A 132,323-nucleotide genomic window follows, 5' to 3' on the forward strand; every position below is an offset into this window, starting at 1 on the left:
CCGTAAACCCTAAACCCTAAACCCTAAACCCTACACCCTAAACCCTACACCCTAAACCCTACACCTTAAACCCTACACCCTACACCCTACACCCTAAACCCTACACCCTAAACCCTACACCCTACACCCTAAACCCTACACCCTACACCCTAAACCCTAAACCCTACACCCTACACCCTACACCCTAAACCCTACACCCTAAACCCTAAACCCTAAACCCTAAACCCTACACCCTACACCCTAAACCCTACACCCTACACCCTACATCCTAAACCCTAAACCCTACACCCTAAACCCTAAACCCTACACCCTAAACCCTACACCCTACACCCTACACCCTACACCCTACACCCTAAACCCTACACCCTAAACCCTACACCCTACACCCTACACCCTACACCCTAAACCCTACACCCTAAACCCTACACCCTAAACCCTAAACCCTAAACCCTACACCCTAAACCCTACACCCTAAACCCTACACCCTACACCCTACACCCTACACCCTACACCCTACACCCTACACCCTACACCCTACACCCTAAACCCTACACCCTAAACCCTACACCCTAAACCCTACACCCTAAACTCTACACCCTAAACCCTACACCCTAAACCCTACACCCTAAACCCTAAACCCTAAACCCCTAACCCTAACCCTAACCCTAAGCCCCAAGCCCCAAGCCCCAAACCCTAAACCCTAAACCCTAGTTGCTACTTAAAACTACATTATTAGTATATTATAGTTAAGTTCTATAAAAATGATCGGGTATTTGCTACTTAATAATAAAGATTCCCGACAAAATTGAAAATGATCCCATCCATTGGCTGCCCCACTCAATAAGATACCCAGGTAACCCAACAACACTGTCTCTGTGTGTATATGTATATATGTACCCAAACCAGTATATACCTTGGGACCTGTGACCAGTCTAGAGCTACCGCTAATGGATGATTGCTGCTGTGAATTATCCTGGCGTGGTGGCTGTTGCTCAAACTCTTGTTGTTGCAAGGCTATTGCTAATTGTAGATCAGAACTGTCACAGTTACAGATATGATGAATTTTTACCAAACAATCTTGAATAGTTAAAACTATAATTTTGAAATAGGAATAGTTAACAAGTTTACATGGAAACTTACTTGATATCTAAGCTTGCATGTGTTGCACTATCTATGCTGGCAAGATAGTCCTGAAACGTGAAGTTGTCTAAATATTAACGAGAAATTGATAAGCAAGATCAACATATTTCCCCTTTAAAATTTAAAGAAGATAACATACAACAGTGCTGGTCAGAGCATTGTTCTCATCCCAAGTGCTACTTTCATGGTTTTCTACCTTGAATTCCTTGAAATTACTGGTCAAAAACAATGTATCACCATTGACCTGAAAGATAAGTACATAGCACAATTAATTTCTGCAATTTAATATTAAATAATTTTAACAAGCTTTTACTTATTCACTTGGATAAGATGGTCGGCCATTAGTACAATAAAAAATGAAACTACACAAGATACTATATAAAGATTCATCCACATATAATTTACTATAAGTCCAAGAAAACTGCCTGCATGACTTGTACCTAAGTATCCAAGAAGCTCAAATCAAGCATATAACCTTTAAGTTTTCAAGAGGTTTAATTGAGGACATCTATCAGCGGCAACATACAAAGATTAAAAAAAAATTATCTCAATAAAAAGATCATAAAGCAATACTGTTTTACCTCATTCAGTTTTTCCCAGACCAGATCAGGTTGATTTATGTAACCTTGTTCCGTGGCTAGAAGATAGAGCTCACCCTCAAACTATGAATAAGAGAAAATAACTTTAGTATGAAGACTTTGCAAGACAAACAACATTTTTTCTTGATGACAAAAATGTGTTACTGGCTGCACTTGATATCAGTAATCTAAATGGCAAAAGAATAAAAAATTGAGACTTTTACTGACCTTGAACATGGTGCTGAAATGATTGTTACGGAAAAAACACACTATTCACGCTCTTTAAGCCCATATTGTAAACAGAAAAGACTGCAAAAGCATTTATAATATACAAAATGTGAAAGGAAAATTCTTCATAGCCAATAAAGAGAAACATATTGGAACACAGAACTAGATCAATTTATCTAGACCAACAAGACAAGAGGTCAACATACCCATAAAATGTCAACTGGCTGGCGTTATTCCTCAAGAAACTCTTGATCAATTCACCTAAGACCATAAAAAATGGACATAAGTCTCCCATAAGATAATATATAGTTATCTTAGAAAATAATACTTTAATGAGAATCAATCCACTTCTTCAATATATGGCACCACTTTACCTTGTTCTGGAGTAAGTTCATCCTTAGCTCTTAGATCAGGAGCAGCTAAGGTGTTTTTGTCAGACTGTTCTGCAAGTACCACCTCACCTTCATAAACAAGTTCACGATCCTCAAAATTTCCAGTTCTTGTATCCAACACACATTCCTCTCCTTCATATATGGGCTCACTCCCTTGAACACATGAAGTCAATGCTCCAGAAACATCAGTTTGATGATATCTGACACTAGATGAATCTGAATTTGTATGGCCAGGGGATGAGAATGATAATACTGTGGCATCAGGTCCATGAGATTCATCTACAACTTCATGATCTATAGTTGTAGGAGTGGATTGATCATGGACTTTTCCATCTCCTCCAGAAACATCTGCACGGCACTCAAACAAAGAGACAGAGTGTTTTTCAGGATATGGGATATCTTCACTCTCATTCTGAACCAATGCATCAAGGTTGTTCTCAATCACATTATTCAGGTCAAGAGATTCTTCAGGTCCCATATAAGTTGATTAATGAAGGTCATTTATGGCATCAGTCTTTAAGGATGAATTAGTTGCCTCTCCCAGTGTAGAAGTAGAAGATATCTGTTCGTTGTGGTCTTTGCCAGAAGTAGCACAATCATCAGATAAGGAAGGCTCGGGGCCATCTTCATGAAAGTTACTGTTACCAGCACCAGTGCTATTTCCTAATTTATCTCCAGAATCCGTATTTATAACCTCCTCATCACACATATTTCTATCCATACTGACAGAAATTTCTCCTCCATTTATGTGACCTACAACAGGATCATTTTCAGCCTCGGACATTTTCAAGACTCTCAACAACTCTGCCTCTTCTTCTAGATCACCTTTTCTTTGTATATGATCAGAAATAGAATGAGAAGAATAATCAAACGACCTGGCTTTTGAAAGACTGGGAGAAGGAACTCCAAGAGTAGCAGTTGTTGCAGCCACAAAATCAACACAATCTTCTGGATTATTTTCATGATGGACATTCATGTTTAGTGTTTCAAGAGAGACAAGCTCTCCCATAAGGGCATTATAGGACTTTGATCCAATTGCATTCGCAGTGTCATAATCCTGGCTCAAAAGAACATGAAAATTTGAATATCAAATAAACACATCATAAAATAAGAAATAAAGCCCACATTGTTTAAGAAAAACATAAAGATAACATTTTGATAAGTATTTTGATATTTATTTAAGAAAGATCACTTGACCATTTAAAATTTACAGTAAGCAATGAAACACACAATTTTCATCATAATCCAAGGCAGGATCAATTTTAAGATGTGGCACAAGGAGGCAACTGACACAGTAGATTGAGGTCGAATGACAAGATAGAACTAATTAATTTGGAATGAGGGTGAAAAAATACCTGAGGATCAACCATCCAGCCATGATACAAAGGAATGTCCAGCAGATCAAATATGGCACACTCTCGAGTGAATTCAAAATCAGCTATTCTGTAATTCAAGAAATTTTTATCAGAAGTTCAAAATTGTTGATGGATGATGCACATGACTGCCAAAGAAATGAGAAGAACTGTATAACTGACCTCCTAAATTTTATATTTACATCAATTCCAGTAGCAAGCCTAGGGAGTAAGTCAATTGCATCAGCAATGTTCTGTTGTTGATTTTCAACATAGCCTGCATCTTTGCCCTAGAAGACAATAAGAAAAATTGCCAAATCAACTTGTATCATAAAAGATTTAATGTCACCAGTGATAACAAATGCAACTCTTACATTCACACTACTATTTGAATCAATTAATCTTTCAGCAACCAATGAAAGCAATTTCTCTTGTGAGACTTCAGCAATATCTGGACTCAAATTTAAGTTGTTTCTCAACAGCAGAACGTTACCTGCAATAATGCCATATATAAACAATAAACCATTAGTAAACAAATGTTGCAAGTAACCCTTCTAGAGTGCAAAAATTAAGCATGACATACAAGGAAACAAATGGTTAAATTAAAGGTAGTTAGTCTAAGAATTATGTAAGAAATTATAATACTTGTCCCGTCCAAATGACATGTGCGACATGCTCTGCAAATGAAGTTAGAACTGATGGGTCACGGGGTTCACTCATATGAGCATCTTCACTCATTTGAGTTTTTTCAATTTCAATACATGTAAGTGAGAACTTATAGGAATTATAAAAAAAATTAAAATCTTAAAAGAAATAAAATTAAAAAATATAAACTTCCAAAGACTAAAAAAAAACTTATAAAATCCAAAATTAAAAAACATTATCTTACAAGAGACCAAAATTAGAAAAATAAATTTACAAGCACCAAAAATGGAAAAACAAAAACTTACAAAGACTAAAAATATATTTAAATTTTTTATAACTGAGCTAAATGTTACTTTTCGTCTATTAAATTTTATTATTTTTTCATTTTGATATTTAAATTTTAAAATAATAACAACTAAAAGTTATGATTATCTTTATTTTATTTTAAAAATTATATAAACCACTAAAACATGCCTTCACCATTCCTTATGAATCCAATCAGCAGAGGAATTTGAAACCCTTCATTATTCCATAATCTGGTAGCTTTTGGTCATAGGAAAGATAAATAAAAACATAATAACATTAAACTTCAACCTCGCTCCAAGGCTCCTTTAGAACCCGGCTACACTACGCAAGAATCAACAACATAGATAAAGAAATAATACGCAAGAATCAACAACATAGATAAAGAAATAACAAGATAGAAGAACCACGGAAAGAACCCGACCCCACCAAAAAGAAACCTCGATCAGACATCACATATTTTACTTTTTAATGTTTCCTTCTTTTTTTTCATCACCTCCGATTTGTGGCCGTGGTCGCCACACCCAACAGATATGCGTCCAAGCCCACCAACACATTGCAACCACATCACCATCGCCTCCAAAATACCGTCTTGCAGTGGCGCGTCGGAGAAATGCCTCAAATCTGGAATATGGCAGACAACGGTGGTCAAAGAGGGTTGGATCTAGAAAGAGTTTGAGAGATTTTAGATATTAGGTCTCATTATTCACTTCTTTGATTTGGAAACGGATTCAAAATCCTTAAATCCCATTTCGCACTTCTTAGAGATCAGAGCGGTGCGAGATATTGGGCTAGAGCAAAAGGTTGAGGGGGAACAATGGTGGTGTTGGTTGTAGGAAAGGCTTTGAGGTGGGGTGGGAGTTTTCATGCTATTTGGGGGAGTTTTCACGCTAATACGCCAAAGTGTTTTTGTTTACGGTAGTTTATAATTTTTGAAATAAAATTTAGTTATTACTGTTTTAAATTATTTATTTTAAAATTATTATGAATAATTTAATTATGATGTCAATATCCTTTATCATATATGTAATTATCATTTATGATATTTTTTATTTGTTTTTTTTTTAAATTCCAATTACTTGTTTGTATATATAAACAATTTGCTCCTCCAAGAAATAATACACACCATTATCATTTTCTTTAACTTTTTTCCTTCTCTTCATTATTCTTCTTTGAGTTATATTATATGTAATACATTATCATTATCAGTATGATTATTTTTCTATCAAAAGTCATGCAGAAAGTTGTTTTATTATATTTATATTTTAAGGTTAGATTTTTCATTTCTCTAATATCATTATCCATATTATATGTTTGATAGAATATAAGTGTTCTATTTACATAATTCTGAAATGATTCATTTGAGTCTTAAATAATCTATCATGGAAGAAAATTTTTAGAATATTTTCCTCTCACTAAAAGTGGAAAAATAATGCAAAAGTATAAACAAAAGAATATTTTTTCTCACCAAATGTGAGAAAATAATGTTGTAATAGTCCAAACCGGTGAATTTTATTATAATTCGATTATACCAAGATAAATTCATATTCTTTTGAGTTCATATTTCAAGCTAAAGATTCTTTCTACCTAATTATATTATTCATAACTATGATGTTTATAGTTATATTATTAACGTAAATATGATATTCATTTGGATATGTTGTGTCCTGAAGATACTATCAAATAAAGAAATTAAAAAAAAAACTTTTGTGAAAGGTCATGAAGACCCTGTTAAATAAAGAAATTTTAAGAATAAATTTAAAGAAAGACAATACGAAGAATAAAGAAAAAATTTCTTGTTGAATTTTCTAATTATTTGTTTTTCAACATTATATCTATTGAAGTTTAAGTGTATTGTTTAACATTTGGTAAGATACTTTGACAGATAATTATCTATTATTATTGATGTAGTATCTCATTGAGATTTCATAAACATATATACAATGTGTTTTTTAGTACACAATGGATTTAAAAAGTGACTTATTCTCACATCCAAAAGGTGAAAAAAATGTAGTACAAAAATGAAAAATAAAGGAATTTTCATTCTTGAAGAGTGGGGATAGAAAAAGATTGATTATTTCTTATTCGTTGTCTTAAAGATCATTGTATACATGGACGAAAGAAATAAATCTGTTTTACATTCTTTTTTCATTTCTCATTATTTTGTTCCATTGGATTTTTTTGACAAGATTTTTAATGATACAAGTGATAACATAATAAAAGATGAGATGATCCACTTTTTTTTTCTTCATCAGGTTTTTATCCCACATAATTTTTCCTATTAATGTTTTAATGAAATAAATTCTTAAATAATGGATATAATGCGTGTTATGAATAATCTAATTGTGATTATCCATATCATTTATTATATATGTTATTATCATTTATAATCTTTCCTTATTTATGTTTATCCTTTGTAATTTTCCTATTATTTTTTATATATGTAAATAGTCTATTCCTATTTGAAATAATACACATAACTATTATTCTTTTTAAACTTTCTTTCTCTCTATTGTTCTCTTTCAAATTATAATATATTTTAAAAAATTAAACATTGATAAAGGACTAATGTTTTTATTAAAAAAATTAAAGAAAAACTAAATAAAACTTTTTAAAATATAAAATATCAAAATAATTTTTTAAAACATAATATATCAAAATAAAAATTTCAAAATATAGTAGACTAAACATCACATTTAACCTTATAACCAACTTTGCCATCTTTATTTTCTTTCGATCAAAGTTATAGTTACCACCAAACAATTCATTCAAGAAAGTAATTAATGTTTTTCTGTAGTTTGGACTTTAAAGTTGAAAATTAAAAGATCACCAAAAATTAAAACTAGAACCAGGTATTAATTTTAAAATTTTAAATTGATACCTTTGACATAAAATAATTATTTAAATATTGAAAAAAATGAAAATAACTTTTCTGAGAGTGATTCCCTTGCATGTGCTTACATGTTAGTACATGTTTAAAAAAAATGAAAATTGGAGTTTAAAAAGGAAAATATTTACTTAATTTTCAAATTTAGTTAGGACGTATTAGGAGACAATCATGTGAAGGACGAGGCAAGAAGGAAGTGTTGTGGGAGGAAAGAGGCAGAGCTGCAATCACCAGAGTGGAAGCGCGAAACGGTCCTCCCCGGCTTTCCATTTTTTCTCTTCTGATGAAATTTTAGTTCATCCCAGTTGCTGATTGAGATTGAATTTAAATTCGAAAAAGCGTACTTGTGCCACTGTACTTTTACAGATCTGCGGCTACGGGCTAGCCTATCGTATTTTTGCGTAGATCTAGTGTCCGTGAAGCGGTTACCATTTCACCACTCACCACTATTCATCTCTTTCTTCTATATTGATCTGAAATTGAAGATGGAAAGCGAAAAGAAATCGTCAGCAATATCTGATGTGGGAGCATGGGCCATGAACGTTGTCAGCTCCGTCGGAATTATTATGGCCAACAAACAGCTTATGTCCAACAATGGCTATGCTTTCAGCTTTGGTCAGTCTCTCTCTTCTCAACTATTATTTCTCTATGTTATGTTTGGATCTGAGACTGGGAGTAATAGATCTCTAATTTCTTCGACATTCTCTTGCATACTTTACTAAGATGCGGCCATTTTTATGTTTCTGTATTGTATGTCGGTCACGATCCAACTATCCATAATATTGATACTGACCGTTGTTTATTTATTAATAAGGAGAAAGATTTGTGTCTCTGACATGACAATTTATGTGCAAACTTTTAATATTATCCTGCCCTCTCTCATCTTTTCTTTTCTTTTCTTAATTTTTTCCAGCCAGTTCGTTAACTGGGTTCCACTTTGCCGTAACTGCTCTCGTTGGTCTGGTGTCAAATGCTACCGGTTACTCAGCGTCAAAGCATGTTCCTATGTGGGAGCTTATTTGGTTCTCACTGGTTGCCAATATGTCTATCACGGGGATGAACTTTAGCCTCATGCTCAACTCCGTTGGATTCTACCAAGTATGGTTTTATATCATGTTCATCGCTTGGACGGTTAAACTTTAATTTTCTTTCTTATTAAGAATTTCATCCAATAATCTTTTTAAAATCCCCTTGCTTCCTTGTTAAATATAACTCATACCACCATCCATCATAGTCATACCTTTTAGCCATGCACGCACCAGGGCAATTATTTGGACCATTTCACTCTACAAGTTGTACTAATCTACGGTTCGTTCAGATGCCCATAATGCTGAATTAGTATATGTATAATTTATAAGTTATTGTATTGTGAAATTAAGGAGCTTTAGATAAGAACAATGGAACACTAAATACAACTAGAAACTTTGGATTAATTGAAAAGGTATAATGAGGAATTTCACCTTTAGTTTACCTGATGCTCGTTGGTTTTCCATTTAACTAACTGCAGCTGTGAGTGGTAATGTCAACCCTAGAGATACTAGAACTTTTTGTTATGTGTCAGGAACAATAATGCAAGTTCTGTAAGACAAAAATTATGGTAGATTAAAAATAAAATCCAAGTCTTCAAGTGCTCGTTTAGATGTTGACCTGTGTGTTTAGGTATTCTTGGCATCTGCTAGGAAGAGATGGACAATTAACTCTCAGGTCCCACTCAAATGCCTAAGTTAACATCAAGAATAAAGATAACGCTCAAAACGAGGCTTTCTCCCTAAGGACCTTCATAGGCATGTAATACACAACCTATGATATAAAGCTGATGTCTACGGCATCTGATACGTATGGTGTCAGGTTGCTTAATTAGATGGGTTTTTGGAAGGATTACAATCCTTGTGATTGGTTTCTTTGACCCGCATCCATTAGGTTAGGATGAGAGGGAAAGGGAGGCTAAGGTGTGCAACTCATTTTTGTAAACTATTTCAGTTAGCTTTTTTTGAAAATCTACTTCCCCCCTGTTCTTTTATAAAAATAAAAATAAAAAAGCTCCTCAATTTTTTAAGAGCTTTTCTCTAAATGTCCAACTTCTCTTTTTAAGAAGAAAAACTAGAATATAAGTTGGGCCAAAAATTACCTTAGATTGTGCTCAACTTTCCATTTTAGAGAAGCTAGCGGGAGTTACTATAATTATATCTCAATTCTTGTATATTAGGAGGTGCTGCCTGTGTCACATTATTGTCAGACTCGTCTGTCCATATTCCCATGACTTGCTTTTAATGTATCATAAATGATAGCCACGTTCTCATTCTCATATCTTCACTTTGAATTTTCACTGCTTCTGCTTTTTAGTTGTTAATTTTCTCGTTATTTATGGTCCCAGATATCAAAACTGAGCATGATTCCTGTGGTTTGTGTGATGGAATGGATACTTCACAACAAACACTACTCAAGGGAAGTGAAAATGTCAGTGGTGGTTGTGGTTATTGGTGTCGGTGTTTGCACTGTAACTGATGTAAAAGTTAACCTCAAAGGTTTCATGTGTGCCTGTATAGCAGTTTTGTCAACATCTTTACAGCAAATTGTAAGTATTATTTAATGTTTCTTCTCCAATATGCTGGTGATATAAAATTGATTGCTATTTCTGTTGTGGTTTCCTTTACACCTGTCATTTTATAGATATTATGAATTGGTGTAATTTTAGGTGAGTTCTAGACAGAACTTCATTAGATTTGACTAAGCATCATTTTTCCCTTCTAAGGTCAAGTATTATACCAGATTGGTTTTATAGTTAAATGATGAGTAGGAGATGACGTACTTACTACTACTAAAGTCAATTGTGGTATATGCTATTATTTTGTGATGTTTGGGGGATTTCTTCTTTTTTATAACTGTTTTTTTTTCAACTTGTAACAGTCAATAGGTTCTCTTCAAAAGAAATATTCAATTGGATCTTTTGAATTGCTGAGTAAAACTGCTCCCATCCAAGCGCTTTTTCTTCTTATTCTTGGTCCATTTGTTGATTACTACCTCAGTGGCAAATTGATAACCAACTATAAGATGTCTTCTGGTGCCATTGTAAGTTCCTTTTCCCCCTATTGACAGTAGTCTTTTATATCCTGTGTGTATTTATCTTTAATTATACAAATACTGTTGGATTAATTCTTTTAAATTTTTTCTTTAATATCTGCAGTTATTCATTCTTCTTTCATGCTCGCTAGCTGTATTTTGCAATGTGAGCCAATACCTTTGCATTGGGCGCTTTTCAGCTGTTTCCTTCCAGGTTTTAGGCCACATGAAAACAGTATGTGTTCTGACTCTGGGATGGCTGCTATTTGATTCGGAGCTAACTTTCAAAAATATCATGGGAATGGTCATCGCAGTTGTTGGCATGGTAATTTACAGTTGGGCTGTAGAGCTTGAAAAGCAGTCAAATGCAAAGACCTTACCTCACGCGAAAAACAGCATGACGGAAGAAGAAATTAGATTATTGAGGGATGGAGTAGAAAAGAGTCCCCTGAAGGATGTTGAACTTGGTGAGGCCCAAGGATAGATTGACTCAGATTTGGTGGTGAAATTGATGAGAAATGATGCAGGCAATTATATTGTGTATTGCTTTATAATTTGGTTTGTTCTTTTGTCTAGTTTACCTAGTAGTAAAACTTGGTTTCTATTTGCTCACACTGGCACGGATCCAGTTTTAGAAATTGTGTTCCCGTTCATCAGCAATGTTTCTTTGTTAGTTTTATTTCATTTGTTGTTATGTTGAGGTTATTTATTTGGCCTGCCAGGAAATTGCTAGATGAACAATATGATGGCGCCATTAAGATGTATAATGTGCACGCTAATGATACGCGATATCAATTCCCTCTTCAAACTTCTTTTCGTGTCTTCTTCTTTTAATGTGAAAAAATATTTTATTGTGCTCTTCTTATGATATACATTTATCATTATTTAACACTTGTTTTATGTCTTTTTCCCCCTTCAAATTATCACTTTATTATTTATAAAATTTAAGAAAAGTTATTGATTTTGAGAAAATATTTTTATTTTCATTTATTTTACTTTTAATTACAAAATTACTACTTTATTTTTAATTTATTTCTTGCTTTCAAAGATTTATACAAGAAACAATGAAAATAGCTATTTTATTTTCTTTATTTTTTGTACAAATATTTGAATTCCTAAGTATTTATACTCTCAATTTTAAATTTTTAATTTAAAATATTTATATTACTTGTTTAAATTAATTAATTATTTTTTCTTATATTTTAAAATAGTTTTCTTTTAATCTATAAATTTGTAGGTTTAACTATTCATTTCATTTCTATGTTGACACAATTTAAAATTTTAGTTTAGGGGATGTTATTGGTTTGACAACTCTTTATCCTGATACAGTCAAAAATTTGAGGACCAAGCTACATAGGATCGTGTCTTCTGGAAGATGCTCAGTAGTGGAGAATAAAAGAATATCTTGGTGTTATGATATTCCTTAATTTTGTTCATATTTCAGTTAGTGTTTGTTGGGCCCTTGTTTCCTTCGTAGCTAATATATATATCTGTTGTAATGGCGCTTCCAGAGAATATGAGAAATTGCAGAATTCTCTTTCCTTTTTCTCTTAGTTCTTGGAGGCAACTTGGTCCTCAAATTCCAAGTGTTCTTTTCTTCCTCTTTGTTTTGGAGGCATTGGTAACCTCGAAACCAGCTCTTTAATTTCCTGCACGTAACAATTTGGTGCTTTCATTGAGATTCATGGCAGTCTTTCATGACTGCCATACCAACCTCCACTACCACAACCCACACCACTCGTCATACGGAGCCTCCCCGATTGTCTTCCATGGCTGCCAGACCACCTCCCACTACCACCACCCACACTACTCGCCAAACGAAGCTTCCATGGCTGCCAGACCACCTCCCACTACCACCACCCACAACACCCGCCAAACCACCTTGAATTTTCTCCCGCTATCGATACTTTTTACTCATCACGCATCTCTACATTTTAACGATTAGTGAGTATGTGATTTGTTCAATTTTCCTTCTCTTTTTTTCACTTTTCCAATTTTTTAGGGGGTTGGATCGATATTGAGTATGAGATTTGTTTATTTTTTTCCTTCTTTTTTTCAATTCTTAGAGATTCCACCAGAACCCCACCAAAAATATAATGGAAAACAAAAAGTGTTATAAACAACTAATCAACTATCCTTAAGAGGATATTGATTTACTGTGAGGATTGTATTTTTTTCAACCATAAACCTATTCTACAATAGTTATTCTCGAATACGAAAAAGAATAACTAGGGGGTGCTTGGTTCAACATCTTCAAACCTCAATATTAGATATTGTGTGAGATTTCAAATGTGGCTTGATCATGAGCGCTCTTGAAGGGGTATTTGTTCCCATCCTTGTTGGCCCACAGTCATTGCGAGTTGTCTAGCAATGATGATGACTTTTCTCCATGTGTAACCACTTTGGATTTGAGGAGTGTGGTAAAATGCACAGTGAGGTAATGACGATGGAGGGGGAGTGACGAGTGTGTGCAATGAAGTCGTAGGTGGGTCGTGCCGCATGAGATATTGGTGGCATTTGTGGTGTCGGTGGCGACCCAGAGGGTGGATCAGAGTAGTTACACCTTGATCTATTGGGGGTTGTGGTGAGAATAGAGGGAGGGAGTTACGAGTGAATGACAAAAGCAAGGAGGGTATTTTGATCTATTTGAGTTTTTATGAGGTGCATGAAGCAAAAAGGGTGCAAGAAGTAAAAGCCATGTATGGTATCAAGTCCTGCTAAATCATCTAAATGAATTACTTTTTGTACCGCCATTTTCTAGTCACACCCCTTCTAATTTTTGTCAAATTTTATTCCAACAATATTCTTGTACAAGTGGTCGATTTCATTATTATAGAAATTAGATTATGTAAGTTTGCAAGAGTTTCATACTTCTAAAATCTAAAAAAATTATAATTCTAAAATGAATGTTTTTGGTCTTTGAAAATTTTCAAAATTTGTTTTTAGTTCCTAATTTTTTTTTTTCAACTTTTGGTCCTTGAAAAATAAAAATATTTCATCTTTGCCATTATGTTGACTCTGTTAAGCGATCCTTAAAATATGTTTGAATTTTTCTTTTAGTCCCTAAATATAATAGCATGGATATTTCAAGTTAATAGGGTCAATATAATAGCATGGACAAAATGCCAAAAATATCAAGAACCAAAAGTAAAAAAAAAAATTGTATTACAAACCATATGCAAAATTAAAAAAAAATCAAAAATAAAAAAATACATTTAAGCCTTCTAAAATCTAACATTTGGGAGTTGTTTTCCCAAACATCAAAAGGCATTCCTCGAAAGACTCACCTCTTTCATGTATCCAAAAATTGCATTTTTCATGGTCTTTGTACACGTGCCCTTATTTTTTTGGGTTAACTATGTTTTTAATTCTTAAACTTTTTTGGATTTTCACTTTTAGTTCAACAATTTTTTTTATTAGTTCTAGTCCTTAAACTTTTACTCCATTAATACTTTTAATCCTTGCCATCAAAAGACTCGATTAAATGATGAAGTGATATTATGTTTAGTGGCGGTTAATTTTTGGGTGGACTAAAACCGCCATAAATTGCTTAGCTAGAATGAACTAAACAATTTCTTGTGCTAAAAATCCTCAAAAATTACTTTTGCCATGTATGATTTTTCTCCCTTTTCCTCCCTTACTCAATGCAAAGTCAGTTCAAAATCAAATCCAACGCAGATCCAAAATCAAAATCAGAATAAGCACATACACAAATTCATGTCAAAACCAAACACACCCAACAAGATGATAAAAAATCTAAAAAAATCCTTTCTTTTGCATGCTACAACGTGCTTGAGAAACCTTAAAACATTCAAAGTTTCAAACTATCTTAGATAACCTAGCAGTAGCACAATAAAACAACGTCACACAAACGAAACTTTTAGAGATAGAGAAAAGAGGTAAAGGGGTATTAGACCCCTCAACCAAATTTGGGGTTGTTTTTTGTGAACGAAAATAACAACCCATTATAGTAAAAGAGGATTTCTTGGTCTAGATTTGTTTGAGTATTCTCAAAATTACATAATCAATCTTGAGCGAGGACGAGTAGTTCACGAAGCAAGATCTCAACAATGATGGTGTGTTGTCGAGGTTGGAGCTCCAAACGACGTTCGAGTCAATGCAGATCATCAAGATGCACTTCTGATCGACATGGCGATCAATAGTCTGAACTTCAAAGATGGAATTGTAGAGCTTGGCAAGGTGCTATGATGGTGTGGCTACATTGTTGGCTTCTGCAACCCAAAATACCAAGTCTTCTTCAAAAAGCTGCAGATCTTGAACCTTCCAAGAACTCAGAGCTTTCATGCGTTTGTGTTCACTTTGTTTTGTTTTTCTTGATAATGAATTTGTGTAGAAAGCGTTAGTGAATCAATGTTTCGAAACTTACATTGTGTTAACATTGTAAGTGATAGACACTCTTGATGATAGGCTATGTAATTTTGAGAATGAAGAATCAAACCGATTGCTGGAAAAGAAAGTTTTTTACATTTTTTAAATTGTTTTGTTGGTTGTGTATTTGATCTTGGTATGAATTTGTACTCGTTCTTATTCTGGTTTTGATTTTGAATCTAGGTTAGATTTAAACTTGGGCTTCCCCTGATTAAACTAGAAAAGACAAAAATAATTTATTTGAAAGTTTTTAGCCGCTGTTTTTTTTTTTAAATCATTTTAACAAAATAATTCATGACAATTTTAAACTGTCAGAAAATTAACTGTCACTAAACATAATAAAATTAAAGTCATCATTTAACGGTGTTTTTTTTTACAATAGGGACAAAAAGTATTAACAAAATAAAAGTTCAAGGACCAAAATTAGTAAAAAAATTATTGAAGACTAAAAGTGAAAATTCCAAAAAATTAAGGGACTGTACCTCAGTGAAAGCAAGAGGCTGTCATGCACAAGTGAGGAGAATGAAGGGTCGAGGGGTTTTTTGTTCTTTGATGTTGATACTTGATACAATATTAAAATTCCCAAAATGGCCCCACTACCACCACTCAGTAAGGTTATTTTTGGGATTTTGAAACAACTTCAGACAGATCTTCTAGAAGATTTTGAAACAATCTGACGTTCCACCACTCTGGGATACAGCCGCAATGGCCGCACGCACCACTGAACTGAGATGCAACGGTCTCCTTGTAGTGGCCCAATGCCACTAAGCACCGCTATCGATAAATGACAAACTAGATTTATGGTGAAAGCATGTGTTTGTTTAATCATTTTTCCAAGAAACACAAGATGAATGTTATTACTTCATCTCAACGGATCCAACAATGAGCTGCTCCCTTGACAAAGGCTCCTACCATAGTGTAACATACAGAAAAAATAACTACTACATTCATCTTGCAGTAATATTAAACATCAAAAGCCAAGGCAAGCTTGCACCATATATGTCTTCAGTTTCTAGATCAAGCAAAAAATTTGAAACACAACAGATGTCAGATGAATGAATGCCAGACAGCTTTAGGAGGAAACTATAATTTACAGGTCGACATACACTAGTCAAGGAGAAGGTTGATCAATAATGCTTATTATTGCTTCATCGTGACCTGTGATCAGAAAGCTCTTTTAAATTATCCTGCTCCTCTTTGATGCATGGTTCATCCACTGCCATTGAGTCCACCCCCAACACCTGAAAACATGCAATTATAACACCACCAGAGTGATCTTATAAACGAGAAATTTAAGTTTATGCAGCCCAAAACATTCAACCTTGGAGCATGAAATCTCCTTGAAAGGCATGAGAAAATCTCTTCCACAATCTAGAGGTTTATCATAACTTTCCTGAAATTTAAAATATTTTCTTAATTTGTCAACCTAAAAGGAATTAGTTCATCTTAAAATTGTGAAACTAGACAAAAAAATCACTGTACAAACACATCATTTAGCAATTCAAAGAAGACAAGACAAGTAACATAACCTGAGCCCAATCACTAGGAAAATAAATAAATAAACAAACAAAAGGATACACCTCATTTTGAAAACATCGAGGATTTTGTTTTATAAAATATATCTTTTGATTTGTTAGAAATGACATGTGTCACAAAAATAATAAAGCTATACTTATAGAAACTTGCATCTTTATTAAGAATCCAAGATGTTGGACAAATCCTTTTCGTGGCTGTAAATTCTAAACTTCAGTGACAAATCATCCAGCAAAAAATAGAAATGAAATATAATTCTAATTAAATTCACTATATTTTACTCATTACTTGTACTGATGCTTTAGTCCATTTCATTTTAGATTATTATTGGAAACATTTTCTACTGTTACAAGGGCAAAGAAAACAGGTCGGACATACTGCATCTTTATCCTCAGCTTCAACACATTCACTTTTCACCCTTCTGCGAACAGGATTGCTGTAAAAACAGATCTGTTAAGAGCCTCAAAAGACAATGTCATGATGCACTGTAAAATCACAAAAACATACCTGTCATTGTCAGCCTCCCTGTCAGAATCAGGATCCCATCTTTCATCTCTATCATCTTGATCTTCATCTCTCTAATGAAAAGTGGCAAGTAATTCTTAGTTTCACTCAAAAACAATTCATTCAATGATGGTAAATGAGAAAATCAAATCTAACTATGAAAGTAAAAGTATAACGGATCATTTGAGAATGCTCTCGCATGTTAATGAACACAGGGATTTTTTTTAACTTCAGTTATATAATATAGAATGCTCTAGAAAGATTTCAATGTGAGTGGTGATAATTGAATTTCTAAAACATGTTTATAGGGTGGCCAAGTTTCTAACTGCAGTTTGCCAAGATGGATTTTTGCTGATAAGCTGCCTAACAAAAAAATCAGCAGATTTTTCCATTTCAAATGCAACCTTGAAAGTTTGGATATATTAGACAAAGTTAAATCTAGTAACTCTACTAGGAAGAAATAAATCTAAACAATGGAATGATTTTAAATTTTTCTCCTTCAAGAGCATCACTGAGAGAAATACATCTATTTCCTGAACATGGTAGCAGAGTTACCAAGATATGCTACTCAATCATAGTTTCATGCCATAGGATATTGAAATACTTCTCAACACATCTATGAGGGAAGTTGGCAACTACTTGAATAAATGATTTAGAGACGATATAACAAGAAGAGTTGAAAAAAAAAGTGTATTGTATTGGTCAGCAGATGCAAAACCAACCTCTAGAAGCTCTGCATCAGGTGGCCGTTCCTGGAATGGGACACTTGGTGCATGTTGAAGCCTAGATAAATTATCAAGAAGTTTTGCTCTTATTTCATCCAATAAATGTCGGGAGTTCTTGTTTTCCATGTTACTTGGAGCAACATGAAGAGTATAGTCAGGACCAAAATATTCGTAATACTCATGTTGAGGCATCTTATCATCTAGTTCAATCCCAAGAGCAACGCTAGTCTGATCAACAATCAATAGAAATTTGATAATCAGAGAACACTTTCTGCTTAAAAAATAGAGTATTTTCACTTGGCACAAATATCAGGTATACAGATTAAATCAACACTCACCAGTGAAGATACTGATTCCATATATACATTTTAATAGGACTGCTGAAAGCCAAAAGAAATAGGAAGGCAAGCCTCCATTTTTAATTATTTGCTATGTTAGATGTTTTCAGTAGCTTTTTTTTAATATTGCTATACAACTTCATGTTTGCTTTGAGTTTGCACACCGTAGGGCATTTTTCACACTATTGAAAAAGTGTAAGCGTTGAATTATTGTTATATCTTCATTGATATTTTAGTGGCTTAGTGCCTGTATTTATGTCCATTGCAGAGGAGATCACTCAAATTATTACTGAGCACTTAATTATCAGGCATCAATATTCACCCTTTGAAGGGAGACAAAGACAATAAATGATAAGATAGTCCAACTAGGAAAAGTACATGAGTGATCACACCGCACATTACCTCGTAACACCAACAACGTGCCACATTTCTTATTGTATAGCCACCTCCCCCGAGCAATAGAAGGGGAACATTAAAAGATCTCATATGTCTGACACACTCTGCATGACCTTTTATGGAAAGATTGAAACAACCTAATCTGTCCCCAGATAAAGAGTCGGCACCACATTGTAATACAACAGCACCAGGCCTAAAAATCTCCATAACCTTTCCCATTATTGGCTTAAACAAGGACTGATAGCTCTCATCATCAATTCCATCATCCAAGGGAACATTTAGTGAATAATATTTCCCTTTACCATATCCAATATCGCGAATATCACCTGTTCCAGGAAAGTAATCCCCAAACTTATGAAACGAAACAGTCATGACCCTGTCAGTGGTGTAAAAGGCCTCCTCTACACCATCACCATGGTGGATATCAATGTCCACATACAGAACACGCTGCACAATGATAAAGGGAAAGCAGATTACAATGACAGAGCACTTAAGACAAAATATTTAATATAAAACATTTAACGCTAATAGAATTGTAGAAGGCAATGTCTCTCAAAACCCGCATCTTAAAACAAGCTATAATGTGACCAGCCATATTAAGGAAATAATCAATGTCTGCCTCATTAAAGTAAAAGAAATATGCACATTAAATCCCCTTCAAAAATAGAAGGGAAGCTCGGTCAAGCATCACCCTCAAAGACAGGAAAAAAAAAAGATTCACATCAAATGTGGACAAAGAAGTAGGATAAGTTCTCTGAACTCAGATCTTGTTAAAAAAAAATAGTAAAATACTAACCAGATTGTTGAAATAAGCAATATGGAAAGAAAACATCCTAAACAATTGCCTAGTTAGTTTGAAATCATCTCTAGTTTCTGAGAACACCACAGCACAAGCCTGCAACACACTCTACTTTAAGAGTTGAAAATAGCTAGCAATTACAATTCATGAAAAGAAAAGGAGCTACTAGTTTATACATCAATTTCAACAACATTAGTTTTTTGGTCCATCTCTCTCCATCATTATTACATGTAATAAATGTTGTTGAGGAGAGAAATAGACACAAAAAATGTTGTACCAATAACATTTCTAAAAAATGAATTATTAATTAACGATAACCAAAAAGCATACTACATGGAACAAGTATTAATTACATGAATGCTGATAGGTCCCCAAAGATTTAAAGTAAAATATTAAGAGATAAAGGATAAAGAAAGAGAAAGAAATCAAAGAAATAACCAATGGTATTTCTCTGCCAAGGGAAGAGTTTATTACAGTTTATTACAAAATATCTATTTATGAGAGTAACATTATTTATATGTTTCCCTTGCTAACTACCACTATCTACTAGCTATTATAATCCATCTCGCATAACCATTGTTTTTCTAGCAAGCACTCACTTATTCAGTTATTCCTCTTTCTAATAAAATACAGTTTCAATTCAGGATCGTCCTCAAGGTTGAAGTGAGGAAACTGCTCATGGATCACCTGAACATCTTCCCATGTAGCTTCCTCTGAAGGACGGTGCAAGGAATCAGTAAAGAATAATAAAAGGACTACAGAATTTCAGGAAGAAAACTGTTTAAACTTACAGAATTTTGAGGGTCTGCACCTCCCCAATGCCCAAAGGCCCCAATCCTCCTGCAAAATGACAAGATATCCCTCCCTCTCAACACCTATTCTTACTTATAGGCAACATGCCTTAACTAAACCATCTCACATAACTAACTAACTCACTAATATAACTAACAGATAGGTAACTGACAAGCTATTGTAACTACTACTAACGGGGCTACCCAACAATACTCCCCCCTAAACTTTCACCTTGTCTCAAGGTGAACCATTTGTAGTTGCTGAAAAGAAGAGTTCTTGGCACTATCTGCTGCCTTTTTGAACACTGCACTGCTGCCGTGCCAATAGGTTTCCCCACTAATGTAGTGAAGTCATAAAACTCCTACCAGGGTCCCATTGGTTTAAGTATGATGATCAAGCCAAACCAATATGTGTAGTCTCAAAATAGCTTCAATTTCTCATGGGTCAAACACAAATGGACCCATTGCAAGTTGTAGCCATTTATAATTAGCATCATCCTCCACTACCTACAATTGGGTCAAAACCATTCAGAGTTGCAGATCTTGACCTCCCCTTACTTCCGTAGCTAGTCTGATCTTCCTTTGGGCTTGATAGAATCTCGAGAGAGAAAGGAAACTGTATTTCTCATTAATCAGAAAATGAATTTTTCACAAGTATTACAAGAATAGAGCACTCTACATATAGGGAGTCTATAATACACTAACTACAGTGGTTACTAACTAACTAGAGTTAGACAAAGACTAAACATAAAGAAAAGAGCTACAGTCACTTAAGGAGTAACACTACTCTAATAGGGCTATGCCCAATAGTTCTACCTCCTGCCCTGTCCCGATGCTTGTTGTGGTTCTGGAATTCATCCCCATTTCTAATTCCAGCCTAACATCAGCCATTGTCTGAGCACCCAGGTCTGGCAGTTCTGACATAGGAAGCTTAGCCAAGATGTTAATCCAGCCCTTGGTAATAACCCATCTGTCTCCATGGCAAAGCCCAAATGCAGTGGCCCTATTAGTGATCATAGTTGTTGTCAATACCAGTGTAGCGGAGCGGCCGACCCCAAAAATGGGATAGCGGGACGACCGCTATTCTAATATTTTTTTATATATGTTAAATAATTAATATATATATATATATATATATATATATATATATAAAAGTTCAAAAACAGATAAATAACTCAAAACATAGTTATTTAAACAAAAGTTACAAGACATAAAATAGAAAAATTTATTGAAAATGATAAAATACCCTCCAAAACAAATTAAATAATTATGCTTAGAGGAACCGAGTTTGTAGCACTTGCACCAACGGTTACATATAAGTTTTTTCCTGCTAAATAATATATAAGAGAAAATAACGTACTTAAATATAAATTATTTTATTTTATTTTATGTTATTTAAAATATTTTTTATTTATTTTCATTTTTATTTTTAATGATTTTTTATTTATGATATCAAATTTTAATAATTTTTAAAAAAAAATAATTATATTTTTTATTTGAGATTAATAAAATTAAATAACATTAATTAATTTTCTTAATCAATATAAAATTAATTATTTGTAGGAGTAAAGAGAAATTACTAGTATTGCTACTAAAATAGATTAAATGAGAACAAAAAGAGGAGATAAAGGAAAAAGATCAAAAGGAGAAGAGGAGGCGGTGTTTGGAGACAGTGAGGATGACAGCGAAGTGGTCGGAGGGGAGCAATCCGAGCATGGTGGAAATGGTCTGCTTCATGGATTCTCTGGCGGCGGGGGACACACCTTTCGAGATGGCAGAGTTGTCAAGGGGCTAGATGCGGCGGAGGATGGCGGTGATCACGGTGAAGCCGCGGTCGAAGTTGCGCGTGGAGACAATGTAATCGGAGAGGCAGGAGGGGATGAAGCCGCCGCGGCAGCGCATGAAGGGGAGGAGGACGGAGGGTGGCGAAGGAGGAGGGAAAGGGGGAGGCTTCGAAGTAGCGGTGCGAAAAACAGCTCCAAAACCTGCGCCGCTCCAGCCGCGACATGAAACCGCTCCGCTACAGAGGTGCCCGTCGCGGATAGGGGCCACTCCACTCCGCCGCTATTGACTACATAGTTAGTGATGATGTGTTGTCAAACTCAAGAGTCTACATAGGACTTGTGGAAGCTCCGTAAACTTGACTCATAAACTCGTAAGAGTCTATTTCATATAAATAATAATAAAAAACCTAATAAATAATATAATAATTCAACATTTCAACACCATAATAAAGCAAAATAGTAAACCACAATGCAGTACATCAATCAGTCACAACAAAAACAGCCAAGTGAAGCCAAGAAGCCAAAAACAATCCCTACTCAAGATTGTAACAGTATTTATATTTATATACTTCCCTTACTAATTACCACTAACCACTAGCTATTATAACCCGTCCACATTACCACTGTTCTCTAGCACATACTCACTTATCCCTCTTTCTTCTAAAATACACTTTCAATTTTGGAACCTCACAGTTCCAAACGGATGTTATGGAATTTTGCAGATGTTGGTCATGTAAAGAGTAAATTCAATCTAAATTAAAATGAGAACAGCCATGCATCAATAAGATAGTGTGGGGAATTAATTAGGGAAACCTCATGTATTTTGAGAAGTTCCAAAATAGCCAGCACAATGTCATTAACATAGCAAAACCCAGAAGCCTCACACTTCTTTGCATGATGTAGACCACCAGCCCAATTTATTGCGACATCGCATGCTCCGTGGTTCAATTTTAGAGCACCACCAACAGAACCTCCTGCATATGTCTGGCAGAAGGAGTAAAGACCATCAAATACAGGGCAGTCTTCGCCAACATTAAACCTCTTCAGCTGTCTCAATTGATCTTGCTGCGTTTCAGGGGTGATGCCTCTCAAAAAGGCCACATAATCATCAGCATGGAACTTGCAAAGGTCCCTATCTTTAGCAGCCGTAGGCTTCAGGACCTGCATGTGTTGAAGCAATCCATAGTGGGCTAAAAGAGCATGTGTCATTCGAATCCTATGAGGTTTCATTGGGTGTCCCTGCCCATAATAATAGTTTCCAACCTCTGGATCATAGAAATATGAAACCTTTCTCTTCACACCATCTGACCCTGATGGAAGGGAGTTCCCTCCACTTTCCATTACTCAGTCTATAAATTACCACAAATAATGTTAATCAAGAATAATAATAATAATAACAATAATAATAGTGCAGACAAGCAAAAATTCAGTAATTATCAAGCACAATCATTGAGTATTTAACAATCTAAGATCATAAGGAAATGCAGAGATCATGCACTGATCCATAATAACCAAAGTGGCCAAGAAATTGTTCTCTTGATTGCCGAACACCAGAAGGAATAAATAAAAATTAACTAGCCTTTATAATTACAAATTGAGGCTTCTTCTAGAACCCTCAAACCTAAGTTCAAAACTGGGCAGACATAAAAAAAGCATGTCAGGTTGCCAAGGTTAAATGATAATTAAAATTGGAGCAATTCCCAAGTATGTACATCATCGTTGTATCTTACAACAAATTGAACTACCACAATATATACTCAACTACAAAATTCCAAAAGGAAGCTTAAGAGATCAGACCCCTCCCTATTGTGAGCAAAACACGGAGAAAAGATTTTTTTCAAAAAAAGAGCAGAGAATGAAGTTTTCAGTTTTCAGCCTCCGGATATCTAGGAGGAAGAAAGGAAAGAAGATCTGAAAAGGGCTAAATGACATTCAACCCGAAACTAAACTACAAAATGAAAACAAAGACAGAAGAGAAAACACCGAACGTTTCAAATATAATGACTTGGTAACCAGAGAAAAAGTAATTACTGGTCTCCAAAGTCTCAGAAGAAGAAGAAAAACCAAGAGAAATGTAGATCGGAGAAAAAACCAAGGCGGGGAGTGAGTTGACAGAGAAATCTCACTTTCGTTCTAGCAGCGCTAACGAGTGAGTGGATGAGTTCAGATTCAGATAGTTGAAGACTTGAGTTGAGGCAGCTCCAGCCTCCGCCTCCGCCTCTGAAATCTGATAGTGTCTGTCAGAGTGCAATAGACTATAGACGAGAGGATTTGAAGCAGAGTAAATTTAGAGTCTCCTATATTTATTACAGTTTTTTATTTATTTTGTTTTTGGTTTTTAAAATAATAAAATTGTTACTGATAAATTCAAAATTTTGTTTTTATCTCTAAACTATAAAGCGTTATTATCTTTACAACGAAAAAAACTCACTTTATTTAAGGCGTATTTAATTTTATATTTTGTTTTTTATTTATTATTTATAAAAATTAAAGATTTTATCAAATTACAAATTTTTAAAAATTGAAAGACTAAATGAATTTATTTTAATGAGACCAAAATTAAGGTTTACACAAAATAGGAATATAAAAGTTATATTTTAACCTAAAATATGTTTATCAAGATATTTTAATTAATTTTTAATTTTTTTTATTAGTTAAAAAGTTTATTTGGTTGTATGATAAATAATTTTTTAAAATTTTTTTAATAACTTATAACATTTTTTTTGAAACATTACTTTGAAATAATATTTTTAAAATATTAATTTTTAATTTTTTATATTTTTTTTACTTTTATATTTGATATATTTTTTTATTTTTCTTATTATCTTTTTAAAATAAAACATAATTTTATTATTTTGTGTCATTTTACTCTTTTTAATTATTTCAACAGTTAATTTTATTAAATATTTTTAATTTAATAAACTAATTTTTCAAGTTTCAACTTTTTGTTTCCAGCTCACTTTTTCACTAATTTTATAATACATAACCTTAATTTTTTAAAAGTTTTTGATCAATTTTGGTCCATCTAATTTTAAAATATCCTTTTTGCTTAACTTTAAAATTGGAATACATCACTTTTATCACTTTTATTCTTTTACATACAAATCAAAAGTGGTTTAGATAGCCTTTGAGATTAAAAATGGACATTACAAAATTAAAAAAGTAAGAAAAGAAATGAAAAAAATAGGAGTTAAATTAAACATTGAAAATTGTAGAGTAATAAAAAATATTTTTTACTCTTTTATTATGTATCTATATTTACACTTATATACAAGCATGCTTTGCACAAGATCGGTGTTTAAAATTTAAGTGTTTGTAGAAAAAGTGTTTTCTTGCAAGTGACTATATTATTTAAAGAATATATTTTCTTATAAATATTGTTGCTACAAAGATTAGGAAGGTCAAAAACTCAAAATGGTCCCGACGATTAGCTTGACAAATGGGTTTAAACATAGATCTTAATAAAGTGGATTTGAATTTTTGTTGGCCCAAAAAAATTGGACTTACTCGTGAGTCATGTTATTATTTTTATGATAAAATATATGTTTGCTCATTCAAAATATTGCAAAATTTTATATTTAATTTCTATAAAAATTAATATATTTTTAGTTTCTTTGTTTTTTTTATAAACTTAAAATTATCACTTCAAAGAAAAAATTCCTAAGAATCAAACCTAGGTACTAGTGCTTTATTAATAACTAACGGAAAGAGACATTTTGTGCCTAGATATTTTTTCATGTTTTTTTAAATAATAATAATAATAATAAAAGTTAGTGGGTGATTTATGAAAGTAGTTGTAGAGTTAAAATAGTAACTTATGAATATAGATATGGGGATAAAATAAGTATAAAAATGTGTACAACAAAAAAACTCAACTTTCTTTAAATAAGTTATAGATAAATTACATAATTGAATTAGATTCTCTTGCTAACCTTTCAAATTATATTTTATCATTATTTTAATTATTTGTTTTTTGTGACCAGTAAAATAATAAATGATCATTTTTTGTTTGGTGAATCACTTACTATGGCACAACTCTTGAAATTTGTTAAATATAAATTTTTATTAAATATTCAAAATTTGTTGAATGATTATAATTATAGTTTATATTATACACAAGTTTAACTTGTATTTTATATGTTATCTTTATGATTAATCGTTCTAATTGATAGATAATAAAATCATCGATATTGAATTTTAAAAGAGTCTATAATGATTAATCCATATACCATTCTCTTGATAAAGAAGTAAATGAGTCTTTATCTAATAATGCATCTCATGTCTTAGAATTGACTAATATAGAATAACTTAATCATAACTTACAGGCACATTTATAGAATAATCTTTAATAAAAAAAAAATTATCATTGAAAATGTTATAACTTATCTTATTTATTTTAGGCAAGCATGTGACAAGAAAGGGACGTGGCCATATAATAAATGCAAAATTTTAATTTATTAATTATTTTATGACTTTATTTTATATAACTAATATTTAAAAATATACATAAAAAATAAAAAATTACACGAGTTTCATGCAAGTTTACCAAAACTCGATAACATTGAACGACCGTGTGAATGAGTTTTCTAAATTTATCATGTCTTTCAAATCAAATGGTTCCTATCTTTTGTAGTTGTCTTATTTATATGTAAATATTTACATGAATGTAAATTGATTTTAGAGATTTATATTCAATATCTAACTACAAAATGTGAGTAAAAAATACATACTCCAAATTTGAGAGACTATCATTTTTTTATCCTTTTTAATGTCTCTACTTATATTCTCTCTCAATATTTTAATCCATCCAAAGATATGATAACTTCGAAATATGTTTTGTAAGAATCTTGTTCTTTGGCCTAGATATCACTTGAGAAATATGGACGAAAAACTTCGAGTAAGAGAAAATCTTAAATCCTTTTGTGAAGGGATACTTTCTGATCGATAATTGTCGAGATCAATTATTATTACAATGCATCATAAATATATATATTTTAAATATTTAAATTATGTCATCATTAAAAGTAATAATAAGTATTTTTAATAGATCCATAACTAATAAATATTTACAATATATAATTTGTATTTTAATTAAAAAAAATGTCAACCAAACATTTGTTTACAATCTATTTTTAATTGCTTACCCTAAACTTCAATTCAAAAATAATTTTTCAGTGTATATTAATTTATTAGTTGAGATGCATTAAAATAAAATCATTTTAGCATTAATTTAACTAAAAAATTGAAATATAATTCAATTGAAATATGGTGAGAGTATAATTTTGGTGAATGGAAGAATTAAATTCAATATTTGGATTAATAATATTTAATATATAAAAATATTATTCAAAAAAAATTACTCTTCAATAACTTGATATTTTATAATTAAAAATAATTAACCGTGTACTTTAAAGACATTGTTTGTAATATATCTATAAATATATGATACAAAAGTGTCCAAGATGTCAAAATAAAAAAAATTATAACAATTCGATACAAATAATTTAAATTCAAAAATTAAAGTTATACATAAATTAAAATACGAAAATAAAATATTTAATTAAATTTAATATTTTATTTTTCTGATTTTATCATTTATTTGTATGTTAAAATGATTTTTAATTTAAAATATAAATTGAATTAACTTTATTTTCATCCAAAAAAATTTATAACATATAAAAAAAAACCAATCTCTTTAAATCATTTTAATTATTTAAACACCACAGGATCCTTCACGTATACATATTATATGTTTTTTTAGAAATATTATATTAAAAAAAATAAAAAAGAACGTGCGGGTAAGGGAGAGAATCTGACACGTCAAATTCAATTCAACGTATACAATATTAAAAGTTTGGCACGTTTCCCTATTAAGAACGATACAACCGGTTGCCTTTAAAAAATCTGAACCGTTTCATTTTTAAATTATTAAATCGAATGGATAGCATTCATTACTTGATTTTTTCAAAACTTTCGCACAACTTTGGCACCTAGACATCGTCAGTACCAAAGCATGAGGAGTTCACTTAACCAATCATAAACTTTTAAATATACATTGTATTTTTGTTTATTTTATAGTAGTATAATTTAAAAACCATTTGAAATTGTATTTTTTTATTTTTTATGTTATTTTCATTCATTTGAAATCAAAGAATAAGAAAATGTTTGATAAACACTCAATTTGGTAGGAGACGTTAAGGAAGAGAGAAGAAAAAGAAAAAAAATGTAATAAAAAGAAGAAAAAAATTGAGAGATATTAATGCTGATCTTTAAAATAAATGAGTTGGTTTGTATTAGCCTTGATTGCAAAGTTTAAAAGTTTGTTATCCAACCTTTTGGATCAATGTACAGGTGTAAAATTGAATTCAAAACCGCGTTTTAGAATAAAGGTATGGTATGACGCAAGGGATTACGAATTCTGCTAGCATCCTGACGCAAGGAAGTACGTATTAGAATTTAGAAGTGCCCTCCACCATACAAACAAAATATCGAAAGCAAATTGAATTGATTATTGTTAGTACTGTGGTTCATCCTTTATAGTGATAATAATAGGTTATTAGTGAGAATGTTGAAATATAAGTATTTGGTGAGGCCGGCAAATAGAACATATTGGTGGGAGTGGGTATATATAGAGTAGTAGTATTTGTGAAGCAAGAAGAATAAAAATTGTTAGTGGTAGTGGGCGGGGGAATATGGATGGGGAACTACACATAATGTTATTTCCGTTCCCAGGTCAGGGGCACTTGATACCAATGAGTGATATGGCGAGAGCATTTAATGGAAGAGGGGTGAGGACAACCATAGTGACCACTCCACTCAACGTAGCCACTATTCGTGGAACAATAGGAAAAGAGACAGAGACAGATATAGAAATCCTGACGGTGAAATTCCCTAGTGCAGAGGCTGGTTTACCTGAGGGATGCGAAAATACAGAGTCAATCCCCTCCCCTGACTTGGTACTGACTTTCTTAAAGGCAATCAGGATGTTGGAAGCCCCCTTGGAACACCTACTCCTTCAACACCGTCCTCATTGCCTTATAGCCAGTGCTTTCTTCCCTTGGGCATCTCATTCCGCCACTAAACTCAAAATCCCCAGGCTTGTCTTTCATGGCACCGGTGTCTTCGCCTTATGTGCCTCTGAATGCGTCCGACTCTACCAGCCTCACAAGAATGTTTCTTCTGACACCGACCCCTTTATCATTCCTCATCTTCCGGGAGACATCCAGATGACAAGGCTGTTGTTGCCCGATTACGCTAAAACCGATGGAGATGGAGAAACTGGCCTCACAAGAGTCTTGCAGGAAATAAAGGAATCAGAGCTCGCAAGCTACGGGATGATTGTTAATAGCTTTTACGAACTGGAGCAGGTGTACGCAGATTATTATGACAAGCAGCTGCTACAGGTACAGGGAAGGAGGGCGTGGTACATAGGTCCTCTTTCCCTGTGCAACCAAGACAAAGGCAAGCGAGGAAAGCAAGCTTCCGTTGACCAAGGAGACATTTTGAAGTGGCTGGACTCCAAGAAAGCAAATTCGGTGGTGTACGTTTGTTTTGGAAGCATAGCCAACTTCAGTGAAACTCAGCTGAGAGAAATAGCGAGGGGGCTTGAGGATTCGGGGCAACAATTCATATGGGTTGTGAGGAGAAGCGACAAAGACGACAAGGGGTGGCTTCCAGAGGGGTTTGAGACAAGAACGACAAGTGAAGGGAGAGGAGTGATTATATGGGGTTGGGCACCCCAAGTGCTAATTCTGGACCATCAAGCTGTGGGAGCCTTTGTCACACACTGTGGATGGAATTCCACGCTCGAAGCAGTGTCGGCGGGGGTCCCCATGCTCACCTGGCCCGTCTCTGCAGAGCAATTCTACAATGAAAAGTTTGTGACCGATATACTTCAAATCGGGGTCCCTGTTGGTGTTAAAAAATGGAATAGAATTGTGGGGGACAACATAACCAGTAACGCGCTTCAGAAGGCACTCCATCGTATAATGATAGGGGAAGAAGCAGAGCCTATGAGAAACAGAGCACACAAACTGGCGCAAATGGCAACAACGGCGCTCCAACACAATGGATCATCTTACTGCCACTTCACTCATTTGATACAACACCTTCGCTCCATTGCAAGCCTTCAAAATTAACTCCCCATCCCTTTACCCTCGCAATCAACTTTGCCTAATAACTACTTCACATCTCAATGCAAATAAATTGAATTGAATTCGTGATATTCTTCAAAGTTTATTTTAAAATTATTTGTCATTTTTTTTTATTATAAAACAATTATTTCATTTTATTATGAATAAAATATTTAACACAAGAAATTACATGATCAAAATATGAGAGACTAACATACCATGGAGTCTTTGTTAATTCATGAGCAACTCTATTTGCTTGTATTTATTGTCAATTTTTTTTATCAACTATAAAATTACTTATTGATATTTTATTATTAAGTATTTATTATATTTTAATATAAATATATGATAAGATAAATACATATATGCAAAAGAGTAAAATATTTTAAAACTTTTTAATTTTTTGTGAAGTAATATTTTTTTTGTTAGCACTTATTGAAGTATCTATTTTTAAGAGTAAATCAAGATTAATTGACCGTTTTGCTTATATCTTAGCCTAAATCAGCATTGCCCCATTAAGTTAAAATGAAAAGTCAATTCATTATGGCCTGTCATATTCATACGCCCGTATTTGATCTTCTCAACTACCCTTATCCTTGTTAAAAACTTATTTTCGATGGTATCAATGGCATCCTTGAGAGTTGACACTTAACTGAACGATACTTCAATCAACTAATTCCTTGTCAACAAAATCGTCCATAGGTAATCCTTCATTGGTGTGTAGAGAAATATATATTAGTTCTTCATTCCTCCATGCATGCGCTTGGTGTGTAGAGAAAGGATTAATTTTTTATTCGATTCGTCCAGAGTAAAATTAAAACTTTATCTTATCTATTTTTTATTTTAATTTTCAAATACGAGGTAATGGAATAAATGATAAAAAAGAATAATTTAAGTTGAGAAAAGAATTAAATCTACGCAAGTATTTTGAAAATTAATTACATCAGCACGACACCAAACTCCATCCAGTCCAAACAAACTGCTTATTCATTAATCAGCGTACAAATAATGACAAGATACATGACAAACACGTGTAGGTAAATGCAAGTACGTAGTAATAACATATAGTACAATTGATCTGATGCATATATAAATGAATCCACGTAATGCAGTTTAATAGTATAGTACGTACGTGGGATGACATGGATGGATCATATGGATGAGAAGCTAGCTAGCGATGAAGATGATGAGGGTTGAGAGAGTTGTAAGTTAGCGGAGGAGCGGCGGCGGCGGGGTGGGTGTGCGGGTAGTATCCCTTACAAGGGACGTAATGGAGATTCTTTGGATTTGGGCAGGGCTTGATCTTGGAGAAAAATTCTGTGCATTGTCCGTGAGGCCTTTGATTTGGAAGACCCAGGATGCAATTGTTGCTCACGTCCAGCACTTTGTTTTTTATGAGGTTCCTGCATGCAGGGCCAACCTGAGTGAAATAGTTGTCGGATAAAGACAGGCTCCCATTGTTGCGGAGTCCTGGGAGCTGACAAAGCATCTCCGGAACTTCTCCGTAAAACTGGTTGTGCTCCAAGTTGAGGAACTGGATGCTTGCCAAGCAGGCAAAGGAGTGTGGGATGGGACCCGTTAAGGAGTTTTTGCTGACATCAAAGACGGTGGCCTTAACGAGGTAGCCAATTTGGAAGGGCAAGCAGCCCTGGAAGTGGTTGCCCAAGAAGAGGACTTCGGTGAGGGTTTTGGAAGCTTTGCCGATGCTTGGGGGGATTGGACCAGTGAGCTGGTTGTTGGCAAAAGTGAGGTACCTGGCAGGAGTGGAGCCAAAGTTATCGGGGAGATTGCCAGTGAATTCATTGTTGTTGATGAAAATCACATCGAGATCCAAGTCAAAGAGTTGGGGTGGAATTGGGCCGGAGAGACGGTTGAACCTGAGGTCGAGGAACACCAGCTGCTGGTCCTTGGGCTTGGGCTGGAGCACTTCCTTTGGGAACTCGCCCTCCAATTTGTTGTTACTGAGGTCTAACTCGAAGAAAAATTTGTACTTGGTGATGTCGGTTGGGATGGCACCGCTGAAGTTGTTGGAGTTGACGTGGAAGAATGTGAGCTCTGGTATCCTGTCCAAGAGGCCGGAGAGCATGAGAGCTGTACATTTTTTTCCAGAGAGGCCAGCTCCATTCAGATCTAGTCCCGCAACTGCTTGCTGTCCGTCTGGATATTTCGCACATCTCACCCCCCTGAACTTACAAGCGTCGCTACCCTTCCAGTTACTCGTATACCCATTTGGGTCATCCACTAAACGAGTGAATTTTTCAAGCGCTCTGCGAGCTCTCTCCAACCTTACTGGTGGTGGAGGTGGAGGCGGTGGGTGACACTTCGGGGGAGGTGGAGGTGGAGAGCCGTAAAAATAACCGCCTTGCACGTGGCCACTTGCTCTTATAGTTTCCCTTCCGCCCACCCCTTCCTCTGCCCCAATAAACATAAATGAATGAAGCAATAAAGACAATATTAATAAAGCGCACATGTACCTGGTTCCCATCTTTAACTTCTCTCCTTCTCTGGCTACACGGTGTTGAATAATGAGAGCAAATGTTTTAGTCCGGTACGTGCTTTATATCATACGATCGAGGAGAAAAGTCAATTAAGTTTCAAAAGCTTCTCTCAACCTTTGTACTGAAAGGCTCCTGTACGTGCCTTCTTTTAATTCAATGGGGAGCATTTTCTTCTTCTCCACACTCCATTCCTTTACTTTCTGGTAGGTCCTCGACTATTACCTGCTCTCAACTCCCAAATACCGATGGAAAATTAATGACAACTATACACAAGTAGATTGATGTATAGATATTTGCCCCATCCCGTGAATTAAATTAGGGCTGTTCTAGGTTGATAAAAAGTTAAAGATTAATTTCTCAAAAGGACCTGCATTTATGAATAGTAGACAGTGTAATTTATTTAAATTCTGATGAGATGAAGATAAATGTTACAATAGCAAAACCACTTAGTTGAATTCCCTTAAGACATGACGAATAGCAAAAGCTTCAGGAAGCTGAGATAATCTTCGAATATCCTAAACCATACAGATCAACTGGTGAGATGCCTCACAAGAATTAGAAACCAGATTGAGAACCTCCAGAGAGTCATGAACTCATCCAACAAAACTTATCTTGGAATTATGAATTCCATTTTTATTTTGAGACAAAATATTTTATAGGTAATTATTGTTTTATGTTTTATTCATTTTTTTAAAGTTTGAATATTCATTCAAAATTAAAATAATAAAAAATGTAATAAAATAATTAAAGAGAGTAACATAAAAACAATTAAAAATAAGATAAAGAAGTATATTAAAATAATGAAGATAACAAATGGAGAAAAAAATACAAATCTATATGTTATTAAATAATAAATAAAGTTGATTGCCTAACTTCTTAATTTAGTTAAATAAGATTATAAATTAGTGCAATAAGTTAAAGGCTATTTATTTAACAATGATTTAAAATGAATTGTAAATAGTCCCGTTAGTGAGGGACGGATCTGATGGCCCTGATCTAAAAGACAGGAATCATGTGATACAGCTCTTGTTGTAGGGTATATAGAGATAAATATAATATGAAAAGGAAATGGAAGAATAGGGTTTTGGAGTTGGGTAGGGTGAATTGCAATTTCAATTAATTAGAATTCAACGTTTGCAAATTGCATATTGTTCTTCTCTTCCTCTCTTCCTCTGACTCCATGTCGTCGATAACGGGCATCCAGGGGCAACCTCTTGAGGTTACGGGTAAGCAAATGAAATTGAAATTGAAATTGAAATTGAAATGAAGGGATGTATGATTTTGAATTTATGGATGGCAGTGGTTTCGTGCTCCAAGTTGAAGGACACAGAATGGATTTCAAGACAAGATCCGTACGTTTGTGTTGAGTATGGCAGCACAAAGTTCCGAACCAGAACCTGCACAGGTCGGTCAGCCCTTAGTTTTTGATTTTGATTTTGATTTTGATTTTGATTTTGATTGAGTCGTTGACCCACGACGACCTTGACCTTCCAGACGGCGGAAAAAACCCGGTATTCCAAGAGAAGTTCATCTTTCCCCTCATTGAAGGCCTTCGGGAGCTCAATGTCCTTGTTTGGAACAGCAATACTCTCACCTTCGACGATTTTATAGGAAGCGGAAAGTATGATACTATAGCCCTATGCCTCTTTCTTCCATCTATTATCCTCTCATTTCTCCTCTTCTTCGATCTTCAGGATTCAATTGCACAAGGTTCTCTCTCAAGGCTTCGATGACTCTGCTTGGCCACTTCAGACCAAAACTGGCAGGTACGGTACCCTAATACTTCCTATCCCTTCCCATTCAATTAGGTTTTGATTTTACCAAGTTATTCATTCTAGTAATCTTGGCAGATACGCTGGTGAAGTAAAAGTCATATTGCATTACGCAATTGCAAATCAAAGGGTAAGTAAACCAGCTACCTACATTTTCATTGTTTATTTAGATCATATAATTAGTGTGTCATATATATAATATAATTGGAATTGATTGCAGCATAAATTAGTGTCAGGCCATGCTCCATCAGCACCTCCGTATGTGGCAACAGCAACTCCTCCCGTCCCTTCTTCATATTCTACTTCATACCCGCCACCTCCTTCTGCTACTTCCTACCCACCACCACCATCACCTCCCTCTGCAACTCCTTACCATACAACTGGATCTTATTCTTACCCACCGCCGCCGCCACCTCCTACAGCTTACCCTCCCTATTCCTCACATTCATCTCCCTATCCACCATCATCATACCCCCCACAGCCCTCCTCGTATCCTCCTCCTCCTCCCCCATCATCATATCCCCCTGCTTCAGCTTATCCATATCCACCACCTGCAGGCTATCCTTCTGGTAATTATTATTATTATTGTTTTCTAATTACTGCTGCTTGCCTTTCTCTGTCCTCCTAACTAGATCCTTAATTTATTCAGGAATATACCCTCCACCACCTTACTGACTGAGATCTTCTACCTTCTCAACCAAGGAACCAACATCAACATGCCTTGTATGCCAAAAGGGCCTTCAGACTCCCTTTCAATGCTTGTTCAAACGCCCCGTGCTTTGACCTTTTGAGGTGTCTTGCTTGTAAAGTGTTTATTTTATACACATTCAGATCCAATTAAAGGGCACCATTTTTTTTTTCGCAATTGGATGTTCACTGACCATTTTCCGGTTTTCTTTTGTCTCCGTAAGGATGAAATATCTATGAATCGTTTATCAGGTTGCTCAAAAAGTAGAGTTGATCAGCGTTAATCAGATTACTCTATGTTGAATTCAACACACAATGAGCTTCATGAGCAACTAAAATCAATGCGTCCATTATATTCTTTTTTCTTTAAAGAAATAAGAGGATTGTATTCCATTAGGATCTCAAATGATTTTAAAAGATTTTCTTGATCTTCAATTAAGTTTTTTAAATGATAAAAATAAGTCTTATGATTATCAATTTAGATTATCATGATGAGTTTAATAAAATTTATTGATATTAAATTAAGATTTTTTTATCACTTTAAAAAGTCTTTTGATATTAAAAAATAATGGATTCTTTAGAATAAAATTTGATGAATTTCATATAATTTTTTTTAGTAAAAAATAAAAATATTATATTCATTAAATAATTTTACTCAAATCCTTAAGATTTTCATAGACTCTTTTTTTGTTGTCACACTTTTTTCTTTAGCGCTAAGAAATTACGCATAACATTAGAATTGTTCTTACAATTAGTATCATAACAGGGTTAAGAATATATGTTTTTCTTTATTGTTTGCATTTGACTCTGTTTTTCTTTTTCACAATGCGCGCAAGTTAGGTATATATGAAAGAAAACTTTGCGATGCTTTCATATCCGATTATTATAAATGCAGCTTTTGGTTGAAAAAAATGTATTATGATGATAAAGAAAAGAGACATTTTGTTAATGATCCTGTACGCATTGTATAATCTTTTGTATTTGGTCGTGCCTTGCGGTAGCCTGCGCTTGTTTTTTCAAATGATAGAAGGCTATACGAGAATATTATTTTTTCTTTCAAATTGTGCCTGCGGTAATGGCCTGTGCTTGTTTCTCTTAATTATTTTATGATTGATTCTTGTAAGTTTGAAGGATTTCTAAAAATCTTTGAATTTATTTTAAATCTTATAAATTCATAAATTCATAAAATTATTTTAAATCTTTTAAAATTTTAGGATATAAATTTTGTAACATTCAAATGAATCATAAAAATCTTTTAAAAAATTTAATATATCATAATATTTCTATATGATCTTTTAAATCTCAATCCAATACATTCCTACATTTTGTTGGACAGTAAAAAAAAATTTAAATGACAATCATTTTTGTGTTTTACTATTCAGTATCTATTAGTCAATATTTATTTTTCTTATTTCCACGTAAAAAAACTCATTATATAAATCATAGATTTAGATCTTATCTCATGATGATGCATATAGTAGGAGGGTCTTTTTTTTATGTAAGTTAGAAGAATAAAAATTATTAGATTTTATAATAAACGGTCAAGTTTAAAATATGTAAATATGTTTTTGCTTAATTAATTTTTTCATATATGAAAAATAGGTCATTTTCATATTAATATCTAATATATTTTTTTCAACTACTCACTAGAAAAAAATTTATGTTTCAATTTATTAGTTGTCGTTAGTCCTCTTCCATTAAATGATGACGTGACACATAAAATCCGATCTTGACATTTAATTAGACTTGATAACATGATATGACACACACTATCGTTTAATGGAATGAAGGAAACTAATGGTAGGTAGTAAATTGAAACATGAAAATTTTTCAAGTAATTATTTGACAAAAAATAAATTTTTAGATAACAATTTGAAAACAGATTATTTTTTAGATATGAAAAATATATTTAAACCATATATAATTGGTGTTTTGCGAATCAATGTATGCATATAACAAGTTATGTCTTCCCTCACTCTTTTCTCTCTATTCTCTCAATCCAAACTATATATACCACCATTTGATCTTGTTAGATTTTCTTTTAGCTTTCTTCATATATTAAATATATGCATCTTAACTCTTTAATTTCACCTTTAATACTATCTTATTAATCTAGTTTAGTTGGTTAAACATGATAAATTGATATGAGTTATTGTAAATTTCAAATAGTATTTTTTTAATTCCTACCAATAAAAAATATCTTATTAATTTAATGTATTTCTTATTTTGAATGAGGAATTATCTTAAAAAAATAAATAAGATAAATTTTTTAAAGTCAATATAAAAGTAAATTATATATGTTCATCAAGTTATTTTAATTAATTTTTAATTTTTTTATAAGTTTATAAATTTATTCGATCAAATAAAAGTGTTTGAGAAATGATTTTTTCTTATTAACTTATAAGATTTGCTTTTAAACATAACTTAAATTTAAATTTATGTTTATCATTTTTATTTTTAATAAAATAATAAAATTTATCATTTATCTGAAATTAAATTATTTATTTTGATAAAACTCCTTTTTATCATTTGTTAACCAAAAAATTATTTTTCAGCTTAAATATGTTTTTCATATCTGAAAATAAATTATTTTTAGATTGGCTAATAATTTTATGTTTCAATTTATTGCTGTTAGTTTCCTTCGAGCAAGTGGTACCATGACTAACAGAATGTCATATCATGAATGACACATTATTGAAAGTAATGACATGATAATGATATGTTAATGATAAAGAGACTAACTATAGGTAATAAATTGAAATAATTTTTTTAGGTACTTATTTGAAAAAAAAAAGATAGAAATCTAAAAATGATCTATTTTTTAATTATAAAAAACTTAATTAAATTTCTTTTAAAAAAACCAAGCGTTATTAAATCTTATTGATTAGATGTTTTCTTGATCAACTTAAATTCATTTTATGTGTTATTTGAAATTCTTTTATTTTGCTCGAGAAAAATCCCCTATAAATTCCTATCAATTTTTTTTTAAAAAATATTTAATATTCAAATAATTCATTTTGATCTATGGTATTTTAAATTCACTCAAGAATTGAATTCCTCTCTCAAAGTTTACTTAAAAAATAAATTATTTTTCCTTCCTGTTTTGAACCAAAATATTACCTAGGGAAAGGACATTTTAATGATTGAGATCTACCAGCAATGAGAATCCCGGATAAGTGAGTGACTATTCTGGAGCGTTATTGTTATAGTTGCTCCTTTATGCTATAATATATAAAGACTCGTGCTCTAAGGTGAGGCTTGTTGATGATAGGTAATTAATACTTAATAGTAGTAATGCATTGACTTGTTGAAAATCCTCTGCAGCAGTACTATACTAGCTAGAACGTTACATTCATTCATCCTAAGATTAAGAATGAGCGTAAGAAGTTGCCAGCTGAAGATACAAGGAAGCTCAAACATACTCTATTTGGTCACATCCCTTTGACTGTCACCTCACACTCACTCCGATCAAAAGAATTTTATTAACAAAGGAATTATTACTATTAGAAACCACACACATTGTTATTATTTAAACAATTCCAAACATCCTTCTTAAAAAATAATAATTCCAAACATCCATCCATATAGTGTATTTAAAAGTACGCAAGAATAATTGCTATTTGACATTTGTTATACCTTCACTGCATATTACATAGTACTTTATATATCATCCAATATCCATACTGCTTTATTTCTGAAATGATTTGTAGGAGCGTTTATGCACTTTGCTAAGCATTTATGATACCTTGCTCCAAATGGACACGGGACACCACTTTATATTTATTTTTCCAACTTATTCGTATTTAAGAAAACTACATTGAAACTCAACCTTATGCTCGTAATTAAGACCCATTTCCAAGCATAAACCACTGCTGCATGTCGTGTCGGCATTTGGACTGCTAGCTGTTGACTGAAAGTGAAAGTGATAAGAAGAATGCTATTCGTTTGCATTCATAAACGAAACAATTAACGAGGAACAAGTGTCACAAGCCTGCATATTAAACAAAATGCAATTAGTTACCTTATTATTTGATGAGAATGCATCTTATGGGTGATCCCTCAGCACCAGCCAACCTAAGAGGTAAGCAATGGACCGTATATATTCCTGCTGCCACATCATCAAGCTTCAGGCCTTCCACGAGAATGATTTCCTAAAGCATTTTCACTTGTTAGTATATATATGCTAACAAACAGTGAAACATAACACGTATCATTTCTCAATCATAATAAAAAAGTTCCTTACCCTGCCTTTCAGAAAAACAAGGTGAGCTGGAATCAAGTGGTCGTAAGCAGCAACAGATAGATAATCTATTCCTACATTGCAACAAAGTTGGTAAAGAAAAAGAAAACAAATATTTGAACTTAAAGTGAGAGAGGTCAAGATTCACAGTACTCGATCATTTGCCATAAAATCAGTACCCACAACCACAAACAACAAATGAAATGGTAAACAAATTATCCACTAGGATTTGGGATGACTCTTTTATAGCTGCTCTGTCAGCAATCTAATGCCAATATCAAACTCCCATTTATTTATATTGAAACAATGTACCGGAGGCAGACAACATAAAGTCTATATTGCTAGTTGATCACATTGATTATAAACAATTATGCAGTGTTAGTAATTAGGAAAAGCAAAAATCATGGTAATTCAACTCCGTAACCTAAATTCTGTGATATTGGGACAAAGCAACCCAAATCCCGAAGTCTTACCCACAAGCTTAATGTCAGTGTTCTCCACTAGCCAATTTGCTCCATCTTCTGTGAATCCCACATAGCTTGTGTCAAATTCCTTCTGATACATAAGCCGCCTAATAATTTTTTAGTTAGTTCCAGTGTTCCACATTTCACTTCTATCAAACTATTGTATGTTAAATCAAAATAAGATTACATATGCCTTTGTCTTGCACATTAATAGATTAAAGTGATATCTTCGAGCCATGAATTAACTAGTTTTGAAAATGTTAAATTTGTAACCAGTCCATAATCAAAATTTAAACAGTATGATGTCAGGCTAGAAACATAGCTAATTCAATTCAGATCGGATTCAATAGGAGGTCGCATCTAATTTTTAGAATATTTGACAAAAATACTCCCTTAACAACACCAATAATAATGTAAGAAATAAAGACAGTTTTTAAAAAGAAAAAGGAAAAAAAATGAAGAATTAGAGAGAAAATCGAGTCTGTAACAGAAAATTGAACATTATTACCTGTAAGTATTTAATGTTCGGAAGAGCACACGACGTACGCCCCTCGGAATATTCAATGACTTCATAACACCAGCTGGAAAATAAAATAGCATTTTCATTAAGAAAAGTTGCCTTCCAATTTTGTATTAAGAAGCTATAATTGGTTTTATATGCAGAAAGTAATAGTTGAAGAACGTAGGCCAGAAAATTAGATTGCACTCCACTTCACGTTCACGGTGATAGAATGCAAAAACTTGAGTTAGTATAGTAACTAGAAAACTACACAATATTAATGTCATTCGACAAATTCCTGCAAAGTTGCTTATACTGATATAAAGTGGAAGAAATTCAAGTGTGTTACATACCACTGATGTTTGTATCTCTTGGAACATCAACTAATAGTGCAGGGCCTAAAACAGTAGCAGAAATGAATTAATTAAACATGCATGAGCAATGCATAGATCTGACATATTTAATTTAAATGATCGAAGGGGTGAGGTACCATTAAGGAGTAGTAAATCGAGAGAGTCGACATCAAAGCCAGAATGGAAATAGTGATCGAAAACATGTCCGGGAGCATCGACATGGGTGCCGCTGTGAGCGGGGAGCTTGAATTGGGAGAAGTTAGCCAGAGAACCATTGGCCATGCTTCTTGTAAGCCACAAAAACTGCCCAAGGCTATCCTTGGATTCCCAGGCAGGCATATCAGGATGGTACCTGTGACTAATATCAATGATGATTCTTCCATTCTCGTTCTCCACCACACATACACAACCTCCTATGCCCACGCACAAGCCCAACACACAACCACTCATTATCAGGGCATGCCACCAGTAGCAATTCATCTTCATGCTTTGGTTTCGTTAGTAAAGAGGCACGTTTTCACTTTCCACTTAGCTCATTCATACATATTACAAGACAAATTACTTATTTTCTTTTTATCTTAATCCTGCCATTCATTGGAGGAAAAGAATCCTCACTACTCCCAAATTCAACAATTGGATTAAAAATTATTTTCACAAAAAATTCAACCTTATCTTTAATATATTAATATTTGTCCTTTTGTTTCTTCATTAAATCACCTAGCTAGTCAACAAAGGAGGCCTCGTACGTCACAGTCTGCTACCTAAACCCATTTGTTTTATAATAATAATAATATATAAAAAGAAGGGATCAATTACATAAGTTACACTTGGATCGATTCAGAACTCTAATAACTAGTGAGAGCAATTTATTTAAAAATAATAATTCATTATACCTATGAAGATAAATATATAAATTTTAAGATTATAAAATAAACGAGAGAACTTTTTTAATAGTCAATGGTTTCAAATATTTGAAAATAGAGAAGTAAAATATAAAAATTTAACATATTTATGGAATGCATTTGTACATACTCACTTGAATATGAGTCCGGCCTGGTTGAACTAACTTATACTAATTAATCATATTTTGTAAAATGATTTTATCTCAAAATTTATAATTATAATTAGACTAAAAGTACATGCTGATCACATGTCTAGAAAAATTGATTTACAACTTATTTAGATATAACATACATATGTGTAAGTGTTTGGGAGAACTTATAAAAATAACATATGATAGTCAAACTATATTTTATAAGCTACTATAATAGCTTATCCAATACATTCAATATGTCTATAAACTATTTTTAGTTTATTCCAAAAAGTTGTTTAAAATAGCTTATGAAAACAACTTATAACTAATATTATAACAAACAGTTTAATCTCATGCTTCTTGTTTAATTATTAAAACAATTTATACAAAAGTATTTACATAATAATTACTTATTCAATAAAATCTTAATTAAATTATTTATCCAAATGAAACTTATATGTACACAATTTTATATTAATTCAAAATTATTGAGTATATCATTGGAATCTCTAAACTAACATAACATATATATTTTAAAATATGTCAAATATTTAGTATCCCATTTATCTCTTATAATAAAAATTCACCTAATTCATCCATTAACATATTTTATGATATCCAATTCGTCCATAAAATTATGTTTAAAAGTTAAATACTTTTTATCACTACTTCAAAAATTATTTCTCCCATTTATCCATAATTTATATTAAAAATTAATTTTATTTTGTTTAATTTAATTTAAAGAAATTGTACTTATTTATCAATATTTGAAGATAATATTTAAAAATAAATAATTATTTTTTAAATTTCAAACTATTTTGATTCATAAAGTATTAAATTGTTGGTTATTGACTTTCAAAACAAAATAGGATAGATTGTTATTCATCCACTTAATTATATCATCCATCAAATCCGATTTAAATGTTTATTTAAAAATAATTTGATTGTATCAAATTATTATGCTGGTTCTATAAGAATAATTTAGTAGCCCAAACCTTAAGATGGACTTTTGTTTCTTTTGCTAGTTTCCAGTCTTTTGATGATAGGATGCTTGGAATTGCTGATCAGATTGCTTAAAAAAAATAACTTTGATTATAGTATGCCTTGTTACGTTAAATACATGAGCATTCACAATTTCTGAAACAAAAAAGAGAGCTCCATATATTCAAAGCTTCCTATAAAAGCCTCGAGAGAATACGAGTAACACAAAACGAAGAGAAGAAAATGAATACTACAACGAGAACATATTCATATTATTTGCTAAAATTTATTGATGAGGGGATTACAGATGAAATCGAGGTTGCCAGTAATGCATCGATAATAATGGAATACAATAAATTTTTGACGGTGTTTTCCAAGTTCACTCATCTTTAGGAGCAGCTTTGCTTCCTCCTGCATGCTCTTCTTCATCACATTTAACTCTAACACTAGTCAGCTCTTCCATCATAATTGCATTAGCTAGTATTCTCAGGTATAGTATCATCAGATTCAGTACTGATTTGCCCGCTAAGTTCACTCATATCCCCAACTTTATTATTTTTGTGAGTGTGAGCGCATATCCTCTCAGTTTCAAATGATTTATATTGTGGACATCACAATATCAGTTGGCTTCAAGATTTGGGGAAGCCAGAGCCAGAGGAAATTGAAATGATCCTGTGCCAAGTCAAGGATCATTTCTGCGACCTAATGATGGAGCAGCATTGCAATTATTTAATTCTAAGCATTCTTGAAGCTCGCCGTCTGGACTCTGCTGGAGTATCTCTAGACCCCAGAGCAGAAATCTGCAGCTTTTTTCGCTGTGAAGCGGATCACCCTCAGATTGAGTAAAAAGCATTAATGGTGCTTATGTCATTCAGCACTGCTTCAAACTTTTCTCCCCTGCTCTCACAAGAGTGCTTCCCTATCTTAATTAATTATATGCATGTTACAAATGCTACCCAAATTTCATACTAACTTTACATGCAATCATTTTCCCTCTATTGTGTATCTACGTTTTAAGAAACTATGCCGTATATATGTTTCAGAATAACATCCACAGGAATACTCACTTTACTACTTAAAGGGACTTTGCTCTAACTTGTTTAATTTCCACACCCCGTAGAACTTCAATGAATCTTGTATTTTCCAGAAGCAAGATCTCACTTCCTTCCCTTGTCATTCTAATCACTCTTCATTTGTAATGGTAAGGGAAGAGAAACTAAAATATATTAATGTCAAAAAGGTCACCTTGTTTCACATAAATAATATAATATACTCGTGTCCCATATCATGAGTATGTATAAATTCTTACTTGAAAACCTTCCTTTCAGTTTATTATAGATGAAGTATCAAAGAACTGCGTTGAAATTGTATTAGACAGAAATGGATGTTCTGTTCTTCAAAAAGGTCTTGATCATGCAAAAGGAGATAATTTAAGGTGGTTGATTGAAGAGATAATCCCATATGCTTTAGTCCTCACAGAACATCGTTTTGGGTTTGCCTTCATTTCTTAAAATTCACTTTTTTCTTTTAAATTGAAATTCATATATAACATGCTACTTAACATCCTTTTTTCTAACACATTCTCCGCTATTGGTTAAAATTTATTAAAAACTACAAAATCAGAAAAAACATTTGTTAAAAAAGAAGAGATTCATTGTGATTCTCAATAAGTTTCAACCAGAGGATGTTTTCAAAAGATTACATTAAAGAGTATGTGGTAACATTTCTCATATTCCGTTCATTTTAAACTGAACTATTTGTTATTCTTTCTACAGAAATTATGTTGTGCAGCGTATTGTTAAAATGATACTTCATATAAATGCAGCGATAATATCACAACTTCTTGGTAGATATGCTCAACTATCCATGAACAAATATGCTAGCAATGTGGTGGAACACCTCTTAGAATTCTCGGAAGAGAAAGATGCTGCTATTATTATCCAAGAGATCATGTACAATCATAACTTTTTGGGGATTCTTTAAGATCCTTATGGGAATTATGTTGTTAAAAGAGCGCTGCAAAATTGCAAGATTACACACAAACTTAACTCCCCTTCCCAAACACATGACAATTGTCCTTCGTAATTGCAGTAACAAAGAAGGCATGTATGATTATTTGTAAGAATGCCTAAAGAATCAAAAAGAAGACATGTATGATTTCCATCAACATAGAGAACCAAATTTATCTACACAATTTTTTGCTAGGAAATCAGTGCAGTAATTTGCTTGCCTTAGGATATACTGTAGTATACTGTATGAATATTTTCCATTCTCGTCTCAGCAAAATTTTAAAAATGACTACAATAGTTTCTAAGATTAAAATTCCTTATATCATATGTTGCCAAGGCTAAAAAGTGTTTCACACCGTGATAATCCATTGTTTTGTTGCAAGAGAAACAAGGACGAAGAAAAAGGAAAAAATAGAAATTAAGACTTATACCTAGTTTTAACACTTTAGAACTAGATTATGCAGTTTTTGTCCCTCAAATTTTGATTGTGGAATTTTGATTTCTAATTTTTTTCAATAGCACAATTTTGCTCCCCTGTTAATTTATCATCAATTTTTTAATAGATGTTACTAAAATGATATGCTAGTAATGACATGATTCTAACAAGCTTACATGATAATAAGACATGTTGTAATATTCAAGACTAAAATTGCATAATCATAATACTTTAAAGATTAAAATTGAAAAAAAATTATACTGTTAATAAATTTATTGACTTTTATGATAATTATTTAAAAAACTATATTAATAATAAATTATAATTAGACCATAATATAAAAGTATTTTATAGTGCATGGTCATTAAACTCATTTATAACAACTACATTCATCATTTCTAATTTTACTTTGGACTGTTTGTTTAATTCTTTTTTACTTAATCTTTTAAACAATTACAAGTCTTACTTTGGTGCACATAGCACATTGATGCAGGTGCACATAGCACATTGATGCATGAAGTGTTTGGTTCAGTAGTTGGCGTGATACAAACTTCTTTGGTGCTAAAGGTTCAATGTGATGGTGGGTCTTCGTGGCTCATGATCATAGGCCTTTGTTGTGCTCATGGTATGGCACTGTGGTTTGCAACGAAACATAATAACCTTGGTGAGGCTTATTAGTGTTGTGGTTTTGGCCTTTTGCGTTTGTAGAGAAGATGGTGGAGGTTTTTGCGGTAAGAGTAAAGCGTAGTTGGAGTCTCACAATGGTGGCTACTTGCATGGTTGAGGACAAGGTTCTGTGATGTTAGCTTGATGATTCGGTGGTGTGAGATATTAATTAAAGGTGAAGTTGCAGAGGTTTACAGAGGATCAAAAACAAAGAATACCATTAATGGAGTTGGATCTAAAGGTAAAGTTGTAGAGGTTCATCAAGTATTATTATTTGTGTGTGTTTTTTTGTATTTACAAAATTGGTTTTAATACATTCATTTTAAAAAAAAAATTATTTATTTAATCGTGGATGGAAATATCAAATATGTCATCATGTTCCTAATATTTAACCGCGCATCTTACGAGTTTATAAGTAGTTATATATTTATATTAGATATTAGATGTCGATGAATTACCCGGGCAAAAGTAAACAGTATCCAACTCGATGAATGAAAAGAATGAGGCAATTTACATAACTATTGTATTTACATCTTTGAATGTAGAAGTGATTTCAGTTGAAGTTTAAGTGAGAGCACTGAAAATCAAATGAAACCGTATCTGCAGATTGAAATACAATATTATGTAAAATAGCAGTATTCTAATGAATAAAAAAATGAATTATGAATAGAAGAAATACTCGAATGCAACGATCGATAAACTAATAGTAATGTCATACAAAATAACTGCCCTCGAATACAAAACCTCCCCTCAAATCTCCCAAGAATGCAAGCAATTTATATAGTTCAAATACAGTAATAAACTCCCACGATCACATCCACAAAATAATATATAAAGGTAAGGTATAGGGTAAATAGCAAAATAACATGAATTGGCAGAAAAATCTGCGAGTCCGAAGACAGAGATCGATGTCTAGAACAACATGGACAGCAAAGCACATCCGAATACTAAGCTCCCAATCATCTTCTGAAAGGACCACAAGTTTTGAGCCCCACTCTGCAATGCCACAAATTAAGTTCGTTAATTTAGCAGCTTACTTTTAAAATATTAATTCATGAAATGACAATCTGGCAAAAGCTGTGCAAATAATGTTTAATTCCTTCTTGTACAAGTGAAAACGCACGTGGAAAAGAGTAAGCAACACATCCTACATTCAATTTGCATGCTCAAGCGACCTTTAATGACATTTAGGTATATATATTGCTTTTGCTTGAGGCATGCATCATCATATCGATCATATTTAGGTAATTTACCACTCAATCACAGACACGCTTAACATCAAACAACACAACACATTCAGATCCACATTTAACTATACCATATCATGACTAGGAATATAAGATTCGGTTTGAACATTTAATGGTCTTAAACTCTTAATTTTTATAGTTAAATTTAATACAAAAACGACAAAATGATGGTTGATATTACTCTGCATTATCTTAGCTACAATATCCTGTCATTTCATTTTTAAATAAAAACAAAAGTGATGTAAAATTCAAAATTGTGCCTCCTAGCTGTGAAGCTTTAAAAGTCGAAAGTGTTTTTGGTTTGAAGTTAATTAAGAAGATTATGGATGTTAAAAATTAAAGTCGATAGTATATACTAGAAATCTAAGATGAGGTCATAGTTAGAGTTGGTCTTAATTTTAAAATAGTAGATGATAAAGAAAGTAAGTATGCAGTAGCAGTGAGAGGAGAGAAGTTACGTCATCGCCGGAGGGAGAGATGGTGGAGAGGCTGGGACCGGGAGCAAGGGAAGGAGAGAGTGCAGGAGCAAACACCTTGGAAGGAGACGGAGCTGGAGAAGAGACAGGTGGAGAAGAAAGAGGTGTAACTGTTGGGGTCAATGAGGGTGGTGGAACTGCGGGGGGAGGAGTGGCGGGGGGAGGAGTGGCAGGAGGTGGTGAAAAAGGAGGGGGAGAGGAAGGGGGAGGGGAAGAAGGAGGAGGAGAGGCGGGGGGTGGAGAAGAAGGAGGAGGAGAGGCGGGGGGTGGAGAAGAAGGAGGAGGGGAGGAGGGTGGAGGAGAGGAAGGAGGAGGAGAGCTGAGTGGGGATGGAGGGGGAGTGGAAGCTGGTGGTGGAGACTGAGAGGGTGGAGGTGAAGAGGGAACAGGTGGCGGAGAAGACTGGACGGGAGGTGGAGATGCTTGGGGTGTGGGAGGCGCAGGAGAGGTGGATGGGCCTTGGGCTTGGGCTCCAACGCCGGCAACTAGAGTGAAGATCAAACCAAGCAAGAAAACCAAATGAGTCTCCATCTTATCTTTATTTATTATTATTCTATTCTGATCTGCAGCTTAACCAAGATGATCCAAGAAGAGAATATAGGATGATGAGTTGTTGTGTTTAAGAGCGAAGCATGCGACGACAGCTTATATAGCCACTCACACTCTCATAACATAACTTTGTGTCTCGCTACCAAACACATCTCAAGCTACCTGGCTTCGGACCCATCCATCATTTGTCTCTCAACACCTGTCCTAATGGAACTCACTCTTGTTGCCTTTTAACCTTCTTCTTTTTTTAATTATAATCTATAGTCCCTGTTCAATCTATGTATGCTATGTACTTTGCTTAGGGCAAGTTCAATAAACTATTATTGCATAAATTGTTAAACTACATTTATTTCAAACTGACCAAATTGCACGGTATTTTAGTATGAATTTCAAACCATTATATTGTCAAATGATCGAACTGATCCTTCTTCTAGGTTGCAATAATCATCTAATATTTCGCATTTAATTTCTCCACGGATAATAGCCGGCCAAAGTTATCCGCTAAAGACACAACAGCTAGCCAAGAAAAAGGTAATTTGTAATTTCAACTTCCTTTTTTCTTCTTCTGAAACGATGAGTACCCAGACCCACCACCAATTATGATGGCACGGCTCTAACCACCAAAATCATAGTGCCATCCTGCTAACTGTTTATTTAGCTAAGCATGCCAATATTAATTGACATGTTCAACAAACCAACCCATTCCACCTATTACTTGGTTGCGTTTTGTGGGTTAACTTGGATTTCAAATCAAACAATAACATTATTCACACATTTTTTTCGGTCAGCAACATTATTCACCCATATTTCTCTTAAACAAACTTTTTATCATTTTATTACATACAATTTTACATTCTTTTTACTTGTTATTTTATAACTTTACTGCCTGAAAGATACTAGGTAATGTGCTTGCAATGCATGGTGCTTACGTGCGCCAAAAATTCTTATTGTGGTTATTATTCAGTCAACTTATTTGAATGAATTCTTTCAAAACTTTTTGTCATTGATAAAATGACACATCATTTTCTGTTGTCTCTTTGAGTTTTGAAATAGTATTTCAAAAAGAGAAAGTCTCACGTTATCAGTAATAGTTTTGGGTCAAATGTTTATATATTAACGTGCAATATGAGTTTTTAAATTAGTAAAGGGTAAAAGTCTCGCACATGAGCTTGGGTCTCATGGAATTTTCAGCTATCAGTTTTTATTTAATTTTAAACAGACATAAGGTGTCCAGCGCTGGCAAGTGTTATATATACAACCCTTTTAGACCATATTTTACACACCAAGAATTATCTCACCTCTTTTCTTTCTTTTTCCTCTCCTTGATTTTTAGATTTGAATTTTCGTCCTTATTAGCTTTTGTAATCTGATCACAACTGAGTTGTTGAGAAACTTGTATGAAATATTGCAGATAAATCCTTTAGGGTAATACCTATACACGCCTTAAGAAGATACATGATGTTTAGCATTGTTTTCAACAATTTTTTTTTCAATTTAGGTGTATGCGTAAGAAAAATACATTTTCACATATAAAAATTTAATTTTGGACCGAAAACATAGGTCAAATTTTAAAAGCCTTCTTACACGCGCACAACTTGTATGCAGTCCACCAAAAATCTTGATAAATGATTAGTTGATCATGATTTATTAAATATGTTATAAATGTTGCCTTGTTAATTGTCTTATACTTATCCAATTAATTATCCATTGTAATTATATATTTATATGTTATAATAAACCAATGTAACATTGTTGCAATATATCTTAATCATTAAATTCATAATATTTATATCAATAGATTAAATTTTTATTAAACAAAAAATACACTAATGAATAAATTAAACGGTTAACTTTATTTTACTGTTAATATATGAAATTTGACAGCTATTTGTGGTAAATAGTAACTTAAAATAAAATAGAAATGCTAAAGAATACTAAAAAGAGTTAGTGTTAATAATTTACACAAGATTCGAGTTACTGTTATATTAACAAATTATTTGTCTAAAAAAATTACATATATTGAAAATATTCCTTCGTGTGTATCCGCCTGTGGGTTCCCAGGAAATAATTACTAATTGGTCTTTAGCAGTTTAGCTAGCTGATTCGTCCCAATTTCTTATGAATATATGGCGTCGTGACTGGTCAAATACTCAATTCCACGGAATCATTTTCCACAGAACCAAAAACGTAAAATGTATTGTCTGTTGTGTTTTAATGACAAGACCAGAATGAGTTATACAAAAGGATATTGAACACGTGTCTTTATTAAAATTGATAAGATCCTATTTAAAGTCTGTATTTGTATATTTTATGTTTATATCGCGCAAAGCTCACACGAGAAGATTAATTTGTTCTTATAAAATATATGTTTGGTTTTTAATTAAATTTGAATCTTATGTGTTGTTTTTTTAATTCAAAATTTAAAATTTTGTCTTCACCGCTCCAAACACGTACACTGGTAGTGTCTTTAACTTTTGACTAACCTATAAAAATGGATTTGTGCACAATTTGTATCGAGCTTCTATTCACTAAACACCATCACATTAATTGAGAAAAATAATTCTCCGTATTCAGTTTGAAATTGGTTAACATTTTGAGATTAAAATAATTCATTGCCATTGTAGAGCAAATTAAGGTAGCAATGACACTCGACCGAATCATCTTCCGCTGTATAAAAGAATACCATTATTAAGGAAACTTGATTATACGTACATAGAAGTATTTGGTTTTTCTTCGTTTGTGTTTGAAGAATTAATTATATATGCCCGATGGAAACTTGTAAAATTAATCTTGAAAACACATTTTTCGAGGTAGAAAATAATAGTAACGCATATATCACGTATGCATGTATATGTATGAGAATGTGTTTTTTTTCTTCTCGGAATCGAAGCTTGGAAATAAACTAAGAAGGTGATAATTAAGAGTGGGTCATACGCCTTGATTTTGTGCTGGACCTCTAGGCTAGGCATATGTAATTTGTACGCCACGTTGAAGGACTGGTTGGTGAGGTGGATCTGGACGACCTCACCACATAGTACATACTCATCTTGCCTTGGGTCCTACTGATCGAGCTTTTGAGTAATTGCCTATAATTAGTGATAGTATTAATTTGCTAAAATAAATCATATTTATAGAATCATCAGTTGTGTGAAAATATTGATAAACTGACAACCATAATCACAGTCCCATAGCCCCAAATAATGGTGGGGACCTGAGCCTCAGCTGGCAATAAACATGGTTATTTGGATTCACATGTCTTGTTTGCTTTTGATTGAATAGGAATAGAGTTAATTAACGAGGAAAAGTTATGGCCACGGGAGAAGACTTTGCTTAGAAAAGAATCCAATTTCATGTCATCTTTGGAAGAAAACATGCCTGATTAGCAGTAATTACGTAATTGGTCATGCATTAATTGCATGGATTGTCTTAATTAATATAGACGCACTAACGCACTTAGTTGTACTACATATAGTCGTATACACATCCAAAGGGCAGGGGCAACAAAAAAAATAAAATGTATAGAGAGAGCGGAGGTTAACCCATTATTTCAATAATTAGATATCTCACCCTATTAAGAACCGTCATATAAGCAGTTTGTTCGTACGTTAATTTCAGAAGGGTTTCTTGCACATTCAAGTATATAACCGAATAGCTAGCAGGGACTATCTACCTCAACAACCGACTGCTACACTTTCAAAGCCAACTCATAAACCTCACTAGTCACAACCACCATTTCATAACAAATTAATTTAAGATTCAATTATTTATTAAATACTTATAGCTTTCAAATTTGTCTTTTTTTAATCCTTATAGTTAATAAATAATTTTTTTTAATACCTATATTTTATATTTTAATTCTCAAATGATTTTTATTGTTAAAAACTTTTAACTAGTGAAATTAAAAAATTTAACCACAATGACTTCTTGAAAATTAAAATATAAATTTCATAAACTTAAAAATTCACTTATTAATTATAAAAACTAAAATAAATAAATTTAAAAAATATAAAAAATAAATAAGTAATTAAACCTTAATTTTATATCTCTTTTTACTCCCGTTATATATAAACAAGTTATACGTGGGGTCCGGTTGGCTAGATGTTATTATTGTTGTAAAATTTCGTATCTTCTGTCCTTTTTTTAGAATATATATCAAATAAATTCTCAGAAATAAAATTGAAACTGAGCTTGCAGTGTCCTTTTTCGCTAATAGTGTGTAAGAAAACTTAAACAAAAGTGGGTCAGAATCAAAGCAGAAAAGAGGCGTGTTTGGTTGGGTTAGTTAGTTTAAAGGTCGATGCTACTTTTCAACCTCCTTTTGTTAGCTCGTCGTATCTTTTCCTAGTTGTATTCAATCATCCTCGTCGTTAATCAACGAATTCTTAGTTGATGGATGGAAACTAAACAAATTAAAGGAACCTTCAGTCGCTGTTTATTTAGGAGCAATTTCCTATTCACGTTTTCATGTTTAAACGGTAATATGATAAGCTTATTTGTACTAATAACCCTCTCAAAAAATAACTTAGAATAGAAAGTGTTAATTACTTGAAGAAAATATTAATTGTATAAAGATCAAACTAGGTTAAAATTGATCATAGTTAAATATAAAATGGCAAAAGGCCGAAAGCCCAGAGAATACAATGAGCGGCCCAAAAGAAGTTGCCCAACGCAAGGCTAAAAGCCTAAAACTTGCTACACTTGCACTATTATTTCCTAAACTGACTACGTTTTCCAAAATACAAAAGACAACAGTGAGAATACCCGCGAAGCAGCTAACAATACACTGCACATAAACTCAAAGGTACGTGGAATCGAAATAGCTAGCTATGCGAGCCTGTGGACTCCATAACCACATGGCTTGGGGGCAAATGGGGATCATTAACACAGAAAAGTAAATTATAGCAAGTTTGTCTTATGACTTATGAGCATCCTTTAAAAGAAATACTATATTTGATCAATCTTTCTCAAATGAAGAGTAGCATTAACTCAATGGTGTAACAAATGTTTTATGTGGCCCTTGTTATCCTGGGTTGAAGAATGTAAATCTCCTTGAGTACTTGACACAAAATTTAGAAACTCTATAAGTAAGAATAATTCATGGAAAATGCATCTTATTCAGTTATTCATACTTTATGTATTTGAATGCTTTTTAATTGTCCATTTTTTTATTTTTAAATTGCAATTTTTTAGTTTAAAATTTAATAGAAAAAATAGTCAAGACACGATTATTCACAATTCAGGATGTTTTTGGCAAAAGTAAGAAATCTTTTACTCATAACTTTATTATTTTTTTCGAATTGACTTGAGTACATTGCATTCTTATACCAAAAGTAATTGAATTTAGTAAAAGAGTTAGTCTATTACAATGTGATGCATCTAAGTTTGAATTTTTATTGAGAAATGTGTCTGTACTTGGTGTTGAACATGCTTCAAACAAAACTATTATTTTCATAAAAGATGAAAATATTATTACGATGTTGTACATTTTGTTTAAGAGAAGAAACTTGTTTGAAAAGGGGAGAAATGTTTAATATGTCAAAAAGAAAACCAAGAAAATACACTCTTTCATTTTTCTCCACAAGTCTTTCTCTAATGAAAAGAAGATTTCTTCGTCACAGATGAAACTCACAGTAATGAAGGGAATGGTGAGGCTTTAATATATATATATATATATATATATATAACTTTAGGTTATGCATTCATATTGTCTCCATAAGTTTTGTGGTTTGGTTCAAAATTAATAGAGCCTTCTTCTCCATGTTCTCACGTTGGCTATGAAGGGGTAGAAAGGGGTACAAGATTTTCAATTGCTCTTATGCATTTCATCAAATTAAAATCACACCCCTCCTAAAATCATGTTTCCCTTCACATTTTACTTCCCTTTTCTCCTTTTGCCTCAACACTGTTTCATCGTGGCCATGGGAAGTAAAGTTGTTGCAGTTGTTTAAGCCTGAGCGCAAGAAACAAGATCAATTTTTACACCATTTTGGGATTTTTCCACATTCAAACTCGCATGGGTGTGTAGGATTTTATGTTTTTTCTTGATACGGGGCAAGCTCGGCAGGCTAGTTACTTGATTTCAGGAATATTTTTTTTCTAAAAGAACTTCTAGACTAATTTTTGGAATGTAGCTGATGACAATTTTGAAACGTAGACTCTGGGAGCAGTTTTTGAAATGCAGGACTACGGGTGAGTGCAAACGGGAATGTAATTTCTGGGGTATTTTTGGAAAAAATAATAAAAGAGGAGTGCAATAGTAACAAAAGACAGTGGAAATAGCATAAGCCTCTTTTACATTTTTTGGGTCTTGGCCTCAAGAGATGTTGGGTCTGAAGAAGGTTTTGGTTGTTTGAAGACTAATGTATATTTTTTTCTTGATTGATTTTATTTAAGAGTTAGTTTCAATTTCAAATGATGTTAAAAAGTGGTGGAAAAAAAATAGAGAGCCATTTTAGTCCCATAATTTGTGTGGTGATATCAAATTAGTCCTGAAATTAAAAAAACAAGTTAGTAGGTGTAAATATTTTATAAGCTTAAATAGGGGGTTTCGATCAAAAAAGGGTAATTCCATTTGAAAATTTATCAAATAAGGGTATTTTTCAATTAATCTCCAAATGTGTGTAAGTTGTAAATTTTTTTATAACTTCTGGGTATAATGAAGTCGTAAAATATCCAATAACTTTAGTTTTTTTTAATTATTTAGATAAAATCGTAAATTTTTTACGACTTTGAAGTCGTGATTATTTATTTTATTTTATTTTTAAATTAAATTTGAATGACTTTAAATTCATTTTAATTATAATTTTATATTTTATTTAATTTTTAAAAAATTAAAAATAATTATAATTAAATTTTTTGAATAACTTATAACTTTAAAGTTCGTTTGATAAATTTTTTTTATAATTAATATGGTTAATCCAATGAATTTTATTTTTTATTCTTAACCATTAATTATTATTTTTAATAATATTTTCTTAACCAATAATAATTAGATAAAATGAATAAGAAATTATTTTTAGATTATTAATTTATACTGTTTAGATTCCTTTTTTGTTTCTAAATTTAACAAATAATAATAATTTATAAAATAAAATATAGAAAATATTAAACAAAATAGAAGAAAAATAAACTTATACTAGACAATTATCGTACACGACGATATGACAAAAAAATAAAGTGGTCGAAACACAAAAACATGAAATATACAATTATAAAAGAAAGACAACAGCATTCATTGTTTGTGTAAATTCATTTTTTCATATTGATTGAAAATTATGTTAGAATAGGACAAAAATGAACTTATACCAAGAGAGTTTTCAGGCAGGATGACATAATAAATTTAAAGTCGCAAATTATAAACGACTTTAAAGTTGTAAATTATAAAAAAAAGATTAATTATAATTATTTTTTATTTTAAAAGAATTATAAAATGAAATATAAAATATATCAAAACAACTTTAATGTCGTAAATTATAAAAAAAAATTAATTACAATTATTATTTCACCTACTTTAAAGTCACAAGTTATAAAAAAATTAATTATAATTATTTTTAATTTTAAAATAATTAAACAATAAAATATAAAATTATAATTAAAATAACTTTAAATTCATTTGAAATTAATTTAAAAATAAAAAATCACGATTTTAAAGTCATGAAAAATTTATGTCTCCATATAAATAATTAAAAAAACTAAAGTCATTATTAATTTTTTTATGATATCACTAAAAAAAATAAAAGTCTGAATTTTCTTATAATTTCATAAAGTCATAAAAATATTTGTGACTTACCCCCTTGGGGATGAATTCAAAACATACTTTCACATTTGGTAAATTCCAAATGCAATTATTCCCTTTTGGTCAAAATCCCATTTGAATATATGATAGATGGGTCCCTATAATGTGGTATAAATTAATTTATTTTGATAAACTAATAATTTTTTGAAAGAAGTTGTTAAAATAAGAGTGATTAGGATTGAATTTAAGAAAAAAAAAAGAAGATAATATTGTATGGAAAAAAAAGAGATGAAAAAGGAGTGTAATGTTGGAAATTTGAATGAAAGGGTAATTTAGTAATTGGAGAGAGGTGTTGGCGCAGCAGAAAGCAGTAGAAAGAGAGGAGAGGAGAGGATAGGGGCTGGGTGAGTTGTTGTCTATCTCTTCTTCTCTTTGTGTTTTGGCTGTGGACGTAAAATAATGGCTCTGTCTTTTGGTTTTGGGCTCTTGTCTTCTTCTTCTTCTTCTTCTTCTTTATGTGTTCTCCCTCCATCAGAAACCCACACTTTCATGATGAGGCCTTCTGCTTCTTCTGGTTTGCGCATGATGCGTACCAGTCGCATTACCTGTTGCACCCTTTCTCAGTCTTCTAAGCCAGCCCGCAAAATCCGTGGTATCATGAAACCCCGCAAAGTCTCCCCCGAGATGGAAGACCTCGTCGGCGCTCCCGAGATGGCTCGAACCCAAGTCCTCAAACGGATTTGGGCTTACATTAAGGACAACAATCTTCAGGTTAACCCTAAAACCCTACCCTCTGTTCTGTTTTGTTGCATTCCTTTTCCTTTCTAACCAACATAGGGTTTGCTTTAACTTGTGAATAGGGCCAGTCCTCAACATTTCCTACTTGGTTACGACCCCATTGCGAATATTTTATTTGTTATACAGTACTAGTTCTTTTCTATCTTACCTTTCATAACCTTAACCTTAATTGTGTTTATTCCACAAATTAATTCATCTTCACACAAACTATTAGCCTATCTGCTATTCCATTTTTAATAGTTTGATGCAATTCTGTTAAGTTGATGTCGAGGAATTCTGTTGTCAATTTTGGAGCCATTTCAAGTTCCTGGGTTTGATAAACATTTGCTATTTTTTACTTGAAGGCTTATGTTAGTATGCTGCTTCACTGGCTTACTAATGAGACTCTATCCTTCTTGTACAAGTGCAGTGTGTGAATTACTTGCCATTCATGTATTTGGATGTTTTATCTGATATTTTCTAAATATTTGCTATCTTGCATTCAAAAAATAGATTCACCAAATTGGTTTGTACTGAATTTATTCTTTTACTTCTCATAGGACCCTACAGACAAGAGGACTATAAATTGTGATGAGAAGCTGAAGAAGGTGTTTGCAGGGAAAGATCAAGTTGAGATGCTAGAGATTGCTCGCTTGATTAGCCCTCACTTCCTTAAAAGTGAAAGTGAAAGTTAGGTTTTTGTATGAAGGTCATGCTTAGGTGTATTGGACAATTACATTTGGCCTGGGACATAGTGGCTTTTAGTTTTTGTGGTACTTTGAATACAGAACGAGCATTGTTGAAGTGTTCGTTTTGATTGATGTAGTCTTTTCAACAATTTAGTATTTCCCTGTTAGGTTTCCATTTGACATCTTAAATGTTATGGTTTTATTTGATCGTAATTATTCTGCTGTTTCTTTGTGAATGGACCCTTTTAGAACCGAGGAATGTAGTAACCAGCAGCCTCCATTGGAGATGATAATATAATTGTTGTTTGGTTTAAGGCAGGAATTACCGGTGGGGTCGAGAGTAGGGCTGAAAAGGGTGGCAGTGTGAATTGCAAGTTCTGAACTCGTGCTGCACCTTCATTGATCTACCATTCTGGTAGCTTATTTTATGATAACGCTGTTCTGTTCATGAGGCAACAAAGAAACGTAAGACAAGGCAAAATCATTTTGGATGCCACACCCCTCGTAAATTGCCGATAAAAAAATTTAAAATCTTATTTTTTTTTTCCTCCGATTCAAAACCCCTATTGCCTGTCATTTTTGTGCACCGCCTTCATCCTAGGCAGGCCCAAATTATCCATTCTTCGGATCTATTCTGAAGTTTGTATAAAAAAGGTCGAAAGACGTTGCTTAACTTGAATTATTTTCTTATTAATTTTGGTAAAAATCATTTTAATGAGTTAAGAATCAGCATTACAATATACAATAATTGGATGAGAGCGAAAAGGGTTACTATTACTAGGCTACGAGATATGAGTGAAGCTACGCGGGACACATGTACAGGACAAGTTCCGCATAAAATATCTCACCTCCCCATCCCCAGTTCCACACACCCCGTGACAAAATAAATAAATCATCCAATTACCCATAAGAAAAATTTACAGAACCTTTTTTTATAATAAAAAAAGAGAGCAATATTTTATGGACATAAAGAATTTGTTATTTGTGTGCATAAAAAGTATCAACAATTGGATTCTTTCATTAGTAGTTGAGATGTCTTGTTTATTTTCTATAAAGTGAATCATTCACTTGAAACAATCATTTTTATGTTGTTTTCTAAGGTGAGCATGACTTCCTTTAAAATAACTAATTTTAGAGAGAGAGAAATAATTTTTAATAAAAAAAAAGTAATTCATTTACTGAATGGGAGAATAGGTAACTAATTACTTACTACCGGTTATTACAGAGTAAGCGAATCTAATCTATTACATTTGATATCATTAAAATAAATGTGATTAAATTCAAATCAAAAATTAATCTCATTGATCCAAAAGATTAAAATTTTGTAGAAATACTTGAGTTTCACTTGGAAAATTAAGATTTTAATTATGATGGTTAAAAAAATTAAAGCCTTGAATTTGTCTAATCGTAAATGAGATATCGTATAGGTGTACTTTTTTTTAAGGAAAATTTATTTGAAAAAACAGGAGGGAGTAAAGAAAAAGTGTGGCGGTGCAAGGATAAATAAAATAATTAATTTGATAAAAAGAGTTTGAATGTGAAAATATGAAATATCTAGGACTCCATGGAGGGGGAGTGTTGTTAAGTTGGTGGCTGGCTCTCTCTCTGACACACACACACACACGCAGAAGATGGAGATGGTAGAAAAGGTGGCTCTTCCTCTGCTCCTCCCAAACCCACCCCCACCCTCACCCTCACCCTCTTCCTCTTCTAAACCCAATTCTGTGGGAATGACCAGTATTCCTCCAATCCCCCCAATAAACACTCTTATCCATGACCTGAATTCGAATTCCAGTTCCCGACACCGCATCAGTCTGGGCAAGTCCTTGGACCCCAACCGCGGCAAGCCCTGGTCTCCTCACCGCCTTTCTCCCACAGGTCAGCAAATTCTCCACACCTTATCTCATTCCAACTCTCTTCACTTAGACTTAGAGCTAGACCTAGACCATGTTCTTCGTCCCCTTTTGCTTTCGGACCATCCCCATCCTGCTTCCGATATTTTGGGCATAATCAAGGCCTTAGGCTTTAGCAACAAATGCGACCTTGCCTTGGCCGTCTTCCACTGGGTTCGAACCAACAACTCCAACACCAACCTTTTCAGCTCTTCTGCAATCCCCGTCATCATCAAAATTCTCGGCAAAGCTGGTCGGGTCTCATCCGCCGCCTCTTTGCTCCTCGCCCTCCAAAACGACGGCGTTCATATTGACGTCTATGCCTACACTTGTCTGATAAATGCCTATTCCAGTAGCGGTCGGTACAGGGACGCCGTCAACCTCTTCAACAAGATGCAGCAAGACGGCTGTAATCCCACCTTAATCACTTACAACGTCGTTTTGAATGTTTACGGCAAAATGGGCATGCCTTGGTCCAACGTTACGGCTCTCGTTGAAGCCATGAGGTCGCGTGGGGTCGCCCCCGATTTGTATACTTACAATACTCTCATAAGTTGCTGTCGCCGCGGTTCTCTCTATGAAGAAGCTGTTCACTTGTTTCAGCAGATGAAGCTGGAGGGATTCACACCTGACAAGGTTACCTATAATGCCTTGTTGGATGTTTTTGGTAAGTCCAGACGCCCCCAGGAGGCTATGAAGGTCCTCCAAGAGATGGAAGCCAATGGCTTCTCTCCCACCAGTGTTACTTATAATTCCCTGATATCTGCTTATGCTAAAGGTGGTTTGCTGGAGGAGGCTTTGGACCTTAAAACCCAAATGGTCCACAAAGGGATTAAGCCTGACGTCTTTACCTACACCACCCTTTTGTCCGGATTCGAGAAGGCCGGTAAAGATGACTTTGCCATCCAAGTTTTTCTGGAAATGAGAGCTGTGGGATGCAAGCCCAATATTTGCACCTTCAATGCCCTTATTAAGATGCATGGCAACCGAGGAAAGTTTGCCGAGATGATGAAAGTTTTTGATGATATCAAGCTCTGCAATTGCTCCCCTGATATTGTTACTTGGAATACCCTTTTGGCTGTCTTTGGACAGAATGGAATGGACTCTCAGGTCTCTGGAATATTTAAGGAAATGAAGAGAGCAGGCTTTGTGGCCGAGAGGGACACCTTCAACACTCTAATTAGTGCCTACAGCAGGTGTGGTTCCTTTGACCAGGCTATGGCTGTTTACAAGAGCATGCTTGAAGCCGGTGTCGTACCAGATCTTTCCACGTACAATGCTGTTTTAGCAGCTTTGGCTCGAGGAGGTCTTTGGGAACAATCTGAGAAAGTCCTTGCTGAAATGGAGGACGGTCGCTGTAAACCTAATGAGCTGTCATATTCCTCTTTGCTTCATGCTTATGCCAATGGTAAGGAGATTGAAAGGATGAATGCTTTTGCCGAGGAGATTTACTCTGGCTCCGTTGAAACTCATGCTGTTCTTTTGAAGACTCTTGTTCTAGTGAACAGCAAGAGTGATCTCCTAATAGAAACAGAACGTGCCTTTTTGGAGTTAAGGAGAAGAGGAATTTCGCCCGACATAACTACTCTGAATGCAATGCTTTCGATATATGGGAGGAAGCAGATGGTGGCCAAAGCCCACGAGATTTTGAACTTCATGCACGAGACGCGATTTACTCCGAGTTTGACTACATATAATAGCTTGATGTATATGTACAGCCGTTCTGAAAACTTCCAAAAATCAGAAGAAATCTTGAGGGAAGTTCTGGAGAAAGGTATGAAACCTGATAGAATTTCATACAATACTGTTATTTATGCATATTGCAGAAATGGTAGGATGAAGGAAGCTTCTCGGATATTTTCTGAAATGAAAGATTCTGCACTTGTTCCTGATGTTGTAACTTACAACACATTTATTGCAACTTATGCTGCTGACTCGATGTTTGCTGAGGCTATTGACGTAGTTCGATACATGATCAAGCAAGGATGTAAGCCAGACCAGAATACTTATAACTCCATTGTTGATTGGTATTGTAAGCTCGACCAGCGGCATGAGGCCAACAGTTTTGTTAAAAACCTTAGTAATCTTGACCCACATGTTTCTAAAGAGGAGGAAAGTAGGTTGCTAGAGAGAATAGCAAAAATGTGGTCATAAGTTGTTTCATGACACTCTTCTTCCTCCTTGGTTGCCCCGTTATATAATATTTTGGGTATGGAGATTGGCATTCACCGTATGTAGTTATAAATGGTGGTGTTCCTTTAATGGTGGTGTTCCTTTAATGGGGTTTATCTGCAGAAAAAGGCAGCAGTAAATGTCTCCGCATGGATGCTTGCAGGTGCGGCTGTACAGAGAGATGGGGAAAATGAAGAATAGTAACTAGTAAGAGGAGTGGGGTTGGTTTAGAATGTCGGTACCATGTAGAATAAACTATATAGCAGCGTCATCAAGAAAAAAAACATGTGTAGTGTAGGGAAGGTTTTTACTTTTAGTATAAATTCACTTTGTAACACTATTTCGTCTTTGATTTTTAATGTAGTGCGTCGTCGGTAGCAAAAAAATGACTTGAATGTTTTTGTTTTGAGAGCTCTATCTGAGTCGCGGATTATTCCTGCACGTAGAAGGTTTGTAGTACTAACTATCAAGCTCCGGGTTGCGGCCAGTTGTTATGTTTTTCTCCCTCGGAAGTTCTCTAACAAAAATGTTTTTTTGCACAACTCTTAAATTTGGAGAGTATTTTTCAGATACAATAGAAGTGAAAGATAATTAATGAAACCGATTCTCAATTAATGTGGAATTACATAAAAAAATCTCACTTAATTTACTATGCCAGTATTCCGCAACTGATGAATCATGAAACAGAAACATAGTGGTCGATCGTTGTCGTGTCGTGTTGAACTCGAATGCCATTAACTTGTAATGTTTGGCTATAAAAAATGTTGTAAATCTCTTGCTTTAACGATTTTTTTACTGGCTTTAATTAGTTTGTTAAATATCTAATTGGTGCTGGTAGCCGTTGAAATTCACTGGCTAGGAATATGATGATTATATTTGAAGAGTTCTCTTTCCCTAAACTTGTTTTTTGGGCTTAAATTATATGTAGTCTCACATTCTAATATAGTATTTCATATTGGCTAGGAATATGGTGATAATATTCCTTAAACTAGTTTTTGATCGACGTCAGAGTGAAAGTAGCTGCTCCATCACTCATGACATGACCTGCAGGGAATCCACCATGCGCTACACTTTTCACTTCCTTCGCTCTCCTGCATGCATTGCACCCATATTTCATTTCTTAATTTGTTATTATAAGGATGAAACTTACTTCAAAAGACAAAAAATGGAGGCCTGTGAATACATGGGAATTGAAGTTTCCCATCTAAAACTAATTAAAGAGTTGTGGCGTGCCGAAATTCGGCTTTCCGCCACCCGTTGGGTCTCTCATTTAAAGTTGCTTAATCATTTGATTGTACTATTCACTTCAATTGTAGTTATGGTTGCTTGAAATATTCCCGCGTAAGGAGATAAACTAGAAATGATTTGATGTGAATGATCGTTCGATCACTCCCTCAGAGACAGGTAAATGAAATTGTGATGCCAGGCCTTAAGTGAAGGAAGGATTAAGGAGTTGCGGAATTGTGGTCTCCCTTCACATGCTTTTGGGAAAAGAAAATTAGCAAAATCCAAATTATAGAATACAACTTACAGTACATAAGTATATGAGTTTCATCATTTTTTCAATTAGTTCATTATTTATATTCTTTCCGTTCTTTTTTTTAGTTTAATAACCCATTTAATCCTTATAATTTTTAAACTTATTTCTTTTAGTCTTAGTAAGTAATTTTTTTAGTAGTTAAAATTTACATTTTAATTCTTAAAAGTTTTATGTTGTTAGAAAAAATTAATTTTAAAAATTAAAAAATTCACTTATTAACCATAAGAACTAAAAGAAAAATTACAAAAATTAAATAAATAAATAATTTTTTTATGTAAATTCGACTCACAATAGCTTAGAATAAGAAAAAAATTCTTTTATTTTATGTCCGCACAACCTAATTTATAATTTAATAAAAAATGATAAAAACTATTAATAAATTGTTGTCAATACAAAAATTTAAAATTATTTAGATATAAAAAGAAAGAAATAATAGAGTGTTGTTGTTTGGATAAACATAAAGTTGTCCTTGGGCAGCACCGGCGGGTGCTGCACAACTACTTGACTAGGCTGGCTGATAAAGACCAGATGAAATTTGATTAACATAATATTACTTGAACAGTTTAACTTAATGGAAATGCCAAGGCAAGTCATTGATTCGTTGAGTATGAGTCCCAATCCCAGACCACACGATACAATAACCATGACTTGACTTTTGTATCTGAGTGCCAGCCCCTCTATATTGACTTTGACTTGGTCTCTCTCTCTCTCTCTCTCTTTCTTTCACCATTCCCTTGTTCTTAGTTTTTACTTCCATCCCTCTTCCAAGTCTCAGAAACGTATAGGAAGATGTCTAGTTTGGTTTTGTTGTCCGTGTTATTTCTCCTTCTCCAACGTCCTCTCTCATCCTTCTCAGCCAACTCCGAAGGTGTGTTTTTTAATGTTCCACTTATTGATTATTTTGCTTGTGGTCCTGTCCTAGCTAATTTCTTTCTTGTTTTGTAGGAAACGCTCTTCATGCTTTGAGAAGCAGGCTTTCTGACCCCAGCAACGTGCTTCAGAGCTGGGACCCAAATCTCGTTAATGCTTGTACTTGGTTTCATGTTACCTGCGACTCCAACAATCACGTCATTCGCTTGTATTATTCTTTCTAATATTCCCCTTCCCTTCTTTCTAACAATCTCATACTCCAACAATCTAATCCTTCTTTTTCAATTTCAGAGACTTGGGCAATTCTAAGCTCTCCGGAACTTTGGGACCAGAACTTGCCCAGCTACCCCACCTCCAATACCTGTTTGTATCTGTCTCTTTTGTTTCTCCCAACCCAACAATCCATCATGGTCTCACTTATTCTTTGTTGAGAGTGCAGGGAGCTCTACAGGAATAACATAAGTGGCAACATTCCTCGGGAACTTTCTAAATTGAAGAACCTTATTAGTATGGATTTGTATGACAACCAATTTCATGGCAAAATCCCCAAGTCTTTTGGCAACTTGAACTCACTTAAATTTCTGTAAGCATACTTCAACTAAACATCAAATTATTTCAATTGGTTTCTATTTCACTCACCCTTCTGCATTCATGTATCATGATATAGACGCCTAAACAACAACAAACTGACAGGAGCGATCCCAAGAGAGCTCACTCATCTTAAAAATCTCAAAATCCTGTTAGATTCTCTTTCCCTACTTTCTTTTACTTTTCATGTCGTCTGAGGAAAAGCCAAGTTCCATTTCATTCCTTTTTTTCTTTTTTTGTTGTTGTTGTTGATTTATCAGCTAATTTGAAACCTCCACTGTGCAGTGATGTTTCTAATAATGACCTCTGTGGAACAATACCAGTAGATGGCAACTTTGAATCCTTCCCGATGGAAAGGTATATATAGTAACTATTGCAATTCTTGCCTCATTAGTCTTGCTGATAATAACATACTCTTAATAAGTCCAATGACCTTTGGATCAAACACGTGCTGGTGAATATGCCAGTTTAACCATTTAGAACTTACAACAGTTCAAAGTCTAAATTTCAGATGGTAAGAGTCAAACCAAGATCCATTGCCACTATACATTAAACCCAACAAATTAATATCATGTGCCTTGCATCACTTTCAAGAAGTTTTTCCTTATTAAGCTTCTCAACAAGTGTCATTTGTCGTAGGAGACGAATTGTATAAAGTGTCTAGAAATCTTGTCCACCACTTCAGTGCCTGGATTATTTCTCGACAAAGATTAGATAACCATATTTGATATGCATGCTTAAGATAATAATTGATTCGAATATAAATCTTTTATATATTTGCAAGGAAAAGGCTGATTGGTACTAAATTAGTTTTGGTAAAAGATGCCAAACTAAAATTGCTCTCACTTAAAGTAGTTCTTTCATTTGCTCTACTCATGTATCCATTCATAACATTTTTCAGCCAGAGCTGACACAACTGATTGCAAAGTATCCGAATTCATAATTATGGCACAAAATCTTGACATTTTTAATTTGAAGCTGAAGTAATTCAGATTTCTTGCTATATGAATTCTTGTTTCAGTTTTGAGAATAACAAACTCAGCGGCCCAGAGCTGAAAGGATTGGTTCCTTATGATTTTGGATGCTGAAGAATGGTAGATTTCGTCACTACTCCTCAGACTGCAAAGAAGCCTTCTTTATTAGGGAAGAAAGCAGTATCAGAAATGTACGCTTGTCACAAATCTAAACGTGTGGCACCTATATGTGATGTCAATATATCTAATAAATAAATGAATTTATCGTCTGCCTCTGGTTGCAAGCAGCATAACCAAGCTTCTGACTGGGATGATGTCAAGTTGAAAAAATGCCTCAGTCTCAGTCTGAGTTGAAAAACATGCTAGTTATGCTTACATGAATTAAGTACAAGGCTCTAATAGTTTATTTCCAATCCCTCCATGTTAACTTGGAACAAGAGAAAACTCTTTTAAGATTGATTAGTTTGGCAAAAAGAAGAAACATTACTATATTATTATAAGAGCACTTTATTCATCATGTAAATTTTTTTTAAAGGTGACCAAAATTTCAAATACTTATGTAGCTTCAATAATATCTGAGATATATACATACTATTAGTTCGAAGAATATCATCCATCAATGAAACTGAACTGTTGCTGGTCATCTGTCTTAATGACTTGGGTTAAAAATAAAAAGAAAATAATATTGAGAATAAAAATAAATTATGTACGAACACATTAACATTAAAAATAAAAAAATATAGATTAATTTTCATTATTACATTATTAAGTACTATATAGAACATATGGAAAGATGTTATTAACGTTTTTCTAACATCAACATCTTCTAATTTTGAATTTAACAATAATTTGGTTTTCTTAAAAGCATTAGATATGCTATTTTTTCTTGCAACAAATAAATATTGAAAACAAGCATAATACTGAATATAATCCACAATATGAGATTTATGAATACTAACCCACAAATAAAAAACTATTGACGTATTTTTCTAAGAAAGAACTAAGCACAAGTGATTTATCTTTTTTAGACACACAGGTGATTTATTTAATCTATATATTTTAAAAAGAAAAAAATAAGATTATTTTAAATTAAGGTAGATACATTATTTTAAAATATATAACTAAATTAATTAATAAATTAAAAGACATCAGTTATGAATGTAATTAATAAATATTTAGAGAGAGGAGAGAAAATGAATGGAAAAGAGAAATAAATAAGTTTTAAAAATATAAACATTAAATTATCATATTATCTTAAAATATTTTTTTATCACAAAAAAGTAGTTATATATATATATATATATATATATATATATATATATATATAATTGTCTTTAGTTACAAATTATAGATTAGGTTATTTATAAATTATATTTAGTATCAATTCTGATTACCTACACATTTGAATACAAAGTACAACTAGATTTAAAATTTGTGTCATGCACGAATTCAATTAAATTATATAATTTTTATATTTATTATATATATATATATATATATATATATATATATATATATACATACATGTCAATAAAATGTATAGACTTACTATTTCTTAAAATAATATCTGCAAAATTAAAAGATGATTAATTATTTTCTTTAATTTTAACATAATTATATTTAATATGTCATAAATTTTTTAAAAAGTAAAAGAATTTTCATCAATAAAATGTATAGACTTATTACTTCTTAAGATAATATCTGCATCTATTAGAAAAAAAAGATCATATTTTGAAAATTAAAAGATAATTAATTATTTTATTTAATGATAACATAATTATATTTAATATATTACTAAATTTCAGGATTACAAATGGATCTTTAAGAATATTTTTTTATCTAGCACTTAATTCTATTACACAATTATTATTATAAAAGCGATTGGCATTTTGTAGCAGAGTGGCAGCCCCCTCTCTTCCATCATCCGTTAGAGGAAGAATGTCTAGTTTGGTTTTTGTATTTGCGTTATTTGTATTTCTCCAACGTCCTCTCTCGTGCTTGTCAAACTCCCAAGGTATGTATGTGAGTTGTTATTCTCTTCAAAACAATTGCTATAGTTTTGAGTTGAGTTTATGTCTCTCGCAGTTGACGCTCTGTCTGCTTTGAGAAGCCGTCTTTCTGACCCGAAGAACGTACTGGAGAGCTGGGACACTTCTCTCGTTGATCCTTGTACTTGGTTCCATGTTACCTGCGACTCCAACAACAACGTCATTCGCTTGTAAGTTGTAACATTCATTCCCCTTCTTCTTTCCAAACATTTACTAACAATTTGAATTTCAGAGATTTGGGCCACAATGATTTATCTGGAACTTTGGCCCCAGAACTTGCCCAGCTATCCTCCCTCCAGTACCTGTATGTATTCTCTTCCTCACTTATTGCGTTCTAATCAAAATGTAATCTTTAAGTCGTTTGTTCGGTGATTATAATTAAAATTCTTCATTGCAGTGAGCTCTATGGGAATCAAATAAGTGGGACCATTCCTGAGCAACTTGGTAACTTGAAGAGCCTTATTAGTATGGATTTGTATGATAACCTATTGGAAGGGAATATCCCAAACTCATTTGGCAACTTAAAGTCACTCAAATTCCTGTAAGCATTTTATTTATTTTATGAATCAAATGATGCGTGCTTTATTTTTATTTCGCTCATCCTTCTGCATTCATGATATAGACGCCTAAACAACAACAAGCTAACAGGATCTATCCCAAAAGAGGTCATTGATCTTAATCTCCAAGTCCTGTAAGATTCTCTTTCTATATCTTTCTTTTTGTGAAGATCAGTTTCATTTTATTTATCTCCTAATTTGAAACCTTGATTGTGCAGTGATGTTTCTAATAATAACATCTCAGAATCACCAGCAGATGGCAACTTAATTTGAATCATTCCCGAAGAAAAAATGTATAGCAACTGTGCAATTCTTGAATCATTCCCGAAGAAAAAATGTATAGCAACTTATGCTTGCTACAAATCTAGCATGTCATACTTGAATGTGGATGTATCTAATAAATAAAGAGTTGCGCTGTTCATACATACTTATTGCTCTTAAAGCACAAGGTCTCAAATAATTTATTTCCAACCCCTTCATGTTATCTAGGAACAATAGAAAAACACTTTTAATGATCTGTTTGGCAAAAGAGGAAACATTAGTCGAAGCAGGATTGCTATGCGAAACAAAATTCTACGAATTACGTGACAGTTCTAAACGTACACGGAAAAATCTTCTCGTTGTATTCACCTAATCATTCCTACATTATTTCGTAAAATTCTTTTCGTTGTTGAGATAATTAAAATACAAACTCAGAAAATTCTAAACGAGGTGGCAATGAATAATTGAGTAGTTCTACGGGTGAAAATATTTTCAACGGATGAAAATAACTCAATTCTTTGTATAATTGATGGTAATCGTATATAAGTTACAACACAGATTTGGTTATGCCATGTTCAGCCATCCCCGAGTTCAACCTCTGCGAATTGAAATTAATAAGCTCTAGTGATCAGCATTCAGCAATGTCCAAGACAGCCAAACACGTCGTATGCTTGTGCTGAATTGTCGTCAAAATTGATGTCCAAGAAAAGATCCCGCTAGCTTGGTTTAGAATCACTTTGCATTAAAGACAATTGTTCTTCCACACTAGCAAATGGTGAGCTCACAAGAAGCTCAACACCCTTATTCTCTGGGTCAGCTAGTGGAATGTAAGGAAGGTGGTTCTTCTTCAAACAGAATCCAATTCTTATTTTTGGCTTGAAGCAAGATAGGGCAGAGAATAAAGCACGCCAGAATTACTGCTCCACTCACAAAGAACGTTCGCAAAGAAGCCAAGCACATAACAAGAATAAGCAATAAGGCAGGAGGCGAACAAAAAATGTTGACAGTGGAACTCTGTAAGGTCTATAAAGCTGCAAACTCAAGAAGGCATTCCTACAGCATATAAGGAATTGAGGAACGACAAGAAGATAACTCCAGTGGCAGAGAACAAAATGCTCCATACTTAGACCTGGCAAGAAGACAGTAAGTGTTAGTAAATATCGAAAATTGTGATCTAGCTATGAATTAAGTTAAGTGCAATGTCTGGATGGGATGAAAAAAGATCAGACCTTGTAGCAAATAGATATGGAAGCATTCCCATCTTGCTCATTTCAGCTTCGAACAAACCCGCAAAGCACCTGTTACCGCCAGAAATGGAATCAAATAGGAGGAGACCACCAAAACTAGTCCTCCAACAAGTGCTTTGTGGAAGGTCTTACTTGGATCTTCAACCTCTCCCGCAAGGGTACTAACCTTATGAGGAACGGCAGAAAAGCCAACGATGTGAAGGACAGGGTAATTCAAATAAAGTGCAGCCAAACAATGAAAGACAGGGAAGGTGGTGGCAAACAGTGTTAGTTTCTATTATTTAATTTAACACCAAACCATTAATGTTCACCTGGTAATAGAGGTTTGATAACTCCTATCTATCCAACCTACCAAAATTCATAATTTGAAAAAAATCTTTAAAGGAGAGTGTTAAAAAAATATTACTAACATTTCTCTTGAAAAGTTTACATAGTTTTTTTTTTTTAAGCAAAGGGGGCCACTTTTTCTCTGTCTTCATCTCAAAATCAAACTATTAATTACTCGGGCCCCGTTTTTAGTTTTAAAATGTGATTTTTAAAACAAAATATATTGGACTGATTTTTTATCCACTTTGACAACAATTATAGATCAGTTTCTTTTTTTTTTTTTAAGTTGTACGCTTTAAATTTTTGGATCAATTAAAAAAAAGAGGCTGTACGCTCTTTATATTTTTGTTTCTGTGTCCTTTCTCACTGTACCTCCCTCATTTACGTTATTTCTTCTCATTCTTACTCTCTAAAGAAAGTTTCACTCCTGTGTGTCTTCTCCTCCATAGCTGTCTCTCTAGGTTTGTGACTCTTATTCCTTCTATTTTTATTCTTTGATTGATTTTGTGTTTTGTCTTCTCTCTTCAAGGTTTCCATTGTTGCTCCTTCACAAGTTCGTGATTTTTGTCTCCATTGCTGTTGTCTCTATCTCAAATTTCTTTTTTGGTGTCTGAGTTAGGGTTCTTAAAATTTTTATTTGCATTATATTTGCGTCTTATAATAATTGAATATAGGATGAATCTTTGTATAGCAAATTACTATAAGAAGCGGATTACTATCAGATGCAAATAAAAAGTTCAGGAACCTTATCTCAGACACCAAAAATCAAATCAAGATAGAGACGACAACAATGGAAACAAAAATCACAAACCTATGAAGGAGCAATAATGGAGATGAAGAGACAACAAAAATGGAAACCTTGAAGAGAGAAGAGAGAAGAGAGAAGACAGAATAAAAAAATCAATCAAAGAATAGAAAGAGATAAAGGAATAGAAGTCACAAACCTGGAGAAGGAAGCAATGGAGGAGAAGAGGCACAAGAGAATGAGAAGAAATTACATGAAAGAGGGAGACACTGAGATCATGTAAAAGGAAAGGAGAAAGGACAGCGTGAAACAAAAACATAAGACTTATTTCGTTTTAAAAATTGGGCCAAAATTGTTGTCAAAGTGGGTAAAAACCCATTTCAGCCCAATATTTGCCTGACAGGTTTTATTTTAAAACTCACTTTAAAACTAAAAACGAACAACTGGAAACCACCCAATGGACCCTAAATTTATTATATTTTACAGAAACTAAAAAAGTAAAGATCACGGGAGGTAAAAAAAATTATGCTTTTCTGACGGGGCAGGTCACAATAAGAAACAATAACATGGTAAAGAATAAAAAAAAAACTATAAAAATGAAGACATTAAAAATAGAAGGCATATTTTTTTAGGAGTTAAATAAAACCGACTATATTTATAAGACTTAAGCCTTGCTTATTAATAAATAATAATATTTTGCATGAACCAAATCTACTTGTTTAGCCATCATCCATCCAGGGAAGTCAGAGGACATTGGATTAAACCATGGATCAAATAAATCAAAACGGATCAGTAATTACCGGCCAAGAAGAACAAGAGGAAGCCATTCAATTAACCTCTCTTCGCTTACCCACTCTTCCCACATTCCAATACCCTCCCTCAATTACTTGCATCAATTTATTATATACTAATATCTTATTATTATATTTATTTTTAATTAGTTTTTTTTATATTTTATTTCTAAATATTCTTTAGGATTGATTTTGTCCTATAAGCATACAAGATGAATAAATAGTTAAATTGGGAAATTATTGATTCAAAATTCTCGATGAAGTCCGTATCAAGCATAAAAAAGGTAAATAAACATAATTTTAATAAATTACAAAAAATTAATATTATAATAATACTAACAATAAATATTAATTATATCCACTTTAAGGGGGTCTATTGGGTCTAAGAGATTGTTTAATTAATCTAATTTGGAATTAATTATGATATATTATTGAGTTAAATATGACTTCCAAATGTTGGCTTTGATTGATTTTAATCATTCAAGAATAATTTAATTGCATTTGTTGTTGGAAATTTTAAAATTTTTTAAGTGTTTTATTTAACTCTGGCAATATCCTTTTTTTAAAATAAAAAAACTAAGTTAATTACCTCCATCAAATATAGACAACGTGGCTGAGACTCAACTTGTTAAAGTCAAATAAAAGACTTAAAATGATAATTTTAAAATTTTTAGAGAGATCAAATACAATACAATTATTTTGGAAAGACTAAAATCAATATATAGGTCAAGATTTAGAGATCAAAATCATATTTAATAATTTATCATAAATAATATAGTGTTAAAAAAATATGAAATAATATATTTATGATAAACCATATTATTTTAGTCAAATTCTAAAGAGAATTTTAAAATAAATAATAAATCAGAAGTCTGAAAATAAAAATATTGAAACGTATCACTTTAAGATATTATTAAAATCAAATATAAATATTCTTATTATTTAGAAAAACAATATTTTCCTTTAAAATATTGTATCGCCTATACACACTTAAAATTTATGAAATCTTTTAAAAATAAAAATGAAAAAGAGAAATTGATGAGGGGAACCAAACACGCCCTAGGGTTTTGACTCTGCTATATATGTTAGCATTTCGATATTTGTCCTTCATATTTATCTGCGACTTGGAGGCTAGGGTTTCCGGATTCTTGCGTTTTAATCTTTGCAATTCAAAAGCATGGGGCACTCCAATGTGTGGAACTCTCATCCAAAGAACTACGGACCTGGTTCTCGCACCTGGTATGTTACTCATCTTCACCAAATGCAGATTCAGGATGATAAAGTTGATCTTTTTCGCTCTTTGTTCCTTCTCAATTTGATTTTGCGATTATTATTAAGGTTTTTTTCTTTTAGTTTGAAGCATTTAATTTGATCCCCCATATGAGTACTTTGAACCGTTGCTGTATTTTTCTGATAGCAAGTATCTTTCTCATTTTTTGGGTTCGAATAAGTTTCGTATCATGACTTTTGAAATGTTACTTGCTTGTCTTCTTCGTTAATGTTAAATAGGTGACTCTTCTATCCTGATTTCATAAGATATTCTTCTTAGCATTGGTTTTCTCTTTGTTATGTTATTTTGTTGAAGGTTGAGTGTGTTTTGGTGGGTGTTTGGAAATTTGATTTTGAATGAAATTCATAGTGTAATTGCTTTTGTATTGATTTTGGTTAAAATTGAGATTAGCATGGCCCCTGCGCAAGGATTTTGGTCAAAATTGTTTTTTATGTTAAATAATTCAGTATAATTTTCTTACAGAAAGTAGAAGCTACCCGAACTAAACATGGAAAATTTAACCTAAAATTATATTTATCAGTATTGTAATGTGATTTTGTTTGTTTCAAAGTGAAATTGAAACGCACACTCAATCGGAAAGTTTACTCAAGGCCCACAATGGAGGACTTAGTGGTTACGTTTGTGTTTGAGACCGATTATGTTATGGATCAGTGTAAGATGGGATTTTGAGTTGTTTTAAATTTCTGAGGATGTCCTTGGATTAGTAATTGAGCTACAAATTGCTAATGATTGTGTAAAAAGATAATGAATCATAAGACATTCGTAAACTGATATTTAATTCTTGGTGGAGCAAAAATAAGTTGTTTCCAGTGTTGCTTGGATATCACCATGGATGATTCTCAGTAATTGCTTATTAAAAGAGTGCTGTGTATGCATTATAAAATGTATGTCTTACTTTAAAACTATATTGGTATATAACACCTTTATTTTCACTCTTTTGTTCATAATCATGTCAATATGTAATGCGTTCTTCTCTCTTTAAATGTTTAAAACTATAGCAATTTTGTTTTGCTAGTTTTAGACTGTTACAATTTAGATATTATTAGAAAACGTATGTTTGACTGTCTAATGTCGTATTACAATACTAGTTAGTGAGTTACTTGTACATCTCATGGTTGGCTTTACATGAGATTTATTATCTGGGAATGTTTGTTTACTGTTCTTTCCTGTTTTGCAGCCGTGTGTGTGGGAATCCTCATGGATTGATCAGGAAGTATGGGCTTATGTGTTGCAGGCAGTGCTTCCGTAGCAATGCCAAGGAAATTGGCTTCATTAAGGTAAATGTTTGGATGTATTTGTATAGATAAATTTCAAATTTTCCGAATTATTTTAACATAGGTGTTCATAACCCCACGTTTTTCTTCGTACCTTGCAGTATCGCTGAAGGATTAGTGTCCAACTGCCCCATTCGGTTTGGATTCTTGCATTAGGCTGGGTTGATTTTACTGTCTGAAGAACCTAAGAATTTTTGTGACATTTAGTGAAGTTAATTATCAAAACTCAATTTGTGGAACTAAGAATATTTTTGTTTTTTATATAATTGTTTTGAGCTATCTACATCTTTCTCCGTGAGCCATCATTCTGCAGTTCTTTTCCTTGTGTATGCTCTCTCACTTTGACCATGATGGGAAAGCCATCATCGACTCGACTCCATACAATGCTATACTTTTAAATGTTAGGTCTGATTGTTTCTTAACCTAACTGCAATTCTTTTCCTTGTGTTTGCTCTCATTTTGACCATGATGGGAAAGCCATCATCGACTCTATACAATGGTATTCTTTTGGAAGTTAGGTCTGATTGGTTCTTAACCTAACCATGCCTAGAGAAAGCAAAAACATTTCTGTTGTTGAATACTTATGATGCGTTTCGTAGAGAATAGAGAATAATATTAGAGAAAATTTTTATGTTTTTTTTCTGGAATTCACACCAGGGCCGCGTTTAGGAACTTTAGGGTGTCAGGCAAAATTTAAAAGAAATTTAATATTATATAAATTATTTCTCACTATTTTTTTTAAGTTTTTATGACTGTTTTTACCAATTAAACTCATTTTTATATGCTTTTTTTTATGAATATTTGAAAACCAAATTCCTACGTCCTATTTGATTTTTTTTTCCTGTTATTACAATGTATAAGAGTAAAATAATTGTTTTTTTAAATCTGATATTAATTAAAGTATTAAAAAAATATAAAAGAGATAAAGAAACAATGAGTGTTGAATAAATGTTCTTTTTCATTAAAGGAACTGATAAGTCATTAAGTCATGCATCAATATTTCCAATTTTTAATGTTGTAAAAAAAATTGTCTCTAACATTAATAATCATGTTCCTAATTAATGCTATAATTTCTTATAATAAACTACAAATTCAATTTTTAAATATATATATAATTTTGGTAATTAGTTAAACTTGCATAATAACAAGTAAAATAAAATTAAGAGGCCTAAGGAAATGATCTTAATAGTCTTATCCTATTCTCGACCTTGATTCACACCTTTTATATTTTTTTTTTCATCCTCTCAATCAAACACATCCTTACTACTTCACATTATCAATTGGGACTTGTGATCTTCGACTGGAAACTGTGGAGTGACGTGCAAATGTTTTACTGAACAGTGCTTGGAAGGTGTGCTGCGTTGTGCAAATAATTTACTGAACAGATGCTTAGTTTTGGAAAATGTTCCGTTTAAAAGAGGGAGAGATTATTTCAAAATATACCATGAACGTAAACTTTGGCATTCGATAATATAGTGACACCTCAGTGCATTACTTCCAAGCCTATTATTTTGAAAAGATACGAGATTTAAAGAGACAACTCAGTTCGTTAAATATGCAAACTATTTGTCATAGTTGAAGTTTATTGCGTTTGGAATATACGCTTTATTTGAAGAGTGGTCCTCGCCTGAAGCCACTGAAGCTTTGAGGGGGGCAATACCTTGTCCTCCAAATGGCAAAACACGTGCTAGTTTCTTCTTTTTCTTCTCCAGATATCTCGCTCCAATTTAAATAACCAAAATTTAAAGTATGCTATTGTAAAAATCAGGTCAAACATCTTTGGTTCAATTTATTGACATACCAAAAAGCACTCTCCTAGACTTAGTAGGAAGTCTAAAAGCATCTTCATAGGAAGTGGAAGAAATAAACTCCTTGGTGGCGGAACTTGTAAAGATAGAAAGGTTTTTGCTCAAACGATGCGCAGATTTTGTATCCTCTTTACCGGTTATGTTGGTAATCATGTTTGTCTGAATATGTCTTCCGTATTTTCAACGGTCAGTGACAAAGTCTCCGTCCCTAACACGCTATTCCCGTTAGACGTCAAGCACAATCTTCAATCCTCTAATTTATTGCTAGTTTTAACTTTTTTTCTCTTAATGGAAGTTTAACGTTGGGCCTGCTTATTTGTGCTAAGTTTGGCAGGATCATGAAAATGGGAACACTACTTCAATGAATATTAGATTTTACTTCGAAAAGTCAGCATTTTATGCAATATACTGGAAAAGTAAAATATGAAGTCAAGTTTTAAGCGAGAAAATGCTATATGCCACCTACAGAGCAATGGAACAACATTAGGACGTTAACTTGCATGCATTACAGCACCATAAGTTACGATCTTGTGCGTGGAACAAGATGTCTAGTGAAATAGTACCACAGTCTGCCCTTCCAATTATACAAAATGCTACATTTCCAACAAAAAAAAAATGCAGAACAAGATTCTAAATGGCGATCTTTTCATTGTCAATATGTACAGTCTATTAAGTTTCAATGCCCACAGTTCAAAATGGCACAGGAAAAGTCACACCCATGCTGCCTGCCGTGAAATCCCAAGAGATTGGCCCATTTTTGCTTTCATGCTCTTTGATCATTGACATGATTTGGAACTTCTGCTTGGCTGTCCAAGGGCATATATTGCGCCATGATTGCTCTAATTTCGGAATCCATGTATTGCTGCAAAACCACCAATAAAAATACCACTAAATTTTTATCCTATAAAACTGAATAAATTTAAATTACAAATGAATCATGACGGCAACTCAGCACGCTCTAATGCTACAGAATTTCAGCATTAAGCATCCAATAACACCACCAAAATGAGAGAAAGCAGAAGAGCTTACCCTTATTCTGTACTTGTACACAAGGAATGCCCCACCAGCAATCATAACTACGCCAAGTAAAATCAACCAAAAAGCAGCCCAAGTAGATCTTCCCTGACTGCCAGTTTTACCTGTAGGTAATCCAGTAGAGGACATGAAAACAAGCCTTTATAACAAACATATGCAAATGTAGGAGCAAGTAAAAAGTCTTGCATATTCAACTCACTTATGCAGGTATCGTGGTCCCTCATATACAGAAGATCTCCACTACAACTGCAGTCATAGCTTCCCCACGTATTCTTGCAGCTACATTCAGGGCACTGACAAGCCTTCTTCTCTTTGCATTCATCAATATCTGTAAAGATGAAACATAAGTTCAGTTTCACTTGTTATGTGGAAAACAATCACTAGGTATGTATCATCAAGTTCGCAATACTTGTTCAAACCCACAGATTATCTTAAGTTCAGCTACTTAACTGGTGACAAAAAGTAACAGTTTATCTAAGTATAGAAGCCAACATTTCACTAATTCACTTACTGAGACTGTAATATGTTTCTCCTATAAAACAAACTGACAGGACATTACATCCCATCATGAAAAATGGAGGAAAATAATTTTGGCCAAGGTTCCAGGATAAAGTAAACCATTGATTGCAATTTAACATTTCACACAGATTTATAGAAGACATTCAGAATGTTCATATACAGTCACAAATAAAACTATTCAAAACAGAATCCAGGATTCTATTTGTGGTCCGTTATGTATATAGTATTTCCAAGCTGATCAATATAATTCAATAAGAGGGGTACAGGGAAAAAAAGTAAGAGATAAAATAATACAAGTATCCCTCACCTTCACAATTTTTTACACCATCACCTCTAAACCCTGTGGGACACTGGCATTTGACTCCTCCATTATCCTGTCTCCATAACAATTATGCAATAATTCCGTTTCTAATATGGGGTTTACAATCCAATAGAACTTCAACCATCAAAAGAAAATTTTTGTTGGAGATTAAAAAAGTTGAGTGGAGTTGGGTCCAGAAACTTAATAGTTACTAACCAAACAAGCAGAAAATGCATGTCCATTCCGGGTATCATGCCAACAGCCTCCATTGTTTATCTTGCAACGCCCAAGTCCACTTGCTGCAGAACCCAGAAGAAAGTAGTTATATCAATTAAAATGCTTGTGGGGAGTAAAAAAAGAATTGCAGATGTCCCACAACAAAGGATCATCACATCCGGCTCCACACAGCATAGAAGTGAAGGCAATAAACATGGAACACTAACAGTAAACACTCTTGAAAGTAAATTATGCAGACAGAAAAGTGAAACTTAAAGCCTTTTAACCTTCACAAGTCATATAGCCATCTCCTTTGAATTGTACACCATCAACGAGAGGGCATTCACATACTCTCCCACGGAATGTATCCTGAGCATATACACACATGTAAGAAAATAAAAAAACTATAAGCTCACATTGCTCTTTTATTAGCTAGTTATTTCACAGAGATAAATACCTTGCAAGCAGTGATGTTAGCTGCTTTATCCTGCCAGCAACCACCATTGTTTGTCAAGCACTCATTTGTCTCCACATCTGCCCCATAAAGTATGCCAGTCAGAAAGAATCAGGTCACAAAGTATATTTTCCTTGTATGAATAAAAAAAAAGTAAACACTTGCCACTGCTCAAGCAAACAGTTGGTTCAGTAGTTTCCTCAAACCCAGAACATATAGCCTTTAGAACAGCACCTTTCTCCAATTTTCCTGGAAAGATTCTGTTTAGAATTGGAACTCCAGATGACTACCTATCACAAGAGCATAGAGTACAAACCTCGATATTGTCGATTATTGACAACAAGAGTAGGCAATATGGTAACATCACCTCGCGATCCCTTTCCAATCTACCAAAACTAATATTGTTAAACATCTATATATTACTGCACTGATGCAATGAATGAATTAATAGCAATTATAAAGTACAATACTTGGGCATCTTGCTCTTCTTTTAAAACAGGATTATCAGTATCGGCATCTGGATCTCCCATGCACTTTTCAATCTTTTCGATATTAAGGCCTGCAAATATTGAAGAAACGCAATAGTAAAGTCATTATCACCCCCTGTAAGATAAAAATAAGATGCGATGGTGATTTAATTTACCCAGTGATTTAATAACAGCATTTGCACATTCCTTATTGTACTTGTTGTCCTTCATGGGGCATCTAATTTGAAAATCAGTGACATAATCCCACCACACCCAAGGCTTTTGAGTTTCATTTGCCACCTTGAAAACACATAACTGCCTTAAATTTTCAACAACGACATCTTTGCCATCATAACCTGTGGAGAAGTCTTGCTCAGGATCGGGAGCGCAATATCTACCATGATTTATGCACTGAGACTTGCACTGCTTGCTCAATGTGAATGCATGAGGACAGTACCAAGTTATATAGTGGGGTGTAAACTGGGTGTAACCGCCTTTGTCTAGAATCTGTGCAGCACCCTTGAAATCCTTGACAAATTGCATGAGCATATCACACTTAAGACCACACTCATCATTGCTGTTGGTCCACAACTCATACTCGACGCGATCATCTGGGTGAGGAACAGCCTCTCGCCAATCGAGGTTTACGTTGACCATATCGCCAACAATAATGGCATCCTTTAGTTTTTGAGCAAAACTTTTTCCAACAAGAGCAGAGGGTATAGTAATGTTCTCAACGTACTTGGCAGAAGAGCCATCCTCTTCAGGGGTGTCCATAGTAATTAAGGGCTCCTCAACATCATCGGCAACAAGAACAGCAGAAGCACCAGCCTTCTGGGCATTCCAGACCTTCAAAGCAAAGAAGCAACCTGCCTCCACACAATAAATAAGAAAATAGTAATTGGGAGAAAAGAAAAATAGAAAAAGTAGAAATGTTACTTCCGCGATCGAGTAGAACAATGGTGGGAAGAGCACCGGGGGATGATTTGAAGGAAATCCCAAAGTCATCAAACTCTTTGCAACCTTTTTTGTTATCCTTAGGGTAAAGGACGTTCCCTGCCATGCTACCACCGTATTGAGGTATTCCGAAGTTGCCAATGGCACTGTCGTGTGTCCCTCTTATTTTCTCCGGCGATGTCACTCTCAGGCTGTTCTTCTCCACCACGAATCGACCCATTATTGACACAGGCACCAACACTAACCCCACAAACCACAAACTCATCAACCATCTCCAAACCTTCATTTTTTCGAATCTCTCTCACAAAAGCAAAATCATCGTCTCTACTCACTTCTCACTGCTCTTCATTTCAATGCTTTCTCAACCGATAATCAACCTTTTTTCATTTCACTATTACTTTACTATTATTACCATAACCAAATATAAAATCATTTTTATTCAACCCATGCTTTTTTCGTTTAATATATACAAATATTCATAAATTAATCACATTTTACCCGAAGAATAAATTTATTTCTGGTTCACAATTGACATGCGTCAGAATATAATCCATAATAAAGCAAATGGTTATTTGCAAAATAATAATGGTAAAGTTATTTTTTACTTTTTATGAAAAACAAAAGAGATTCCTAAAGTAGTAGCCAAGCATTAAAAGGATGCCAAAATCAAATACAGAAACAAAAAGGTTGTCGCATATATTTTTTTTTTGGGATAAACTTGGACAAAACTTTATATCATTACCATCAAATTCTTAAATTAAATAATATGCAAATGCTCATTTCAAATTTTATAACATATGTTTGATAAAATTATTTACTATTAAAAAGATTATCATATGTCATCGTTTAAATAAAAATATGATCATATATCTTTTTTTAGTAATCAGTAGTTACATCACTTACATGACGAGTCCCTATTCCACTGATGCCCAAAAGTTTAATACCCACTCCCACTCTACAATTGATGCATGACAACAAATAACCAACCAAAATTGGATATTTTGTCTCTCGCCAAATATTTAAATTTAAAAATGTTTTTACTTATTTATTACAAACATTACATTTTTTTATACCTGTAAATAGTTGGTTAAATTAAACATCATATAATTATTTGGATAAATATCATAAACTGAATATTAATATATTAATACAGGTAAAGATATTACCACTCCTCAAGAAGTAAAAAGTTTACACTTTGCAGCTAGTAGAGATAGAAAGAGAAGAAAAATAAAATGATAAATGTGATAAAAAAAGAAGAAGAAAGATAAAACAATAGAAATTAGATATAAAAATTTAAGATTATTCTTAGAATATCATTCAGTAAGAAAATGATAAGGAGATATTATTTAAAATGAACATTTTATTACTCTAAAAGATGAATAAAGAAATATTTTATAACCTTTTTGCCCACGCATACTTCCTCTTTCTACAACCAAATCCGAAGATTATTATATCAAACAAGAGGTTACTAACTTCATGTTTTTTAAATATTTTTAGATAAGCTTTGAAAAATGTTTTTAACACAACAAATTATAAGATGATTTGACAAGTTTATAATTTTCTTTATGTTGGAAATCTTAACTAATCATTATAAAAACTTAATTTTAAAGTATTAAAAATACAAGAAAAAAACGTTTCTCAATAGCAGAGGCGAAAAAAAAGGAGTAGCGCGAATGATACGTTGCAGCCAGTAGCAATTTGACGAGTGCAATCAGTGACTCACTCCGACCAATCGTAGGCAGACATAAGTTTTCGTCTGTCTTCTTATGGAGGATTTTTGTGCTGCGTATATTAGCTTATTAATTTTATAACTCTTATTAACAAAAAAAATATATTAACTCTTTCTGTATAAGATAAATTTAATTATTGGTTTTATAAAATAAATATATTTCCTGAATTTATCAGTCACTAATTATATTTCTTGAATTTTGAAATCGATAACAGTAATATAAAAAAATTTCGTCATTACATTTAATATATATTTATACTAGTTTATTTTGGAATTAAACTAATTCTTAATAACAATTATAAAAAATTAAAATCAAATATTTTTTATAAAATAAAAAAAATTGATATCAGTTTAATAAGAAATTCAATCATATATATATATATATATATATATATATATATATATATATATATATATATATATATATATATATATATATATATAAAGAGAGAGGTACGTGCATTAATCACGTGGTTCTATCTATCCATATCAGATTAATAAGAAAATCTATCCATATCTGTACCATAAGTGGTCCCCAAAATCAATGGGTCTAGGAGCGTGAAAAGGATTCGGGCTAGGGATGAAATGAGGTAGCATAAGTATAACGAGTATTTGTATTTAAGAAAAATATTTATATTTAGATTCAAATCTATGTGAATTACAATGCCAATATTTTTATTTGCTTGGGTATTTATATTTTTATATTCAATCTTATTATTAATATTTTAGTTCATTTAAGGTTTAATTGCATTGTTGTTCTTTTAATTTTTTTGTCCTATGTCATATATCACGGGTATTCTTAGACCACTGTCTTAATCCATTGAATTTCGTTCCTTTAATTTTGATTGTCCGTAATTTTAGGTTTTATAATATATTTTAAAAAAATTATGTCTTTCTATTTTTAAAATAGAGTAAATATAGTATTTTATGTTACTTTTTAATTTAAATATCTTAAATTATTAAAATTTTCAAATATTTGGGAGCTTATGATATCATTGAGATATAAATAATTTTATAATTTAACAGTAAAACATTTTGTGGAGACTTAATAAAATTTAAAGCATTTTATAAGATACCATATTAGAATTTGAAAAGGAGAAATTTTGATTTTTTAAATTTAATTTCAGTACATTTTAAGTATAAATGTTTTTATACTATTAATGAATTGGAAACTAATAAAGTATAATTTTATAAAATTAATGATTTTATTCATATAAAAATTTATAATTAAATGACTATAAAAAACTTAAAAAGTCATTTTATATTATCAGTATATTTTTATTTTAATGTAGTACTTTATTTGGTACTTTATCTTTTATGTTTAAAAGTATACAAAGTGTATTCCTCCACTATTTATTTGATAACAATAATGTTTAGTACATCATTTACTATTAGCTATAAATATAAAATCTCTCTTATGTCCCTTAAATTAAGAATTAGGATTTGATTCTGTTGCATTTAGATTTACAAGGATGAAGGTGAAATCAGGTTCTCCGGAAATTTTTGAAATACAATTTTACACTTTTCTTTTGTCAATGAAAAATATTTCCATTTCATTAAAAGCCGGTACAAGAAGAGGAATTTGTGTTATTAATGTTGACCTAATGATAAGAGGATTTGAATAATTTGTATTAAGTCTTAAATCCAAACGTCACAACTGCTATTATAAAAGAAATTGTAATTAACTTTTGGCTTGAAACTTATAAGAATAGCTATTCGTCTCGTAGGTTGCTGGAATTTGTTAATGGACTGTGGATTGTGAATTTCCATTGTTGTTTGGCATTTGTTTTGATTCTTTGATGGGCTAGTAGAACTCCAAAAACTTGTAAACTTTTGTTCACATAATTACTTTACCAACCGTGTTTTAAAATGTGTTTAATCTCATGCCGTTGAATTGAACTCGCCCTTATTGTTAAACCAGTTCAAATGCGATTGAAAGTTGATGTTTGATAATAAGCAAAGCAAAAATGCAAAATAATCCTCTTAATTCGCTAGAAGAAGGGTTTGAACCTTCGACCTTGTGGTTAACAGCCACACGCTCTAACCAACTGAGCTACTCCAGCTGTTGAAATTTTTTTCATCTGAAATAATTTTCTTAATCTCAACTGCTATCGTATCATTATGATTACATTTCACCAATAAAGTAGGAAATTGAAATGGTACGAGAAAAGTGATATCACATTTAGGCAACTGAAAGCTACTAAAAATTTTATTTTCTTTTCTAACTTAAATATCAAACTGTTTTAAATATTTTCTTTTTCATTTATCATAACAATATTAAATATTTATAATTATCCGAATGAAGAAAAAAAAATGTGGATCCACTATACTGATAATTTTGATAAAGTTATACAGATGCAGTTGCAGTACATGGGTGAAGTCAGCATTTGAACGAGCATGACGCTTCATCTCATAGCATATGATTGAATCAGAATAGCATCAGTAAGTGTAACTAATGCAGTAAAGTCAGAATCTGAGATTCATGGGTGATTATGTGTGGAGAAAGGAGATACTTCATACTAGAGAATGATGATCACAGTGTCAACCCTGTCTTGACCATTTCCTTTAACAGAGATGTTTCAACTGCCCCCCAACCCAGCCTGCTATAATTGCCAAACGTAGTACAAGACCAGAGTAGGGATTGTATGATATATATATATATATATATATATATATATATATATATATATATTCATATGTAACTCAAATAGCCATTACCAACGAAAACCATCTCTTACAAGACATGGAACAAACAGCAAAGCCTAAAGCATTCATCATCATCCTAAACCATATTATTTGCCAAGTGCATTCATCATCATCCTAGACGTAGTTCATCTGCTATTTACTATCAAACTTCTTTTTTCTTTTCTGGCTTAAATTCAATGGATAATCCTTCTGAATTTCAAAATCATTTTTCAGGTCAGTATTGCCCCTGAAACATATCCGAGGAGCTTGAAGCTACGTACAGAAAGGAAAGCAAATCCAAGGTTAGGTTCATTTCCAGCAACATGTCAACCAAAGTGCAACCAATGCAAGCCTTGTGTGCCAGTCGAGGTGACTATCAAAACAATGGCAGAGGAAGAGAACGAGTACTATCCCATAGCGTGGATGTGTACGTGCCAGAGCAACATTTTTTCACCTTAGGCAATCTATGTCTACCTAGCTTGCTGGTTAGTTCACTTGAGTTACTTTACCAACTTTAATATCTAAACTAGTTTTCCTTCAAGAAACTTTAGCAATACATTAATTTCAATTTATAACTAGCAAGATAAGATCGCACATCCTATATATATATATTTGATCTTAGTCAAAAGCCAAAAGGCTGGGGTTTCTATCGCAAACATTTCTTACGTTAACAGATATGAAATGCAACTTGGAACTTGACATATATAGGCGATGCTTTTTGTGGGTCTATCTGTTTGGGTTAGGAAAAGATAGAATTGTATACATTATTATTATTATGTCATTCATTCACGGGTCAATGTAATAGAGCGGTCAAACTATAAACATGTACATTGATTAATCTATGTTAAAGAATAGCCAACCTCTTGGCTTTTGTTATGAGAAGTTCAATTATTTCAAATTCGATCTACTGTGTACGACTATTATATTATTATGGAATAAAAGAAAAGACTGCCTGTTTGAATTCATGCTAATAATCTAAAATCATGTTGAAATGCTACTAAATGCATTTTTAAATAAATATTCACATACTTGATTGAATTGATATTGAATTTAAAATTAATTTTGAGTTATGCTAAATTTTATTGCTAGTTCGTTTTTAGAACATTCTAACAAATTATTTTATTTAAAATCAATTTTCGGAAACACTGTCCAAAATCAATTTTCAGGATGTTTTGTGCTTGGATGGGGATTCAAGAGGTACCAACGTAGTTGGGATTATTTTAATTTCCATCCTGCAGGTTTCATCCATTTTGCTTAAAAAAAAGTACATATGAAAAGAGAAAACACGTTAGTTCGTGGAAACTTAGAAAACCCACGTTTTTGTTAATATAATTACAGAAAAAGTTGCAGCCTTGCAGGACTTGGCCCTGTGGTTGTTTCTTTCAAACATTTGCTTTAGGAAGTGGCGATGAGCTGTTGAGCATAATTTTACCATGCACCATATATATTCAAAGGACCTACCGAAATATTTTTCACCCCTGTCCAATTGCCAATTTATAATACCATTTTCCAGTTATCAATTTGAATTTACACAAAGACCCCTCAACCGTTAACACAATTGGAGGCAAATTATTTAGCAACATGCACTTATCAGCTTTATATATTCAGTAAACCATTATTTACACTTTCTTTCATTTTTAATTTCAAGATATGATGTGTGTGAGTGTGAATCCACTTTATACAGCTTAAAATTGCAAATCTAAATAATTATATTAATGTATATTATATTAAATTATGATATTATTATTACTATTCTAGTCTAGTATAGTATTGGGGGAAGGAGTTGCATGTCATTTTACATAAACAAGCCATCCATGGAAGATGTTTAGCAGTATAAATAGGCTATAACAAAAGCAAACATTATTAGTTGAAGGAAGGGGGTTGCGATCGATTTGTGAGAGGAAGATATTAAGCAATGGAAGGTTTGATTCCGTACATTATTGCTGCGATAAGGAAGCAAAAGCCTGGGCACATGAAGAGCAAGAGTTTGTCCCATTCACATTCAAATAGCTCAGAACGCAGTTACCATTTGCTATTGGGATCCGATTCCTCTGAGTTCTTGGAGTTGGTCAGCTCCACTGCCAATAACCTTCGTAATCGTAAATCATGATACCTTCAATTCAAACAACCACATCAGTGGATCGGAAAATGTTTTTTTTTTTTTCAATTACTATTTTAGTCATTCATTTGTTGATAAATTAAAGCAATTGTATAAATACCTTATTAGATTTCTAATTTCTGTTAGCTGTGCTGCTTGAATACTGAATAAAAACATGTCTCCATTTTATAACTTTCCTATTCGAATTAATTTATAAAGGTCTGGTGCTGCATGCGACTTTGTAAAAATGAAACAAGGGTGAATAATTGATTAGATAAGTGATTTTTGGGAACAAATTATGCGTTTTTGGGATTTGTTTATTCATTGATTTGCAATGTATATAGACTAATTTATAATATTCAAAAAGCTGAAAACTAACATAGCTAAGTTTATCTCTTAATCTATCTATAAAGAAGTTACAAAATTCAAAAACTAACATACATGCAAAATTCAAAAACTAACAAGTTTATTTATAATTCTAAAATTAAAATAATAGATCTGTAGATCTAAATATAAAAGTTATTAACACTAGTTAGTCATCAGAATGCATATAAGAAGGAACAATAAGGCCTCATTAAATTTTTTCACAAATAAAATGACAATCAATCTCAATGTGTTTAGTATATTCATGAAACACTAGATTTTCATAATAGAACCTTGATTGTCACAATGAATTGGTATTTGTTGTGGATGGACAATACCAAGATCAACAATGACAAATTTTAACCATTGCAACTCATAAGTAAGGGCTGCAAGGGAACAATATTCTGCTTCGACAGAAGAACGAGAAACTTTTGATTGTTTCTTGGATTTCTAAGAGATATGACTTGAACCCAACATGGTAAAATAATCAGTGCTAGATCAACGACTGATAGGATAATCAGCCCAATCTGAGTTAGCATATCCAACTAAACTAATAAGACTGGATGTAGAGAGAAATAAAACTTTAACAACACTATCTTTAAGGTAACAAAGAACACATTCACATTTTGCTACATCAAGATGGGAAGAGCATGGAGATTCCATTAATTGACTAAGTATTTACAAAATATTGAATATCAGGTGACTGTAAGATATAAAAGGGGTCCAACAAGTCCACGATTAGTAATCAGATCGGGAAAAGGAGTACCATCATTTGGTTTAAAACGAAGATGTTGCTCCATAGGAAAATTTGATGGTCTAAAACTAGTCATACCAACATTATGTCAAGGGTATATTTATTTTGACATAAAAATGTCCTTTTTTTTTAGATCGAGGGACTTCAAGGGTAAGATCTTTGATTGTAAATGACTGAGCAATGAGTTGTTTGATGTCAGAAATGGCATCATCATTATTGTTGGTGATGATTATATCATCGACATAAACAAGAATAGATATCTAATTGCAAATATAAGTAAATAGACTATAATAAAAAATGGATTGGCAAAAACCCCTTTGAATGAGAGTGGTTGAAAAATTGGAAAACCATTGACGAGAAGCTTGTTTAAAACTGTAAATTGATTCATACAATTTGCATACACAAGCCTCCCCCTTACAAGAAAATCCAAGAGGTAGCTTCATATATACTTCTTCATTGAGATCACCTTGGAGAAAAACATTGTTGACATCAAGTTGGTGCAATGACCAATTTTTAATGGCAACAATGGAGAGGAAAAGGCAAATTGTGGCCAATTTTGCTATAAGTGTAAAAGTATCATGATAATCTATACCTTTAACTTAAGTATATTCATTTGTAACTAAACGAGTCTTATATCTCTCAATGGAACTATCGGCTCGATATTTGATCTTATAGACCCATTTACAATCAATTGGAGATTTTCTTTCAGGGAAGGACCACAAAGACCAAGTGTTGTTTGATTCAATGGCCTAGATTTCTTTAGCCTAACATCACACCATTCAATTGATTTCATGGCTTGAGAAAAGGATTTTGGTCTTTGGTTTTCAATGATATTGATGAGAAAGGCTCAATGAAAGACTCTTAGATTTGATAGGCAAAAGTGGTTTGCCAGTGGAAAATTTGTTCAGAAAGTCATGTATTTGGTAGCAAGTAGCAAAGGTATGGCCATGCTTTTTGTAATGTTCACAATATGGACGTGGACGCTTTCGAAGATGATGAAATGATGGCTTAGAATCCTGAAGCACAGTCAATGGGAGGAGTTGATTGAACATTGATTTCTTGTTGTTTTTCTTCTTAATGGACTAGATTGTAGATACGCTGAATTGAAGGAATGATTCCATCAAAAGAATCTAACTACAAATAATAGAGAAGCAATCATGAAGTCCTTGAAGGAACTTCATGGCACGATCTTGATTTTGTTGATCAATATTGTTTTTAGCATTGCCATAAATGCATGGAGAGATGGAAGCAATGGAATTGAGTTCATCCCATAGAGATTAGTTGTGTGAAATATAAACAAGCATACGTGTCTTTTTACTTTAGAGCAAAAATAGATTGTTTCAATTGATAGATTTTAGGAGCATTTGATTAAAGTTGTCCAGATTTGTGTAGTGATTTCAAGTACAAAATACTTGGACAAATATCAGGAGAGACAATTAAAAATCCAACTTGCAACCAAGTCATTACAACATTGCCAAGTATGAATTTTTTCTTTCTACTTTGGACTTGGGAGGAACCCATCAACAAACTCAAGTTTATTTTTTTTTACGAAGTGCCATTGTGACAACACGATTCCATGAACCATAATTATCCCTTGTCAATAAGGGTGTAACGAGAATAGTCGAAGGGTTATATGAGTGATGAATTATATAGGAATTTGTATCCATGGGTGTGATTGAATTGGGAGAAAAAAAATTTAAAAGCCATGGTGAAAAAACCTAAAATTCACCGATATCATGTACAAATGAAACAAGGATGAAGAATTGATTAGTGAACTTCATTGTTTATTCATTAATTTTCTATGTATACATAGACTAATTTACAAGATTCAAAAAATTGAGAACTAACGGATCAAAGTTTATATGCTAATCTATCTACAAAGAAGTTACAAAATTCAAAAACTAACAATAATCTTAAAAACTAACATATTTGTAAAATTAAAAGTTAACAATAATATTAAAAATTAACATATATGTAAAATTAAAAAATTAACAAAGTTATTTTTAATTCTAAAATTAAAATAATAGATATGCATATCTAAATCTAAAAATTACAAACGATTTAAATTTAAAACTTGACCTCCTTAATATGGGAATTCAAGAGATCTAAATTGGATATCATGTCATGGATGTAACTAGCCAAAAACATGGATGAGGGAGGGTTAGAGACCTCGCGGTTTTGTCCACTCAGCATTGTGACTGCTACAGGAGTCATGATCAGACGTTTCAAATTCGTGTCCTTTTTTTTCCTGCTATACCATGTACTAATTGGATTTTTTTTTCTTTTCATGAGACTATAACTCAGAAATTTTAATATCTATTTTTCATATTTTGCATATAAAAAATATATTCACTTCTAATTTGATAATTTAAAACAAGCAAACAAATGATATATCGACATAAATTTAATTTTAATCTAAATATGTACAATTTAATTTAAATAAATAAAAATATGAATAATTTGACATTAAAAAATAAATGTATTTAAGAATTCAGCAAAAATAAATAAAATTTAAAAATACAAATAATCAGTGTTTGAAACGAAAAAAAAATTGAATGAAGAACTTTAAAGAAACTAGTTTAAAAATTGATAAAAATAAATAAATTAAAAAATAAAATAAATATTAAGTTAAATAATAATAATAAAGCCTTAGATTATAAGGAGAGTATAAAATATAATAAAACTATTTTTTATGGTGATGGCCGAAGATTATAATATAAAAGTAAAAATTAAAATAGAAAAAAGAACTATACATCAATAATATAAAATTTAAAAATAAATTTATAGTGTCATTTAAACATGATAATTATGTTGATTTTATAATAACCATCTTAAAATTAAAATATAAAATTATTTTAAAGTCAATTAAAAATGTGATTTATATGTTTGAAAATTTAAAGAATGGTTGTTATTTAAAAGAATTTTGGAAATATAATTATGGTGTTGAGAAGAAAGAGAGAGAGAGGGAGAGGGCATGGGAATCCGATCGGTATTCGATGGCGGCGAGCTGAGAAGGGAAGTGGAGAAAAGTGGAATTGACCCAAAATTCATTCCAAAGATATGGAAGCATATCCTCATCTCTGCCAAAGATGAAGATTGGGATTGGGAGAAACAAGTTCCCTCCTTGCCCTCTTCGGCCTACTCTCTCCTTCGTTCCAACTTCAAAACCCCTCTCTCTTCCTCTATTCACTCCGTTTTCCACTCTGCCGACAACCTCACCACCAAGCTCCTCATCCAGCTCCACCACAATCATGGACCTTTCGTCGAGGCTGTCATTATGAGGTACGATACTCGTTTGGGCAAATATGCCGGCCAACCTCGCCCCGGTGGTCTCAGAGCTACTTTGTGTATTTCTTCTCAGGTAACCATATCTTTCTTTTCTTTTCTTTTCTTTTCTTTTCTTTTTCTATTGCTAACGCTTCCTTTTCTCTTCTGCAGGTTGGATGCAAAATGGGTTGCAATTTCTGTGCCACTGGATCCATGGGATTCAAAAACAACCTATCATCCGGTGAAATTGTGGAACAGCTCGTTCATGCCTCTACCTTCTCACAAATCCGTAATGTTGTCTTCATGGGCATGGGAGAGCCTCTCAACAACTATTCTGCTGTGGTAGAAGCCGTTCGCATCATGACTGGGTTGCCATTTCAATTGTCATCCAAAAGGATTACCATCTCAACGGTATAAACATAAACACACAAATTTATGATAGCCGTTTTTGAGTAAAATCTTAGAATCTGTTTGTTACATTTCTCTAATAGGTTGGCATCATTCATGCTATCAACAAGCTTCATGATGACCTGCCTGGTTTGAACTTGGCTGTCTCACTGCATGCGCCGGCCCAAGACATCCGTTGCCAGATAATGCCTGCTGCTCGTGCTTTTCCTTTGGGAAAACTCATGGATTCACTGCAAGTCTATCAAAGGAAAAGGTCATTCATACTTTCTCTCAACAATTTCTCTCATTTTTTTAAGCCATTAATATTAATATTTCATCCTTAATTATAGTCTGCAGAAAATATTTATTGAATACATAATGCTTGATGGGGTGAACGACGAAGAGCACCATGCCCACCTATTGGGAAAACTGTTGGAGACATTTCAAGTGGTAAATACTCAACTGCTTCTTCCTTTCTCTATTCAATATTCAATGTCTCTACCAAACATTTATGCTCTGCCCCCATAATTCCAATGCCACTCTTCTACTCTAATAAAATGTAGGCAATCGTGAATGAATAGTGTTGTTTCTCGATAATTCAGTGACTCTCAGGAAAATGTTCTTAAAACTTGATCGTCATTCTCTGCTCAGTTACACAATGCTGTTAAGTACTAACATTTTGCATATGGTCTGAATTTTGAAACAGGTTGTGAACTTAATACCTTTCAACTCTATTGGTACCTTGAGTCAATTCAAACCTACCAGTGAGCAGAAAGTCTCAAATTTTCAGAAAATTCTTAGGGGTACCTATAATATTCGAACAACAGTTCGGAAGCAGATGGGTCAGGACATAAGTGGTGCTTGTGGACAATTGCTGGTGAACATATCTGACAAGTCCCTTGGCACTGCAGTTCCCCTAACGGACATAGAAGATATTGTTATCTGATATCAATAGCTTCAATTTAATTCTTGCCCTCAATTTTAATTTCGTTTCCTAGTTTTTCTATTGTTTTTATGTTTGGTTCTACAGAAATTAGAAGTAGAACTGTAGAAGACAAGGTGCACTGGCTGAAATGCAACCAAAATGCTTTATATGAATGTGTGATGATCTTTTAGATTTTGATAAAATTGAATTTCAAAGAATTGAAGAAAAAAAAATCATTTGTGAGAATATTTTAAAAGTTTAGAAGAATTGATTTTGTATAAAGCTTAGATTTCACCTGATAGATAAAATATCCTTGTTAAAGAAATTTGTGAGTGCTGTTGGTTAGGATCCATTTGCAGGGTACGACTCCGAGTAAAGTAAAAACAAATTACTTTTGAAGGGTAAATATATGTAGCTTTTAAAAATTCAGTGAATCTCATGTCTACAACAATTGTAAAAGAATGTTAGTAATAAACTTTCTAACATATTCTTTTTAATACATTTTATTATTTTTGAAAATTATATAAAAAAACTCATTAAATGAGAATGAAAATTATTAAAATTTGTAATTTTCAACTAACAGTTACAACTGATGGTGAAGTGTGTTAATGTATTGGAAAGAACGTGTCATAGAATGTGTTGTACGCATTTCTCATAATTAAATTCACCTTAAAGTTAAAAAATCTACTTTCACATATGTGATGTCCATAACCGGCGATCATGCAATTGAGACACTCTTTTCCAATTCAGCTAAACCACCGTAATAGTGGTGTGTACATAAATTGACCAAAATAAAAATCATAGACATGTAGATACTTTGCGAACTAGAAATTGTCTAAAACAAGCAAAAATGCTTTATTACAATTCCAAATTGCAAATTGCTCTGTGCTCCATTCCAATTTTAAAACCTGCCTGCCTCAATTGAATCTAGTTTGCATCTTCTAAAATTGACAGTTGAAGATGGTGATAGCTTGACACATACACACGTATGATATTATGAAGCCAAGAGTGCTTCCAGCTTCGCAATCTGGCCATCCTCATTCTCTGGAATGGGATCCTTATTTACCTCTTGATACAAATCATGTTTCCACTTCTCAGGACGATAGCCTTGTCTTCCATTAAATTTATCTCTTCCCTTGTAACTGTCATTGCCTCCATACCTTCTTCCCCTCCTAGCTTCACCCTTGTCATCTGCAAAATGCTTCTCAGGTCTATCCAAATGCTGTGGATTGCTGTTTCTTTCCTCCTTCTGGCCTGACTTTACTGCAGCCACATTAGCATCACCTGAATCCGCTACAATCTTCTTCTCTCTAAATGAAGCTCTTTTTCTCGACCTTCCGGTAAAACCATCTCTTCTCTGGAAAGTATTATCATCCAGTTTAGCTTGTGATTTCTCATTTCTCTGCTCTCTACCATGATTTTTCTCTTCCCTTTCATTAATATTAAACCGTTTCTTTGTGTCCTTCCACCGTCCACGCTCTTGAATAAAAACAAATTAATTAGATTATATTCTGTGAACAACTAAGTTATGTGTAATATTTCCACCTTATGGCTCAAAATTATAAAATCAAATAATTTTGTTTGTCAACCACATTTGATAACAAAATGACTAAAACATATTATAACTGAAAAATCATTTTTTCTTGCACAAAATGAAAGGAATATTGTACTTGTATGACTAGAGTCAGTATACAAATCATGCATACACAGGATTCCCACCACAACATGAAGACAAAATACATATCCAAAATAAAAAAAATGGAAACTCACCCTTCCTTTGACCAGAGCTTCGGCCAACCTGCCCAGTGCCACCTTGTTCATTGTGCTGTTATAAAACATGCATAGGCAAGCTTAAGGTGGTTATAGTCACTTGAAGGCATGGTGCTGAACACGAATCCCACTACATCACCCCCAAAAATATAGATTGCATACACCGAATAAAAATCAAGCATGCAAAAAAAATTTAAATCTCTTGTTGAATTAAGACATTTTCTAAAATGCAAGTGACTATAAATACTCCAAGTCCTTACAAATTAGAGGCTATAAGAACTAAGAGCCATTTTCAACAGCGATCAATGGAAAAGAGTTGATACATGCAACTCAACAATCAACTATGCATGCAGTAACTGACTGACCCTCCGAGTAAAGACTAAAGATGATTAATTGTATGCAACCCAAAGAAAATATAATAACTGATCTTAAAACAAAGCTAAGATTTTTCGTTTTGCCAAGCAAGCCGTTAAATTAAAAGGGGGAAAAAACTAATAATAGTGATAAACAATTGGTATGCACAAGACCTGAAAATAAGAGAGAGATGTTGGAAGTTGGATAGGATCATTTGGTTTGTTGTGCTTAGCGAAAAGAGCTTCATTTTGAACATCAGTGCTACTTGACACTCTCTCTCTGTCTTCTTTTCCATATTCATCCCTTCTATATCTCTTGTTGGGGCTACAAATAACGAAGAAAGACAAAATGAAACGAAATTCGGTTATAAACAGAAAAGTTTAGAAGAAAAGAGTGATCTCATCACTCACTCTGAATCGAATCTAGAATGGCATCGCTTGGAATCGGAATCGGAGTGACGACCAGACATTCTGAATCTTAGGTTTGTTTTTTCTTGACTTCACCTCTTTTTATCCGCGCCACGCACTCTGTTTTTCAATATAAATTTAAAATTGGATAAATAATATTTTTTTTAAAGTGTATGACTTTGAGAAATCGGTGTAAAAATGAAAAAACAAAATTTAATTTTGAGAAGTGAGACAAATATATCTCTTCTTTAATTTTTGTTAAAGGTGAAAGTTAATGGTAAATGTTGTTAGATATTTTAGGATGAAAATGATTATTTATTTTTTAAAATGAAGGTGATTATTTTGGTGGAGCAGTATTTTAAATGGATCATAATTCTGAGTCGATTAATCTCGTTTCATAGGTGAAATGTAGATCTTCTATGTCAGACAATAGCTCCCACAACCGTAGGCTGCCAACGGGAATCGACGACATTTCGTAAACTTCAATTCTCCACCAATATCTTTCTCTACTCATGTGGTTTCATCATTTTTTTTTCTTGTTTCTCTTTTCACAATTGATCTTTTCTCTACCTCCAGATGAACTTTTTATTTTGAAGCCATAACAAAAAGTGAATCATATAGATGTGAAAAGAGGTTTCGGAAATGTTGAGGAGAGAAGGGGGTTGGATGGGTTTGTTGAGAATCTTATAACTTTTTTCACATTTTCTTCGCTATAACAGGAATTGGATTTGTGAGTTAAATCGGAAAATAAGAAAGGAAAAAAAAACATTTGATTGTGAATGCATTTAGAATTTAATTACTGTGAAGATTTGTTAATTGTTTTGTGAGAAGCATTGAATTGGTTTTGCCTCCTTCGGAAGTGTCTTATTGCTGGATTGAAGAAACAAATTTAAGATGGTAACGTTGCTATGAGATTGTTTCTTTAGGTTTTGGTGCGATTAGCGGGATATAGAATAAAAAGTTTGGTAGTTTATTTTTCTTTAACGATATTTTTTTATGAAAAACAATTACATCAAAAATTGAAAGCACACATGTCAACTGTTTCGTACATTTCGTGCTATTTGGTTTCTTACCAAATAGCATTGCTCATGTTGAAATAGGTACATAATATTTTCGTGTTGCTTTCAAGTTTTGAAAATACAATTATAATTAGAAATTACTCCCGAACACATATTTTGAATACCATTCTCACAAATTTACTGTGCGTTTAGTTGCATCATGAAATGACAAAAACCACATAAAATACATGGAAAAAAAAATGAAAGTGATAAAGTACTATTCTACTATGATTTTCAAAACTTTACTGAATTCATTTTAAGATGCTAAAACTCTAAACACATATTTATACTCATAAATTTGATCGATTTGATTCGTTAAAAAACATGATACCAAACAGCATAAATATAATTATTTTATTTCACATTTGACATGAAAAGTAATAAAGGAAAAACACAAATAAAATAAAAAAAATAACACAAACTCAATTTTTTATTACTAGGTGAACCATGGGCCTCTTCCCCTCCCTACAACCTCCCCCAATCCATGACCTCCTTTCTCTCGCATTCATCCCTTCCTCTCTTGCACTCCCACCATTTGCACCTCTCATTTTTCTCCTTTCTTCTCTCCAAAGTTGTCTGAAGTCATCTCATTTTTTATTTTTTCTTTTGCTTTTCCCATATCTTAATTTTCATATGTAATTATTTTTAATACATTATGGAAATTAGTTTCCATAATGTAGTTAGCAGTATTTTTAATACATTAGTCACCTAGCAACCAAGAATGCTAGCTGGATACTGGATGTAAAATCTCAGCAAGACGACCATCAATACTCCTGCAACTGTACACTGTTTCAAAAATGCCCATTTTCTTTCATTTTTAACCAGTCTTTTTTGTTAAGGAAATTTTTAACCAGTCTCTTCAATTCAACTTGGAGATAGTGTATAATTTAGATAAATGTTATTTGTACAATTTGTATAACTAAGAAAATTGAGATATAATAATATTGTGAAGAGAAAGACACCCAAAATAATATTGCAATTGTATAAACTATTGTACGAATAATATTATTACTTACGGGACATGTCACGTGAATGAAAATATTAAATACAACCTAAATTACAAGGTTTCATTTTACAACTTAAATTACAAGTAAATGAATTTATTATTTTATACATGTTACAAGGAAAAATAACATGCATATTATACAATAACTAACAAATTGAGTTATTCTGTACATTATAATAAATTGACAGCTTTGATTACTTTTTAACAAAAAAATAATCAATGGGTGTATAACTGCCTTCTTTCTGCGACAACTTTTGCTTCTTGGATTTGCTTTGTCTAGTGACTCCATCCTTCTGACCCTTACTGAATGAGCATGTATTAATCAGATTACGTTAAAGAACTCCTTAAGGAAAAATGACAAGACACACTACTGACACTAGCACTCTGTCAATTCCTATGTTGGAATTGTAAAAGGTAAAGTAAATTGTACACGATAAATATTGTACCTTTGACTCGGAACAGATTTTTGGTGGATACTAGATTCTTCCTTTTGAAGCTTTTCGGCAAGATGAAAATCAGAGTGCTCCAATCTTTCCTCAACAAAACTTGGAGGCAGTTCTATTCCACAAAGTGAACATTTGTAGTCATTCAGCCACAACATTGTCTTCTCCTGACAGCAAGAATCAAGTCTCTCATCCTCCAGGAGATTAGATCCATTCTTCACATTTATGCCTTCAACCTGCCCCAGGTAAGAAGTTGATCCCAGTACTTCTGTAAGTCCACTGTAGTGAGAACTTGTAGCATCATTACTAGATGTTTGCACCTGGTAAATACAGCAGAAAGCATAAATAGAAGCAACAGGAAAATGCTCCTCAATCAATTTCTAAATCCAGTTATATATGGCAAAACAAGTGGGGAGAGAGAGACCTCCTCTACACCATCACTTTTCTGGACAGTGCAGCTTTGGTAGTCTACATCTGACAAATAATTACCGTCAAAAGGATCTCTCCAATCAAGTTGACCTGTCTGCCTACTGTCAATGGACATATCAGTTTCTGCATTACTGACAAAGTCATGATCTGCAACATCTGGAAAAGAACTACAATTTCTATTGACATCTCCCGAAGTAATGAAATTGGTAATGGTCTTCTGTGTAGGATCAGACTTAGCACTACACTTGTCTCCATTGAACTGTGATACTCGAAGGCCTAACAGAATAAAAATATTTGTTATGCTGGCACAGATAAGGCACAGATGAGAACTCTCATAGTCTATCTGTAAACAATAAGCACCTTATCTAGGCCTTGAGCACCGTCTTGATAAATGTCAAGAATAATAAACCTAACAGAAACACATACCTATCAATCTTACTGAAATAGGAAGTTCAGCTTGTAGCAACTTTTTAGCATGCTTCAAAATATCCTCACTTGAGCTGATGTACTTCTGTAATGTCACAGCTCTAGTTCGAACCTATAGGTTGTGCATTTATTAGCACTTGCAAGAAAAGTATAGTCGGACAGTAAATTGTAGGGAGACAATAAAACATCACTAAAGAAACTTGAACAAAAATCAACAAATCATAATATCCTTGTGGTCAAGTACATTGCTCTTCAACAACAACAGGTGACTTTAGTTAAATAAATCATTTTTTTTTTCTTCAATCAAGTTTTATATTCAGAGGTGACAAACCAACTAAACTGTTCTCGACCAGTATTAGGAAAATATTAAGAGAAAACAGTGTCAAGTCATCAATAACTAGTAATACCTCAAAAGAAGCAGTTTTTAGTTTAAGAGTCAATGTTCGCCCAGACAGACCCTCTTTTTGCATGTCAGCTGATAGCATTTCAGCAAGCTCCTCTGCAAACACAAGCTTTGCATGGTTCATATGCTGATGACTGATGGGTAAATATACCGAAAGTCTTATCTAATTCAGAAACTCAGCATGTCATATTCAACTGCTAAACTTTTCAAAAAGCCACACAAGTGCAATGAATTTAAGGCTGCAATCCAAACCAATTGAATCCCAGATATTTGAGTTTCAATAAAGAGGCCGGTACTAGAAATCCCAAGTAATTGACTAGAGCTTATGATGACTACATTGAAAATATGAAATCCAAGAAATATCCTTGAAAGATAAACAATAATATAATAGACAAGACAGATACCCAATTTTTTATGCAACAGCACTTCATCCTTGGTGGCAGAAAATGTTCTTTCACTACTAATACTTTTCCGAAATCTTACTTGGGGAGAATCTGTCTGCCCAAGACCTAAACCTACAGAGCAAAAAAAATCTGCAGCAAATTGACAAAAAGTCACATATTAAAGGAAATCCATAATTAATTTGGTACGGAACATATGATCAAAACACAAATTATGGTCAGAAAACCTAAATTACAAACTTAACAAATAGTAGCTGTACAAAGAAGAAGATAGAATTTTCAAAATAGATGTTAAAACAATAAAAATAAAAAATAAAAAACTTGTACAAAGTTCAGCAGAATTGCCATGTAAACGTAGGAAATCTACAGGGCAGTAAATTTAACTTGCATATTAGTTTTTCGCATTAATAAAGAAAGCAGCAACACCAGAACAGATGGCTAACCTGCTGTTGACTGAGAGAAAAATGCACAAATGTAGCTACTCTTCTCCAGCATCTGCTCACATGTGTTAATTCCAAAAACTCCCTTCAAAATATGTTCAGTGACCTTACCAATGCCCCCAATCTGTTAGTATCATTCATCATTATTAATCACAAAAGCGCCTCTTTTAAGGACAAATGCATATAAAACAGTCATGCAGCCCACATCTAGGAGAAAACCAATAATTTGGAATCAGGAAACCCCAATAATTGATGAAATCAGTATACAATAAACTCAAGCACACCTTTCTGATAGGAAGGGAGGATACAAAGGTCATAACAGCCATACGGTCATTTGGCAAAACATACTGTCCATTTGGCTTGTTTATGTCTGAACAAACCTATATGAGAGTAAAATGTCAATATTATAAAGCCATAGCATGAAATTTCCCAGGAAGATGAAACAATCATTTCATCTCTACTAAAGGGGTTAGTATCTTAAATGTAAAATGATAAGGTGCTTTAAAGCTTCTCCTTCAACAAACGGGCTGATAACATAGCTATGGGGAAAATGTTTGGGAGATAGAACCCAGAACCTTAGCAAGTAAGCGATTTGGTGCCACTCCAGCACTGCATGTGAGACCAGTCTCTTCATAAACCCCAGCTCTGAGTTCTTGGGCAATCTACGTATTCCAAATTTACAAAATCAAGAAATCTAATACATTAAAGGTCTTTCGTTGTAAAATTAATCCAAAGCACGCGCCAACTTACTTCTTCACTTTTGACATTCCTTTCTCTGCAAACTTCAGTTATATCAAGGTATGCTTCATCCAGGCTACCAGCAATGAAATTGGGATCATACCTCCCAAAAACTAACAATAATAAGTTTATATTAAGCTAACATCAGTAATTAAAGGAAAAGTTGCAATACAAAATCAATCACAAACAGCAAGAATACCTTTTCTGGTCAAATCACTGTAGTAAGTATACTTTTTGAAATCTGTTGGGACAAAGATTAATTCTGGACATAGCTTACGTGCAATGAAGCCAGGCATGGCAGCTCGAACCCCAAATTTCCGGGCCTATGTAAAGACCAAATGAGGATCAGGAATTCCATGATTCAGTACATTAAGACCAGATAATACAGAAACAATGTCAAGGTCATAGTGAACCTCATAGTTGGCAGTGGATAACATGGACATGCTCCCAACAGCCATTGGCTTGCCCTTTAATGTAGGGTTACTTAAAGTCTCAACTGCAGCATAGAAAGCATCCATATCTACATGTAACCAAATCCTTGAAAGGTCACGCGAAGCTTCCAGCTCAACAATTCTTCTATCAGCAACCTGTCATGAGGAAAAGTTTTTTACATTCTCTACTTTAGTGTAGTATGAAAATGGGAATTTGGCGGTAAAAAGAGAAACCTTTTGATAATGGGCCAAGTCTTCTTGTGTGAGGTTTGCACACTGAATTCGCAGGTTATCAATTTTCTGCTTAATAAAAGCTTCCTTGCGTTCCTCGTTTTGAAAATATTTGGATCCTTTGCTCATTTCATAAACTACCCTTTGAACTTTCTCCTTGTCAACCAATTCCATTCCTAAAGAACAGAATAGAAATTTTTATTCATTCAATTCACAGAAACCGAAGCGAAAAAGATAATTAAGAAAGAGAAAGACCTGCTTTGGCGGTTGTGTAAACAGTGTGGTAAGATTGCCATGGACGATCGTCTTCGGTTCCCTTTCCCTTCATCATCGCATTCGCACTCCCGTCTAAAACCCGCGCCCCCTTTACAATCATTATTTTCAGCGTAATTCTTTAATTGATTGAAAAATTAAACTCATATCTAATTTTTTTTTTTTTATAATAATTCTCATCCTATTCAACCTATTTCATAAAATCTCGATGACATTTTTATATTCACGTCACGGAGAATTGAAATTTGAAATACTAAGTTAAAATATTTGTATATATTAAATTTTATTAATTCGATTGTTGAATATTTTTATATAGATCAAACATTTGTAATTCTGCAATCTTATAGTAAACATTTACTTATATTTTATAAATATTTATTTGTTAAATTAAATTTATTTAATGGCGTATTAAATAATTTTTCAATTTATAAAATAAAAATTGTCAGTTTGATTTACTCAACTAGAATTTTAAATTTAAAGGTTGGATTCATAATATTTAATATGTACAATGAATTCTTACAAAGAAATATTTTACCAAAAATTACTCTTAGAATAACTTGTATATTTATGTACATTACCATATCACGTTTTTTCTAAACTCAGTTTCTCCCAAACGATAAAAGGCACCAATATAAAATATTTAATTTAATTCTATAATTTTAAAATTTTGAAGGGAACCAGGCTCACCCTTGCCTCCCTTGGGCATGTACCTACCTATAATGAGCCTATTTGTTTAAGTTTTTTTAAAAAAAAAACGTTTTTAATAAAATAAGTAATTTTATGTTTTTTTTATTTGTCTAATTTTTTAAAGAGATAACTACTATTGACTTCCTAAAAATATTTTTTAAAAGATAATTTTTTTCATAATCACTTTTTAAGGTTTAAACAACCTGACCCAAAATGTTGTTTAAATTTATGCTAAATTATAATTGAAAATGGATAGTAAAACTTTGCATATCTTTTTTCAAAATCTTGTGTTCTATAAATATTCTAATAATATTTTATTAATTTTCTATTATATAATTTTAAATATTCCCCAAAAACCAGGTTAAACTCAACATACGATTCGTTAGTTAATAAATTACAATTTTAAAAAGATCATTGCCACAAAAAAAAAAATCTTAAAAATATTACAGATTTACGTAAATAGAATGAATATACAATGAGAGAAACCACAAGTTAACCAAATAATGACAAAAGAACTCTTAGGCTAGGCAAGAAGTGCGGATGCAAACCATTAAACTTAAGCAGCGATGAGGGTTATAATTTATAAAGCAGCTCAACGTACATGTAATCAATATATAAGGAAAATTCTGGCTGTTTAGGAACAAACTGATTTTTGAAGATTATCAATTTTCTGTAATAAGATTATTAGCAAAATTAAGTTTCTTATGTATAAACAAGCGCGCACATGTGCATTTGTTTTAACATCTTGATATAGGTCTTCTTGTATTAAAGAGATTTTTTATTTTCTTGCGGGATATGCCTCATTTATTATTATATCATTTTTGGGTTTAATATAATTTACATTTTTCCTAAAATATATGATTTCATTTTCTCCCTCAAGAAAACAAATTGTCAAATTCCATTGAGCTCTCCTTTCCAATTTTACATCATTAACCCGCCTCAGCAGAAACAGTATCCCTCTTCTCATCACTGCATTCCTGATGCCCTGTGTCACTGCCCACATTGTATCCAATATAACTAATATCTGCCTCAAGCGACCAACTGGTGGGTAAGGAGCTGCCAAGAGCACTCCTTAAAAGTTCTGCCCCATGAATAACGTCATTAAGGATTTCAGAAACACCAGAAATTGTAACCTCCAAAATCACAGACTCCTTGACCTAAAAACCATATCAAGCAGGCAACCCATGTTAACACATTTTAGCTTATAAGCTATTCTTACATGAGAATGAAAATATAGTAAATTTCAACCTTACATGTTACAATTATATATAAATGGTCAAATTAATAGTTAATTAAAATTTCTTGATAACAAGCTATGTGATTCATAATAAAATTTAATTATTAATATTTATTTTTCTCATTTTTGCATAAAAATTTAAAATGACATTCTCATTTGATATTAGTTATACAATTAATCTACGAGGCAAGAATATTCAATATTAGTTATACAATTAAGTATAAATGATTGGGTTGGGATGTTTTATTTAAATTTGATCTTAATCATTTATTAGAAGGAGATATTTATTAGTTATACAATTAAATACTAGTTACTGATTTTTTTTAATAATGAGATTGACTTTATCATTGAGTATACATTGAGTGTGGAATAAGATAAAAATTGCGATCCCACAGTATCTATACTTTTCAGTTCCTTAGAAGATATCGGAGAATCATTATTGTTTTTTGGAAATTCGATTACTGCAAATTATGATTATTGAAAATGTCTAAAATATATTTAATTAGTTTTAATATATTTCATGACAAATAAAGATTTTTACATTTGGTTATATTGTAACCTTTTTCGGTGTATATATATATATATATAGAATTTTTTATGGATATAATCTTCATTCAAAAAACACATCCTAATGATTAAATTATTTCCTTAACAACTTTGATATTTTATTATTATTAATGATGGATTAATACTGTCAGAATTGATATGACAATAGAAAAATAAATATAAATAATTTATATATCTATATCATATAATGCTTAATAACGACAATATCAAATATAAAAAAACTTTAGAAAATAAAAAATACCTAAAAATATAGAAATATAAAAATTAAAATATGCCATATTCACTACTTCAATGAATTGGTTGTAATTAGTGATAAAGAGCCAACATAATATTCTACAAATACACCATAAAATTTTTATCTTGAAGATATGAATCCTAACAATTTTGCATTATTTATTATATATAATATAGAATGAGGGATATACATCATGAGGGGTCAATTGCATTATTTTTTTTTAGACTAAAAGTTTGTAAAATACATTTTGTATTAATTATTTTCTCCTCTTCAAAATTGAAGGTGTGAGATGAAATAATTTATAACATTATACTTTTGTCTTTAATCCTAAGCTTTATTGAGATTTTATTCAGGTCCATTCCTCAATTGATAGTTTGATACCCGATCAAGTTATAACCAACAGGAAAGAATAACGATATGTTTGATGAGTATCATACATGGCACTTGGATAAAAAAAAAAGAAAACAAAACAATGTTTTTTTATTAACAAAACATGTTTCTCTTCATATACCAGGCAACTTGTGAGAATTGTGTATTGTTACGACTCCCTAGCCAAGCGAATCCTCTCATTGTTCATGATGTGATTTGATAACCAAGTCCAAGTGTAATGGAGGAGCAGCATCAAATTAAGAAACAGGAAAAGCAAAGGAAAGAGAGAGGGAGAGAGAAGTGGAAACAAATTTCATTGAGTCCAATGCTAAAACAAACAGTTTTGAATTTGTCATCTCATCTCAGAAGCACGCATCCAAAAGACAGCAGCAGCAGAGGGCAGCCAAACTGCACCAATTCAAACATATGAATAAGAACGCACGCAAGTAATAAAATATGATTTTTTTTTCTATTTCAATATAAACATTTTTATCAACTAGCGTCACAATTATTACTCATACAATACGGCATTTTAAACAAACAAATAATGAATCTAGTTGGATCGGATCTGACTCGGCGATCCAAATTAGAGAGAGAGAGACGCACCAGCCTTCCAAACAACCAGGGCCGGTTGAATTTTGTTGACGGGGCGGAGGCTGAGCGTATTGAGGAGCGTAGGGCGGAGGATACCCCTGCGCCGGGTAGGGCGGCGGAGGATAGCCTTGTTGCGGCAGATATCCCGGCGGTGGGTATCCCGGCGGCGGGTATCCTGGCGGTGGATAGCCTTCCTTTCCGTACCCCTCCGGCTTATAACCTATCGAAGAAAAGAAATTAAAAATTGAGACTCAGATTCAATTAATATATAAAGCAAGATGCACGGAGAGCGAAAAGGAACCTTGCGGCGGTGGAACTCCGACTGGCGGCGGTTGTTGCTGCTGGTTGTAATAACTCATTGCGAAATGGAGTTTTGGAAATAGGAATATTTATTTGTTTGTTTGCTTTGAAGAGAATAAGATGGATGGTATTGGGGCACCTCATGCATCCTTACACCTCCAATCAAAATACTACCTTCCAAACTCACTTCATAACTAATTTTATTATTTTTTAATTGGATTCTCTTTTTAGTTCTTACCCCCCACAAAATATAATAGAAATATTAAACTTTTAATTAACAATGTAGAGATTTCTTTGTAAAATAAAGTTTCTTCAAATTGGTATGAAATGAGAAGAGAAATAATCTTTTTGTTTATTTTTTAAAAATTAACATGATTTTTTAAGATAATCAATAATTATAGATTATTTACCTTTAAAGTCATTTGAAATTAAATAATATTTTCTATTCGAATCTTATTGATGAAAATAGATATAATTGATAAGAGCGATCCACTAAAAGCTACCCGTCAGATTTTCTAATCAAGATTCATTATCGATGAAATTGAAGAATATTCTATACTGTTAATTGCAAAAAGTTTATTAATTTTTCCAAAATATTTACTTGCACTTTGTATTAATTTTCTTGTACATTGTCATTCAAGTTTATGCAAATCTTCAAGGCTTCAGTTCTTTTAACAAATTAACTACTCTATTTTACTTTGCATATCTATTGTTTTCAATAGTTCAATACTTCATTTTTGTTTCATGTCAAAAAATAGATGCATTTAGTATTTTGAAAATACTACTATGTAATTAAATATTTGTTTTTTCAGTCAAAATCATTATTAAAATTTTAATTAAAAGAGCAGTACATTGCTTCTTATTATATTTTCATTACACCAAACATAGGTTCGTTATAGTGCTATACTTTTATATATGAACAATAATTAGACCATCGTTAGAACATGGTATTGCAGCATGAAAAGAAATGGAAGCAATTCGGCTAGCTGATGCAATCGAAGCACAATAATCATTCAATGGATTCATATTTCATACGCCGAATAGTGTTTTATAGATTGTCACCATGACACTGTTAGCTTAGCCATGTGCATGAATTACACATTTCGATGTGATTCTTGACATTATTGGATGCAAATATGAAAATAACTCTTTTGTTTTTATGATATACCTCTTTCCTCTCTACTTAGAATCAAATACAAATGCTCAAATAAAACAATGTCGAAAGGTCATGCCAACATTAGTGATTAGTCGGGGTGTCAAAATTGAGTAAGTTGACGGGTCAGCCCAAATAATTTATTATATGAATTTCATGGTAAATATATTATTTTCGAGATGTCCATTTGAGGAGATGATATAAGGTGCAGTGATCTTGATAAAAGGAAGGATTAAAATGTAAGTGATTGTCATTGTTTTAAAATGTATGTACTTCTAAAAATTGTAAAATTATAGGGATCAAATGAGTAATTTAAAAAAAAAAAACTTGTCCTTTCAAACTGTTACTCCTACCTTAAGAAGGAAAAAAAGGAAGTTTTGTACATTTGAGCAATGGATACCAAAGCAAACAAGTAATTAAATTATTTTATGAGAGATAATTAAATTCATTTTTTGTATAATACTAAGAGAATATGTGAACAGCTAATGGATGTTGACTCATTGGAAGGTCAAAATAGCGATGGGCTTGAAGCTGTTAAGAAGCCCCATATGCCACCGTCAAAATGATGGCCCATGTGAGCTGGATTTGATCTGGGTGCCTGCCCGCCTTTAGACATATATTATGCTCCCCATAGATAGAAAAGAGAAAATTCCAATTATTATTATTATTATTATTATGCCCTCAATTCAATTGGGAAACTTCCACAAGGACAAGTTTGATGTTAACCACCCCTTAAGATACATTTTTTTGCGGTCTGATCCAAGAAAACTGCACATGGCTTTTAAAACTCTTACCCTGTTGATTTAACTACAGTGCTAAGCTTTGCTGCAGTCCTTCAAAGCTCCCCTACATTTTTTTTTTTACATATGAAAATTAAAATGAAGAGTAATGTATTTCTTCTTCTTCTTATTATTATTATAAATTAAAATGATAAATGGTGAAACTAACGCATTATATAAAATTAAGTCAATAGCATGATAACTCTTTCACTTTCTGTTCTTCTCCTACAAATTTTGGATGTATTTATTTCACTTTCAGGACGAGACGTAGACTTCTGTCTTTTCCCTCTTCTTTATTTCTTTTTTTCTTTATAAAATGGTTTAAAGAAAATGTTCTTCGCTAAGTACGCCTTAGGAGTTAGGACTACTCTAATTTGACCATCTACACGTGCACAACACCTTTTAAGATTAGAATCATGTTCATGGCTCATATTGCATCAAATGATATTCCTTTATTGCCAAGTCACTTCTCAATAAATATTTTAAAGGTAAAATCATATTTTTTCTTAAACAATCTAACTTGAAGTTGCTAATGTAATAAATTTCGATAGTTCATAAATAAGAGACTAACTTATATAGTTTCATTACTGCTCAAGTAAATATTAAAATACGTACTAATCAGAATAGTAATTACATATTTTTAATATTATGTTAAAATATGTTTTTTCTCTCTTAAAAATTAGTGAATAAGTTTTTTTTAAAATCTATTTTTCGTCTTTTTGCAAAATTAAAATCTACAATTTTTTTGGTTTGAGATTAGACTTATTGATATCCATACGTATGTGTCATTCTCATGTTCATGTGTTATTTTCCTTGTTAGTTGATTACTATCCTTAAAATTTATGGAGATTAAAAAAGCCCACAAATTACAAATAAAACTGACACAAATTTTCAAACCCCACCTTCTCTAACCTTGGAAACACGAGTACGTAAACAACAAAAAACTAGACTGTGACAACGAATACAACTCCACCATGATGCACCTCCTACCTCACCTTCAAATCCTCCCCGCTGCCATCTCATTCCTCCTCAACTCCATCCTCACCGGACCCTCACCTATGAAACTCTTAACTTAAATCCATCCACAATATTTTTTTTTTATATTATCATTCAATCACATATTAATATGTATTATAAGTTTATTTATTTTTATAAAAATTACTTTAAAAATCTCACTTAATATAATATTTTTATTTACAAAATCACAATATATAAAAATCAAAGTATTCGAAATTTTAATGAGATATTGAACTACTCTAATCACCATAACATTAAAAAAAACTTTTAAATAAATTTAATCAGTTTTATTTTTATTTTTAAAAAACAAAATGTCCTGGATTTATCCTTAATGACCGTATAGTATGTTGCAAAAAAGAATTTTATAAATGACAATTTTAAATTAAACTTTACAAGAGGGCTTTAGATAAAAGTGCGTGTGCACGTGGAGACATGTGTTTTGAATATGTGGAAGCCCGCATATGAATATTATGCAAACGTGCCCACATGCTTCTGTGAATCCTAGTAGAGTGAATGAGATTGCATGTGGATTCATAAAATCCCCAGTCAACCACACTTTGCCCCAAAAATTTTTTACAGTCTCCATTGTCGTAGTTCTGCCAAAGCCATTTTTTTTTCTCTCTTTGCATGCATAGCAATAGAATCTCTTCACACACAGAGAGAAAAAAAGGGTGGTGGTGGTGGTGGTTATGTTTTTATTTTGAGAATGAGACTGACATAAAAAAACAACCAGCACATTTTGCTCTGCAGCAATCTAAATAAATATTACTAGTACTATACAAACTATAAAAGAGGGTTATGTTTCCGTTGAGTCATTCTTTAATCGCCACACATGATGGGCACGGAAAAGGAAAATGGGGCACAAGGATGCTAAATAATTAATGTGTGTTGTTTATGTCCAGAACAGCATATATATTTCCTTTCTTCATTTGAACACTAAACCAGATTACTAAATCAAACCCATTTTTAAGCTTAAGCTATATGGACCACTTTAATTAATATTGTTGTCAACTACAAACACCATGCACCCTTTGCTAATCATGTATCTTAGTAGACATTAGTAGTAATCTTCTCTCAAATTGGGACATATAAAGCGTGCAGACAGAGAGAGAGAGAGAGAGAGGCATTACTGCTCAAGGGATAGGTGTCCATACAGTGTGGAAGGGGAAATGGACGTGTAGCCGGTTTTGTTAAGAGGGTACACAGTGCATCGCTGTCTAGCATGTGAAGGGTGTTGTGTTGTTGTGGATTTCTTTCTCTCTCTTTACATTTACATGCACCCCAACTGGCACTTTGCACATATGGGAAGGAAGAGAGTCAGGACAAAACTAGTCTAGGATTGGAGTCCGATTCTCTTGGTTTTCTCCAACACTTTATCCAACTTGGCTGGTGTTCACCCGAAACCAAAACTAGATAGCCACGTTGCCACGCAGTTAATAATACCTAGTATAGTAGTATGTGAGTGTTTCATCCAAGTTGAACTCTCTCTTTTTACCATTACTCCCTCTTCATCATAAATTGGACACTCCTTCAAAGTAAAACCAGAATAAGTAGTGTGAATAACCAACCCATTTTAGATTTCATTCCTTTGAGAAGCAAAGGAGATGAATGCATTGGCTTCACAATGCAGTAGTGGGTGTGAGTCTGGCTGGACTCTATACCTGGAGCACTCTTTCCAGCTGAACCACAATGCCTCTTCACATACAACTTCGCAGTTGTTCAAAGACAAACAGACCAAAAAGCTGGAGGAGGCTGAGGAAGAGGACTTGTCCATGGTTTCTGATGCTTCTTCTGGGCCTCCACACTTACACTTGCCAGATGCACAAGATAATGGGAGCTTTTATTCTGCATCTAAGGCGGCAAAACTTGGCAAGAAAAGTAAAAAGAGGCAGAAAGTTAAGGAAAACCAACACTTGCCTTCTTTGCTTGATGATACTGCTAGCTCTCCGGTCTTTGACTTCTCCATGGTGACTTTCACCTTCCTTGCATTGCCCTATCTCCTTTTTCTAGTGCTAAAAAAATCACCACTTGTAGTTCTTGTTATGCGATATATAGATGATACTCATTTGGCTCTTGACAATTTTTCAGAACAATTTCACTGTGACCAAACAACAAACTTCCGCAGAGAGCATGCTAGATTACTCACAAGGCTTCTCTGCTACTTATTATGAGGTGCTTCATTGGTTTGCTTCTTTCTTTGAAGGCTACATTTTATTCAAAGTCATATATGAAAATAATCATATTCTTGCAGGAGAGATCCTCATTGCAAGACCACTTTGAGTTTTTACAGCAATCTCAATCAGAAAATGGAGTTCGTAACAACAAGTAAGCAAATGTTTCTTCTGTACACTGGTAAAGTATTTTATCATATGTGACCATTCAATTGCATTTCGTGCTTAACAGATGGTACGGAGAGAAAGAGATGGGAATGATATAAAGATAAGTTCTATTTCTACGGATGGCTACCGCAGCTATACAACTTGTTGCAGTGGAAGATACTGAAGATCGATGAAGATGGTGTGGAAGGAATCTGATCTCGAAAGGGATTCTGATCCTTTGTTTTCTATTGTCATATCTTTTAGCTGTCAATGCAGTGAGAAACAAACTGAAAGGAAGGAAAATTTAGAAATAAACTTTTTTTTTCTTCTTTTTTCTTTCATAATTTAATTTTCTTGTCAATGAATAGTGCACACAAGATAGATAAGTTAGGCAGGTTCAGTGTAAGCATGCTCAATCCTTGTTTTTGTTTGATGAAGCAAGCCCCATGCTCAATTTATATCACCAAAGCAACTTTTGCCAAACAAATATTTAATTCTTCAACCGCATATTCTCCAAAAGTATAATGACCAAGCCTTTGTTTTTCTCTTCCGGGTATAAAATACTAACGCTCTAATGAAATGAAATGAGAACAACTTTTACGCATCAAGAGCTATTGTATAGTTGCTGATGCCTGGTAGAGTGCATCTTGTTCTTGTGTTCATATTCAAAATTCAGGGGGAGCAGAGGTTCCTGCTTTCAGTGCTTTGGAAATGCAAAATTTCCTTACTAAGTGCAATCTTGGGGCTGACAACATGTTCCTCAATCTTTCTGTGTAGTTTAGATCTCAGCTACGCGCGCACAAGTGTATCCTAAGTAATACTCTGGAAGATGACAGTGATACGCTCCTATATCGTAAAAACTTAGGCAGTCACATCTCAAAATTAGCCCCGAAATTAACAAACTAATAACACAAGAAAAGCGTATAGCTATGAGAGGAATATAAATATATGGCGTTTGTGTTGAACGAAATTAATTATGCTTTTAGTAAACCAATTGTACGGTTTTTTCCCGCTTTTTTTAATCATAAAAATCCATTTTTTTAGTCAAGCGAGACAAAAATGTAGTACTACCCACTAATTCTGATGAAGGCCATGTCATCCTAGTTGAGTAGGCAGGATGTCTTTAATCTACATTTGAATCTTTACGTTAGTATCTGTGAATATAAATTAAGATTATCTGTAATACATAATCATCTACAGATACAAGACCTTCATACACTTTTGGAAGAGTCTAGACTTTCATATATATGCATCTCTTAAAATGTTTTCTAAGCTCAGGAGATCCTTCCTGAGATCTTCCAGACCCAGAGGAACATGCCCCATTTTGTTTAGTATTTCAACTTTATCTCGTTTGGGAGGATCCCCATTTTAAAATATCATAAATGATGTTTTTTTTTTAATGTAGGTTTGCTCCCTTCAAGTCTGTCTGCTTGGAAGCTGTCGTAGGACTTGATGTCATGCACAATTATGTGTCTCTTTAAAAGTTTTTTTTAATATGTTATTCCTTTAATTTACTTATTATTCCCAGAATCTAGTATTGTGAGGCCAGAGAGGTTGAAAAGATGGCCATTGAGAATTTGGGATGCCAAAATAAAAATATCTGCCCGCATGTTTGTTTTCTCCTATATATAATCCGAGTACGGAAATAGGAATTAAAAAATGCTAATAGAGGAAGCTAAGCTAAAGACAAATAAAACTCAAAAACTTCTAGATAGAGAAATTATTTAACTTAAACGTTGTCCACTTGCATTCCATGAAATTGGATAAGAGTCCAAAAGAGTATGGGAAAACATTTTCTGCCTTTCCAACCACCTCCAAACCAAACCCTTCCTCTATGACTCTATCCCCGTTTTCACTGAGGAGCTGGGAAGGGGCTTCATAGCTTTCAAACACGTGGTTCATGTTTGATCTTCTATTTCTGTGAGCATTGGATGTTCCCATTTCTCAGGACAACACTCTCTGCATACCAAATGATGACAAACAGTGACTGAGTCACGTGGTCAAAACTAAAATCTACATAATTGCTAGTATGTCTTATTGTGCTGTGCAGTGTTTTATTTCCCGCCACTAGCATTAGCAACAAGGTTGAGGACTCAAAAAAGAAAAAGAAGCAACACTTGAATCAATCCTCTCTGTTGAAAATCAACACTTTTTTAAGTCAGAGGAATTTTAGGTTGTTGGTTTTAATATGAGGAAAAAAACGTAGGAGAAGAAAAAAAGAATGTGATTTTAATTTGGAATAATTGATATAATTTTTATTGAATAAGTTTTATATTTAAATATAATTGAATAAAAAATCATACTTTATTATTTAAGAACTGTTATTATCATCTACTGATAATTTAAAAATAGAATCAGAAATTTTAAGTTTAAAACTCACTTATTTACTAATAATATAATAATTAATTCAAATTAAAAATCAAAACTAGCTTCAGCATGGATGTTCAGCAACATAGGTGCAGATTCTTAGTTGAAATCTTGTAACAAATTTTTACTGTTCAATATTGGACTTGACATTACGATGCTGATATTGTATCTCCAATGCTAAGCATATAGAACAAGTCACGTACGCGTAAACTATCTCCATGTGGACCCTGCTCAGCTGGCTGGATATTCAACTCTTGAAGCGTCAAGTTACTTTGATTGAAGGGAGAGGCTCACATAACATAATGCCAATGACAACAATATTTCTCGGATCAGTGTACGTATTAGTTATTTGTCTTGTATTTTCATTAATAAATTGTGAAAGCATCACTCATAAAACAGTACCTGTTTGCTCAGTAACTGTTCTGGACCCTTTCTAGGCTCACTTCGCCCCACTTAAGAAAATAAAACAAACAACATGCTGATCTAATATTACTAGCCTCAATTACCTATTATGAATCACAACCCTAATGAGTCCGAACCAACCAGAACTTCTAATTAATTCCACGCATTTTATTCTCTTATATATACTGACAAGCAGGTAATCACACTAGAGCTTCCAGGGCCATCGAAAACTCCAAATTGATCCATCCACATTCTTCATTGTTGAGCTGGCGCTGAACAAAAACCATAATTTGAGTTCAACTCATGCTTGTGATGAATAAAGAAATCAATAAAAAAAAAATTGAATGACTTATTACTACAAAAGTGATTTTTGACACTAAAAACCTGTTTGACAATTGCCATTCACTTTCTTTCAAACTCTCTTTTCTAGAGCCTCTCTAAACTTCTCATCAGATCATTTATCACATATTATTTTTCTCTCTTAATTACTTCATTGTTTTCTTTCTATCTCACTCTTTTTTTTTTTACCCATAACCTAAAAAATGAGGTTTACATTCATATTTTTCCTTTGACTTTAGGTAAAAATGCACATGTTGAACCTAAAAGTAATGTTTGGCGGCACTGCCAAACTATTCGATCAGTTCAGTTACTTATATATTTGATGCTGTTGACGAGTGATTTCAGGCCCCTTGAAATTTGAATTAGTCATTCATTTCAATCCAATGAATATTGTTTTATCTAGTTAGTTACACACCTTGCAAGAAAGAGTTACCTTGGTATCGAGATATCCCAGGAGAAAACAAATTAGAAAGAGAACGAAAGAAGAAACCCCGACCCCAAAAGGATGGAATTGTTGGTGCAAATGAAGTTTGAGCCTTGAGGTTTAATTTACTATTAATTGAAGAATCCGTGTCAATTTAAAGTCAGTTATTTGAAACATTTGCACTTGTAAGAGGATGTTTAACGCGGGGTACATGAGTTGTTTAACATATTTTTATCATTCCAACATATGACTTGGCTTAAATGAGTTGCTTATACGAGTAATCGTTGCTTAATTCATTCTTATTAATTAAAAAATTATTTTTTAATTAAAAAATTTAATGCGACTCAAGTTAAAATACTCACTCTAGTAATTTTAGCATTAAAATAAATTTGTATAAAATTTTTAAATTTATGTGATATTATAAGACTCATAAATTTAGATAAACAACTTATTTAAAAAATCTCTAACATACATTTAGAAGGTCTTGGTTTATGCACAAGATATTAAATATTGAGGCTCACTATTACAAGAATTTATATGGTCACACGTATAGAACAAATTAAAGGAAAAAAAAATTAAGTATAACTGTAATATTTCTTTTGGGTTAGACTTGTAACGTATGAGCTTATTGAAGGAGAGACCAAGACGATCATGTTTCTTCTCATGGACAGACTCTTAATGTAAGAGCATGATACTGCTGATTAAGTTAAAGTGCCAAGGAGCTTCTATATATAGGTAGTACCTAAGACTTTAAAAATGTTTCTGTACCTTCTAAGTTCTACTAAATGTTTAAAATTTCTTAAAAAAAATTAAAAGCTTTTAGATGATTTTAAGATATTGGTTAATCGTTATTTAACTATTCATTTTTGGAAGATATTACATAAGTTAATAAATATAATTAATGTTCTTGTTTATATTGATATGTTTTGAAACTTTTTCTGATATAACTTCTATCATTATTTTTGTCTTATTTTTTTATAAGTGTGTAAAATATTTAAAAGTTAAATAAAAATAAGGATATGCATAAATCTATTACTGTCTTAAGCTTTAAATAATAAATAAATAAACAAAAAAAAAACAAAGGAATAATAAGTACTACCATTTATCTAGTGCTCCCTTGTGGTGCCCGAGTGAAACATATAGGTAGGGTAATGGGAAATTGCTGCTTTTCCTTGTCTTCTATTCGCTGCAAACAAATTGAATGAGTTGTTTAATGCAAGAGATAGTGGCATAGTGTCATGCCATTAGTTATAGGCTTTGCCTCATTGAACTTGTTTAGATAATTCTATTAGCTTATGTATGTTATAAAGTTGTTTTTCTTAGAGGATGCTATAAAGTTGCTAAGAAATGATTTTTATATAATTAATTGTAATTGTTAGATTTAAATATAATTGAGATGTGTGATTAAATTAATTTTAATTATAGTTTCTATATTAAAACATGTTATAAAGAGAAAAAAATATATATTCTCAAACGGATACTTGTATCAGTTTATTTTCACAATAAGAGTTTTATAAGTTGTGTTTTATCTAAAACAATTTTTTTATTAAAAATAAATAATTACTTTTTAAATAAGAAAAAGCAAATATGTAGTAATTCTTAAAATAAAAAAACAAAATTTACATACAAAATGAAGATAAATTTGTTCCTCTTAAGACAATTGACCAATTAAGGTCGTCCTGGTCTGACTTTATAGTGAGGTATCTGACTAAATTATACCTTGTCGGATATGCAAAAAAAGCTGGTAATAATCTCAACTTTGGTAAAAAGTGGGTACCATAACAAGTTACCATACTAGTAGACACTTATGTCCTCACAAACTCGTCAGAGTATGAGATGCACTGAAACAAAGATGCTCATCTAGTGAATTGCATGGAAGCTTGTCAGCGATTTGTATGCGAAAATTATCATTTTTTTTCTCATCAATTATCTTCACAAACTCGTATATTTGTGCAATTATCATGTTTTTTTTCTTGTCAATTATGGAAGCTTGTCAGGGATTTGTATGTGCAAAGTATCATTTTTTTGCTTATCAATTATCTTCTCAAACTCGTATATTTGTGCAATTATCATTTTTTTTTCCTTATCAACTATGGAAGCTTGTCAGGGATTTGTATGTGCAAAGTATCATTTTTTTCCTTATCAATTATCTTCACAGACTCATATATTTGTGCAATCATCAATTTTTTTTTCTTACCAATTATCTGCATAAACTCATCTGTTTGTCCTTCAGAGGCTCAACGTCTCCACTCAACAGGACTCTGATCCCAACGGGGTTAAAGCCATAAACACACACATTTTCAAGCTACAACTTTTATTAACCAGGATGGCATTAAAAGAATAAAACTGCCAGCTAGTAGACCATACAAAGTCTATGATCCCCAAGTATGTTTGAAAGAGAAATGTTCTTTTCTCAAATAGAAGTACTGGCACAATAAGAAAGAAAGAAAGAAAAACTAGGGAGAGTAATTAAGGATGGAGGGGAAACAATGTCCAAAAATAAAAAAATAAATGAGAGAAGTTTCTGAATACTATGGATTTTTTTGTCCAAATAACAAAACTGTTATTGGAAAGACGACAAGTGTACATAAGATTTATGTTTCTATCCACGGAATATTGTAATGGTCTGCTATTAAAATTTATAGCATATGAATAAAAAGTGATTTCCAAATTAAATTACATTTGTTTATGAAACACTATTTGATGCCTGGTTACTCTAGCAAGCGTTTGTGCTTACACCAGGCAATGGCAACCACATACAAGAATATGGTCCCTGCAGTGCTACCACCAACAGTCCAGAGGAATTGCGTCATCCCCGCTTTCTGGTCATCAAATAGCTCAATGTGAATATTCATGCCAAAAATACCCGCCACAACAACAAAGGCGCTCACTACCAGAGTTGCTGTGGTCAACATGACTCCCATTTGGAGGAGATGGTTCTGTTTGTCATCCAGCATGATGTTGATGTAATCCTCTGTGTCATCAACGTACTCCCTCAGCTTCAACAGGACGACCAACAAATAAGAAAGTCATAATAATAGATGAGCAAATTTCATTTCACTTCATGTAACTGGTAAATTATATCATGTCAAATTGTCATAGAAGATAGCCATATTGGATCAGAAATGTTCAGCGATCATAACCTAAAGCTGCCAACCCCGAGATTTACCAAACTCCCTTGACATATAATCCATCCATCTTACTAATCATATTTGCCAATGCACCCAACATTTTCAAAAAATGGGAGAAGTTGATTTTGGGTAATGTGTTTGATACCGGTTTCAAGGATGGATTCAGCAGACAATGACAGATAAACGGGTCACGACTGATGGCTGAGGGAGAACAGAGTATTGATGAGTTTGGTCATTGGAGGATTCGGTTGTCGTTTGGTAGAAAATGCTAATGGGCATTGATATAATTTTTTCTTGTGTTTCAGGGGTGATAGTAGAAGGGAGTGGCAGTTAATGACGGGTTGTGCTAAGTTCTACTTCTGGATATTGGTTTTAGTGTGTGATGTTAGCAGTGAGAAAGTCGAGCCCAAATATGTTGATTTGGAGAGGACAAAATGCTAATCTCCACAAATCTGTTACTTGCTCCACAACCAACAAAACCTTTTTTTAATATCAAGCATTGTGTCTTTGAAATGGGAGAAGGAAGGAATTGTGAGGATTTGGCATGAAGCCATAATAATTTTAGTCCCTAGGGTTTTATAGGGGCCAGTAGAAGAAACGTTGGCAATTAGCATGAATCTAAGAATGTCAAGTCAAACCTCTTGTTAGGCAGAAGAGGCGCATGCATGGATACATACCGTAGAGAGCTTGTTCAAGGTGCCATCAATCTGGACAAAGTAAGCCTCCAAGAGCATCTCAAGCTCCTCGACATCAAGTTGCTTGGTGACGGCACTGAAGGAGGCGCTGTCCCTACCGAGAACATTGTCGAACGATAATTCAGGAGCGGTCCTAAAAAAATTGAAAGAAGAATTACATTTAGAGGTTAGGGAGAAGCGAGTAGGAGAGTTAAAAGGGAAGGAAGAGGTGCCTGTGAGGTTGAAGAAGATCGCCGTTGTCGGCAGAAGAGGTATCGTCGTCGTCATCGTCGTCGTCGACGACGACGACGTCGCCATCCAAGACCTGTTGTTCGGCTAGCTTTTCAGAGAGATACATCTCAGCCATATCTTCGTCGTCATCGAGCAGGTGCTCCAATTCATCCCTGACCTTCTGAACACGACCGGTGATGGCGACTAATCGGCTCTTAATTTGACGAACGCGTTCCAAATTGAGAGTACTGATCTTGGAGGTGAGCTTGTCCAAGGCGGGATGAGCCTCCTGCTCCAAGGTTTTAGCCTCGTTTTCCAAGACGCTACAAGCAGCCTCCAGACAGGCCTCGAGGGAAACGAACTCGAAGGGAAGAATCTTGATGGCGTCGTTGGGGTTGGGGTTGGGGTCAGCATCAGCCTGGTTGTGGTGGCGGATGATCCTTGCCTGGAGCTCATGAAGGAAGGGGGTGACGGAGGGGTCGCGAGAGTTGAGGAGGAGGAGCTCTTGGGCGGTGATGATGGCCTTGATGTGCTCCAAGTTGATAACGATGGCCCTCTCACGGCCAAGAAGGGTGGAGGGGTAGGACAAGAGAGGGTCCAATATACGCAGGTCTCGCGCGGGGAGTCCCGTCCGCCTCATGATGGCGTGCTTCCCGGCCTCCACCACCTCCGTCTCTCCTTTGCCGTCCAGTACCAGCCATTGCCTCACTCCGCTTCCCTTCTTTCGAATCCCTGTCGTCGATCTCTCCTCCCCTCCCCTCATCCTCCCTCTCTCTCTCTCTACTTCTTTATTACTTTCCTCTTCTTTTTCTTTTGCAAATTCTTGTGAAAATATAAGTTTATTTAAACAAAGTTCACCATCTTTCCTTTTTTTAAAAATATTTTTTTATTATTGTAAATAATTTATTGAAAAAATATTACACTATACCTTATAATAAGTTTTTCCTATAATATATCAAGTCTTCTACTCATCAAAAAATATAAACTCTTGTAATTTTGAATCGATTGGAGTTGTCAGCCATCATGTAACTGATTTCATAGGACTTGAAATGTTTTTATTTTTTATTTTTTACGTACAAGCATAGGGGGCCTTGGCCACTCCTGATTTTTTCTATAAAAAAGAATTTCTTAATGTATATCAGGATTATTATATTGATTAAGAAGACTTCACCGTAAAATTAATAAGAATTAGGCTTTGAACGAAAGTGAATCAAGAATAAGATATCACATATCCACTGATGACATGATACGAGTAATATATTGACGTAGATGGAGATTGAAAATGAACAGGTGGAAGATACAGGGTGAAATTATGGAAGGAAACTAGAAAAAGTTGCATGACAAGGGAATTGGTCGTATAGAGTGAGTGACCTTAATTACACAGGCACAGGCACAGGCACAGCGCGGCTGTGGACAACATGGGGCCTGGTTCTTGGATAGAGATACAATAGATTAGCCTTGGAGTTGGAATGATCATCTTCCTCAAAATAACAATGTTTATCCTCCTCAATTGTTCCCATCTTTCTCACCTCAGGTTCTGTGTAATAACTCATTTTCCTTCTATTATATTTATATTTATACACAGAAGCCCTCGTTAACGTTTCATTTCTTATCATTGGCACTAATGATGTTTGGTTCCTCACGGGCATTGTTCCCGAAAGCTCCTCCCTCCTCTGGACACCCCAACGCCCACCACTCCCTTGACGTGTAACTCCTTTGCTTTCTTCAGTACCCTGATAGGACTTGAAATGTAGTGCTTAAACTTGCTTTGCTTCTTCTTTCTCATACTGAAATGACGATGAAAGGTGCATTGTGGTAACTGCTAAATAATAAAGATTAGAGCGAGTGGACTTTGTTTTGTTAATTAGCGTTGGAGTTGTCCCTTGGAGCCAATAACTTTCTTATTCAACTTTTAGACGGCAGGCTGGGGAGTCCGCCAGCCTCGTCAAAAGGTCGTTCCATACCTTGGGGCTTGGACCTTGTCATAACTTCATCAACAAAACATCTATGCAAAAATATTGTTTACTTTAATTAGTTTTAACATGTATTTTTGAATTGTCTCGAGTTATATTACAACTACAGCATAGCCGAATCCTCAACTCTAACGCTGAAAATAGTTCCTCAAAAAATTTGCATTACTATTATTTTGTATCTCTATATATTCAAAACCATAAAGTAGTCAAAATCACAGCAACAGCCATTTTACCTAGTTCTTATAATGCCTTTTACTCTTTTCTTCTAAAGTACGATTAATCACACTAGTTCTTCCCGAGTTTAAGATTTGTAAGCATTAACGACTATAACAAAATTTTGGCACATAGTTTCTAATCTGAAGCTAAAAATATTAACGAGATTTTAGAACGTATTTAGCATGACATTTCTCATGGTATTCTTCAATGTCGATAAACATAAAACAAAAGATAATCGATCAAGTCAATAATTCCCCTTCCACAATAATCAACATCAAAAATTTTAACGGCAAAAGGAAATGCATTAACCCTAACATATGGGACTCAACATACCTAGCAAAAAGGATAAATTACAAAAGAAACTAGCATGCGGGGAAAAAATGGGGCAAAAATCAAGCATCTGCAATGGTGACCTCGACCTCAACACCCGGTTCAATTGTGATTGAAGTAATCTGCTTAACCACATCAGGGGAACTGTAGAGATCAATAATTCTCTTGTGCACACGCAGCTCAAATCTGTCCCATGTGTTGGTGCCTGAAACAAGAAGCAGCTCATTAACATTAATATATCCATAAAATACACCAAGACTTTAAACAGGTAAGGATAATGACAATACCCAAAACCAAAATACAGCTCTTACATTCACACATGAACCTTATCTTCAAAGCTTTGCTCTTTAGTATCATCCGGATGTCAGAAAAAAGGTAATTGCTATGTTTAACGCTTATTATTATTATTGCTCTCTCAGAAGTGTGAGTTTTGAAAATGTTAAGCAGACCAGAAATCAAAAATATTTGACAACAGCCGGTGCGTTGTGTAAAAGTAAAATGACAGCAACTCGTAGTAGGGTACGTATACATAAATAAAATAATGAAGCTATAATTCTGATTAGAGTGTAGAAAGCAAGCAAGAAGCAGATAGAAAATGAAGTTACCTTCACCACACGGGGATTTCCTGGTGGTGATGTTAAGTACTTTAGTTGGCATCCTAACAGGTCCCTTCACCCTGAGGCGCTTGTCCTTGGCACCACGAACAAGGTCGGCGCACACTATAATTAAGAGAAAAAAAATTCGAGTATGAAATAAATAAATGAAAAATAAAAAATGTTGAGGCGAGAGGTACCTTTCTCGAGATTCTTGACGTTCTTAGAGGAAAGGGTGATCCTAATCTTATGGATCTGCTCCTGAGGCTCCTCCAAGCCGGCCTTAGTAGGCTTCATTGCAGCGTAAGCCATTGTATTGTTTCGTCCCCTCTACGCACAAAGTTTCTGAATTGCAAGCAAAATGCGGCTCTGCAGCACTTGGGGGACGACGGAACAAGCTCTTAGAATTTCAGGTTACCATAACTCTTCTTAGGGTTTTTTATTGGGTCATGAAATGGGCCAGATCATCCACAGGCCCGCTTATTTTATCTTCCTTTCCAAAAATCAAAACCACTCTATTTTCAGGAAACAAATCAATTTAATTGAAATATATCGATTGTGTAAAAAAAAATGTACACCCTTATCTTATTATAAATTTCCATTTAATTTAAAGTTTTTATTTTTAATAAATAATATAAAAATCATATCTGACTCGATTTAATGGATTAATAGTATATTTTTTACAATAATGATAATAATATATTGAAATTATTTTAAAAACTAACAATTCCCAGACCCAAAAATTATCAAAGAATAAAAACCTGCAAAACTAAAATTTTATTTTTAATATTAAATTATTCTGATATAACATATTGTTTTGTTAATTTTGTACCTCAAATTATGAACGTCCAATATTTTAATCCTCCGTCAAACTTAACTTATTATTTATTTTCGTAATTTAGATGTAGAAACTACGATATTTGTAATTTATACTCGGTTCTTAGCACTCAAATTATGTAGAAAGCAATTGGTGTAACTCACTCCGTTGGTTGAATAAAGTGTGCGACTGTTTATAAATGTTTAATTTTTATAGATAAAAAAAATTATGTTGGTTGAATTAATAAATTTAGTATAAGGTTAACTAAGGATAAAATTTCGGCTAGCAATATTTACAAACAATGTCGAGTTATTGGATTAGTTTGTTTAAATTTATTTTTTAAAATAAATATATTTTTAATAAAAGAAGTAATTTTTATTTTTTATATCTTTATTTAAATTATTTTTACCTAGAATAAGTAATTTTTACTTTTTTAAAAGAAGTAAATTCTATATCTTTCTTAAAAAAATGCTTATTTTAAAGTTTTAAAAAAATAATTAAACCAAGTGTCAGCTGAAGTTTAATGATAAGTGCGGCAAGAAGTAGATAGGGATGATGAAAACAGCAACAGGGATTCGAAAGCTAAAAAATAATAAAGAGATTGATCATAGTTCGTGGACGTGTCTAAAATATAGACAACGCTGAAGCACTTTTAGACCAATTTAGACAGTTTCCAAATATACTTACATTCACGAAAGCACTGTTTCTTGAAAATATAATTCTTTTTAAATAAATCAAACATGAAAAACAAACATTTCCAAATTTAAAATTCCTTAAAAACTAACAAAAATTATTTTACAAAACTACTCCCTGAAAATGAAAAAATACACTTACAATAGTTGATTAGAAAATAAATTATTGATAATTGCAATAAAATCAAATAAAAATATAACACAATCTAAACTTAATACAATTTCAACTACAGTATTAAAATTTTAATTAGTTATTATTGTTTTTCTTTACCTTGTAACGTTCAATCTACTCCTTTAATTTTTTAAATTAATCATTATTATTGTACAATATCTTTTAAAGTACAATCCCTTCACTAATACACTATCTTGGCTGATGCCTTGGGTTACTATTAGAGTGTAGTTTTCTGTCCTGTTTTAGTTATGTTTCCTGACTAGTTTTTTTTTTAAAAAATATATATATATTGAGCAAATTCTTTTAATAACATTTTATAAGAAATTAAAACTGACCAAATTAATAACAAATAAAATTGAGCAAATCTTAATAGCAGCATATAAAATTGACCAAATTATTTCAACAAACAAATTGACATAAGCTGCTATTGAAAATTGTAAAGAACGATAACTGTTTCACAGACTCGACGCCTCCCGATGATTTTGTGCTTAAAATGAAAAAAGAGAAAAGGAGTGATTATTTGTAAGTTGTATAAAAAAGTAACAGAATTTGAAGGGGGAAAAAATGTGGAGCCACCAATCGTGAATATACACTGCATTCGAACCACCAAAGAACCTTCAACTACTCTACCTGTTTCTTGTCTTGTCGCTAAAAAATATAGAATTCACAAAATATTGTTTCTCTTTTGATGAATGAATTTAATTTTAAAAAATGGTTGACATAAGATTAAAGTAAAATCTAAAAAGAGAAGGTGATGAATATAGACAAGTTGGTTGTATGAGCAGCCTTCAATGTGTTGTCTATAAGCTTGCATACGCTTTTACCTTCACGCTCGCACTCTTATCCACCTTTACATACGCTTTCTTTCCACCTCACCTTTGATTTTATCGACTCCACCTCATTTCCCAACATTCTTCATTTACTTAACCACACACACTTGTCTCTTTTCTTTCCTTTTCTAATTTCTACACCACGCTCATCCAATTATATAACTACTTCCCTCCCTATTGCAATTGATCACCACCTTTGCCATTCACCGTTTTTCTCTCCTACCCTACGAGTTACGACCCTTTTGAATATAATGATTTCTAATTTATTGATTGAGTTATTCCCATTTATATGAAAAAAGATCTTAATACAATTATACTTTTATTCGACCTTTGATCTCTTCAAACATTTTCTTTTCTAATTAGGAGTACTTTGTGATTTTCCAAAGATAAAAAGTCAATGAAGATTACTATCTTGCGGAATGAAGTATTGACCTTTTTAAAAGAGAAATTAGTAATGGTGGAATTGATTGGAGCGGCGTGGGTGAGGTGAGGGTCGTGCCATGTGTTGGTGTCTCACTCAAAAACTTAAACACATGGTATGGTGTGGCACACTTTTCACCGTACATACACTCAAATATAAATGCTTTACGCTGCCTCATTCCTTTCCCAACTATCTTCATTCTTCATAATATGAATTATCATCAAATAATTTCATGAATTCTCCTAAATACTTACCACATAAATATTCATATGAAAATATAAATAAATTATTTCAAATGAACTCTTTAAACAATATAAGAAATCATTTTTTTCTTTTTAAATATAGGAAAATTTTAATTAATTTTATCTTATTTAATATTATTACCTCTAAAAATATCCTTCATTTAATTGAGATACTAATTTCAATGACTTTTTTCATTCATACCAAATTTCAATAAAGAGTAAGTTGAGAAAACAATTATTTTTAAATTATAATTAATGTAATTAACTAACTTTCATAATTATTGTATCATGTTTTATTTTTCTTATATTTAAGACAAGTTACTATCCATATTTAATTCTTAACAAAAAAATAATTTTTTTGTTAAATTTTATTTATCTTTCAACTGAATTTTAAAAATTAGGAGGCATGGTCGCCTTGAAATGTTTCATCTCCTTCAAGTCCACGGGCCGACTGGTACAAGAAGCAGCTGCTAATTTTGTTACCCAAAACTCGGCACAATCCTATATCTTTGCCAAGAAAGAATAAAATAAATTGTGTCTAAAAAATTTACTTGGATAGAAAATTGTTCGTGTAACTTTAATATTAGAATGCTTGGTCATGCAAAAATTTACATCTAATTTCTACTACTTTTAGCATGTTTGGTTACACTTTTCAAATACGAACTTTTACATTTTGGATGTAATTTTCAAAAGTTAATAACTATAATTTATACATCCTAAACACAATTATATTTTCACGTTATCCATCCATGTTTGGTGTTTTGGACGCTGATCTAAATCTATACTATACGTAGTTCTATTTATTCATTTCGTTAACTTACTCGTACTATCTATTTGTTCATTGCACCTTACTCGTAAACTAAGAAACTTAAAAGAGCTAATTTTAAGCTTTTCTGTGTCTATTCCTGCCCACAAAATTAAAGTTAATATTAATTAATTGAATTTGGCTTCATTTTGTTGGTTTTAATTATCATTTATGCCAATTAAGCAAGTTAAGAACATTACAGCCGATGCTTAGCTTCATCAATTAAGATTAATTCCATTCTACTTGCAAGCATATCATAGCTAGTAAAGGAACTGTGCAGATTTCTGAATCCCAATCTCAAGAGACTGAAGTTGAGAATAAATAATAAATGCATGTCCAAATTTATTTCTAATAAAATCAGAAGAGATGTATGTATCTGTATATACTCACATGGATAAGAGGGGAGGGGACAAACAGAAAACCCCTCCTGTCTGCAATTGCAAGTGATAGATAGATAGATAGGTGACTAAACTTGCTCTTGTCAAAATTAAGGCACATATAAAGGCTACTGCTTGTCAAAATTTTAAGCTGCTTCGGATTTGTCAAACAATATATATTTTAATAGCTAGCTGGCTCTTTGCCAACCGCTATAATAGCAGCTTCAAGTGCGAAGATAAGGCAATTGTTATGGAATTAATGGTCCCAGAATATTGATATACGACTTATGCGTGTTATGAATAGCTTCCTTTAAAAACAAGATATATGCTTAATGACTCTGACTTCATCTTATCTTACTAACAATCATGAAGTGCAACAAATTGCGGTAGCAAATCTGTAACGCAAAATATACACGTCACAATGATTTTTGAGGCAAATGAAGTGATGATCCTTGGCATGCTTAAAGGGAGGACCATACTCACACGAGGCAATATATGAACCCAAATGGTGGAGAGTTCTTTTTGCATTGATTAGTTGGCTGCTGCTGGTGGATCGCTGGATGACTTAAAGATGGAAAGAGAAAACTTAATTTTAATCTGTAAGGATCAACATGGCATCTGGAAATGGAAGAAGCTTTTCATTTATTATTCATCTTTTGCATCGCTAGTGCAATCTAACTCAATCAGCCTTGTAGCTTCACGAGTTTCCTTCTTAACTGGATTACGATCGATTTGTTGCTTGTGAAAAAGATGCATGGACGGCGTACGTGGAACGAAAACATTATATTTTTGGATTCAACTATAAATATTATAATTGAACTTGTAGGGCATAAAGATTATGAAGGTCATCTACAGTTTTAACTTGTCTAAAATACAACTATATATAAAGAAAATAAACAAATTAATAATAAAATTTAATATAAATTTTTTTATTTGATAAAAAATACTTAAAATTGCTTTGATTAAAAATTAATTCTACACTCAGAATCAATTATTTAACATAAAATTAAATATGTAAAAATTTACATAAAATCAAATTAATTATATTTTAATGTCTTTCTAGATAATTTAATCAAGCATGCACAAAGTATTTCACAATAAATAAATCTATTTTGCTTGCAACTATTACCTATATTACACATTGTGATCCAAAGCATGTGTGCCACTTACATGTTAATAGAGTAATTATTGCCATTAGACTCAATTGCTAGTGATCCATGTGACCACATCCTTGATGCTCATATAATCCATCCTCAACAAGTAATATATAGTCGAAAAACAAGAGGATAAGATTCAACCACGATGTCATTATTCTTAGTAATTTTAATTTCTAAATTATTATTATTCTTAGAATAATAATTAACAAATTTTTTTAAAAAAAATTCAAAAATATGTTTTCTTTTAAACGTCCATTTTTTTTTATAAAAATAATGGGTTTTGAGCAATGAACTTTTTTGTTAAATTCTAAAATTTTAACAAACAATATCATATTCTAAGGAGGATGTATGACATTTTAGCAGCTCATACCTTGGTTATACAAAAACTTGGTCACCTCATTAGAAAGAGCAAACTTCCCAAAATAAAATTAAAAAACCTTAGACTCAGTGATTGTGGATTTTTAATTTTTAAATATAATTTTAAAACAAAACATGTTAAACAAAAATTGAACTAAAATAATTTTTAACTAAATTTTAAAATAATTTTACATTTATTTTTAAAATAAAAAAAGTGACTTTTAATTTTAAACAAGACATTCTCACTGCTGTCACTATTTCGCAATTCTCATCATCATCATTTCATCATTATTATTATAATTATTGTTGTTATTATCACCACTTCATCCCAACTATTATATCATTACTGTTTTGTTATCATTGTGATCATTTTATTATTTCATCATATTGTTACTATTATCATCATCATTATTTTATAATGGAGCGAGATAAGATAAAATAATTTGATAATTAATTTTATTCATTTTCAATTTGTAACAATTTTTTAAAACAAAAAACAAACTAAAACTCAAAACTCCAATTGGTTTTGATTTTTAATTTTTAAAAAATTAAAGTAAAAAAATCACTCCAACGAAATTAAGTATTATTTTTTAAAATGAAAGCATGAGATATTTCATGTTTAACTTTTTTTAATCTATTATATATAATCTAGTATCTCCATATAAGAATTGTTTCAAGGTGTTTGCAAAATTACTTATTACCTCGTTTCATTTAAGATTGTTTTCACTGCAACCCTAATTAAAAAAAAAATATTTATTCAATTAAATGAGCTGGGAGAATAAGAGTCATCTATTAAAAACATCATATGTAATAAGGCTCCTAGTACTTAATTCAGAACTTCCTTTGTCGTTGTTTGCATCCCATCTGGCACGCGGTGGTACTCAATTTCTCATTATTGCCGTGTGTTTTCGTCACAGGCCCGGGCGACTGAAATCATCACAGGTTAATGGTAAAGTTCGTGCCTCTAGGCAAAAAGGAATAGTTAATTTTAAAAAGAAATTAAAGGAACTCAAATTGTATAATTATAATATTTAAAGATTGAAGTGACAAAATTAAAATGTGAGACTAGAATTAAGGGACCAAATATAAAAATATACACATTTTTTATTATTTTATATATATTACTTATAGTTATAGCTTCTTCTTTTTTTTTTTCTAATTTCTTTCTGGATGTAATCATTTTCCAATTTCTCCAGTTGCTGTGATGGCAGGCAGTTCCTTATGATTACGAATCAGAACTTGAGACAAATTTATTGCCGTGAAAAGCAGAATAATTTAGATAATAGAGCAGGATTCGAGAAGAAGCGTGCGTGCAAGAACCCAACTTACAAGACTATGAACAAAATTAAGACGCTCTTAGCTGATACTTGAGCATTAATGTACTCAATCTCACTACAAATCTCTTACTTTTTTATTACAGAAAAAACAATCAATTTAGTAGGCATGATTCAAATCCTGTTTTAGTCTGTCTCAGAAAGTTTTCTTCTTAAAACAACCAAGTTTCTTGACCCAACAGTCATCCGCAGAAATGCCTCGCAGTTACTCAACCTGCACATACCATTATCATTTATCAAGCGGTCTAACTTAATTGGTCGAGTTATACATTCTTTAACGGACTTCAACAGGTTAAAAGCACCGGGGGTCATGTATCATTGCTTGTGGACTAACATATATATACTGAAATGATGAAGACAAAAAGATGGTGGTTATCTTTTTATATGATGAAGATGAAAATGAAAGGGCCCTCCCTCACGAAGTAATATAGAAATGAACACAGAATTAAAGGAGATGGATTGAGCATGCAAATGACTGTACCATAAAACAGTCAATTCAGGGAGTAGTGATTGATTATGGTTGTCAGGCAGCTGAATTCACCCTGCAAACAAGGACATGCATTTTCTTAAGGACAACGCAAAATGGTACCTCCAGCAGAAAAAGATTACCAAAAGCCGATTTCAAATATCTTGGTTCTTCTTTCGTGGGATTTCAAAATAATTTTTTTTATTGTATTTTAAAAGCTGAATTCCGCAATTTGTTGACGTGAGCTTGCCCCAGCATTGTACCTCACAACACAACCTTTTTACCCAAATAATAATTGCTTGCTAACAAGATATATAATAAATGATAAAGAGGTTTGGAATATGCCCTTTTTCCAAGTTTTAAAACAGTTTACTTTGCCCGCCTTTGAAGGCATAATTCGCCTTCAACAATTTATCGGATTGGATGCCTAAACCTGACGTCTCCATATCTTCTACTTGCTTTGGCCGAAGGAATAAAGTAATATATATGGTTAATGCCAATTGCAAGACCCACCCACATGCTCAATTTTATTATATAATAGTCCAAAAATATTCTGATTTCATGAAAGGAAATAGACAAGGACATGACATAATGATAGAGGGCCTTCCTGATATACGAAACCAAACTCGTAAAGATTGACATAACATCCAAAAGAGAAAAAGAGAAAGCCATTGGAATTGGAATGTCCTATAGTATTATTAGTATATGAAACACATAAGCTGGAAGAATCAAGAAATTGCTACATTAAACATGTGGGTACAACCAATCGATTGCTATGTTGCCAAGCTTTAGCTTTCTGGTTCCCCGGTCAAATAAACTATTTGCTATACATAAATGCCTCTTCCCCACTCCACCAACCCCTCGCTTTACTCTCCCTAGCTCTTACGCTCCTTCCTCCCTCCATCCATAACAAATTTATTTGCAGTACTCCAATTCTACTGTGAGAGCCCATTGTCATTTGTCAAGGACAAGAATGTTCTATTAGCTTCCACTGCCTATTCGTGCTCCCCATCTTTCTCCAAAAACTTTCGTATTCACAGCTTAAATATCTTTTTCTGTTTTACATCTATTAATTAGGTCCTACTCCTTCCAATGGATACTTCCAAACCACAATCTGCCAAACAGCTAAAAGAACATCTCCAACACCACCAAGAGCCTTTTTCATTGCAAAGTTACCTCATCGAAAGAAGTTACATGTTCAAGAACTCCAGCTCTGATAGTAGCAACATTCAACACCTTTATTCAGCCAAGGATCTGAAGTGGTCCATCAAATATGATTTACACAAGATAAGGAAAAGGTTATTACATGCTTCAGGGATACTAAGATCACTATTATACAAGTTCATTCCCACAGAAGACAACCAGGAGTTCTCAAATGAAGAGCACAACAGTGATCTATATTATGTGCATGAATACTTAACAGCACACACTCAGGCAACTCAACAAACAGATTCACTGAAAACCTTAGCTGTGTCGTCGTGTCATTTTACTAACAATGATGTTCAGGACAAGGTTTTGCCGGCAAACATGTTTCAGACACTCACACTCCCCAAATTGAGAAGATCAGAGGTAAGTAATAAGGGATTCTTTTATGCGACCACAATAGGAAATTCATACTCAAATCACATTATTTTGAGTGTATACAATTTCATAACCCTTTACATTATAAATTAAGCAATCTGACTCATTAAGCTAACAGGTTGATAAAGGAACCAAACCATATTGGATAACCTCAAAAGAGAACAGGCAGCAATTTAGCAGAGAATCAGGATGGAAAGAACCATTACCCAATGCAGGTTCGACACTTTCACTAAAATCAGAAGGGAGGAAAAGTATTAACAAGCATGCATTAATTTTAATTTTTAACTAGCTAGCATTATTTTCATTGTGGTGGAACAGTGTGTGACTTAAAGAGTTCAGAGGGCCAGGCTCCAACTTTGTCCCAGAAACTTGTTAGAGAGTATGTTAGAAAGCTACTAGTGAACTCAAATATTCTGAAATTCAGACGTGCAAAAAAAGACAAAGACAAAATACAGGAGATATGCGGAAGATACAGAAGGAAGCAGCTACAGTTTGACTATGTAGAAAATGAAGGTAAAGCTGTTTCAGAATCTGAAGACTTCAACTTGTTGGAGAAACAATATAGACAGGTTAAAAAGATGAGCCAGCTGTTGTACGCAGAATCCTGTGTAGCATCAGAAGAGTGGAAAAGCTTCCAAATCGTAAATTGGGAGATATGCAAGGAGATAGGAGATTCAATCACGGATGAGATTGTCAGAGAAATAATTGATTTAATCAGGCTTGGTTAAGTAGCATTTAGGACCATGTTGAATGTATTAACATCAAGGAAGGATATTGTCTATTATGCCTATTCCAGTCATGGAGATTTCACATTGGCCTCGGTTAGACAATGACACCTATGTTCATGTAAATTCACGTTGCAGACTTGGGATGGGTTTCTCTAGACCAAATTACAGATATCTTTTACAATTATTTTAGCTTGAGTAGTGTCCGAACCTAGTCCTGATCATGATAATTGACAGGGACGATAGATGGTAGATTAACCGAGCCAAGGTTGGTTCTGTTCAAGATATTACAATATGGTTATGTGTCTAAGCGGGGGAGGTATATGCATGCCAAAGAGACATGAATGAGCAAGTGAGTAGTACTTTAAGGTGTTTATGTGTCAAAACATACGGTCCCATGTTGAAGGAGTTAAGCAATAAACTGCTCCTCTATGCACTAAGGTTGAGTTTGTAGGTGGTCGTTGGTTGGAAGCTAATTAAAATCGCCAATGATCAAATTCTAATAATAGTCTAACGATCCAATCGTAACTTTAGCATATTAACCGGTTATGTCTAATTAAAAAATTTGGGTCTTAGATTCATCATATCACAAGATTAATTCTTTTCACTGGGTATAATATTCATTTATCTTTTTTCTAGGTTTAAATTTTAAATATATTAATGTACTTTTCTTTATAATAATTTTTTGTTGGTATGCTTCAAAATTTGTGGTCGTCAAATCATCCAAATTATTTTCCAATGGCCCAGCCTTATAGTAAATTTTATTTGGATATATTTGTTTATAAACACTTAGAAAAGAAAATAAAATTAAAATTAAAATAAATTAAATTTTTTATATAAATTAAAATTTATACAGTTAACTTTTATAAAAATAATATTAAATTTTTTTAAAAGTTAAGATGTATAAGTTGATTTTAATTTATACAATAAACTCATTTTTTAATTTTTTTTCTTATAAATACTTATGATATATATATATATATATATATATATATATATATATATATATATATATATATATATATATATATGTATGTATAAGACTAAGTTTTTTTCATTTCAAATTATCATTATTATATTAAATAGAAAAACGTTGTTACGTAAAGTAAAAAAAAATGTTCTTGTTTAGTTTTTTTTTGGTACATAAAATTATTGTCTATTTATTTTTATTTCATCTCGTTGTTAAATTTGTTTCCGACCACTGCAGACACCCACAGCGACGACGTGATAACTGCTAAATAAGTGTATTTTGATAGTAGAAAATTAGTCAAATATTGGTCTGAAATTAATTATTTAGCAGTTATTTGTGATTAAAAGTTAGAAAATTAATTAAATTAAATTTTTGGTTGCAGATATAAAAATTGGAGGTGTAACAAGCAAAGAGGGCAGAAAAATTGAAGAAAAGAATAAAATTTGAAGAAGGCCAACCCAATACGCGTGCTCAGCGCGCGTCACACAGGCTAAGCAGGCCAGGAAGTACACGCGCGCTAAGCGCGGGTGTCGCGCTAAACGCGCCTACAAAGGCGCAACTATACTATAAATAGAAAGTCAGTACAAGAGAAAAAAGACCACCACATAACCCCCTCTCCTAGGGGTTTCATTTACTCCCTTTCTTCTCTCATTGTAAAGCCCTCAATGGTCATGAGTGGCTAATCCCTAGCTAGGGCCTCAAACTTTATTTTCTGTTAGTCTTTAGGCCACTCGGGAGAGGGTAAAACTTAAGTAGGGATAAAGAATGAATGCGTGAATCGGTTTTAAGGGTTAGGTCACTCGAGAGAGGGTAACGCTTGATAGAACAGTAAAAGAAAGAAATCATTGGGTTAACATGACTCAATGCCCCAACGCTAGCAAACATCTAGAATGAAATCTTAATGCATCTTAGTTATTGAGTCTTCGCAAATGGCATTTGAAAGATAGGTAATTAAGGTAGGCTTGTTATCGTGAGCCATCAGGAGCAAGTAGATGGATATAT

The 132,323-nt window shown here is 32.9% G+C and overlaps 21 protein-coding genes, 2 long non-coding RNA genes, 2 other non-coding genes and 1 pseudogene across 30 annotated transcripts; 12 read left to right on the top strand and 14 right to left on the bottom strand.

The window, feature by feature from the left end:
- Positions 1-1,246: 1,246 nt before the first annotated feature.
- Positions 1,247-5,389, bottom strand: LOC100794955 (uncharacterized; annotated as a pseudogene).
- A 2,264-nt stretch (positions 5,390-7,653) lies between these two features.
- On the top strand, positions 7,654-11,393 carry LOC100817847 (UDP-rhamnose/UDP-galactose transporter 2). Its single transcript, XM_006590320.4, has 5 exons — positions 7,654-8,140; positions 8,439-8,623; positions 9,900-10,100; positions 10,433-10,594; positions 10,710-11,393. Exons 1-5 carry the CDS (start codon positions 8,011-8,013, stop codon positions 11,067-11,069), a joined length of 1,038 nt encoding a protein of 345 aa, XP_006590383.1. The 5' UTR covers positions 7,654-8,010; the 3' UTR covers positions 11,070-11,393.
- A 4,004-nt stretch (positions 11,394-15,397) lies between these two features.
- On the bottom strand, positions 15,398-24,137 carry HDA11 (histone deacetylase). 3 transcript variants are annotated; one of them, XM_006590322.4, is made up of 9 exons: positions 23,971-24,137; positions 22,658-23,193; positions 18,477-18,917; positions 17,734-17,964; positions 17,015-17,085; positions 16,886-16,943; positions 16,296-16,367; positions 16,081-16,215; positions 15,398-15,882 (listed from the first exon to the last, which is right to left on the bottom strand). In XM_006590322.4, exons 2-8 carry the CDS (start codon positions 23,183-23,185, stop codon positions 16,123-16,125), a joined length of 1,494 nt encoding a protein of 497 aa, XP_006590385.1. In that variant the 5' UTR covers positions 23,186-23,193; positions 23,971-24,137; the 3' UTR covers positions 15,398-15,882; positions 16,081-16,122. The 3 variants fall into 3 exon arrangements, with proteins under 3 accessions (XP_006590385.1, XP_006590384.1, XP_006590386.1); XM_006590321.4 differs by having other exon boundaries at positions 15,398-15,986; XM_006590323.4 differs by lacking the exon at positions 16,296-16,367 and having other exon boundaries at positions 15,398-15,986.
- Positions 19,312-21,508, bottom strand: LOC106795150 (uncharacterized). The gene is made up of 2 exons (XR_001383391.2): positions 20,061-21,508; positions 19,312-19,982 (listed from the first exon to the last, which is right to left on the bottom strand). It is a non-coding gene; the product is annotated as an uncharacterized lncRNA (long non-coding RNA).
- A 4,190-nt stretch (positions 24,138-28,327) lies between the features above and the next one.
- On the top strand, positions 28,328-30,068 carry LOC100781517 (scopoletin glucosyltransferase). Its single transcript, XM_003538790.5, has one exon. It carries the CDS (start codon positions 28,537-28,539, stop codon positions 29,980-29,982), a length of 1,446 nt encoding a protein of 481 aa, XP_003538838.1. The 5' UTR covers positions 28,328-28,536; the 3' UTR covers positions 29,983-30,068.
- An 877-nt stretch (positions 30,069-30,945) lies between these two features.
- On the bottom strand, positions 30,946-32,729 carry LOC100795489 (uncharacterized protein At4g06744). The gene has a single exon (XM_003538582.5). It carries the CDS (start codon positions 32,459-32,461, stop codon positions 31,148-31,150), a length of 1,314 nt encoding a protein of 437 aa, XP_003538630.1. The 5' UTR covers positions 32,462-32,729; the 3' UTR covers positions 30,946-31,147.
- A 716-nt stretch (positions 32,730-33,445) lies between these two features.
- Positions 33,446-35,111, top strand: LOC100776879 (elicitor-responsive protein 1). The gene is made up of 7 exons (XM_003537263.5): positions 33,446-33,700; positions 33,775-33,879; positions 33,969-34,095; positions 34,169-34,240; positions 34,325-34,376; positions 34,467-34,815; positions 34,896-35,111. Exons 1-7 carry the CDS (start codon positions 33,655-33,657, stop codon positions 34,919-34,921), a joined length of 777 nt encoding a protein of 258 aa, XP_003537311.1. The 5' UTR covers positions 33,446-33,654; the 3' UTR covers positions 34,922-35,111.
- Positions 35,112-38,430: 3,319 nt separating this feature from the next.
- Positions 38,431-41,091, bottom strand: LOC100816766 (putative cyclase). Its single transcript, NM_001253968.2, has 7 exons — positions 40,627-41,091; positions 40,490-40,534; positions 40,146-40,218; positions 39,647-39,744; positions 39,177-39,247; positions 38,955-39,084; positions 38,431-38,843 (listed from the first exon to the last, which is right to left on the bottom strand). Exons 1-6 carry the CDS (start codon positions 40,973-40,975, stop codon positions 38,959-38,961), a joined length of 762 nt encoding a protein of 253 aa, NP_001240897.1. The 5' UTR covers positions 40,976-41,091; the 3' UTR covers positions 38,431-38,843; positions 38,955-38,958.
- A 5,199-nt stretch (positions 41,092-46,290) lies between these two features.
- Positions 46,291-48,233, bottom strand: LOC100805574 (classical arabinogalactan protein 9). The gene is made up of 2 exons (XM_003537595.5): positions 47,320-48,233; positions 46,291-46,610 (listed from the first exon to the last, which is right to left on the bottom strand). The coding sequence occupies exons 1-2, from the start codon at positions 47,866-47,868 to the stop codon at positions 46,527-46,529; spliced, it is 633 nt and encodes a 210-aa protein (XP_003537643.2). The 5' UTR covers positions 47,869-48,233; the 3' UTR covers positions 46,291-46,526.
- Positions 48,234-56,027: 7,794 nt separating this feature from the next.
- LOC100306198 (uncharacterized) lies at positions 56,028-57,368 on the top strand. The gene is given in 2 exon segments (NM_001248361.2): positions 56,028-56,392; positions 56,959-57,368. Coding segments are annotated over 2 exon segments (447 nt in total). The 5' UTR covers positions 56,028-56,080; the 3' UTR covers positions 57,094-57,368.
- Positions 57,369-58,625: 1,257 nt separating this feature from the next.
- LOC100796014 (pentatricopeptide repeat-containing protein At5g02860) lies at positions 58,626-61,614 on the top strand. The gene has a single exon (XM_003538583.5). The coding sequence runs from the start codon at positions 58,719-58,721 to the stop codon at positions 61,131-61,133; it is 2,415 nt and encodes an 804-aa protein (XP_003538631.1). The 5' UTR covers positions 58,626-58,718; the 3' UTR covers positions 61,134-61,614.
- Positions 61,615-63,269: 1,655 nt separating this feature from the next.
- LOC100812510 (leucine-rich repeat protein 2) lies at positions 63,270-65,392 on the top strand. Of its 2 annotated transcripts, none has more exons than XM_003537776.5 (7): positions 63,270-63,559; positions 63,637-63,769; positions 63,853-63,924; positions 64,001-64,144; positions 64,229-64,300; positions 64,435-64,506; positions 65,171-65,392. In XM_003537776.5, the coding sequence occupies exons 1-7, from the start codon at positions 63,481-63,483 to the stop codon at positions 65,235-65,237; spliced, it is 639 nt and encodes a 212-aa protein (XP_003537824.1). In that variant the 5' UTR covers positions 63,270-63,480; the 3' UTR covers positions 65,238-65,392. The 2 variants fall into 2 exon arrangements, with proteins under 2 accessions (XP_003537824.1, XP_040862437.1); XM_041006503.1 differs by having other exon boundaries at positions 63,274-63,559; positions 65,142-65,392.
- Positions 65,393-66,884: 1,492 nt separating this feature from the next.
- LOC100796536 (leucine-rich repeat protein 2) lies at positions 66,885-68,254 on the top strand. Its single transcript, XM_003538584.5, has 6 exons — positions 66,885-67,137; positions 67,209-67,341; positions 67,404-67,475; positions 67,569-67,712; positions 67,794-67,862; positions 67,947-68,254. Exons 1-6 carry the CDS (start codon positions 67,062-67,064, stop codon positions 67,999-68,001), a joined length of 549 nt encoding a protein of 182 aa, XP_003538632.1. The 5' UTR covers positions 66,885-67,061; the 3' UTR covers positions 68,002-68,254.
- A 235-nt stretch (positions 68,255-68,489) lies between these two features.
- On the bottom strand, positions 68,490-71,412 carry LOC106795151 (uncharacterized). The gene is made up of 2 exons (XR_001383392.3): positions 69,219-71,412; positions 68,490-69,118 (listed from the first exon to the last, which is right to left on the bottom strand). It is a non-coding gene; the product is annotated as an uncharacterized lncRNA (long non-coding RNA).
- MIR5675 (microRNA MIR5675) lies at positions 70,120-70,370 on the top strand. The gene has a single exon (NR_048914.1). It is a non-coding gene; the product is annotated as a microRNA MIR5675 (primary transcript).
- Positions 71,413-72,093: 681 nt separating the features above from the next.
- LOC100790389 (40S ribosomal protein S29) lies at positions 72,094-73,943 on the top strand. Its single transcript, XM_003537907.4, has 3 exons — positions 72,094-72,338; positions 73,568-73,667; positions 73,766-73,943. Exons 1-3 carry the CDS (start codon positions 72,277-72,279, stop codon positions 73,772-73,774), a joined length of 171 nt encoding a protein of 56 aa, XP_003537955.1. The 5' UTR covers positions 72,094-72,276; the 3' UTR covers positions 73,775-73,943.
- A 2,012-nt stretch (positions 73,944-75,955) lies between these two features.
- On the bottom strand, positions 75,956-79,853 carry LOC100777949 (vacuolar-sorting receptor 1). Its single transcript, XM_003537970.5, has 12 exons — positions 79,404-79,853; positions 78,641-79,333; positions 78,468-78,556; positions 78,314-78,383; positions 78,163-78,246; positions 78,001-78,077; positions 77,831-77,912; positions 77,544-77,626; positions 77,334-77,400; positions 76,707-76,835; positions 76,502-76,611; positions 75,956-76,334 (listed from the first exon to the last, which is right to left on the bottom strand). Exons 1-12 carry the CDS (start codon positions 79,705-79,707, stop codon positions 76,236-76,238), a joined length of 1,887 nt encoding a protein of 628 aa, XP_003538018.1. The 5' UTR covers positions 79,708-79,853; the 3' UTR covers positions 75,956-76,235.
- Positions 79,854-83,139: 3,286 nt separating this feature from the next.
- TRNAN-GUU (transfer RNA asparagine (anticodon GUU)) lies at positions 83,140-83,213 on the bottom strand. The gene has a single exon. It is a non-coding gene; the product is annotated as a tRNA-Asn (tRNA).
- A 6,749-nt stretch (positions 83,214-89,962) lies between these two features.
- Positions 89,963-91,796, top strand: LOC100804869 (dual-specificity RNA methyltransferase RlmN). The gene is made up of 5 exons (XM_003538021.5): positions 89,963-90,411; positions 90,489-90,728; positions 90,809-90,978; positions 91,055-91,154; positions 91,411-91,796. Exons 1-5 carry the CDS (start codon positions 90,025-90,027, stop codon positions 91,648-91,650), a joined length of 1,137 nt encoding a protein of 378 aa, XP_003538069.1. The 5' UTR covers positions 89,963-90,024; the 3' UTR covers positions 91,651-91,796.
- A 508-nt stretch (positions 91,797-92,304) lies between these two features.
- LOC100781867 (bcl-2-associated transcription factor 1) lies at positions 92,305-94,320 on the bottom strand. Its single transcript, XM_003538060.5, has 4 exons — positions 94,164-94,320; positions 93,927-94,077; positions 93,400-93,454; positions 92,305-93,108 (listed from the first exon to the last, which is right to left on the bottom strand). The coding sequence occupies exons 1-4, from the start codon at positions 94,220-94,222 to the stop codon at positions 92,624-92,626; spliced, it is 750 nt and encodes a 249-aa protein (XP_003538108.1). The 5' UTR covers positions 94,223-94,320; the 3' UTR covers positions 92,305-92,623.
- Positions 94,321-96,264: 1,944 nt separating this feature from the next.
- On the bottom strand, positions 96,265-100,560 carry LOC100816973 (DNA polymerase kappa). Of its 2 annotated transcripts, none has more exons than XM_003538124.4 (14): positions 100,422-100,560; positions 100,170-100,342; positions 99,918-100,091; positions 99,704-99,827; positions 99,517-99,617; positions 99,342-99,428; positions 99,051-99,146; positions 98,770-98,890; positions 98,330-98,458; positions 97,930-98,021; positions 97,523-97,634; positions 97,092-97,372; positions 96,671-96,987; positions 96,265-96,527 (listed from the first exon to the last, which is right to left on the bottom strand). In XM_003538124.4, the coding sequence occupies exons 1-14, from the start codon at positions 100,540-100,542 to the stop codon at positions 96,419-96,421; spliced, it is 2,037 nt and encodes a 678-aa protein (XP_003538172.2). In that variant the 5' UTR covers positions 100,543-100,560; the 3' UTR covers positions 96,265-96,418. The 2 variants fall into 2 exon arrangements, with proteins under 2 accessions (XP_003538172.2, XP_014619196.1); XM_014763710.2 differs by having other exon boundaries at positions 97,092-97,435.
- Positions 100,561-103,590: 3,030 nt separating this feature from the next.
- On the bottom strand, positions 103,591-104,638 carry LOC106795152 (uncharacterized). Its single transcript, NM_001364688.1, has 3 exons — positions 104,430-104,638; positions 104,141-104,348; positions 103,591-103,942 (listed from the first exon to the last, which is right to left on the bottom strand). Exons 1-3 carry the CDS (start codon positions 104,485-104,487, stop codon positions 103,897-103,899), a joined length of 312 nt encoding a protein of 103 aa, NP_001351617.1. The 5' UTR covers positions 104,488-104,638; the 3' UTR covers positions 103,591-103,896.
- Positions 104,639-108,558: 3,920 nt separating this feature from the next.
- LOC100797069 (protein SOB FIVE-LIKE 5) lies at positions 108,559-110,239 on the top strand. Of its 2 annotated transcripts, XM_003538585.5 has the most exons (4): positions 108,562-109,344; positions 109,466-109,549; positions 109,629-109,702; positions 109,781-110,239. In XM_003538585.5, exons 1-4 carry the CDS (start codon positions 108,982-108,984, stop codon positions 109,812-109,814), a joined length of 555 nt encoding a protein of 184 aa, XP_003538633.2. In that variant the 5' UTR covers positions 108,562-108,981; the 3' UTR covers positions 109,815-110,239. The 2 variants fall into 2 exon arrangements, with proteins under 2 accessions (XP_040862438.1, XP_003538633.2); XM_041006504.1 differs by lacking the exon at positions 109,781-110,239 and having other exon boundaries at positions 108,559-109,344; positions 109,629-109,706.
- Positions 110,240-115,528: 5,289 nt separating this feature from the next.
- On the bottom strand, positions 115,529-118,255 carry LOC100788454 (magnesium transporter MRS2-3). Its single transcript, NM_001415130.1, has 3 exons — positions 117,266-118,255; positions 117,036-117,186; positions 115,529-116,226 (listed from the first exon to the last, which is right to left on the bottom strand). The coding sequence occupies exons 1-3, from the start codon at positions 118,024-118,026 to the stop codon at positions 115,939-115,941; spliced, it is 1,200 nt and encodes a 399-aa protein (NP_001402059.1). The 5' UTR covers positions 118,027-118,255; the 3' UTR covers positions 115,529-115,938.
- A 1,332-nt stretch (positions 118,256-119,587) lies between these two features.
- Positions 119,588-120,815, bottom strand: LOC100803623 (40S ribosomal protein S20-2-like). The gene is made up of 3 exons (NM_001255098.3): positions 120,576-120,815; positions 120,388-120,501; positions 119,588-119,987 (listed from the first exon to the last, which is right to left on the bottom strand). Exons 1-3 carry the CDS (start codon positions 120,685-120,687, stop codon positions 119,845-119,847), a joined length of 369 nt encoding a protein of 122 aa, NP_001242027.2. The 5' UTR covers positions 120,688-120,815; the 3' UTR covers positions 119,588-119,844.
- Positions 120,816-128,752: 7,937 nt separating this feature from the next.
- On the top strand, positions 128,753-130,950 carry LOC102660659 (uncharacterized). The gene is made up of 3 exons (XM_006590326.4): positions 128,753-129,614; positions 129,745-129,841; positions 129,945-130,950. The coding sequence occupies exons 1-3, from the start codon at positions 129,138-129,140 to the stop codon at positions 130,352-130,354; spliced, it is 984 nt and encodes a 327-aa protein (XP_006590389.1). The 5' UTR covers positions 128,753-129,137; the 3' UTR covers positions 130,355-130,950.
- The last annotated feature ends 1,373 nt before the right edge of the window (positions 130,951-132,323 follow it).

The sequence above is a fragment of the Glycine max genome, chromosome 11 (genome assembly GCF_000004515.6).
Source record: "Glycine max cultivar Williams 82 chromosome 11, Glycine_max_v4.0, whole genome shotgun sequence".
In the NCBI taxonomy this organism is placed as follows: Eukaryota; Viridiplantae; Streptophyta; class Magnoliopsida; order Fabales; family Fabaceae; genus Glycine; species Glycine max.

Bases quoted from the DNA above. Each gene is read 5' to 3' on its own strand.
- LOC100812510 (XM_003537776.5), top strand. From the start codon at position 63,481: ATGTCTAGTTTGGTTTTGTTGTCCGTGTTATTTCTCCTTCTCCAACGT. The intron at 63,560-63,636 runs GTGTGTTTTTTA...CTTGTTTTGTAG, and splicing joins CTTCTCAGCCAACTCCGAAG to GAAACGCTCTTCATGCTTTG. The intron at 64,507-65,170 runs GTATATATAGTA...TTCTTGTTTCAG, and splicing joins GAATCCTTCCCGATGGAAAG to TTTTGAGAATAACAAACTCA.
- LOC100781517 (XM_003538790.5), top strand. From the start codon at position 28,537: ATGGATGGGGAACTACACATAATGTTATTTCCGTTCCCAGGTCAGGGG.
- LOC100817847 (XM_006590320.4), top strand. From the start codon at position 8,011: ATGGAAAGCGAAAAGAAATCGTCAGCAATATCTGATGTGGGAGCATGG. The intron at 10,101-10,432 runs GTAAGTATTATT...AACTTGTAACAG, and splicing joins CAACATCTTTACAGCAAATT to TCAATAGGTTCTCTTCAAAA. The intron at 10,595-10,709 runs GTAAGTTCCTTT...TAATATCTGCAG, and splicing joins AGATGTCTTCTGGTGCCATT to TTATTCATTCTTCTTTCATG.
- LOC100788454 (NM_001415130.1), bottom strand. From the start codon at position 118,026: ATGAGGGGAGGGGAGGAGAGATCGACGACAGGGATTCGAAAGAAGGGA. The intron at 117,187-117,265 runs GCACCTCTTCCT...CAATTTTTTTAG, and splicing joins GATCTTCTTCAACCTCACAG to GACCGCTCCTGAATTATCGT. The intron at 116,227-117,035 runs GTATGTATCCAT...GTCCTGTTGAAG, and splicing joins CCTTGAACAAGCTCTCTACG to CTGAGGGAGTACGTTGATGA.
- LOC106795152 (NM_001364688.1), bottom strand. From the start codon at position 104,487: ATGAGTTATTACAACCAGCAGCAACAACCGCCGCCAGTCGGAGTTCCA. The intron at 104,349-104,429 runs GTTCCTTTTCGC...TTTCTTCGATAG, and splicing joins CGGAGTTCCACCGCCGCAAG to GTTATAAGCCGGAGGGGTAC. The intron at 103,943-104,140 runs GTGCGTCTCTCT...GAATTGGTGCAG, and splicing joins CCTGGTTGTTTGGAAGGCTG to TTTGGCTGCCCTCTGCTGCT.
- LOC100777949 (XM_003537970.5), bottom strand. From the start codon at position 79,707: ATGAAGGTTTGGAGATGGTTGATGAGTTTGTGGTTTGTGGGGTTAGTG. The intron at 79,334-79,403 runs GTAACATTTCTA...GTGTGGAGGCAG, and splicing joins TGTTCTACTCGATCGCGGAA to GTTGCTTCTTTGCTTTGAAG. The intron at 76,335-76,501 runs GTAAGCTCTTCT...GTGGTTTTGCAG, and splicing joins TGTACAAGTACAGAATAAGG to CAATACATGGATTCCGAAAT.
- LOC100805574 (XM_003537595.5), bottom strand. From the start codon at position 47,868: ATGGAGACTCATTTGGTTTTCTTGCTTGGTTTGATCTTCACTCTAGTT. The intron at 46,611-47,319 runs GTAACTTCTCTC...GTGGCATTGCAG, and splicing joins TCTCTCCCTCCGGCGATGAC to AGTGGGGCTCAAAACTTGTG.
- LOC100796014 (XM_003538583.5), top strand. From the start codon at position 58,719: ATGGAGATGGTAGAAAAGGTGGCTCTTCCTCTGCTCCTCCCAAACCCA.
- LOC100804869 (XM_003538021.5), top strand. From the start codon at position 90,025: ATGGGAATCCGATCGGTATTCGATGGCGGCGAGCTGAGAAGGGAAGTG. The intron at 90,979-91,054 runs GTCATTCATACT...CCTTAATTATAG, and splicing joins CAAGTCTATCAAAGGAAAAG to TCTGCAGAAAATATTTATTG. The intron at 91,155-91,410 runs GTAAATACTCAA...ATTTTGAAACAG, and splicing joins TGTTGGAGACATTTCAAGTG to GTTGTGAACTTAATACCTTT.
- LOC100790389 (XM_003537907.4), top strand. From the start codon at position 72,277: ATGGGGCACTCCAATGTGTGGAACTCTCATCCAAAGAACTACGGACCT. The intron at 72,339-73,567 runs GTATGTTACTCA...CCTGTTTTGCAG, and splicing joins GGACCTGGTTCTCGCACCTG to CCGTGTGTGTGGGAATCCTC.
- LOC100797069 (XM_003538585.5), top strand. From the start codon at position 108,982: ATGAATGCATTGGCTTCACAATGCAGTAGTGGGTGTGAGTCTGGCTGG. The intron at 109,345-109,465 runs GTGACTTTCACC...ACAATTTTTCAG, and splicing joins CGGTCTTTGACTTCTCCATG to AACAATTTCACTGTGACCAA. The intron at 109,703-109,780 runs GTAAGCAAATGT...CGTGCTTAACAG, and splicing joins AATGGAGTTCGTAACAACAA to ATGGTACGGAGAGAAAGAGA.
- LOC100796536 (XM_003538584.5), top strand. From the start codon at position 67,062: ATGTCTAGTTTGGTTTTTGTATTTGCGTTATTTGTATTTCTCCAACGT. The intron at 67,713-67,793 runs GTAAGCATTTTA...TTCATGATATAG, and splicing joins TTAAAGTCACTCAAATTCCT to ACGCCTAAACAACAACAAGC. The intron at 67,863-67,946 runs GTAAGATTCTCT...TTGATTGTGCAG, and splicing joins GATCTTAATCTCCAAGTCCT to TGATGTTTCTAATAATAACA.
- LOC100781867 (XM_003538060.5), bottom strand. From the start codon at position 94,222: ATGTCTGGTCGTCACTCCGATTCCGATTCCAAGCGATGCCATTCTAGA. The intron at 93,455-93,926 runs GTCTTGTGCATA...GTTTTATAACAG, and splicing joins CATCTCTCTCTTATTTTCAG to CACAATGAACAAGGTGGCAC. The intron at 93,109-93,399 runs GTGAGTTTCCAT...TTTTTATTCAAG, and splicing joins AAGCTCTGGTCAAAGGAAGG to AGCGTGGACGGTGGAAGGAC.
- LOC102660659 (XM_006590326.4), top strand. From the start codon at position 129,138: ATGGATACTTCCAAACCACAATCTGCCAAACAGCTAAAAGAACATCTC. The intron at 129,615-129,744 runs GTAAGTAATAAG...TTAAGCTAACAG, and splicing joins CCAAATTGAGAAGATCAGAG to GTTGATAAAGGAACCAAACC. The intron at 129,842-129,944 runs GTTCGACACTTT...GTGGTGGAACAG, and splicing joins AGAACCATTACCCAATGCAG to TGTGTGACTTAAAGAGTTCA.
- HDA11 (XM_006590322.4), bottom strand. From the start codon at position 23,185: ATGGAAAGTGGAGGGAACTCCCTTCCATCAGGGTCAGATGGTGTGAAG. The intron at 17,965-18,476 runs GTAATGTGCGGT...ATTGTTGATCAG, and splicing joins CACGTTGTTGGTGTTACGAG to ACTAGCGTTGCTCTTGGGAT. The intron at 17,086-17,733 runs GTTGGTTTTGCA...ACTTTTCATTAG, and splicing joins CTGATGCAGAGCTTCTAGAG to AGAGATGAAGATCAAGATGA.
- LOC100776879 (XM_003537263.5), top strand. From the start codon at position 33,655: ATGTCGTCGATAACGGGCATCCAGGGGCAACCTCTTGAGGTTACGG. The intron at 34,377-34,466 runs GTAAGTAAACCA...AATTGATTGCAG, and splicing joins ACGCAATTGCAAATCAAAGG to CATAAATTAGTGTCAGGCCA. The intron at 34,816-34,895 runs GTAATTATTATT...TAATTTATTCAG, and splicing joins ACCTGCAGGCTATCCTTCTG to GAATATACCCTCCACCACCT.
- LOC100795489 (XM_003538582.5), bottom strand. From the start codon at position 32,461: ATGGGAACCAGGTACATGTGCGCTTTATTAATATTGTCTTTATTGCTT.
- LOC100803623 (NM_001255098.3), bottom strand. From the start codon at position 120,687: ATGGCTTACGCTGCAATGAAGCCTACTAAGGCCGGCTTGGAGGAGCCT. The intron at 120,502-120,575 runs GTACCTCTCGCC...TCTTAATTATAG, and splicing joins CGTCAAGAATCTCGAGAAAG to TGTGCGCCGACCTTGTTCGT. The intron at 119,988-120,387 runs GTAACTTCATTT...TTCTTGTTTCAG, and splicing joins GAAATCCCCGTGTGGTGAAG to GCACCAACACATGGGACAGA.
- LOC100816973 (XM_014763710.2), bottom strand. From the start codon at position 100,542: ATGATTGTAAAGGGGGCGCGGGTTTTAGACGGGAGTGCGAATGCGATG. The intron at 100,092-100,169 runs GTTTCTCTTTTT...TCCTCATGACAG, and splicing joins ACTTGGCCCATTATCAAAAG to GTTGCTGATAGAAGAATTGT. The intron at 96,988-97,091 runs GTCTCTCTCTCC...TGTATTTACCAG, and splicing joins AAAGTGATGGTGTAGAGGAG to GTGCAAACATCTAGTAATGA.
- LOC100816766 (NM_001253968.2), bottom strand. From the start codon at position 40,975: ATGAAGATGAATTGCTACTGGTGGCATGCCCTGATAATGAGTGGTTGT. The intron at 39,248-39,646 runs GTAAGACTTCGG...GTTGCAATGTAG, and splicing joins CACTGACATTAAGCTTGTGG to GAATAGATTATCTATCTGTT. The intron at 39,085-39,176 runs GTAAGGAACTTT...AAAATGCTTTAG, and splicing joins TTGTTTTTCTGAAAGGCAGG to GAAATCATTCTCGTGGAAGG.